The 144,179-nt window shown below is 43.9% G+C and overlaps 1 protein-coding gene across 1 annotated transcript; it reads left to right on the top strand.

Annotated features, from left to right (window-relative positions):
• Window positions 1-43,294: 43,294 nt before the first annotated feature.
• On the top strand, window positions 43,295-109,959 carry MDFIC2 (MyoD family inhibitor domain containing 2). Its single transcript, XM_073645299.1, has 4 exons — window positions 43,295-43,406; window positions 43,596-43,671; window positions 99,766-99,990; window positions 109,700-109,959. Exons 2-4 carry the CDS (start codon window positions 43,596-43,598, stop codon window positions 109,957-109,959), a joined length of 561 nt encoding a protein of 186 aa, XP_073501400.1. The 5' UTR covers window positions 43,295-43,406.
• The last annotated feature ends 34,220 nt before the right edge of the window (window positions 109,960-144,179 follow it).

Genomic DNA, 144,179 nt, shown 5'->3' with positions numbered 1-144,179 from the left:
GCGGTGTAGTGATACGACAACGACAACGACAACTGGAAGGAGATAAAGCAGGCCTCATACGGCCTGACGGTGTTCACTTAATGGATATTGGAATGGACATATTCCTGTCAGGACTCCTGGACGGAGTGGAACAAGCGTTAAGAGTGATGGATGGGGGTCAGAGTCCTGCATACGAGTACGCAGGATCCTCCATGGCCTGGAAATAGAAAGGACATGTTGGAGAGTTACACTTGTTGGCCAACTTGCCGGTGTGGAGACACAGGGCATGCTGCAACAAGCTGAATTATTTTAGAAATAAAATGCCTTTCTAATGGAATGAGTATAAAGAGTTAATAAAGCTGTGACCGATCCTCACCCATCCAGTTGTAAGAGTTACATAGTTGTATTGTCAAGGAAAGGGGGGCAGTAGGGGGGCTGAGCGTCTGGGTTTGGTTGGGGGTCCCCACAGTCTGCCTAGGCTAGATGCAGTTAAAAATTATTATTAGATACACAGGCGGTGCAGCTTGCTTCGCAGCTGGGCTACTACGCCCAAAGTATTGCCTGAGCTAAATGCAGTTAAAAATTCTTATTAGATACACAGGCGGTGCAGCTTGCTTCACAGCTGGGCTACTACGCCCAAAGTATTGCCTAGGCTAGATGCAGGTAAAAATTCTTATTAGATACACAGGCGGTGTAGCTTGCTTCAGAGCTGGGCTACTACGCTGACTAGCAGACACTGAAGCTTTGGAGCAGACGTCTGAGTAAACAGCTCTTCTGTGTTACCCCAAGCCATAATGTATGTAGTTTCTTACGGTTAAAAGGTAGGGGGGCGACCCAAACCCACCTGGAATTGAAGATGCCAACGTCACGTAAAACACAGCAAGGGGACTCCAAAAAGAGTCTCCATTTTTTCCAAAAATTGTGGCACAGACACCACTTAAGTGGCATCAATTGCCCCAGAGTTGCTTAAAACGGTTGGTGAGGTGATTTTACCAAATCCTCAAGCTTTTAGTCTCCCCAGGATGACACAGGGGTAGAAAAGTCCTTGCGGATCCATGATTTGTTCATCTTTATGAACGTGAGTCTGTCTATATTCTCAGTTGACAGCCGCGTGCGCTTATCTATCAGCACACCACCAGCAGCGCTGAACACATGTTCAGAGAAAACGCTGGCTGCAGGGCATGACAAGATCTCCAAGGCATGAGTGGCGAGCTCCGGCCATCTTTCCAGATTGGAAGCCCAAAATGAGCAAGGGTCCAGTGACACAGTCATGGCTTCGATGTTCACTTGGAGATACTCCTGTACCATCCTCTCTAGGCGTTGACTATGTGTCAGACTTCTTGTCTCCTGTGGCCTTGTAAAGGATGGTCTAAAAAAGTGGTGAAACGATTCCACAAAATTGCTGTTACCAGCAGATACTGTGTTAATGTTACGGTTTGAATGATGAAGACTCGACAGTCCCACAGTTGGCAAGTTAGAACTGTGAGATTCACTACGTGAACCACTGGTGTTTTGTGGAAAAGCACATGTAAGATTCTGCAACAGCCTCTGCTGATGCTCCTGCATGAGTGAATCCCTTTCTATGGCGGGAATTATTTCGGCAAATTTACTTTTGTACCGGGGATCTAAGAGTGTGGCAACCCAGTAGTCGGGATTACTTCGAATTCTGACAATCCGAGGGTCATGTTGCAGGTAGTGCAGCAAGAAGGCACTCATGTGTCTTGCACCTCCAGGAGAACCGAGTCCTTGTGTTGGTAGCGAGGTAAGAATCATGCTTCCTTCCTCTGCCCTCTCCCCCCAACCTCGCACAACAGAAATGTGATCAAGGTCTCCCTCATCTGATGAGTCTTCCATGCCCATCGCCAGTTCGGCCTCCACTTCTTCCTCGGCTCCTGCACCTTCCTCAACAGTTTGGCTGCTACCATGCGCCCTGGTTAATCCCTCTCCCCCACCCTCCCATGCCTGTCACCTTGGTGCTGCCGACCGTCTGGACCTTGGAGATGTTATCACTTCCGCATGCGACTCCTCCTCTACTTCCTCCACCTCCTCTTGTCCCACCACCTGACTCCGATATCTGTTTAACGTGTGCTCCAGCATGTAAATCACCGGAATAGTCATGCTGATAACGGCATCGTCAGCACTAAACATCTTCGTCGCCATTTCAAAACTGTGCCGAAGAGTGCATAGGTCCTTGATCTGAGACCACTCCTGCAGCATGATTTGCCGCACCTCTGGATCTCGTTGGCCCAGGCTATACGTCAGAACGTATTGCACCAGGGCTTGTTGGTGCTGCCACCAACATGTGCAGAGTTGAATTCCACCGTGCCGGTACATCGCATTTCAGCCGGTGAACTGGCAGGCCCAACGACTTCTGTAGAGATGTAAGTCGTTGAGCTGCGGCATGCGAACAGCGGAAGTGAGCACACAGCCACCGTGCCCTCTGCAGAAGGCCATCTACTCTGGGATAGTGGGCTAAAAATTGCTGGACAACCAGGTTCAACACGTGAGCCATACAAGGCACGTGTGTGACATTGCCCCGGCGAAGGGCCGCACCCAGGTTTGCAGCATTGTCGCACACGGCCTTCTCTGGTTGCAGGTCCAGTGGAGACAACCATTCATGAAACTGGGTCTCCAGAGCTGACCACAACTCTTCAGCTGTGTGACTCACATTTCCCAGACATTTCAAAGTAAACACCGCCTGATGCCGTTGAGCCCTGCTGCCAGCATAGTAAGGAGGTGTGAAGGATTCCTTCTGTGCAGTTAGAAAGCGGGTGACATTAACAGACAGGCTTTGGGTGCAGGTGGAGGACTGAGAGGAGGTTGAGGAGGCAGAAGCAGTGGAGGAACTTCTAGATAAAGAGGATTGACGCACAACTCGTGGGGACGGCAAGACTTGGACAGCAGCCCCTTGTCCTGCTGTCACCATAGTTACCCAGTGCCCAGTCAGCGACATGTAACGCCCCTGTCCATGCCTACTCGTCCAAGTGTCTGTGGTGAAATGCACCCTGTCACACACAGAGTTTCTCAAAGAAGCGGTGATGTTGTGTGCGCCATGCTGGTGTAGCGCAGGCACACTTTTCTTTGAGAAGTAGTGCCGACTGGGCATCTCGTACTGGGGCACTGCGACGGACATAAGGTCTCGAAAATCCTCTGTGTCCACCAGGCGGAAAGGCAGCATTTCTGTAGCCAAGAGCTTGCAGATGGTGAAATTCAACCTCTTAGCTTTGTCATGGCTAGGAGGAAATGGTCTTTTACTTGTCCACATCTCAGGGACCGAGGGCTGGCTGTTGTGTTTAGACGGGGTTGAGTAGGGTGTCCCCGGCAAACTGCCGGTCTGTGAGGAAGATGCAGGCAGAAAAGTTAGGTTGCCTTGATCCAAAGGTGGTGCTCTCGATGTCGGAGAGCGCTGAACACCAGCTGGTGTTTCCACTTCCAAATGAAATGATGACCTGCCAATCACACTGGCTGTTGCGGGTAAAGAGGTGGCAGGTCTGCGTCCAAAAACATGTGTGACTGCTGTCCACCCAGTCACAGAGGATGAAGAGGCCGCGGATGCACAAGATGGGGCAGACGGTGGTTGGCCCAGCCCGCTAGGCCGCATTGTAGCACAGTGAGCTTCCCACTGCAACTTATGCTTCATATCCATGTGACGGTTAATGCATGAAGTACTCAAACTATGGATTTTTTGGCCTCTACTTAGCTTTTGGTGACAAATATTAAAGATAACACGAGTTGGGTAATCCTTATCGATCTGAAAAAATGCCCAGGCTATGCAAGGCTTAGAGCCCATGCGACCTGAAGAGCCACCACGACTTGTGGTCAGAGGCAGAGTTGTGTTTGAGGATGCAGTTGTTGACGTGCTTCCAGTACTCCGTCTCTGTCCAGGAAGGCGCAACCTAACCTCGTCGTCAATAGCATCCTCCTCCACCTCCTCTGCTGACCTCATCGACTGGCTGACTGTAGGTTGACAGTAGGTGGAATCTCCAACCTCGTCATCATCACCCTGTGTGTTCTCACACCCGTCGTCCTCAGAGCCAACCTCTTCCTGCCCTGATCGAAAAGTCAAGTTGTCGCTCCAATCAGGTATTTGAGTCTCATCATCGTCTTCATCATTGTCTCCACCAACAGGAGTTACAGTTTGGGAACGAGGGTCTACATTATGCTCAGAACCTTCTTCATCTGGTCCTGGATCCGACTCATAAAGATTCTGGGCATCAGTGCAGACATTTCCTCGTCTGGATTAACAGAAGCTCTGGAGCCGACCTCCGTTTCCCAGGATATAGTATGAGTAAACAGCTCTGCAGACTCAACCATCTGTGTTACCCCATACTCAGACGTGCAGCTGGAGACTTGGGAGCTGTGAGGAAGCAAGTGCGATTGTGGTGACACCTCTGAGGACTGGAGTATTTGTGATGTTGAAGTTGAGGTGGAAGAGAGCCCACTTGAAGTAGCACTTGATATCCGTTGAAGCACCTGCTGTTTTTGTGCCTCATCTGGAATTTGTAGCGATGGGCGTGTCCGTAAGAAAGGGATCGTATCACATTGTTCACGAAAAGAAGTAGACATCTTAGTTTGGCTGGAAGATGGTCTTTCTTCTGCAGATGATACTCTCCCCCCACCGCGGGGGGGCTCGACCCACCAGCGGACAGGCACCAGTATTGGGAGAGGGGGGCTGGCCGTCAGGGCGAACACACCGCTGTTCAACGAACCGAACCGAACCCGAACACTACGGGGGTGGCTCAACTCTACTTCCATGTCGTACCCTGTTACTGTGACCCTGCTCCGTGTGTCTTTAAATTCTTAGTGGGGTTTTTCCTAAAATTGGTCAGCTGTTGGACTCACTGCATACCCTATAACTGTATAGAAGACCCTCTCCTTTCTAATGGGAACATGTCGTACCTTGTTACTGTGGCCCTGTTCTGTGTGTCTTTAAATTCTTAGTAGGGTTTTTCCTAAAATTGGTCAGCCGTTGGACTCACTGCATACCCTATAACTGTATAGTAGACTCTCTCCTTCCTAATGGGAATTTGTCGTTACTGTGGCCCTGCTCTATGTGTCTTTAAATTCTTAATTGGATTTTTCCTAAAATTGGTCAGCCGTTGGACTCACTGCATACACTATAACTCTATAGCAGACCCTCTCCTTTCTAATGGTAACATGTCATACCCTGTTACTGTGGCCCTGCTCCGTGTGTCTTTAAATTCTTAGTGGGATTTTTCCTAAAATTGGTCAGCCGTTGGACTCACTGTGACGCGCCCCCAGGACTGTGGGGTACTCGGCACCAGGCCTTGAGAAGCTTGGGGGGTATCACGGTGGCTGGCCCGGCCCGTGGCCCAGGGCGGTCAACTAAAAGGGGGGTAGTTAGATGGATAGGGAATAGGAAAAAGGGGAATAGAAATGTCAACGTTTGTGACGCCACCTGTGGTGTCTGGTGAGGATCACCAGCGCTGCAGCAGTCCACTGAGGCCGGTGTTGTGGCAGCTTAGATGGTATCGCTCCCCACAGGCGGGTCAGAGCAAGAATAGGAGCACACACGAAAGTCACTTCTGTACCTTTACTGGTGTTTAGTTCAGGAACACTGTAGGGTGAGGGGTGCACGTCCGGATTCTCCCCAGTGAGCGGGTGTAGGACCTCCTGTTTCTTGCCTCTCTGTAGTAAGTTTCTGACCTGCCTGGAGCTAGGCCTAACTTGGTTTCTGTTCTGCACTTGCTGACTTGGTGATAGGGCCTTCTGTTGGAGATCACTCTCCCTATTCTTTGGGGTCTCCGTGATTCCTGACCCCGGTACGTATCAGCTTTTGGTGATCCTGGGACATGTAGTACGCCAGGGGTTCCGGTTGTTTTCTACTGGTCATGAAGATCCACGTAGACTCGGACCCGGTGTCCGGTATATGCTTCTGGGGTGAGCTTGTAAAGCTCCTCTGCCCCCTATGTTACTTTCTTCCACTTGCCTTCGGCCCCGCTCTGGCCCTCACAAGGCTACACACACTGCAGCCGGGACGCTGCTCTTCTTCGCCGTTCTCAGAGTGTCAGCACACTCCTAGCTCTCTATCCTGAGCTCTGTGAGTTCTAGTCTGGACTCACTCTACAGACTGTACTGAACTCTTTCTGCAGGAACTGCTAGGCTCTGGCTTGACTGCACTGACTCCTTCTGTGTCTGAACAGGAACTCCCTAGCTGCTCTGTACTCTAGCAGGCTAGGAACTGAACTGCCTAACTCCACCCTCCCTATATATGTCCCTATCCGGGCTCCCTCTGGTGGTCTGAGGTGGAAGGTGGAGGTGTGTGTGTGCTTTGGGGTCCTCTTGTGGAGAAATCCATTTATGCACCCCTCTAGGATCTGTGGCACTGATGCACAGCAAGGGCGCCACATTCCCCCCTAGCAAAGCTCAGCACTCCCGGGCTGAAGTTCATTTTTATAACAATAATAAACGGTAACAATCTTCTCTTTATGGGAGGCACCTTCTTAAGTGTTACAATGTATATAGACCCTTACGGGTAACTGGAAATAAGAAAGTGTCCATTTGGAAGGCAAAAACACAAATTAAGAAATAAATATTCATGAAAATGCACAATATATGCCCCAGGGGCAACTATTTACACAGGCAGAGTCTCTCTATTCTCTCTCCGCAGCACCAGTCATTTGTCCCAGTACAACGGCGGCTCTATGTCTGCCGGTCATAGAGTACATGTCCATCATACCGCAGATCTTCCGCTTAAACTCCGACAGTGTATCCGGTTTGCCGCTGTACTGGGGGAGCCACTTCGCTCCCGGGATATACGGTAGCGCCATGGGTATGACAGGGGTTACAGGCCCTGCTGGTGGAGCGGCTGCCTGGGCCTGCTCAGCGCTGGGTGCGCGTGGAGCATCGGGGCTGTTCACCAGGGCTCCGGCGTTGGGCTGCCCTTCCGACATCCTGGCGCCCCCCTAGCGAACCGTGGCCTACCTTCTTTTCTTTCTTCTCGGTAGGCCGCAGCTGCGCAGGTGACGGTCTTGCTGTAGGACCTGACGTCGCTCATGTCCGACGTCAGAGCGTTCCAGGACCTGACGCTGAGTCCGTGCGTGGGGCATGTCGTGGGTTTCACGCGGTTACGCCCCTCTTCTCCTCCCGAGTCGACAGGGAAAATGGCGGAAATGGCGGGAAACCTCCGGAATGGCGGGAATTCTTCACCACAGTACATTTACAGTCTTTTTAGGTGCACAGTACCTGGTGGCGACGGGCACAACACTCCGTCGTTGCAGCGGGCACGGAATCCTGTTCGTGACGCCAGAAGTTGACGCGCCCCCAGGGCCATGGGGTACTCGGCACCGGGCCTTCAGAAGCTTGGGGGGTATTACGGTGGCTGGCCCGGCCCGTGGCCCAGGGTGGTCAACTAACAGGGGGGTAGTTAGATGGATAGGGAATAGGAAAAAGGGGAATAGAAATGTCAAAGTTTGTGACGCCACCTGTGGTGTCTGGTGAGGATCACCAGCGCTGCGGCAGTCCACTGAGGCCGGTGTTGTGGCAGCTTAGATGGTATCACTCACCCCAGGTGGAGCAGGGCAGTGTAAGAGGGGGGATGCAGGACAGAGGGGACCCAGCCGGGTTAGAGCAAGAATAGGAGCACACGCGAAAGTCACTTCTGTACCTTTACTGGTGATTAGTTCAGGAACACCCCGGAGCACTGTAGGGTGAGGGGTGCACATCCGGATACTCCCCAGTGAGCGGGTGTAGGGCCTCCTGTTTCTTGCCTCTCTGTAGTAAGTTTCTGACCTGCCTGGAGCTAGGCTTAACTTGGTTTCTGTTCTGCACCTGCTGACTTGGTGATAGGGCCTTCTGTTGGAGATCACTCTCCCTATTCTTTGGGGTCTCCGTGATTCCTGACCCCGGTACGTATCAGCTTTTGGTGATCCTGGGACATGTAGTTCTCCAGGGGTTCCGGTTGTTTTCTACTGGTCATGAAGATCCACGTAGACTCGGACCCGGTGTCCGGTATATGCTTCTGGGGTGAGGTTGTAAAGCTCCTCTGCCCACTATGTTACTTTCTTCCACTTGCCTTCGGCCCCGCTCGGGCCCTCACAAGGCTACACACACTGCAGCCGGGACGCTGCTCTTCTTCGCCGCTCTCAGAGTGTAGGCTCTGGCTCGACTGAACTGACTCCTTCTGTGTCTGAGCAGGAACTCCCTAGCTGCTCTGTACTCTAGCAGGCTAGGAACTGAACTGCCTAACTCCACCCTCCCTATATATGTCCCTATCCGGGCTCCCTCTGGTGGTCTGAGGTGGAAGGTGGAGGTGTGTGTGTGCTGTGGGGGCCTCTTGTGGAGAAATCCATTTATGCACCCCTCTAGGATCTGTGGCACTGATGCACAGCAGGGGCGCCAAATTTGCATACCCTATAACTGTATAGCAGACTCTCTCCTTCCTAATGGGAATTTGTCGTTACTGTGGCCCTGCTCTATGTGTCTTTAATTTCTTAATTGGGTTTTTCCTAAAATTGGTCAGCCGTTGGACTCACTGCATACCCTATAACTACATAGCAGACCCTCTCCTTTCTAATGGGAACATGTAGTACCTTGTTACTGTGGCCCTACTCTATGTGTCTTTAAATTCTTAGTGGGGTTTTTCCCAAATTTTGGCAGCCCTTGCAGTCACAGCATGGGCATTACCACTATAGTAGACCCGCTCCTTTATAATGGGAACATTTTTTTACTGAGACCCTCCTCTATGTCTCTTCAAAGGGGTATTGGGCTGCGTCCAAATTTTTGGCAGCCCTTACAGTCACTGGATACGCGATAACAATATAGGAGACCCACTTGTTAATAATGGGAACAACAAAGCATAGCCGGCTGATGGCTCTCTAACAATAGCTACGGCCAACTGCTGGCCTTTTAAGAATAGTAAGGGCCGTCTGATGTCCCTATAAAAATAGGCTTTATGATTTTCAGAGTCCCTCCGTCATAAATAAAAAAGGATGTGTCTGATGATGTGTCACACACCACATTGCCAGATAAGGTTGTAAAATGTTAAAATGACATTTCCCGGGGAATGCATTTGTCTTAAAAAAATAACGTAAAAAAAAAAACCAATAGGATCTTTCTTAAGTATAAAAAACAGCGTCACCAATTTAACCTCAATGTAATCACATTGTTCAGCTCATGCACCTTCTCCTCCATCTCCGAAATGACCACATCAGTCACAAGCCGACAGCACTGCAGCACTGCCTTGGCCAAGCGGCAACAGGCTGTGCTGAAGATAACATGCTTAATGCTTAATTGACAAACCACCCAGCGCTGCAGAGCTGTTGAAAGCTGTAACACAGCAGCCTGATCTGTGGCTCTCACCGCTGAACATACAGCCAGGCATGGTCGTGTGTGACAATGGGCGGAACCTGGTGACGGAGAAATGACAGCAGGGGTTGATACGGTTTCCCTCTATGCCAGTCCTTTCACCGAGCTAAAGAATATGGCTGTGGTGAAATACAACTCCCACTGAGAAGCTGTTTCAGATTGAAAAACATTGTGCCCACCAGAGGATTTGATTCTGAGGGCTAACCTTTCTCACCCGCTCAAGAGCCCCATAGCAGCTGCAAAGTTAGCGCTATCATGAACTTTCCTGAGGTAGAAGCCAAGGCACACCAGAGGATTCGCTGGTGGGACCGTCCAACCCTGCCGAGAAGCAGTCCTGGCTAAGAAAAGTGTGTGGGAAGGTTCCCGGACACTCTATAGATGCTTTTTTACTGAGGAGGAAACACACGCAAACACGGGGAGAACATAAAAAGTCCTTGCAGATGTTGTCCTTGCTGGGATTTGAACCCAGGATCCCAGCACTGCAAGGCTTCAGTGTTGACCACTGATCCAATGTGCTGCCGTTCACCCTCTAATATCTAACAGGCTGGAGAAACTTGCACCTACTGCCACTCTATCTTCAGCTCCTTTGTGAGAAAATGTATTTGGGCAGCCACTCAGTCTACCAAATAAAATTCCTGAGAAGGAAATTGGGGATGGCTTCGCTACTGGTACTGGGGGCAGTGCTAATACCATGGCGTCGTACCATAGTTTGCAGGAAATATTCCAGGCTGGTAGGAGGCAAGCAAATTCCCACAGAAAAGCACCAGCAGTAATGTTCAGGCCACATTTCAAGTGCAAGCAGCTTTAGAGGACTTCCTGGGAGAAATGACACACAGGGTAGATAGGGTTTCCCTCTATGCCAGTCCTTTCACCGAGCTAAATACAACTCTCAGCCAGAAAAAGTTGTGGACTGGCTCCGTACCATCCCTGGCCACATTCACCTGTCCACATGTTTGTGGTTAGGCGGTCCTTCCCAGTAAGTGCACTGAGGAGGGCACGGGTAATGTTGTGGGACCCGTGCTTGTGGAAGGCGGAGGCGATACCGGGAAATATAGTGGCGGCTGGGGACCGAGTATGGCCACCCGGCCGCCGCCGGCATGAGGTTGTGAAAAGCTTCCGCGTCCACGAGCCTAAAAGGCCATATTTCAAGTGCAAAGAGCTGCCCAGAAATCTGGCAGTTTAGTGTTGCGGCCTGTGGGTGGGTGGGTGGCTGGCTGCATACTTGCACTTGCATTCCAAGTAACAGAAAACTAAGCAGATGGTGGCCTCTATCATCATCATGGCCTCACCTCGGCACTATGAACTCTCCTGAAGGAGAAGCTAGGGTCCGCCGGAGGAGTCTCCGGTTCTCTGGTGGGCCCGTCCAACCCTGCCGAAAAGCAGCCCTGGCTAAGAAAAGTGTGGGGGAAGGTTCCCGGACACTCTATGACTGCTTTTTTAATATGGATTGGCCATGCTTATGCATGTTATTTCTCATAACGCATCACAGATCAGGCCATTGTCCATCTCTGTATTCAAGAAATTAAATGCGCAAAGAAAGATGTGTGTGTGTCAAAGCACCACCGACAAGTGCGAGTTGATGTTGGACAGGCTGCCATTGCTTCTGCAACAAGCTCAATTACAGGACTTCCTGTGAGAAATGACACGCAGGGTAGATACTGTTTCCCTCTATGCCAGTCCTTTCACCGAGCTAAATACAGCTTTCAGCAAAAAAAAGTTGTGGACTGGCTCCGTACCATCCCTGGCCACATTCACCTGTCCACGTGTTTGTGGTTAGGTGGTCCTTCCCAGTAAGTGCACTGGGGAGGGCACGGGTAATGTTGTGGGACCCGTGCTTGTGGAAGGCGGAGGCGATACCGGGAAATATAGTGGTGGCTGGGGACCGAGTATGGACACCCGGCCACCGCCGGCATGAGGTTATGAAAAGCTTCCGCCTCCACGATCTTAAAAGACCACATTTCAAGTGCAAACAGCTGTCGAAAATTTGGCAGTATAGTATTGCAGCCTGTGGGTGGGTGGCTGCCTGCACACTTGCACTTGCATTCCAAGGAATGGGGTAGGGACAACTGAACGCTGCACTGGGACAAGGACGTGGACGGTGATTGTCTGCAATGACAGGTGCATGGCAGGAGGCATCTTCGCATGCGCCAAGGATCACTTATGATGGGCACACTTTTAGGCAGTGACCTGGGAGTCAGAGATGCTTCCAGAGGTCTTCCCCATGCTGTTCCCATGTCTTTTCAGCACTGTATGCATGTGTCTGATTATGTGTCACACACCACATAGCCAGATAAGGTTGTAAAATGTTAAAATGACATTTCCTGGTGAATGCATTTGTCTTGGTTGAAAGCAATTCAAAAGTGCATAAACGCATCAAAAACGCTACGTGTGAACATAGCCCAAGTTGTGGAGGAGTATTTTTGGTTTTAGCTATTTATTTTGCCTTATATGCAAGTCATTACCCTGGAAAGGATGTTCCTTAACATATTTCCCAGGAAAATCCATTTTTGTTTCATTTTTGTATGTTTTATTGTGAGTCCATAAAAGTGGTGTAATACTCTGACCACGTTGCTGACAGCAGTGATCTGGGAGTCAGAAATGCTTCCAGGGGTCTTCCCCATACTGTTCCCATGCCATTTGAGCACTGTTCCCATCGATTTGGGCAATTTTAGGCCACCGGGGGGAGCCACCTGAAAAATGCTCGAGTTTCCCATAGACTTACATTGGGCTCGTTGCTCGAGTCGAGCACCCGAGTATTCCAATTTGCTTCACCCAAGCAACGAGTACCCGAGCATTTTAGTGCTCGCTCATCACTAATCAACTCTTCTTCTGTCTTGTTTTTTTATCGTCCAGGTTTCGCATCCGTATGCTACCAAAAAAAAGACCAAACTATGTACGAGCCCTGTCTCATCGATCCGAGTAGGTTGAAGTCCCTTACAACTTCCAGTTCATCGCAGTCCATCTGAAATGTGTCCTGGTCGTACCAGGCAGTGGACAATATCTGTCTTCATTGTGTTGAGTAGCGGTCCCATGTTCGAGCTTTCCAGCTTGACACTCCGTAATAAACCCTTCACTTTATCTACACTTGTTGCCATCAATGTGGTTTATGTGTAAGAAGGGAAAAATCAGAGGAAGAACATTTGACCAACAGCAATTGAATGTGTGTGCATCTTTAGTTGGTTTGACAAACACTTGAACTAGGAGATGGAACAGATAAGTAAATAGACGTGGTAGCATTTGGCATAGACCTAAGTGTATTGTGAGGCAATTCTTATAGTTTTAGATGTCTTCCGTTATTCCAAAACCCATTTGTTTTCAGAAGTATCTTGAAGACAGCGTGCAAGAGACTATGTCACCGAATTCCAGAATTAAAGTGGAAAAGATCACCTTTGCCACTATTCTGAGATATCCAACCTTGCAACCTCTAAGGTCGGCCATACTCATTAGATGGCTGTCAGCCAAACTAAGCTTCAGCCGATAGTTCGGCAACAGCCATGTGAGCTAACACTCCCATATACCGGAGGGCTTACTCGGCCAAGTGCTCCTGTGTTCTTTATGAGGAACATGTCTGTCGGCTGCTTATCTCCGGGAGAACAATGCGAACAGCAGTCTGAGATTGAATATGTACGATCAACATCACTCCCGACCATCAGTGGCTGTCACCCCTATTCACATTAGACCATCAGCCATGTCCGTTAATATCGGCAGGTTCAGCTGACTTTAGTTTAATGTATATGGTGGCCTTGAGATCCATGAAGATTAGGTCTAAGTTATATTGACCAAACAAGCATTGTGATGGTGATTACAACCGGCTCTGAAGATTTTTGTAAGGTTGAAGTTTCTTTTAAAGATTTTGGGTTCCATATGAAGCATTATTATTTTTATTTAGAAATAAGTAGGTGGACCTCCCTATCCATGTTGTCTCTTGACATATTACTTTTCTGTGATCGACATCTGTAAATTATACCATAAATAAATATACCATAAATGAATTTCGAGAAACTCGTACAGGAATATCATCAGTAAAGATGAAGATTCAAGAGAAACTTTGAAATTAACCGTATCAATTTCTCCTTTATTATAAAAAAGTATTTTTCCTATAATTTTGTCTAGCTGTCTTTTGTAGCTTTTAGCACAAGCGAGTGTGTGGGTAATAATAATAAGATACATATTATGTAGCAATTATCTATTATTATTGAGTAGATGAATAATCTTGTCAGTAAAGTCAAGCATAGTTTGCATTTTTAAGCCGTTTCGGAGGTAAAACGCAACGTTCTTAATAATGGTTTTTTAAGATGCAGTCCCACAAATCCCTTTTCAAGATTAATCTCTTGGTGAGTCCGGTACTGTATTTTTTGGTATTTTTAGCATAAATAGCTGAATTGTTGTTGAAGGTAAGTACTTATAATTACACAATGATCCCGGCTTTGTGTTGCTCCAGGCGGAGAGAGGCAGACTCTACTGTCCACAATTGGTCTCCAACTATGTCAAGACAGAAAATTATAGTATCCTAACATTTCTATTCTTCTATTTTATTCCTCTATTCTTCATATTTAGAAAGAACCTTATTATGTTTTGTCCTGAAAAAGGAAAAATAAGACTATAAGTTGTAAAGTGCACCCAAGGTTGAAGACCTTTAACTACAGGAAACAGACTTTTGTTAAAAGTTTTACCGGTCCGCAACATCTTAGTCGATCAGATCTTAGAGTTTGATAGAATCTAATGCAGGCATACCTTACCTAGCTCATAATATATGGGATAATACTTCCCACCCCTACTATGAATGATAAGAATATTAGCATGGAGGTCCATAACAATGCAAAAACATTACACGTGAGGACGTGGGGATTCATGCATATTTGCCAACTTTTTTTTTTGCGTAAACGCTACTCTGTTTTTACAGACCACTCACCGTTCCTGCCCACTGAATAATCGACTGGCATCAAAGCTATAAATTAACACATGTGGAATTATATACTTAACAAAAAAGTGTGAAACAACTGAAAATATGTCTTATATTCTAGGTTCTTCAAAGTAGCCACCTTTTGCTTTGATGACTGCTTTGCACACTCTTGGCATTCTCTTGATGAGCTTCAAGAGGTAGTCACCGGAAATGGTTTTCACTTCACAGGTGTGTCCTGTCAGGTTTAATAAGTGGGATTTCTTGCCTTATAAATGGGGTTGGGACCATCAGTTGTGTTGTGCAGAAGTCAGGTGGATACACAGCTGATGGTCCTACTGAATAGACTGTTAGAATTTGTATTATGGCAAGAAAAAAGCAGCTAAGTAAAGAAAAACGAGTGCCCATCATTACTTTAAGAAATAAAGGTCAGTCAGTCCGAAAAATTGGGCAAACTTTGAAAGTGTCCCCAAGTGCAGTTGCAAAAACCATCAAGCGCCACAAAGAAACTGGCTCACATGAGGACCGCCCCAGGAAAGGAAGACCAAGAGTCACCTCTGCTTCTGAGGATAAGTTTATCCGAGTCACCAGCCTTAGAAATCGCAGGTTAACAGCAGCTCAGATTAGAAACCAGGTCAATGCCACACAGAGTTCTAGCAGCAGATACATCTCTACAACAACTGTTAAGAGGAGACTTTGTGCAGCAGGCCTTCATGGTAAAATAGCTGCTAGGAAACCACTGCTAAGGACAGGAAACAAGCAGAAGAGACTTATTTGGGCTAAAGAACACAAGGAATGGACATTAGACCAGTGGAAATCTGTGCTTTGGTCTGATGAGTTCAAATTTGAGATCTTTGGTTCCAACCACCGTGTGTTTGTGCGACGCAGAAAAGGTGAACGGATGGACTCTACATGCCTGGTTCCCACCGTGAAGCATGGAGTCGGAGGTGTGATGGTGTGGGGGTGCTTTGCTGGTGACATTGTTGGGAATTTATTCAAAATTGAAGGCATACTGAACCAGCATGGCTACCACAGTGTTACGCTCGCGCCCGAACTGACTGGCGTGAGCTTGATTAGTGATCCCACTGTACCATGAACCGAGGAGTGCCTGGAGGGGCGTAACTAAGTATCAACCCGATCCGACCAAGGTCGCATGGCGGCTAGTCGACTCCGTGGACCAAGGAGGAACCGAGCAGAGGGACCAGGTGCGACTCCAGGTCAGACCCCGGTCACAGTTGTTGACCCACACCGGGGAATGCACTAACAGGCAGGTTAGACTGGCATACAGGCAGGTGGGTATTGGCAAGTACGGCTGGTATGCAGACAGGTGGGTACTGGCAAGTACGGCTGGTATGCAGACAGGTGGGCACTGGCAAGCACGGCTGGTATGCAGACCTGGAGGTACTAGCAGGTTGGAGCGCAGGCTGGATAGGGTCCAATACAGACTGGGAGACAGGTACAGAGCCGCAGATGCGGTAGACAAGCAGAGTAAAGCGAAAGCGCCGGAGCAGAGGACAAGGCAGAGCAGAGAGGAACTGCTGGTGCGGTGAGCAAGCAGAGCGGAGCGAAAACCACAGGTGCGGTGGGCAAGGCAGAGCAGAGCGGAACTGCCGGAGCGGTGGGCAAGGCAGAGCAGAGAGAAGCCGCCAGAGCGGTGGGCAAGGCAGAGCAGAGAGAAGCCGCCGGAGCGGTGGGCAAGTCAGAGCAGAGAGAAGCCACCGGAGCGGTGGGTAAGGCAGAGCAGAGGGAAACCGCCAGAGTGGTGGGAAAGTCAGAGCAGAGAGAAACCGCCGGAGCGGTGGGCAAGACAGAGCGGAGCGAAACCGCAGGTGCGGTGGACAAGGCAGAGAGGACAGGGCTCTGTTCACATGGAACAGACTGGAAAATACAAGAAGATACGGAGGAAGGGAAAAGGGACAAGCAGAACCAGATACACACAAGGTACTTCCTATGAAGTAGCGAGTGGACACAAAACTCACAAACAGAAGTACAGTGACAACGAGTTGGAGTTAGGTGCAGGTTCAGATACTGCAGGAAAAGGGAAGGTATGGACATAGAGACAAACAGGTAGCAGGCTAGGAATCAGTTCAGACAGGAACTGCTACTACAATGAGATACAAGAACGAGCCTGGGTATACAGCCCCCAGAGATGGCGGAAACGGACAGAAGTCACAGATAACAGGTCTGGGTATGCAGCCCTCCGAGATGGCGGAAACAGACAAGAAGCAGAACTGGACCTGGCAACTTCTGAGTCAAGGAGCACACTGAATGTTAGTGTTGCTCAGGCACCTCCTACTGGGTGGAGGGGGTTTAAATATCCAGTGACTCACAGCAATAGGCTGGAGACGCATTAGGGGTGTGCCCACAGCAGCTATAAGAATCAGGAAGTAACCGGGCCGCCGCCCTAAGCAGTCAGTCAAGAGACATGCACACAGCATGAACTGGAGCAAGATTTGCAGGCTGGACTGACAGGTAAGATTGCGGTCTTGCATAGTGGGAGGTGGTGCACTACGTAAGCACGCCGCCAGGGATGTTACACACAGCATCTTGCAGCAGCATGCTATTCCATGCAGTTTGCGTTTAGTTGGACCATCATTTATTTTTCAACAGGACAATGACCCCAAACACACCTCCAGGCTGTGTAAGGGCTATTTGACCAAGAGGGAGAGTGATGGGGTGCTACGCCAAATGACCTGGCCTCCACAGTCACCAGACCTGAACCCAATCGAGATGGTTTGGGGTGAGCTGGACCGCAGAGTGAAGGCAAAAGGGCCAACAAGTGCTAAGCATCTCTGGGAACTCCTTCAAGATTGTTGGAAGACCATTTCCGATGACTACCTCTTGAAGCTCATCAAGAGAATGCCAAGAGTGTGCAAAGCAGTCATCAAAGCAAAAGGTGGCTACTTTGAAGAACCTAGACATATTTTCAGTTGTTTCACACTTTTTTTGTTAAGTATATAATTCCACATGTGTTAATTCATAGTTTTGATGCCTTCAGTGTGAATGTACAATTTTCATAGTCATGAAAATACAGAAAAATCTTTAAATGAGAAGGTGTGTCCAAACTTTTGGTCTGTACTCTATAAGGTAGCTAGGAAAGGCCATTGGGTCAAAAACTGTATCTTCATGGTCTTCCAGTTGGCCTATACTGTCCCTACATGTGTATCCAACTGTTACAATACTGGTGTAGTACTGCTGGAAACCAGTGGCCTAAGGAGCACAAGTAGGAACAGCAAGCGGTAGTAGAAGTTCTCTGAGATAGCAAGGAGTTGTAGGAAACAATCCATAGATAAATTAGAACAGTCTGTGTAAGAATATTCAGGAGGAGCTGGAGACTGAAACTAGGCTAACAGCTAGACACAATACTCAAGCAATGATTGAGAGATCCATGTGATTTAAATAGGCCCAAACAGGAAACAAGATGGATTCCATAGATTCAGAATCCGCTATCTTGGTAAAGGGCAATTGCAGAACACAACAGCAGCCTGCAGTGGTAAGGAGTAAAACTGCAGCACAATTATTAAAGTGAACAATAGCGGATCTTTTAGATGTTGCATAATAGAGGTATTCTTCCCTAGAAATTTTCCCTACTTTTTAACTTACTATGTGGTTGAGTAGCGCCCCGAGGGTTCAGCCGCTACAGGGGTATTGCACCTCTGCCAGAGGTGTGATATTCCACTCCCAGGTAAGGATGGAGTATGGACCAGGGCTCAGTTAGCTGCATACAGCACACACACCCCATTTCCGAGGGACAGCTCAACGGTGCTCCCACTAGACATAAGTGCAGGCACGACCGACTATGTCCCTGCCTGGAGTGGGGAAGGGGGTGGAACACCCAGTGCTGTAGGAGCAGATAGGGGTTGGTTCCTGAGCGTAGGCAGGAGCCCATTGGTTGCTGGTCACCTGGGCTCATGGTCAGAGGGAGGTATAAAAGGTGGGCACCATCTTAGTTCTGGGTCAGTTCAGCCAGAGGAGAAGACAGGGAGTAGAGGCTCTGTAGGAGCTCTACTCCAGAAGGGCCTAGTGAGAGGCCGAGGAGGAGGTGAAGGGGAGCTGAGATTTTGGCTCATCTCAGCTCCAAGAGAAAGGAACAGAAAGGAACAGAAACAGAAAGTAACAGCAAAGAAAGAGAGAGAGAAACAGAAGGGCTCAGGAACAAGAAGGTGGAAGGGACCCTAAGAACCCACGAGAATCCAGGGTGAAGGGTCAGGCAGATTAAGGGTACCGGATCCCAAGTTGGTGGAGGAGAAACAACCCTCAGCCAAAGACCGGTCGTCGTGATCATCTATTGGTGCGACACCTCATCAAACCTGCTAGGAAGGCACCATATAGGACAGCGGAGGACGGGGCCCACGTTTAACCGCACGAGTTCGCGGCAGCTGGACAAAAGTGGGTCACTGGTGAGGCAGGCCAGAGAAAGGATTAAAGGGGGTCCTGTGCTATGCTCCTGAACTGCCTGGGAGTTGACCGAGCCCCTCACCTGGTGGACGCAGCACGGCTCGGGCGGTCACTGCTGACGGAAGTGACCCGGGACAAACGAACTGTGAGCAAAGACCCTGGACTGTAACTTGTTGTCCGTGTGCTCCTTCGCTCCTCCGGCACTACCGGTACTGGGACCTTCACCACCATCACTCCCACCATCCACTACACTGCCCTGGGGCCACACTCTTCCCGTGGGGAGTCACACTACCCTAGCTGCACACTTCATCAGCCCCAGCGGTCTGCATGCAGCGGCGGTTCCTAATAACCGCAATCCACGGGTGGACATTATCTGAAGCACGTAGCAGACTACCATTGGCCTGACCACCCTGAGCCGCGGGACCGGGCCGCCACCACTACTACCCCCATCATTCCCCTATCGCCCGGATCCGCGTGCCCCACGGCCCAGGGGGCGAGTCAGTTGCATGTGTTGTCTACATAAGTAGTGCTATAATCGACAAAGTTTTGCCAAAACACTGCATGTAAAGTTAAAAGCAAAGGCCATTGGGTCATATAATCTTAAAGAAAGATGTGGTAGGCCGATACTGTAAATATATGGTCCTCCAGTTGGTCCATAATATCCCTTCATGTGTATCAAATGCCCTATACTGTCCCTCATATGTATCTAATGGGCCTCCCAAATTACACCTTCATGTTCCTTCAGTTGGTCTATACTGTTTCTTCATGTGTATCCAATAGGCCTATATTGCACCTTGATGTTCCTCCAGTCGGCCTATACTATCCCTTCATGTATATATAATTGGCCCAATTTGCACCTTCATGTTCCTCCTTGGCATATACTGTCCTTTCATGAGTATCCAATGGGCCCATATTGCACCTTCATGTTCCTCCAGTTGGCCTATACTGTCTCTTCATGAGTATCCAATGGGCCCATATTGCACCTTCATGTTCCTTCAGTTGGCCTATACTGTCTCTTCATGTGTATCCAATGGGCCCATATTGCACCTTCATATTCCTGCGTTTGGCCTACACTGTCCATACCTTTGCATCCAATTGGGCCAATATTGGACCTTCCTATATCATGTGATGAGAAATTATTTGATCCATAAAATGTTGTATGTTTTCTAGAAGTATTGGGAGAATGCAGTGCCATACGTTGGGTGCCATATGGTGGCATGGGCATTACCCAATTGTATGGACCCTACGTTTAGGTTGTGCCATATGCAATAGACATAAGACATCATGATGTCATATTGAGCTTCCCAAAATGACAAACTAAGCTCTTTTTACTATCTAAAATGTCATGTAACACCCAGAATAAAGCTTTGAAATTGCTTCTGCTTTCTTATTGTTTCAAGGAACATAAAGATGCGAAGCCAGCTCAGCATTGTGCCTTTCTCGGCGGCTGAGCAGCTGAAAATCATTCATCTGAGAGGCTCGGAGATGATCGGCTCTGTAGACCGTTTACAGCAGTTGTAAGCTGCAGTCAATTACATAATTGAGCTGGTAGTTGCCATCAATCAGTTGACTGAAAGAGCCGGCATTTATTTACTCTTAAGATGTTGATCATGCACTCTAAACAATAATCTAGAAAGGTTGGGAGATCACTGTGTAAAGATGAATCCCTCATCCTACAACATCAATATACATCACCGTGGAATTACCATGCATTATTGAAGATTACGAGACAAGCAAAGCGGAACGCGGCCGATGTGTAGTGTACGCACTGATCTTTAAGGTCACGTCTGTAAGAAAATGCAAGGGAATAGGGATTTTTTTATGATTTTTTTTTTACATCACTTACTGGGAAAATGAAGCCAAATATATAGAAAGGAGGAAAATCATTCATCTCTGCATATCTTGGCACAGACCAGCAGCTTTTCAAATCTATATAAATAATAACATTTCTAGACTCGGAGATCAACTCGGCGCAATGAGTGTGGACGTGTTACTAGAAAATACACAGGAAGGGAACAATGGCAATTATAAGTTTTAAACTGTAAATTTTGGGACTTATTCATTTTTTTGTGGAGAGGGACATTAATTAAGGAAAGTGCAGGTGCAGATTAGCGTATCTGAGTGTTACGCACATGGTTGTGGAACCACTGTGCCACGGTCCGGGAAGAACCTGGAGTGGCGTAACTAATCAACCACCTGGTTCTTCACTAGAACCCCTGATGGTCGGGTTTAACCTAGGTGGATGCCAGGTGCTACTCCAGGATAGACCCCGGATCCGCGGCAGCTGACCCCAAAGGGTCAGGGAAGCAGGACTGGCCAGGAACTGGATAACAGGGGACGTGCGTCTGGTAGACAGAACAGGTACTGGATCAGGAACGGATTGGATAGGTTCAGGAACACAGGACAGACTCAGGTACAGGATCACAGGTGCAGGTTCAGACTGGACGTGTGAGGGTAGAGGTATAGGTGCGGACAAGACGGGTCAGACTCTGGACTTGGTAAAGCCGGACAGGCTCAGGAACAGGATACAGCAGGGCGGACAGAAACCAGTTCAGACAGGGCAGGCAGGATCAGGTGCTGGCAGGACGGACAGGCTCAGGTTCAGATAGGGCAGGCAGGACGGACAGGATCACGTTCAGGGACCTTACAACTTGGTAGCAGGAAACACACTGAATACTAAGTTGATAAGGCACCTCCCAATAGGGGAGGGTGCCTTAAATATCAGACGTCTCACAGCTATTGACTGGGGACGGTTTCAGAAGCGCACGTGCTGCCCCTTCAAGGGGCAGGGAGCGCACGCCCTAAGAGCACTCCCAGGAGACCTGAATGCCTAGGAAACAGATGCAGAGGAAGCGTGGATGGGTAAGTGAACACGCTGGCATCCTTGCTGGGAGGAGATAGGGGACACATGCAGGAGTGCTGGCGTTGTTCTAACATGGAGGTGCAGTCCCTGTGCGATCTGATAAAACATCGGATCACACTATGACCAATGTTAGTCTATGGGTCATGAACATGTCTGATTATTTTACTTGGATAGAGTCTGTCCAAGGAAAAAATTGCAGCATGCATGACTTGTATCTGATATTCGGATCGCACTCGGCCATGCAAGTCAATTAGTGTGTGTGAAAGAGCGGGCTGCACTCATGACATCGTGCAGTCCAATTTTCATGCACTGACAGAATGGAAAAGATGGAGAAATAGTTTTCTACATCTTCTCCTCATCCGAGAGATTCGGATCACACTATGCTCACACCCGAGTGTGATTGGCAGAATCGGCCCGATTCTCTCGGATGAGAGAATCTATGGCCGTCTACACTTGCCCAAAGGAGAATATGTTTTATGCCAGAAGGGTGGTACAAAATGTTTTTGGCCATTTTTTTTACATTTATGCCTCATTCAGACCTTTATGTTTCCTTTATTATAGACCTGAATCTGTCAAATTCTTATTTTACTTCCAGCTCAATGGTTCAATGACTTCAATGGTGCATCCCATATATTTTTTTTGTTGGATTCGAAAAAAACATCTAGATGCCGCAATACAGCAGATGGCTCATGCACCTCAATGGAACCCCAATATTTTAAAGGATATATTTATGAGTGTCGGCCCAGGACTAAAGTACAAAGCTAAGTATCGATGAAAATGTAAGGCTTGCCATCCGCATTAGATATCTATTGCCGAAATGCTCATTTGGCCAAAACCTATTCCTTCCGATTTCACCATTCATATGCATGATCAGTTTGGACGAGTGTGCATGTGTTCTGCATAGGGGGAACTCTAATTAGACATCTCTGGGCTTGGCTTATCTCTTGTAATAACAAGAGGATCTAGCATGTTGAAATGTAAAAGCCGATCCTTTTCACCAAAATCTGCCTCCAGGGGAAAGCAGGAGGCCATTATACAAATTAGACTGGATCTTAAGTAATTATCTGGGTACTGCATGCAGTATTTTACAGGGGAGTGTATGGAACTATTTGTCTTTGGACTGTTTAAATAAATAAACACCACTTTTGGTGCTGTTTTTCTTAGACTGGCACCACTTATCAGTGTTGTGTGCCACTGTTTGTGCACAGTAAGGCATTATTTATCTGGGCATCGCATATAATTATCTGGGCAAGGTACGTGCAGTTTTCTGGTGCTGGCACTACTTTTTTGAGTATTGAGTGGCACAGTAAAGTCCACCCATACACATTAGACTAATTTCGCCCAAAGGCTACTGTCTATGGGGGCCTCCGACAGATGATTGTTGGGGAGTTAAGGATCCAGCATGTCTGATTTTGGATAGGCCGATACTTTTGTTCTCTAAGAGAAAAACCACCGCCAAAGATGTCTGGCAGCGACTCTCATGGAGAACAAAGGAGCGAACGCTCCTCTTTATGGGACAGTCGGGGTAAATATCTGCTGGCCTAAGATCGGTCATCATTAGGCCGACAGATATCTACAGTATATTGGAGGCTTATGGCACTATTTTTCTGGGCATCATGCAGAATCATCTGGCTACTCTATGCTACAATCTGGAAACTATGTGACAAAACCTGGTTAATGTACATTTCTTATAAACATACAGTACGTAAATAAAACAGCTACAATGATTTATAATAGTAGCTCTCCCAGGATTTTTTACCATAATCCTTCATAAAAATGTGAGAACGTGTAGTATAAGTGCAATATTATACTTACTGATTGTCGTCTTCTCCAGTTTTCATCTTGTGTCCTTTTCTGGATCATATGACCTCAAATTAGAATAGCCGGCTCACACAGGAGTTTAAGTGATGATTGGAAAAGGTTTTCTCAATGTAAGTCTATAAAGCCTTGTTCTCAGCCTCATAGATTTACTTTTAGGAAAGCAACCGGTCCTTACAAAGCTGGGAAAGCTAGAGAGTAGTCATGTGGTGCAGAAGAAAATTGGTGCAGCGCTGGAAACTGGAGAAGACGGCGATTGGTAAGTATTTTAATGCACTTACATTACACTACATACATATTTAGAAAGTTGTTGGAAGAGATTGTTTATAGGGGACCTGTTATATCTCTCGATATGTCTGTTTTAGTAAATGCATGCATTCCCCATGGAAAAACAATTCTAGAGCATAGTTTCTTAGAACGTTGTGTTGTACCATTTTGTTATTCCTCATGCATAAGTATAATTTAATTGACAACTGGGAGTAGTTATTACCCTTGTCAAAGGGGTGTGTCCTCACAAAGTTTGAAACTGCACCGGTTCGACAGTGACATCCTGCTCAGGGAAACACCCCCAACTGGTGACACAAAGTTGCCAATTTGTTTCTACATTTTTAGAATATGCAAATTGTCTCTTTAGAAAGGAAGAGGACTAGAACTCTAGTGCCACCTATAGGAAGTAGCGATCCTAAAAGTCAATATCGACTCTCTAACGAGCCTTGTCAAATGACTTAGACTAAAAGCCAAAATCTCAATTTGCAGACTGTGTGTTTCAGGGTACTGCCCCTCGTCTGACAAGGGGCAGTACCCTGAAACACAGTGTCTGCAAACTGAGATTCTGGTTCTGGCTTTTATCCTAAGTTATGTGACAGGGCTCGTTAGAGAGTCGATATTGACTTTTAGGATTGCTACTTCCTATAGGTGGCACTAGAGTTCTAGTCCTCTTCCTCTCTGAAGAGACAATTTGCATATTTCCCAGAGGAGCATTGCGGCTTTAAAGTCCCCTCACCTTGACATGCTTAACATGTCACTCTCTGCAAGTAGAAACGTTACCCCTTGGATCCCAGTCAGACGCCTCTCACCAAACCAAACTAGATTTCACACTTTGCACTGATGAGGGGCAGTGTCTGCTAATTGAGATTCTGTTTTTTATCCTAAGTCATGTGACAAGGCTCGTTAGAAAGTCGATATTGATTTTTAGGATTGCTAATTCCTACAGATGGCATTAGAGTTCTAGTCCTCAGCCTCTATAAAGAGACAATTTATATTTCTAGAAGAAACACCAGAGGAAGGGTGCAATAAAGAGTTGTAAGATACGATGGATAATTCATGAAGAATTTAAGTATTTTCTAAAGCTGCCGTGTAAGAAGAGGTGAATGATCCCTATTCATACGCAATTTGTGGTTGGTTTAGTGTAGAATACAAAAAGTAACACAAAAAAAAAGGTTAAAAACTTTTTTCGAAATGGCTTTTTTTAATTACAGGCCCTTGTAGACTCACGTAGACCAGAAGCTAAATATTTTTGGTGCACAAGTGAATGCAGATGGTGCAGGTAATGTTATGTGTCGGGTACATAGAACAGAACCTGATATTGTTCTATATGATTAATGACCCAACAATCTATGGTAAATACAATATCCAGGAAGGAGAATTTTCCGCTGATACGGACGAGCTCCTGGTTGTCGGTAAACATTTTAATTAGAAAACAAGTGAAAAGCTTTTATAAAACTCGATGTAATGCCAACTGTCATTCTAAGTGAGTGAGTGTTTTCTGTAAGTTGGACCTGGTCTTATTTTTGCTAATGGTGAGAATTTTCCAGTAAAATACATTAACAGAAATGCAAATAGGGGTGACACAATAGGTAAAAGTGCCTACTCTGCACAAAAGGCCAACCATCCATTCTTTGCAACAGATAGTACATAATCAAGGGTTGTTCTCATCCTTAAACGCTGTCACCTCTCCAAAGGACAGGAAATAATTTGCAGATTAGTGGGGGTCTAACCTCTAGGACCAACACCGATCCTGTGAAAGGAGCTCTGAAATGCTTCGTCAGTATAGAGCAGCAGTCACGAGTATGAGCGCCATTGACCCTATTGATTCTCTATGGGACGGCTGGAGAAAACCAATGGCAGCGCTTGGCCTTTTCTGGCTGTTGAAGGCCACCATAGGAGTGGAAGAATTAGGGAAGAGATGCAGCTATCACTATTATGGGGCACTATGAAAGTAACTGCAACTGCGTCTTTCCAGTGGTTAATTGAAAAGTAAGTGCACATTGCTTGTGTGTTGGTAATGGTTGCATGGTTTTACGACAATAAGCAAAAAGTAAACCGTTTGAGATACATTTTTAATGATACAGTAGAAGTTTTATGAAATGAGTAGTGTTGAGCCACCCCCGTAGTCTTCGAGTTCGGTTCGGTTCGTCGAACACCCGTATGTTCGCCGAACTGTTCGTCGAACTGTTCGTCGAACACCGTCGAACACTGTTAAAACCAATGGCAGGCAAACAAAAACACATAGAAACACATAGAAAACACCTTCAAAGGTGTCCAAAACCTGACAAACTGCTCAGAAGACATAACTAACACATGGAAAAGTGACAAGTACATATAGTCATGCAAAAAGAAAAGAGGTGGAGGAGTAAAAGGAGGGGGAGACACAGATATAGGCATGTTATGCCCTTCTAAAACCAAAAAAGTGCGAAGCCGACACAGCCAGTCCGTTCCTGCCCGTGCGACCTCCGTGTCGCCGGGTTTGTGCCAGAGCTGCAGTGGACCCTGACGGCCAGCCCCCCTCTCCCAATACTGGTGCCTGTCCGCTGGTGGGTCGAACGAGCCCCCCTGCGGTGGAGGCAGGTCTAAGCTTTTTAATTTAAATTGTCTCTCTAATTTGAATGAATACACTTTAAATCCTTTTACAAGGATCTATTGGAGGGCAAGTCTCGTGCCAGCAGCCGCGTAATTCCAGCTCCAGTAGCGTCCACTAAAGCTGCTGCAGTTAAAAAGCTTTTATAAGGATCGAGCTCGGCGGTCCACCGCAAGGCGTCCTACCGCCAGTCCCAGCCCCTATGCCTTGGGGTGCCTCCCCGATGCTCTTCACTGAGTGTCCCGGGGGCCCGAACCATTTCCTTTGAAAAAATTAAATGTCCCAACTACAGGTGGTGTAGCTTGCTTAACAGCAGGGATAATCCGCTGACTAGCAGACACTGCTACTAGGCACAAAGTATTTCCTGGGCTAGATGCAGTTAAAAATTTGTAATTAGATACTCTCGTTGGATGCTGAGAAAGCACTCCATAGAGTCTCCTGGCGCGACATATATTATTCCCTTAAAAAGCTTGGGGTAGGGGTCTAGGGGACCCTTTTATAGGCAAAATCACGGCCCTGTATCGCAATACGTCACCTAGGCTAAAGATAAATGGAACATTTTCATCACCTTTCATAATCACCAATGGGACAAGGCAGGGATGTCCTTTGTCCCCTCTCTTATACATCCTAGTGACGGAGCACCTGCTCTCATCAATTCGCCATAACCCCAATATTAGGTGGATTGAGGTGGGAGGTACCGAGTACAAGTGCTCTGCATTTGCTGATGATGTCCTAGTATATATCACTCAATCACATATATCCATCCCTGCTGTTATGGCTGAAATAGATCACTTTGCTACATGGTCAAATTTTAAAATCAATGCAGCGAAGTCTGAGGCCCTCGATGTCTCCCTCCCCAAATCCATAAAGGATTCCATCCAGTCCAACTTTCCCTTTGCCTGGCCCTCACAGGGTATCAAATACTTAGAAATTCCTATTCATAGAGACCTCTCCCGTCTATGTTATCTTAATTTTGGGCCCTTTATTGAACAACTCCATACAGACCACGGTTGGCAAGTTAGAACTGTAAGATTCACTACGTGAACCACTGGTGTTTTGTGGAAAAGCACATGTACACTGTGTTCCAAATTATTATGCAAAAAGTGTTTAGGAGTGATAAGGGAAGAATTTTTTTGTTTGTCAGTTAAACTCATTGATGGTGATGTGTGTCAGGGCTCTTTATATCACTGTAAGCAATTTCAGACACCTGTGCTAATTAGTTTGGCAGGTGTGTCCAATGAAAGGCAAGACTACTTAAGAAGACTGTCCCACATTATTAAGCAGCCTACATTTTCTGCAAAAATGGGAAAGAAAAAGGATGTGTCGGCTGCTGAGAAGCAACAAATTGTGGAGTGTTTAGGTCAAGGCATGACTACAATCAACATTGCCAAGACACTTCATCCTGATCATCGCACAATCAAGAAGTATGTAGCTGATTCAGAGTACACACGTGTGCGTGCTGATAAGGGAAAATTGAGGACTCTTTCCTACAGGCAATTACGTCAGGTTAAAAGAGCAACGGCAAAAAAGCCTTGTCATAGCAGCAGACAAGTTTTTGAAGCTGCTGGTGCCTCCAATGTCCCCTGAACAACAAGATGCAGAGTCCTTCAGAGGTTTGCAGCTGTGCGTAAGCCATCCTATCGACCTCCTCTATCCACTGCACACAAGCAGAAACGGCTCCAGGGGGCCAAACAATACATGAAGACTGACTTCAAAACTGTTTTGTTCACCGATGAGTGCCGTGCAATGCTCGATGATCCAGATGGATGGAGTGGTGGATGGCTGGTTGATGGACACCCCACACAAACACGGCTACAGCGCCAACAAGGAGGAGGTGGAGTAATGTTTTGGGCTGGAATCATGGGGAGAGAGATTGTCGGCCCCTTTAGGATCCCTGAAGGGGTAAAGATGAACTCCATAATGTATGTGGAGTTTCTCAAACAGCACTTCCTGCCATGGTGCAAGAAGAAGAACCGTGTATTCCGCAGCAAGATCATTTTCATGCATGATAATGCACCGTCTCATGCTGCACATAACACATCTGCATCTCTGGCTGATATGGGCATGAAAGGGGACAAACTTATGGTGTGACCCCCATGCTCCCCTGACCTCAACCCCATTGAGAACCTCTAGAGCATCATCAAAAGGAGTGTCTATGATGGCGGGAGGCAGTTCACATCTAAGCAACAGCTCTGGGAGGGTATTCTGTCCTCATGCAAAACAATTGAAGCAGAAACCATCCAAAACCTGACAAATTCAATGGACAAGAGAGTTGAGAAGCTCCTTTCGAACAAGGGGTCCTATGTGCAAATGTAACATCACCTGGAATAAAGTTTTGAGTTGAAAACTGTTTGATTTCAGTTTCTAATAACCTGCTAATGCTTATAATTTCAAAAATGACCATTTTTTTGTTCTTTATTAAAATGAAAAGGTTGATCGAAGAGTGTGGGGGATCTAAGAGTGTGGCAACCCAGTAATCAGGATTACTTCGAATTCTGACAATCTGAGGGTCATGTTGCAGGTAGTGCAGCAAGAAGGCACTCATGTGTCTTGCGCATCTAGAAGCCCCCAAAAAATATTATTAATTTGAAAGCTGGTTGAGCTTAGTATAGATGGCCTAATAGAATCAGTACTGCAAACTGCTACAAAGCCCAAATTATTTTCCAGCCAAGATACAGATAAACATGATTAGTAATTTTAAATCTGGTGGAGTTTAGTATAGATGGCCTAATAGAATCAGTACTGCACACTGCTACAAGGCCCAAATTATTTTCCAGCCAAGATACAGATAAACATGATTAGTAATTTTAAATCTGGTGGAGTTTAGTATAGATGTCCTAATAGAATCAGTACTGCACACTGCTACAAGGCACAAATTATTTTCCAGCCAAGATACAGATAAACATGATTAGTAATTTTAAAGCTTAAAACGGTTGGTGAGGTGATTTTAACAAATCATCAAGCTTTTACTCTCCCCAGGATGACACAGGGGTAGAAAAGTAGTTTCGGATCCATGATTTGTTCATCTTTATGAACGTGAGTCTGTCTACATTATCAGTGGAGAGCCGCGTGCGCTTATCTGTCAGCACACCACCAGCAGCGCTGAACACACGTTCAGACAGAACGCTGGCTGCGGGGCATGACAAGATCTCCAAGGCGTAAGTGGCGAGCTCCGGCCATTTATCCAGATTGGAAGCCCAAAAAGAGCAAGGGTCCAGTGACACAGTCATGGCTTCAATGTTTACTTGGAGATACTCCTGTACCATCGTCTCTAGGCGTTGACTATGTGTCAGACTTCTTGTCTCCTGTGGCCTTGCAAAGGATGGGCTAAAAAAGTGGTGAAATGATTCCGCAAAATTGATGTTACCAGCAGATACTGTGTTTCTGTTACGTTTTGAGATCTGAACACTCGACGGTCCCACGGTTGGCAAGTTGGAACTGTGAGATTCACTACGTGCACCACTAGTGTTTTGGGGAAAAGCACATGTAAGATTCTGCAACGGTCTCTGCTGAAACTCCTGCATGCGTGTGACGCGCCCCCTGGGCCATGTTGTTAGGGATACCCGGAGCCGGATCAGATGGGGGTTGTAGTCTCCGAGTGGCTGTGACCCGGTCCGTGCCCAGGGTGTCAAACTCAGTGTGCGGCAGTCCTTGCAGATGTTCTTAGTGTCGACTACGCCACCCGTTGATTTGCGGTCAAAAGGCCGCCGCTGCAGGATGGTCCGCTGAGGCTGGTGGTGTGTGTGCAGCTGTGGTAGTATAACCCCCAACGGGAGGGGTATAGCCTCAGGGGGTCAGACGTGGAGGATGGTGGTTGTTGTGGTGTAGAAAGGAGACTCTGAGACGGGAGGTGCAGTTCAGGGTTTTTACTTACTGATGTTCTTTTGGTCACTCTGGCCTTGAGTGACCACCCGAGCCGTGCTGCGTCCACCAGGTCCTGGACTCGGCCAACCCCCAGGCAATTCTGGAGCGTGGTCCTGAGCTCCTTTCTGACTTTCCCTTTCTACTGGCCGTTCCCATCAGGGATCCACTTATGTCCGGCTCCCTCGGGTCTCTTGTTGGTCAAGCCTCCTCTGGGCTCCCTGACCCTATGCTCGGTGTGCCTTTCTAGTGGATTTGGTGAGGGTCGTGGCAGATCCTGCCCACGACCTCCGGTTCCTGGCTAAGGTTTGCTTTGGCCTCCGCCAGCTTGGGTTCCGGTACCCTTGTTCGCCAACCCTTCACCCTTCTGTCCTTATTCTGGGATCTTGGGGTTCCTTCTTGTTTCCTCTCTGGGTCCTTCTCACTCCTCTCTCTCTCTCTCAGCAGGCTCTGTTCTGGAGCTGGGCCCAGCCGGAGCCACAGCTCCCTGTCAGCCCTCCTGACTGAACTCCTCTGCTCTGCTCCTCAGGTTAAACTCTCACTGACTGACCCTGTTCTAAGATGGTGCCCACCTTATATACTCCCTCTATGTGTGAGCTCAGGTGACCAGCACCCAATGAGCTCCTATCTTTACCCAGACTACTCCCCCTATCTGCCCCTACACTACTGGGATGTTCCACCCCCCTCCCACTCCAGCCAGGGACAGACGCTGTCGTACCTGCACATATACTGGTGGGAGTACCGTTGATCTGTCCCCCGGAAATGGGATGTATGTAGTGCATGCAGCCTACTAGCTCAGTTCCACACTCCATCCTTACCCGGGAGTGGAATACCACACCTCTGGCTTGAGGTGTAATACCCCTGTAGCAGCCGAGTCCTCAGGGTGCTACCCGTGCATCTCTTTCTATGGCAGGAATAATTTCTGCAAATTTACTTTTGTACCGGGGATCTAACAGTGTGGCAACCCAGTAGTCAGGATTATTTCTAATTCTCACAATTCGAGGGTCATGTTGCAGGTAGTGCAGCAAGAAGGCACTCATGTGTCTTGCGCATCCAGGAGCACCAAGTCCCTGCTGTGTTGGTGGCGAGGTAACAATCATGCTTCCTTCCTCTGCCCCCTCCCCCCAACTTCGCACAACAGAAATGTGATCAAGGTCTCCCTCATCTGATGAGTCTTCCATCAGTTCGTCCTCCACTTCTTCCCGGACTCCTGCACCTTCCTCACTAGTTTGGCTGCTACCATGCGCCCTGGTAAAACCATCTCCCCCACCCTCACATGCCTGCCGCCTTGGGTGCTGCCGACCGTCTGGACCTTGCAGATGTTAGCCCTTCTGCATACAACTCCTCCTCCTCTACTTCCTCCACCTCCTCTTGTGCCACCACCTGACTCCGAATTCTGTTTAACATGTGCTCTAGCATGTAAATCACCGGAATAGTCATGCTGATAATGGCATCGTCAGCACTAAACATCTTCGTCGCCATTTCAAAACTGTGCAGAAGGGTGCATAGATCCCTGATCTGAGACCACTCCTCCAGCGTGATTTACCCCACCTCTGGATCTCGTTGGCCCAGGCTATACGTCAGAACGTATTGCACCAGGGCTTGTCGGTGCTGCCACAGTCGCTGCAACATGTGCAGAGTTGAATTCCACCGGGTAGGCACATCGCATTTTAGCCGGTGAAGTGGCAGGTCCAACGACTTCTGTAGAGATGTAAGTCGCTGAGCTGCGGGATGCGAACGGCGGAAGTGAGCACACAGTGACCGTGCCCTCTGCAGAAGGCCATCTAGTCCGGGATAGTGGGCTAAAAATTGCTGGACAACCAGGTTCAACACGTGAGCCATACAAGGCACGTGTGTGACATTGCCCCGGCGAAGGGCCGCACCCAGGTTTGCAGCATTGTCGCACACGGCCTTCCCTGGTTTCAGGTCCAATGGAGACAACCATTCATGAAACTGGTTCTCCAGAGCTGACCACAACTCCTCAGCTGTGTGACTCACTTTTCCCAGACATTTCAAAGTAAAAACCGCCTGATGACATTGAGCCCTGCTGCCAGCATAGTAAGGAGGTGTGCAGGATCCCTTCTGCGCAGTTAGAAAGCTTGTGGCATGACCAGACAGGCTTTGGGTGCAGGTGGAGGACCGAGAGGAGGTTGAGGAGGCAGAAGCAGTGGAGGAACTTTGAGATAAAGAGGATTGACGCACAACTCGTGGGGACGGCAAGACTTGGACAGCAGCCCCTTGTCCTGCTGTCACCATAGTTACCCAGTGCCCAGTCAGCGACATGTAACGCCCCTGTCCATGCCTACTCGTCCAAGTGTCTGTGGTGAAATGCACCCTGTCACACACAGAGTTTCTCAAAGAAGCGGTGATGTTGTGTGCAACATGCTGGTGGAGCGCAGGCACACCTTTCTTTGAGAAGTAGTGCCAACTGGGCATCTGGTACTGGGGCACTGCGACGGACATAAGGTCTCGAAAATCTTCTGTGTCCACCAGGCGGAAAGGAAGCATTTCTGTAGCCAAGAGCTTGCAGATGGTAAAATTCAACCTCTTAGCTGTAATGCACACGCCCGGGCTGAGCGGCGTGTGCGTGTGATTTCACTGGACCGTGCCGGAGAGTGAATGCCTGGAGGGGCGTAACTAGGTATTCACCCGATCCGACCAGGGTCGCACGACGGCATACGACGCCAGTGCACCCAGGAGGAACCGAGCAGAGGGACCAGGTGCTACTCCAGGACAGACCCCGGACACGGCTGTTGACCCACACAGGGGAATACAGGAACAGACTGGTTAGGCTGGCACACAGACTGGTGGGAATAGGCAGGCACGACTGGTATGCGGGCAGGCGGGTATGCAGGCAGGGGGGTACAGGCAAGCACGGCTAGAGTGCAGACAGGAAGGCACTAGCAGGTAGGAACACAGGCGGGATAGGACCCAGTACACACTGGGACTCTGGAACAGAACCACAGATGTGGCAGACAAACACAGCAGAGTGAGGCCGCCCAGAGAGGTGAGCGAGAGCAGGGCAGGACGAGGCCGCCTGGAGCGGTGAGTAAGAGCAGAGCAGGACGAGACCGCCTGGAGCGGTGAGCAAGAGCAGAGCAGGACAAGGCCGCCTGGAGCGGTGAGCAAGAGCAGAGCAGGACGAGACCGCCTGGAGCGGTGAGCAAGAGCAGAGCAGGACGAGACCGCCTGGAGCGGTGAGCAAGAGCAGAGCAGGACGAGACCGCCTGGAGCGGTGAGCAAGAGCAGAGCAGGACGAGACCGCCTGGAGCGGTGAGCAAGAGCAGAGCAGGACGAGACCGCCTGGAGCGGTGAGCAAGAGCAGAGCAGGACGAGACCGCCTGGAGCGGTGAGCAAGAGCAGAGCAGGACGAGACCGCCAGGAGCGGTGAGCAAGAGCAGAGCAGGACGAGACCGCCTGGAGCGGTGAGCAAGAGCAGAGCAGGACGAGACTGAGCAGGGGGAACAGGGCTCTGTTCACACGGAACAGACAGGAAGGGAAAGGCAGAGCCAGATACCCACAAGGTACTTGCAGTGAAGTAGCGAGTGGACCACAAACACACAAACGGGAGTACAGAGACAACAAGCAGGAGTTAGGTACGAGTTCAGACTCTGCAGAAAAAAGGAAAGGAATGGACATAGAGGCAAAACAGGTAAAGGATAGGAGAGAGTTCAGACTGGAACTGAGTGTACGGAAGAGACCGACACTGCAGCGGGATACAGGAGCGGGTCTGGGAAGACGGCCCCCAGAGAGGCGGGACGAACAGGCAAGGAGCGTGTTCAGACAGGACAGACAAGATACAGGAGCGGGTCTAGGTAATCGGCCCCTAGAAGGCGGGAGGAACAGGCTAGGAGCGAGTTCAGACAGGACAGACAAGATACAGGAGCGGGTCTAGGTAATCAGCCCCTAGATGGCGGGAGGAACAGGCTAGGAGCGAGTTCAGACAGGACAGACAAGATACAGGAGCGGGTCTAGGTAATCGGCCCCTAGAAGGCGGGAGGAACAGGCTAGGAGCGTGTTCAGACAGGACAGACAAGATATAGGAGCGGGTCTAGGTAATCGGCCCCTAGAAGGCGGGAGGAACAGGCTAGGAGCGTGTTCAGACAGGCCTGGAAATACAGCCTCCAGGATAGGCAGATAAGAGAACACAGAACGGGACCTGGCACCTTCAGAGTGCAAGCACACACTGAATGAAACACAATGCTCAGGCAGGGATTGATTGGAGCAGCTGGGTTATATACCAGGTGACAGACAGCAATAGGCTGAGGACGCACAAGGGGTGTGACCCACAGCAGGTACAAAAAGCAGGAAGTGATCGGGCACCACCCCTAAGCAGCAGAAACAGACACAAACAGACAGCATGGAGGGAAGCCAGAGAGACATTCTGGACTGGAGATCAAGTGCACGCTCTTGCACAGTGGGAGATGGACCACCATGCAAGGGCGCCGCCAGGTATGTTACAGTACCCCCCCCCCTTACGCCCTCTCTTCTTCAGGCCTGCCAGAATCTTCCGCAGGGAAATCGAGGGCCAATCCTTCACTTTAAGGAGATCACTCCCACTGTCCACAGGAAAAACTGGTCTCATCTGGTTAGCTAGGATGCTACCTCCTATCCAGCCATCCTCAGCAACAGACGAAACGGGTGGAGTACCAGGAACAGCACACAAGGAAGTCTCTCTCCACATATTTTCAGGTGGCACCCCAGAGGGTACAGGAGACAACTGGAAGTCCTCCACCGGGTTGGAGGGGAGCAGAGACTTGGGGGTAAACTCTGCTTCGAGGTACATCTTGTCAAGCTCACAGGAAGAATTAGACGGGTTATCAGGTACAGGATGAGGAAAAATCACTGTCTCTTTGTTATCTGGTGGTACCCCGGAGGATTCAGGAAACAACTGGAGGTCCTCTGCCGGGTCAGAAGAGTGCAGAGGCTCGGAGAAAACATCTGCTTCAGAGTACACTAGGTCGGACTCACTGGACGAAGCAGGCGAGGTATCGGGTACCGAGTATAGGAAAGTCTCTGTCCATTCACCACCAGGTGGCACCCTGAAGGGTTCTGGAGACAACTGGAGGTCCTCCGCCCGGTCGGAGGGGTGTAGAGACTCGGGAGTAACCTCTGCTTCGGAGACCACAAGGTTGGACTAACTGGACGAAGCGAGCGAGGTATCAGGTGCAGAGTATAGGAGAGTCTCTGTCCTTTCGCTACCAGGTAGCACCCCGAAGGGTTCTGGAGACAACTGGAGGTCCTCCGCCTGGTCAGAGGGGTGTAGAGACTCATGGGTAACCTCTGCTTCAGAGTACACTAGGTTGGACTCACTGGACGAAGCGAGCGAGGTATCAGGTACAGAGTATAGGAGAGTCTCTGTCCTTTCGCTACCAGGTAGCACCCCGAAGGGTTACGGAGACAACTGGAGATCCTCCGCCTGGTCGGAGGGGTGTAGAGACTCATGGGTAACCCCTGCTTCAGAGTATACTAGGTTGGACTCACTGGACGAAGCGAGCGAGGTATCAGGTACAGAGTATAGGAGAGTCTCTGTCCTTTCGCTACCAGGTAGCACCCCGAAGGGTTCTGGAGACAACTGGAGGTCCTCCGCCTGGTCGGAGGGGTGTAGAGACTCATGGGTAACCTCTGATTCAGAGTACACTAGGTTGGACTCACTGGACGAAGCGAGCGAGGTATCAGGTACAGAGTATAGGAGAGTCTCCGTCCTTTCGCTACCAGGTAGCACCCCGAAGGGTTCTGGAGACAACTGGAGGTCCTCCGCCTGGTCGGAGGGGTGTAGAGACTCGGGGGTATCTACCACTTTGGGGTACCCATTGTCAGGCTCACAGGACGGAGCGGACAAAGTATCGAGTACCAGGTGTAGAAAAGTCTCTCTCCATTTGTCATCGAGTGGTATCCCGGAGGATTCAGGAGGCAACTGGGGGTCCTCCGCCAGGTAGTAGAGGTGCACAGACTCTGAGGTAATCACAGCTTCGGAGCATCCTTGGACATGCACACCGGTTAAAGTGGGTGAAGCATCTGATGCCAGGTGCAGGAAGTTCTCCTGTGTGGAGTCTGGATGGGCAGTAGTCTCTTCGGGCAGGCGAACTGGTGCACTACCCACGCACATTACCCGTTGGGGCTTCTCCGGGATACAGGGAGATGAAGCTTCAGTAGGGACTTCAAGGTTGGGGTCAGGAGGTCTCAGGGAGGACAGACTCTGGCGTGACGGCTTGCCTCTACGTCTAGCACGTCTGGACTGCCTCTTGAGGTTGGGAGAAGTATTCCGGAGAGCGTAGTCACCCTGTGAGGATTCTAGGTGGGCAGTAGTCTCATTGGGCTGGAGGACTATTGCGCTACCCACACACATTACCCATCGGGGCTGCTCCGGGATATTGGGAAGTGAAGCTTCAGCAGGAGCCTCCGGGTTAGGATCATCGAAGACCATTAGAAAGGCCACCAGGAAGGCCATTATGTCCAGGACGATAGGATCCTGTGTTTCCCATAGGAGGTTGATCCATTCCAAGGCATCACCCACTAGGTTAGACATAATGAATGCCACCTTAACCCGATCGGTGGGAAAACATAGAGGGTAGAACTTGAAGTGTAGCATGCATTGCTCCACAAATGCACGACTTTGTCTTGGATCCCCATAGTAACGTGGCGGATCCGCAGGAACGAGAGCAGATAGATCCATCTGGACGGGTGCGTAATTAGCCAGGAACTCAGCTAGAGAAAAAAAAAAATTATTTATTTATTTTTAATGCATGTATTCGCTGGAAAACGTCTCAGAGAGCGAAGGCCGTGGGGCTCAACGGGAACCATGGCCTGAGCATGCTGTAAAGCACACGCCCAGGCTGAGCGGCGTGTGCGTGTGATTCCACTGGACCGTGCCGGAGAGTGAATGCCTGGAGGGGCGTAACTAGGTATTCACCCGATCCGACCAGGGTCGCACGACGGCATACGACGCCAGTGCACCCAGGAGGAACCGAGCAGAGGGACCAGATGCTACTCCAGGACAGACCCCGGACACGGCTGTTGACCCACACAGGGGAATACAGGAACAGACTGGTTAGGCTGGCACACAGACTGGTGGGAATAGGCAGGCACGACTGGTATGCGGGCAGGCGGGTATGCAGGCAGGGGGGTACAGGCAAGCACGGCTAGAGTGCAGACAGGAAGGCACTAGCAGGTAGGAACACAGGCGGGATAGGACCCAGTACACACTGGGACTCTGGAACAGAACCACAGATGTGGCAGACAAACACAGCAGAGTGAGGCCGCCCAGAGAGGTGAGCGAGAGCAGGGCAGGACGAGGCCGCCTGGAGCGGTGAGTAAGAGCAGAGCAGGACAAGACCGCCTGGAGCGGTGAGCAAGAGCAGAGCAGGACGAGGCCGCCTTGAGCGGTGAGCAAGAGCAGAGCAGGACGAGACCGCCTGGAGCGGTGAGCAAGAGCAGAGCAGGACGAGACCGCCTGGAGCGGTGAGCAAGAGCAGATCAGGACGAGACCGCCTGGAGCGGTGAGCAAGAGCAGAGCAGGACGAGACCGCCTGGAGCGGTGAGCAAGAGCAGAGCAGGACGAGACCGCCAGGAGCGGTGAGCAAGAGCAGAGCAGGACGAGACCGCCTGGAGCGGTGAGCAAGAGCAGAGCAGGACGAGACTGAGCAGGGGGAACAGGGCTCTGTTCACACGGAACAGACAGGAAGGGAAAGGCAGAGCCAGATACCCACAAGGTACTTGCAGTGAAGTAGCGAGTGGACCACAAACACACAAACGGGAGTACAGAGACAACAAGCAGGAGTTAGGTACGAGTTCAGACTCTGCAGAAAAAAGGAAAGGAACGGACATAGAGGCAAAACAGGTAAAGGATAGGAGAGAGTTCAGACTGGAACTGAGTGTACCGAAGAGACCGACACTGCAGCGGGATACAGGAGCGGGTCTGGGAATACGGCCCCCAGAGAGGCGGGACGAACAGGCAAGGAGCGTGTTCAGACAGGACAGACAAGATACAGGAGCGGGTCTAGGTAATCGGCCCCTAGAAGGCGGGAGGAACAGGCTAGGAGCGAGTTCAGACAGGACAGACAAGATACAGGAGCGGGTCAAGGTAATCGGCCCCTAGATGGCGGGAGGAACAGGCTAGGAGCGAGTTCAGACAGGACAGACAAGATACAGGAGCGGGTCTAGGTAATCGGCCCCTAGAAGGCGGGAGGAACAGGCTAGGAGAGTGTTCAGACAGGACAGACAAGATACAGGAGCAGGTCTAGGTAATCGGCCCCTAGAAGGCGGGAGGAACAGGCTAGGAGCGTGTTCAGACAGGTCTGGAAATACAGCCTCCAGGATAGGCAGACAAGAGAACACAGAACGGGACCTGGCACCTTCAGAGTGCAAGCACACACTGAATGAAACACAATGCTCAGGCAGGGATTGATTGGAGCAGCTGGGTTATATACCAGGTGACAGACAGCAATAGGCTGAGGACGCACAAGGGGTGTGACCCACAGCAGGTACAAAAAGCAGGAAGTGATCGGGCGCCGCCCCTAAGCAGCAGAAACAGACACAAACAGACAGCATGGAGGGAAGCCAGAGAGACATTCTGGACTGGAGATCAAGTGCGCTCTCTTGCACAGTGGGAGATGGACCACCATGCAAGGGCGCCGCCAGGTATGCTACATTAGCTTTCTCATGGCTAGGAGGAAATGGTCTTTTACTTGTCCACATCTGAGGGACCGAGGGCTGGCTGTTGGGCTTAGACGGGGTTGAGAAGGGTGTCCCCGGCAAACTGCCAGTCTGTGAGGAAGATGCAGGCGGACATGTTAGGTTGCCTTGATCCAAAGGTGGTGCTATCGATGTTGGACAGCGCTGAACACCAGCTGGTGTTTCCACCTCCAAAGAAAATAATGACCTGCCAATCACGCTGGCTGTTGCGGGTAAATAGGTGGCATGTCTGCGTCCCAAAACAGGTGTGACTGCTCTCCCCCCAGTCACAGAGGATGGAGAGGCCGCGGATGCACAAGATGTGGCAGACGGTGGATGGCCCGGCCGGCTAGGCCGCATTGTAGCACAGTGAGCTTCCCACTGCAACTTATGCTTCATATCCATGTGACGGTTCATGCATGAAGTACTCAAACTATGTATTTTTTGGCCTCTACTTAGCTTTTGCTGACAAATGTTACAGATAACACGAGTTGGGTCATCTTTATCGAACTGAAAAAATGCCCAGGCTATGCAAGGCTTAGCACCCATGCGACCTGAAGAGCCACAACGACTTGTGGTCAGAGGCAGAGTTGTGTTTGAGGATGCAGTTGTTGACGTGCTTCCAGTACTACGTCTCTGTCCAGGAAGGCGCAACCTGACCTCGTCGTCACTAGCATCCTCCTCTACCTCCTCTGCTGACCTCATCTCTTGGCTGACTGTGGGTTGACTGTAAGTGGGATCTCCAACCTCGTCATCATCACCATGTGTGTTATCACACCCATCGTCCTCAGAGCCAACCTCTTCCTGCTCTGACAATAATCTAAAGTTGTCGCTCCAATCAGGTATTTGAGTCTCATCATCGTCTTCCTCATTGTCTCCACCAACAGGAGTTACAGTTTGGGAACGAGGTTCTACATTATGGTCAGAACCTTCTGCGTCTGGTCCTGGATCCGACTCATAAAGATTCTGGGCATCAGGGCAGATCATTTCCTCGTCTGGATTCACAGAAGCTCTGGAGCCGACCTCTGATTCCCAGGCTATAGAATGAGTAAACAGCTCTGCAGACTCAACCATCTGTTCTACCCCATACTCAGACGAGCAGCTGGAGACTTGGGAGATGTGAGGAAGCAAGTGCGATTGGGGTGACACCTCTGAGGACTGGAGTATTTGTGATGTTGAAGTTGAGGTGGAGGAGAGCCCACTTAAAGGAGCACTTGATATCCGTTGAAGCACCTGCTGTTTTTGTACCTCATCTGGAATTTGTAGCGATTGGCGTGGCCGTAAGAAAGGGATCTTATCACATTGTCCGCTAAAAGAAGTAGACATCTTAGTTTGGCTGGAAGATGGTCTTTCTTCTGCAGATGTTACTGTTGCTTTAACACCTACCCCACGGACACAACCTTTTTTTCCCTTCCCAACACGCCTATTCTACTTTCCACCAGCAGCAGGCCTTTTTCCACTCATTTTGGATGGGAACCAAGCAAAGCTGAGTGGCCAAACTGTGGTATTAGCCCAAAAGTATTGGCTGGGTTAGATGCAGATAACAATTATTTTGAATTTGCAACCTGCTGGAGGTTAGAATAGATGGACAAATAGAACAAGTCCCACACACTGCTACAAGCCGAAATATTTTTTCAGAGCTAGATGCAGAAAAAAATTATATTGAATTTGCAACCTGATGGAGGTCAGTATAGATGGACTAATAGAACAAGTCCCACACACTGCTAGAAGCCGAAATAGTTTTTCAGAGCTAGATGCAGAAAAAAATTATATTGAATTTGCAACCTGATGAAGGTTAGTATAGATGGACTAATAGAACAAGTCCCACACACTGCTAGAAGCCGAAATAGTTTTTCAGAGCTAGATGCAGAAAAAAATTATATTGAATTTGCAACCTGATGGAGGTTAGTATAGATGGACTAATAGAACAAGTCCCACACACTGCTAGAAGCCGAAATAGTTTTTCAGAGCTAGATGCAGAAAAAAATTATATTGAATTTGCAACCTGATGGAGGTCAGTATAGATGGACGAATAGAACAAGTCCCACACACTGCTACAAGCCGAAATAGTTTTTCAGAGCTAGATGCAGAAAAAAATTATATTGAATTTGCAACCTGATGGAGGTTAGTATAGATGGACTAATAGAACAAGTCCCACACACTGCTACAAGCCGAAATAGCTTTTCAGAGCTAGATGCAGATAAAAATTATATTGAATTTGCAACCTGATGGAGGTTAGTATAGATGGACTAATAGAACAAGTCCCACACACTGCTAGAAGCCAAAATATTTTTTCAGAGCTAGATGCAGAAAAAAATTATATTGAATTTGCAACCTGATGGAGGTCAGTATAGATGGACTAATAGAACAAGTCCCACACACTGCTAGAAGCCAAAATATTTTTTCAGAGCTAGACGCAGAAAAAAATTATATTGAATTTGCAACCTGATGGAGGTTAGTATAGGTGGACTAATAGAATGATGCTATGCCCAAAAGGTTTTACTACACTAGGTGCAGTAAAAAAAATTGTATTCTATACACAGGTGGTGTAGCAACACAGATAGGCTTCTCCACTGACTAACACACACTGCAAGAGGACAAAAAGGATTTGCTTTGCTAGATTTAGCCAAATGCTGTGAAAAAAACTTGCACAGCACTAAAACAGACCTGCCTGGCAAAAAGTGATAGGAACTGATGTAACCTAGCCCTGAAAAGGACTGCAATTACAATTACTCTTTACTCCCAACCTATCTATTTAAGATCACAGACCTGCCTGATAAAAGTGATAGGAACTGATGTAACCTAGCCCTGAAAAGGACTGTAATTACAATTAGTCTTTACTCCCAACCTATCTATTTAAGAGCACAGACCTGCCTGATAAAAGTCGTAGGAAATGATGTAACCTAGTCCTTAAAAGGACTGCAATCACAACTATTCCCTACTCCCAAGCTATCTGTAGATTTGTGCGAAAATTGGCTTGAAATTAACAAGGTATAGCGCACACAGCAACAGCGGTGCCGTCTAACACGCAGCTGCAGCAGTGAGAAAATGGTGGCGACGGGGAAAATGGCTGGGTCTTATAGGGCAAGGACATGTGACATACACTGCCAATGACACATGCCCTTGCTTGTGTGAAAAAAAGCAGTTCGCTCCGTGTGTGCGCTGCTGATAGGCTGACAGATTGCACCTCCCCACTGTAAATGCGGGAAAGAGAAAAAAAAATGGAGATCTTCATTATTCCTGCAGAGATCCATCCCTTGCCCCTCCCCCCACCCCGCTGTACACTCAAACTGCGTATTAACATTAATTTTCAGCATTACTGAGAAAAAATCCAGTTATGATTTTGGTGCACGAACAGTTATCGAACATAACCTCGAACAGCCGAATTTTTTTCAAATCGCTCGTGTTCGCCGAACGGCTCGAACACCGCCCAAAACAGCTTGAATTTGAGATTTGCGAACAGTTCGAGTCGAACACCGCTCATCTCTAGAAATGAGTTATTAGTAGTCGAACTTCAGACACGCGCTACACACAATGAGTGCTACATGAGACCCAAGGCTAAAGATGATCTGGGGCGCTTTTCGATAAATTATTTGTGCTTGCCCCCAAAGCTAAAAATTACCAGCCAGCAAAGGATTACAAAAGTTAAAAAATTACTCTGAACTCTATTCAAAAATTTGTTGTTGGTAAACCGAAGTGTTTAGTTTTTCCCATGAAACATTAATAATGATCTGGTGGTACCTTGAAGGAGCATGATGCTTAGAAGACTGTCCGGTATGAACCCCGAACTTTTAAGTTTGAGTTTGCTCATCTCTAGTCTCATGGTATCATTAGTAGAGTTGATGCAAATTGATCCTCATGCACGGGGGTGCATCTGCCACATCAGTAATCTGAATGGGATCCATGAAAACCATGTCTTTCCTGATCACATATGTGGCTCTTCTTTCAATTAGCCAACCTGGTGCGCTGTCATTGTTGCAGTGTGACGTTTCTTCAAGCCGGCTAATCCAAGAAGAGCCGCAGATGCCCCCAAAGCTAAAAATTACCAGCTAGCCAAAGATTACAAAAGTTAAAAAATTACTCTGAACTCTATTCAAAAATTTGTTGTTGGTAGTATTCCCAAGTGTTTAGTTTTTCATATGAAACATTAATAATGGTCTGGTGGTACCTTGAAGGAGCATGATGCTTAGAAAACTGTCCGGTATGAACCCCGAACTTTTAAGTTCTCAGGGCTCCCATCCAATGGAGGTAGATTACTGACGTGGTTAATGGACTGGGTCATACGAATGAGTGACATCATTTCTCTTCTAGTATAAGTGATGACATCATCATACTCCCCATTAACTGTAAAAATAACATTATACAATGTGGACAGAGGCTAAAGTGGGTGATTTCTCCGGACTATATAAATAATAGATAAGAAATAATTTATGTATTTCACGTGTATTTATCATTAGGATTTTTCCAGGTAATCCCGGCATTGCTGAGATGGTTAATAATATTGTGCCGTATTGTGTTTTTCTGCTTAGGAAGCTTCGCGAGTGCTGAGTTGATTTTAAATATCTCATCAAATGTTGTCTGCAAAATCCCCTCGGTAGTAACTTAGATGATCCCTGGCATTAAGACAATTCTGGCACTGTGAAGTGAGTGCATTCCTGATCAATTCACTGCCGTCAGTATGAGAGAGCCTGGACAACAGCACACAACAAGCAAATCCGCTCAGAGAGCAGGTTAAGTCCGGTCCATTCTTCTCATTTTCGAAAAAAAAGAATATAGAATTTTTAATTTTTTTTTGCAAAGTCATAATATCTCTAAATTCTCGATGGTGACATTTCATCCTATTCTAGCATCTCGGCCGGGATTTAGATTTCTTTGTTAAGTCTTTAAGGCATACTTTTCGAATTCTTCTTTTTCTTCAGATGTCAGAAGACAAGACCAAAAAAAGTATAGAAATTTTCCAAAATGAGCAGGAAACCATCGCTTGGCTGGCAGGAGGTAGGTTAAGTTTTTCTCTATTTCTACACAATATTTTACGTAAGACTAGATCATGGACTGTTTAACTCTCGCAATGAATCCATATTGTGTAAGTCGAAAAAAGATACTGGTTAATTGAAAAATAGGCCAACTAGAGTGGGAAATGTTTAAACTGAAAATCAAAAAATTTGGAATTTTTTCTAAATATTTGATATTCTCATTCTTTTGTGAAAGCTGATGTTATAACATCCATATTTGCTAATTGATAAGTTTATATCTTTCTATGGATTTGCTGGTATCGACTACTGATGCATATTGAGCAGCTTGATGCTCAGTGGATAGTTGCTGCTCTGTTTCTAGGTATATGACAAGGCTGGGTGGATTTGGAGCAACCGTTAACACATGGTATAATTGTCTAAGACCCCAATTTTGAAAAATCATTATTCTTTCAATCATCTATTCTTTGGTGCATCTTATCACCCAATGTATGTAGATAAAAGTTTAAAAGTTCAATTGACAAAAATTAGTCAAAAAGTAAATCAATTAATATACAAATGTGAGCACAATGGAGTTGAGTTTTCTATTTGAGACAATGTCTCATCATTTTATATTATCTTAAGATTATAATAAAACCTAAAAGAGTTAAAAGTAACTCAAGTTGACAAAGTTATAGAAACAAGAAATCTTCATTCGTGGTATAAGCCCACCATCATTCTCTAGATCAATGTTCCCCAACTCCAGTCTTGAAAAGCCACCAACTGATCGTGTTTTGTTTCAAAAAATTCCATCACCTGTTCAATAATAAGGAAATCCTGAAAACATGATCTGTTGGTGGTTCTTGAGGACTGGAGTTGAGGAACACTGCTCTAGAATGAAGCAGCTAAAGCACCCAGGGGAATTAGTAGTAATTTCAGCTTCTGATGGCTTTTCCAGGCATTTTTCTTGAGAGCAATATGACGGTCTGAAAAAATTAAATGGTAGCCAAATTTAGGTCTCTTTAGTAAAGCTGGAGAAGGAGCTGGGAGCCATATGCTTCATTCTAGTGCATGGCAGGAGCTTCAGGGCCTGGGCCCCTAAGATGGCAACTTCTGATGTTTCTCGACATCATGTGAAAAACTTTCTCAAACTGGAAGAACACTTTTTTAATTCCAGCCTTAAAGTGAAGCAGAGCATGGTGGCTCAATGGGTAACACTATTGACTTGCAGCATTGAGGTCCAGGGTTTAAGTTCAACTTTATGTAAAGTTTGTATGTTCACTGCACTTTAGCGGGTTTCCTCTTGTGTTCATATTGTTCACCCCACCATCCAAAGTGATAGATTCGTTCACTTTCTCTTTGAACCTTTTGTCAAAAAGATTTCCCAAAGGTTAAAACTTTTGCTACTATATAGATTCAGTCATCCATATAGTAAAAAATCCTACCGCATGCCATCTTTTCTATTAGGCAGCAAACAAAGACTTGGCACTCAGAAGAATATAACTTTATATATTTAATCGCAGTCCAAAAAACAAGTACAACATTTTCAGTCCACAGGATGGTGGATGCCGCGTTTGACGCCCCATACAGTGTTATTTCAACAAACTGGACCCTCTTCCTCCTATGGGAGACTGTGTCCTTCCTTCCTCTGCTTAAACTTCTATCCTAAGCAGTTGGTATACTGATGAAGGTCCTGTGGACCGAAACGTTTGTACCTATTTTTTCTGTTTTTTGGACTGCGATTAAATATATAAAATTATATTCTTCTGAGTGCCAAGTTTTTGTTTGCTGTTGAATGGTTTTGGACCCTAGTTGCGCACCATGTCCCAGTTGTGCTATGATATTTTTAGGGTCTCAGTTTACATCCTTATAATTTGTGTGTTTCTTTTTTTTTCATTCCTCTCTACCAAGTACCATTGTTTTTGCCAATAAGTTGGACCTTAAGATGATTCCGCATTATTGGCTTGGCCAAAAATGTCCATAGTTTAGCCCATATTCGTTCAGATCTTCACTTATATTGCAGCAAAAGTAACGAGATCATGGCATCACCCAATGACTTCCGTTCCTTTATACCCGCTCTTCTGGATATCAACCCATTAAAGAGACTCATTATAAATTGAATACATTGTGTGGGTTTTGTACTTTTAAAGGTTGTTAGAGCATACTAGGATTTGTTGTTCGCAACAGCTGGAGACCATTCCCCTAGTGTTTGACTCCGTGAACTAAATTGTCTCTATTAATGGTGGGACTGTCATTGGTGATCCAGTAGGTTATATTAGTCCTGTTTTCCCAGTTGTTTGTAAAATCCCTGGTGATCCAATTGGTTGTACAAGTTTTGGTGATTCAGTAGGGTATAAGTCCCCTGGTGATCTAGTAATTTCTAAAATCACCATTAATTCATAAAGTCTTAAAATCCATGATGGAAATGGAGACTAAAATCACTAGTGTCTGAGCCTATAGGTTATACAATGACTGGTGATCCTTTAAGTCAAAAAACACCCTGTTGGTCAAGTGGTTAATTTAATGCTTGGTTAAATGGTTTATACAACCAGTCGGTTACAACATCATTGGTGAATCAGTGAGTTATAACCTCCCTGTTGATCATTTATTTCCAAAAATTTCTGGTGCCTCAATAAATATCACAATTCTTGGTGATCCAGTGTAGCCATTTAATCCCAGGTGGTCATATAGTTTGCAAAATCCTCAAATGATCAAATAGTTTTTAGAATCCTTGATGGCTCATTTACTAATTCTTACTTAGTGGCTTAGAGACTCTATTGTGAACTAATGCTTTTAGACAGTTGTCTCAAACTAGTGACGTAACACCCATAGCGATAGACCACACTGTGGGGCCAAGAGTCATGGAAACCCAGTGCCAAGTGGCTCTGCCCTCCACTCTCATCGTTGTTACAATTTTAATGGTATCTGGATCACCAAGATGTAGATACTATTGTATAGAATGGTGCAGCAGAGACCATCGCGCTTACTCCTCTGTGCCTCAGTCCACACGCAGAACAGAGCAGAGTGGGGGTAAAGGGCAAGCAGAGTAGTATTATTTTTTAATGTCAGTATTTGTAGGGGGGTTGTTTGGACCCTAAAACTGTGTGTGGGAAACATCATGCTTTGGGGGGACCTATGGGAGACTTTATACTGTGTGGAGATCATCATACTGTGTAGGGGCCATCATATGGAGTAAGGGTGCTACCGGGGCAAAATACTGTCTGTGGGGCTAGGGGGGCATCATACTGTGTCAAGGCCATCATATTGTGAGGCCAAGATACTATGTGTGGGCAAACTATGGGGACATCATACTATTTAGGTGCATCATATTGTGTGGAGGGTTGAGGGAACCATCATACTGTGTGGAGGAGTGTGGGGGCAACCATACTGTGTGTAGGATACTCTGGTGGTCACCATACAGTGTGGGGGCTGTAGAGGCATCATACTGTGTGGATGCTAACATATTGTGTGGGCCATCATGCTGAGTGGGGGGCCTTTGGGGCCATCATCCTGAGTGGGGTCCATAATACTGTGCGTGGTGCACATCATTCTGTGTGTGGGGGAACTATGGGGACATCATATTTTGTGGGAGGTACTTTAGAGGCATCATGCTTAGGTGGGTATTATACTGTGTTGGGACAAGGTGGTGATATCATACTATGTTGTGGACACAGTGGTGGCATCATTCTGGGTGAGGGGTACTATGAGGGCATCATACTGTGTTGAAGCACTGTGGCAGCATCATACTTTGCACAGGGGTACTGTGGGGGTTAATTGTGTGGGAGATTTCACTGTAGAGATATTGCAGTGCAGGGGGGGCATTTTATTCTATGGGGGCCATGAAAAGGGTATTGTGGTGGGTGCGAACACAAAGGGGCTTCAATGGGAGTATAATTACTGTGCAATTGCTGCAATACTTCCGTTTTGTTTTCAAAAGTTGAGAGGTATGAGCTCGGCTACTCCGCCAAATATTTTTTTGGGTGTGTTCAGAGAGGGTGGCTCAGTTAGGGCTTTTGATATGGGGCCCCTTGATTGCTATGTATGCCCCTTTCCCAGATGCTGACTTTTCTGAGTTAGGCTGCCCCACACATCCGACATTCATAGTCTGAATACGGATCACGATGACCCAAACTCAACAGCTTTATAGGTATATATGAGGCTGTTGTATTTTGAGTTACAAGATCTGCGGTCAGTCCAGACATGGTGATCCATATTCTGACCATGAATGTTGAATGTGTAAAGAAAGTTCTCAGATGCCATCTGTGTTTCACTTGAGTGGTCTGGTTTTTACCATTTAAAGAGTATGAACAGCTTGGAATTTTGGGAGAATGTTTTTGCCTGCGAGATAAACAGATGCAACACTGAAGGTAAAATTTTACACATCGACCAAAAATGGATGAAAATTGGATCCAAGTCACTGAAAAAATTCTGAAAAAAAACAACCTATCATGTTTGTTCTCTGTTGCTAAAAAAGTGGATGTCTGAATGAGGCCTTGACTTTTTTCTGATCGCAGTGTGGTGCTTTTATCTCCATTCGTATTAACGAAGACTATACTGTCCTACTTCCATTTCATCATTAATCAAGTACTACTGCAGGCTTAGCGGGGGCGCTTACTTGTATACGTTTTGGCATGATTACATTTAGTTTACAGATTTTGATGAAATTGTCAAACAAATTCCAAAAGTATTTTTGAAAATCCAAACTTTTCAAAAAATAAATAATAGAATGTGAAACCTTAACTTGAAGAGGGCCTGTCATCTGGTTAAAAAGTTTCACATTTTTGTTCTTATTTTATCCCCACGGAGTCTTCCAGATTTTTTTTTTTAATCTTCCACATAGCTCCAGAAATATGGGCCTTTTAATTTAATGCAAATTTTTTATGGGTAATAATGCCAAACAGTTTAAAGACACGCCCGTGAGGATCCTGTGAGCACCGCGCCCTTGATTAAGACCATAAACATTAGCACTAAATGAAAGGAACTGTATTTCTAGCGCTATATGGTGGATTTAAAGAAGAAAAAATACTTAGGGGAGCAACGGGAATAAAATAAGAGCAAAATCTGTCCATTTTTTACCAAAATCTGTCCAGTTTTTGCTTTTATTTTATCTCCACTGTTTCCATTTCTTTTTTCTTAAATCTGCCACACATCTCCAGAAATATGGGAATTTTAGTTTAGTGCTAATTATTAGAGTCTTTACTAATGGGGCATTGCTCAACGTGTTATAATGCGGAGCAGCCTAAAGACACGCCCACGAGGATCCTGTGAGCCACGCCTCTTGGTAAAGCCAATAAAAATTAGCAATAAATAAAAAAGGACCTATATCTGAAGCCATAAAAGGGATTTAAAGAAGAAAAAATGTGGAATACTGAGGGTAACAGTGAGAATAAAATAAGAACAAAAACTGTCCAATTTTTACCAAAATCTGTCCAGTGTTTGTTCTTTTTCACCACCATTGCTTCCATTTTTTTTTCTTAAATCAGCTATACATCTTCAGAAATATGTGAATTTTAATTTATTGCTCTTATGGTTCTTAGTAATGGGGCGTTGCTCAAAGTGTTATAATGCGGAGCAGCCTAAAGACAAGCCCACGAGGATCCTGTGAGTCACGCCTCTTGGTAAAGCCGATAAAAATTAGCAATAAATAAAAAAGGACCTATATCTTCAGCCATAAAAGGGATTTAAAGAAGAAAAAATGTGGAATACTGAGGGTAACAGTGAGAATAAAATAAGAGCAAAAACTGTCCAATTTTTACCAAAATCTGTCCAGTGTTTGTTCTTTTTCACCACCATTGCTTCCATTTTTTTTTCTTAAATCAGCTATACATCTTCAGAAATATGTGAATTTTAATTTATTGCTCTTATGGTTCTTAGTAATGGGGCGTTGCTCAAAGTGTTATAATGCGGAGCAGCCTAAAGACAAGCCCACGAGGATCCTGTGAGTCACGCCTCTTGGTAAAGCCGATAAAAATTAGCAATAAATAAAAAAGGACCTATATCTTCAGCCATAAAAGGGATTTAAAGAAGAAAAAATGTGGAATACTGAGGGTAACAGTGAGAATAAAATAAGAGCAAAAACTGTCCAATTTTTACCAAAATCTGTCCAGTGTTTGTTCTTTTTTCACCACCACTGCTTCCATTTTTTTTTTCTTAAATCTGCCACACATCTTCAGAAATATGTGAATTTTAATTTATTGCTCTTATGGTTTTTAGTAATGGGGCGTTGCTCAAAGGGTTACAATGCAGAGGAGCCTAAAGACACGCCCATGAGGATCCTGCCTCTTGGTAAAGCCCATAAAAATTAGCAATAAGTAAAAAAGGACCTATATCTTCAGCCATAAAACGGATTTAAAGAGGAAAAAATGCGGAATACTCAGGGAAACAGTGAGAAAAAAATAAGGGCAAAAACTGTTCAATTTTTACCTGGTGACAGGTCTTCTTTAAATGGTCTCAGACTCACATTTTATTGGCACCTGTATGATTTTTTTTTTTTTTGCAGTCAAGCATAAATTTTTGTTCTATGTAAATGCTTCCGTTGATAATATTTCAGAGCCGCTTAGATTTCTCTATTGCTCTCACAGAATAGAGACATTTTCCTGACCTGTAAATAAAGCTCATATATAGTTGCATAATGCTTATATTGTTTATGTACAATGGGAAATTTATTAGTGTATACTCAGCATGTCTCTTTCCCGGTGATAAATATTTTACAACTGCGTTCTAAAAGGAATGTATATTTCACATTTCGCTCGTATGATGCATTTAATTCAATATTTAAATCTGGCTTCTATTCACAGGTGATATCGTATCTGTGTAATGCACTTACAAATGATTCAAGGGTAAATATATAAAAAGCGAGCAAACAAAGAGCTCACGTTATGTATGCATCCAAGGGAAGAAAGTAATGGGAAAAAAAACATGTAAAATTATAACAGCAAAATTCATTAATCTTTTATAAAAATATACAATAGTAAAAAAAAAACTGGATAATTGTGTATAGTAAGAGACAATTGTTTTTTTATTAACTAAATGTATCTTAAAAAAATAGGTTTGATGATTTTTAAAGGGATTTTTCAATTTTTTTTTAAAAATGGTCAGAAAATAATAAAATTATTTATATTCATCAGGTAATTCTCAGTCCCGTCAGTCTTTGTTAATTGTCCAGCAGTATTGATTGATTCTTGTGACCACTGCAACCAAACCCTGGTCTTAACAGTGATGGTAGCCTGGTTGTCACATGATCGATGAGTCCAGTGATTGGCTGCAGAGGTCACGTGTGACTTGTCAGAATTTGTTATTAATTAATAATAATAGAGGGTTCCTTAGGAACATTAAAAATAATGATTCTGAAGGCCGCTCCTCCACTTATACAGATCCAATGATTTAGAGATCTATGCTCCATCTATACAGATCTAATGATCCAGAGATCCATGCTCCATCTATACAGATCCAGTGATTCAGAGAACCATGCTCCATCTAAACAGATCCAATGATTCAGAGATCCATGCTCATCTATACAGATCCAATGATTCAGAGAACCATGCTCCATCTATACAGATCCAATGATTCAGAGATCCAGGCTCATCTATACAGATCCAATGATTCAGAGATCCATGCTCCATCTATACAGATCCAATGATTCAGAGATCCATGCTCCATCTATACAGATCCAATGATTCAGAGATCCATACTCCATCTATACAGATCCAATGATTCAGAGATCCATACTGCATCTATACAGATCCAATGATTCAGAGATCCATGCTCCATCTATACAGATCCAATGATTCAGAGATCCATGCTCCATCTATACAGATCCAATGATTCAGAGATCCATACTGCATCTATACAGATCCAATGATTCAGAGATCCATGCTCCATCTATACAGATCCAATGATTCAGAGATCCATACTCCATCTATACAGATCCAATGATTCAGAGATCCATGCTCCATCTATACAGATCCAATGATTCAGAGATCCATACTCCATCTATACAGATCCAATGATTCAGAGATCCATGCTCCATCTATACAGATCCAATGATTCAGAGATCCATACTCCATCTATACAGATCCAATGATTCAGAGAGCCATGCTCCATCTGTTAGGGGACGGTTGCAAACAACTTTATTAAATAATGGAAAGCAACCGAACCCGGGGTCCGCGATGCAGCCTGGAGGACTGCGGCCAAACACCTTCCGGGTAAGAAGGTAAAACAACCAACTGAAATAACAATCCCTTCCGTGTTACTGCACACCGGAACGGGAATAGGGATTCGCACTATCTCCGTTAACTGCACGAGAGATGTGCGATAAATAATGTATCTGTAGCCCTGTTTACAGCACAGGGACTACACAGCAGGCGCTAGGATGCGTGTGTGATACACGCTGGCGTATACGTGCTCCCAGCCGGCGTGCTACCAGACTGAGGAGTATCTCTCCATGTGGCTTACAGGCGGTGCCAGGAATACGGCGTCTGCAGACTGCTCGGGGTGTATGGCGATCCCTTTGTCGGAGCCAGACTGTCAGACGAAGCTACCTGCCTCCCTCCATCTAAGGCTGCCTATCCCCCGCTAAACCTGCCTGACAGAAGCTAAAGCACACGTGGAGCCCAAAGAACCAAGCGTCCACACAGCAACACCATCACAGCTCAATGATCAAAGTGCGCCGCCATGTTTGTGGGTGGGTTATTTAAAGATTAAGCCCTGCCCACCGTCGCACTATTGGTGACGTCACCCGCGACCAATCAGGCGGTGCCAGGTCACCGGATCAGCTGACTACCAAACCACCAATCACGGTCTGCCATGTCACTGGCATGCTCAGTGCAGTGAATCCTGGACTTAGGCTGTAGCAGCCCTGTTTCCCTCCACAACCTACGCTTCATGTTGCTAGGAACAAAGACCCAAGAGACAACTTGTACATCTCGTGCATCAGCTAGGCGCTGGGACTGATGATGATGCTAAGCAGCATCAGCCCTGGCTGGACTGGAATGGGAGACCACAGAATCACTGATGGTTCTGAAATCCAGCAAATGCCTAACACCATCTATACAGATCCAATGATTCAGAGATCCAGGCTCATCTATACAGATCCAATGATTCAGAGATCCAAGCTCAATCTACACAGATCCAATGATCCTGAGATCCACTCTCTATCTATACAGATCCAATGATTCAGGAATCCATGCTCCATCTATACAGGAGATGTTTTCCAATCTATCTCATAAGGAGATCCTGAGCAGGAGTGCTCTCTTTGACCTCCATATGTACTAGGACATCTGGACAAGAGTTATTATGATGAGACAAAGCCTTTAATTATTAGAATTTACCATCAAAAAGGTAAAGATACTGTCAGGACCCCCACTGAAAACATATTGGCTCTCTAAGGGTGTGTTCACATTGTGTCTTTTACTGATAGTTTGGATTTTTGTAAACTTGAAGAACCTTTTTTTTAGCTTTTTTTGTCATTTCTGAGCGCTTTTTCAGTGTTTATTTTTCTGCCATTCTTTCCGCTCAAAACATAAATGGAAGAAAAAGTTGCAGTGTGAACAGACTCTAATAGATGATATTGGCCCCAAATAATACAAGAACCATTGGTCTGTGTATGGGGATGGACAAAGATGTAGAAAGAAGCCAAAATATTTCCCCGAAAATCGTATTTGGCCAAAGACTTGTGATGGAACTAAATAAAAAAAATCAAAATGTAATATAAACGTTTGTAAATGTAATTGCTTCAAAATAAAAAAATACAGTTTTTAATACACATCAAAATAAATAACTATAAAATCTTTAAAAAAAAAAGAGAGAGAAAATCCTCCTTTTTATTATTGAACTACAGGCTATATCGTTCTCCATAAAGTTTCTTCATATCGTTGTATATTAATGTCATTTTTTTAATTGTAGCCTCCGTCACATCTAAAAAAAAAATAAACGGTTATGTGTTTTTCGCTTCTTCTCACATTATCTCGATTACACTCGTAAAACTGTTGCCTCTTTAGTGAAGGTCGCAATTAAAAATTAAGTCGGCTCCTTCGCGCGCTATTCGGAATATTAAAAACCCTCGATAGGAAATCAGAAATAAACTCGTTCTTTTTTTTTTTTCAAGAACGTCATTGCCAGGAGCATCTTTATTTAAAAAAAAAAAAACTCTAATTTTTTTTTTTTTTTTAGTATACTGAAAATGAAATAATTTGTTAAAATAGGATTATTAAAGAGCCCAAGATTTAAAGCCCAATTGGAGAATTAATAAATAGGCAAGTCCTTTACTAAATGAACAATTTGAATTACCCATTAAAGGATTGAAATTGAGATTGTGTTTCAATAATAACTTCTCCTCTTCAACCTGTAACCCGCATCCTTCTCTGTAATTTTAAATCCCAAAAGTGCGAGGGAATCGGCTGCGAAAAAACGCTCCCCCCCCAACGTGACCGGCCGTATTCTTGATTAGATCATGTAGCTGCGGATATTAAAACTAATATCATAGCCAAAATACCGATGACAATTGTGTATGCATATTTTTAATTGCGTTCCCTACTTCAGACCGCCAGCCATTTAAGAAACAATATTTTAATGTACGCCACCTAACACGAACGCCATTCAAAAGAGACCCTAATCATTCAGGCTGCGATTGTTTAAAAAAAAAAAATGCATTTTCAGCCATCAGTTTGATCATATTATTCAAAGTTAATTGCATTTGCCCTGAAGAGACTTGCAACTTGATATTATATTATTTTTGTCATTTTCATTTTTTTTCATCAGTCAATCTTATATTCTTTTTTATCTTTTCAAATTATAGTAGGAGCTTTTAAGGAATTTTTTTTTAAGAAAATTAAAGGAGACTTATTTTTAATTTTTATATTTAGGGGTAATGATTTGATTTTGTCAACTGTCATTTCAGAAGACTTTTCAGAATGGGCTGTCACTTGTACAACATCAACTCTGGTCATTATATGATTAGTTTCCCCGTATTTTTCATCAATTTTCCCCTCTACAGCCTCTATGTCTAATTTTCAGTTTTCTCTGAGCTAGTGGGTGGAGACTAGATGCTATGATGTCTCCCATACACAGCACACACAGGCATGAGGAATTCCTGCTCTCCTGTCTCCATATTACACAAGTTCAGAAATAGCAGCAGTGTAGCTGCAAATCCAGCACTGGGAAAAGATAAACACTTACTAGAAAACAGTAGCATGATCTGCTTCTCTTTCTCTATCACTGGTCATGCCTCATTCCCCATTGAACACATAGACATGAGGAATTCCTGCTCTCCTGTCTATATGTAACACAAGTTCAGAAATAGCAGCAGTGTAGCTGCAAATCCAGCACTGGGATAAGATAAACACTAGAGATGAGCGTTGTTCTACTCGAACTGTTCGCCAATCTCAAATTCGAGCTGTTTTGGGCGGTGTTCGAGCCGTTCGGCGAACACGAACAATTTGAGAAAAATTCGGCTGTTCGAGGTTATGTTCGATAACTGTTCGTGCACCAAAATCATAACTGGATTTTTTCTCAGTAATGATGAAAATTAATGTTAATACGCAGTTTGAGTGTACAGCGGGGTGGGGGGAGGGGCAGGGGATGGATCTCTGCAGGAACAATGAAGATCTCCATTTTTTTTTCTCTTTCCCGCATTTGCAGTGGGGAGGTGCAGTCTGTCAGCCTATCAGCAGCGCACACACGGAGCGAAGTGCTTTTTTTCACACAAGCAAGGGCATGTGTCATTGGCAGTGTATGTCACATGTCCTTGCCCTATAAGACCAAGCCATTTTCCCCGTCGCCACCATTTTCTCACTGCTGCAGCTGCGTGTTAGACGGCACCGCTGTTGCTGTGTGCGCTATACCTTGTTAATTTCAAGCCAATTTTCGCACAAATCTACAGATAGCTTGGAAGTAGGGAATAGTTGTGATTGCAGTCCTTTTAAGGACTAGGTTACAGCATTTCCTACGACTTTTATCAGGCAGGTCTGTGCTCTTAAATAGATAGATTGTGGGAGTAAAGACTAATTGTAATTGGAGTCCTTTTCAGGACTAGGTTACATCAGTTCCTATCAGTTTTTGCCAGGCAGGTCTGTGCCAGTGCTGTGCAAGTTTATTTCACAGCATTTGGCTGAATCTAGCAAAGCTAATCCTTTTTGGCCTATTGCAGAGTGTGTTAGTCAGTGGAGTAGCCTATCTGTGTTGCAAGATATACCACCTGTGTATAGAATACCAATTTTTTTACTGCACCTAGTGAAGTAAAATCCTTTGGGCATAGCATCATTCTATTAGTCCATCTATACTGACCTCCATCAGGTTGCAAATTGAATATAATTTTTTTCTGCATCTAGCTCTGAAAAAATATTGGGCTTCTAGCTGTGTGTGGGACTTGTTGTACTAGTCCATCTATACTGACCTCCATCAGGTTGCAAACTGCATATATTTTTTTCTTCATCTACCTCTGAAAAAATATTGGGCTTCTAGCTGTGTGTGGGACTTGTTCTATTAATCCATCTATACAGACCTCCATCAGGTTGCAAACTGAATATATTTTTTTCTGCATCTACCTCTGAAAAAATATTTGGCCTTCTAGCTGTGTGTGGGACTTGTTCTATTAGTCCATCTATACTGACCTCCATAAGGTTGCAAACTGAATATAATTTTTTTCTGCATCTACCTCTGAAAAAATATTTGGCCTTCTAGCTGTGTGTGGGACTTGTTCTATTAGTCCATCTATACTGACCTCCATCAGGTTGCAAACTGAATATAATTTTTTTCTGCATCTACCTCTGAAAAAATATTTGGCCTTCTAGCTGTGTGTGGGACTTGTTCTATTAGTCCATCTATACTGACCTCCATAAGGTTGCAAACTGAATATAATTTTTTTCTGCATCTACCTCTGAAAAAATATTTGGCCTTCTAGCTGTGTGTGTGACTTGTTCTATTAGTCCATCTATACTGACCTCCATCAGGTTGCAAATTGAATATAATTTTTATCTGCATCTACAGTACCTCTGAAAAAATATTGGGCTTCTATCTGTGTGTGGGTCTTGTTCTATTAATCCATCTATACAGACCTCCATCAGGTTGCAAACTGCATATATTTTTTTCTTCATCTACCTCTGAAAAAATATTGGGCTTCTAGCTGTGTGTGGGACTTGTTCTATTAATCCATCTATACAGACCTCCATCAGGTTGCAAACTGAATATATTTTTTTCTGCATCTACCTCTGAAAAAATATTGGGCTTCTAGCTGTGTGTGGGACTTGTTCTATTAATCCATCTATACAGACCTCCATCAGGTTGCAAACTGAATATATTTTTTTCTGCATCTACCTCTGAAAAAATATTGGGCTTCTAGCTGTGTGTGGGACTTGTTGTATTAGTCCATCTATACTGACCTCCATAAGGTTGCAAACTGAATATAATTTTTTTCTGCATCTACCTCTGACAAAATATTTGGCCTTCTAGCTGTGTGTGGGACTTGGTCTATTAGTCCATCTATACTGACCTCCATAAGGTTGCAAACTGAATATAATTTTTTTCTGCATCTAGCTCTGAAAAAATATTGGGCTTCTAGCTGTGTGTGGGACTTGTTGTACTAGTCCATCTATACTGACCTCCATCAGGTTGCAAACTGCATATATTTTTTCTTCATCTACCTCTGAAAAAATATTGGGCTTCTAGCTGTGTGTGGGACTTGTTCTATTAATCCATCTATACAGACCTCCATCAGGTTGCAAACTGAATATATTTTTTTCTGCATCTACCTCTGAAAAAATATTTGGCCTTCTAGCTGTGTGTGGGACTTGTTGTATTAGTCCATCTATACTGACCTCCATAAGGTTGCAAACTGAATATAATTTTTTTCTGCATCTACCTCTGAAAAAATATTTGGCCTTCTAGCTGTGTGTGGGACTTGTTCTATTAGTCCATCTATACTGACCTCCATCAGGTTGCAAACTGAATATAATTTTTTTCTGCATCTACCTCTGAAAAAATATTTGGCCTTCTAGCTGTGTGTGGGACTTGTTCTATTAGTCCATCTATACTGACCTCCATAAGGTTGCAAACTGAATATAATTTTTTTCTGCATCTACCTCTGAAAAAATATTTGGCCTTCTAGCTGTGTGTGTGACTTGTTCTATTAGTCCATCTATACTGACCTCCATCAGGTTGCAAATTGAATATAATTTTTATCTGCATCTACAGTACCTCTGAAAAAATATTGGGCTTCTATCTGTGTGTGGGTCTTGTTCTATTAATCCATCTATACAGACCTCCATCAGGTTGCAAACTGCATATATTTTTTTCTTCATCTACCTCTGAAAAAATATTGGGCTTCTAGCTGTGTGTGGGACTTGTTCTATTAATCCATCTATACAGACCTCCATCAGGTTGCAAACTGAATATATTTTTTTCTGCATCTACCTCTGAAAAAATATTGGGCTTCTAGCTGTGTGTGGGACTTGTTCTATTAATCCATCTATACAGACCTCCATCAGGTTGCAAACTGAATATATTTTTTTCTGCATCTACCTCTGAAAAAATATTGGGCTTCTAGCTGTGTGTGGGACTTGTTGTATTAGTCCATCTATACTGACCTCCATAAGGTTGCAAACTGAATATAATTTTTTTCTGCATCTACCTCTGACAAAATATTTGGCCTTCTAGCTGTGTGTGGGACTTGGTCTATTAGTCCATCTATACTGACCTCCATAAGGTTGCAAACTGAATATAATTTTTTTCTGCATCTAGCTCTGAAAAAATATTGGGCTTCTAGCTGTGTGTGGGACTTGTTGTACTAGTCCATCTATACTGACCTCCATCAGGTTGCAAACTGCATATATTTTTTCTTCATCTACCTCTGAAAAAATATTGGGCTTCTAGCTGTGTGTGGGACTTGTTCTATTAATCCATCTATACAGACCTCCATCAGGTTGCAAACTGAATATATTTTTTTCTGCATCTACCTCTGAAAAAATATTTGGCCTTCTAGCTGTGTGTGGGACTTGTTGTATTAGTCCATCTATACTGACCTCCATAAGGTTGCAAACTGAATATAATTTTTTTCTGCATCTACCTCTGAAAAAATATTTGGCCTTCTAGCTGTGTGTGGGACTTGTTCTATTAGTCCATCTATACTGACCTCCATCAGGTTGCAAACTGAATATAATTTTTTTCTGCATCTACCTCTGAAAAAATATTTGGCCTTCTAGCTGTGTGTGGGACTTGTTCTATTAGTCCATCTATACTGACCTCCATAAGGTTGCAAACTGAATATAATTTTTTTCTGCATCTACCTCTGAAAAAATATTTGGCCTTCTAGCTGTGTGTGTGACTTGTTCTATTAGTCCATCTATACTGACCTCCATCAGGTTGCAAATTGAATATAATTTTTATCTGCATCTACAGTACCTCTGAAAAAATATTGGGCTTCTATCTGTGTGTGGGTCTTGTTCTATTAATCCATCTATACAGACCTCCATCAGGTTGCAAACTGCATATATTTTTTTCTTCATCTACCTCTGAAAAAATATTGGGCTTCTAGCTGTGTGTGGGACTTGTTCTATTAATCCATCTATACAGACCTCCATCAGGTTGCAAACTGAATATATATTTTTCTGCATCTACCTCTGAAAAAATATTGGGCTTCTAGCTGTGTGTGGGACTTGTTCTATTAATCCATCTATACAGACCTCCATCAAGTTGCAAACTGAATATATTTTTTTCTGCATCTACCTCTGAAAAAATATTGGGCTTCTAGCTGTGTGTGGGACTTGTTGTATTAGTCCATCTATACTGACCTCCATAAGGTTGCAAACTGAATATAATTTTTTTCTGCATCTACCTCTGACAAAATATTTGGCCTTCTAGCTGTGTGTGGGACTTGGTCTATTAGTCCATCTATACTGACCTCCATAGGGTTGCAAACTGAATATAATTTTTTTCTGCATCTACCTCTGAAAAAATATTTGGCCTTCTAGCTGTGTGTGGGACTTGTTCTATTAGTCCATCTATACTGACCTCCATAAGGTTGCAAACTGAATATAATTTTTTTCTGCATCTACCTCTGAAAAAATATTTGGCCTTCTAGCTGTGTGTGGGACTTGTTCTATTAGTCCATCTATACTGACCTCCATAAGGTTGCAAACTGAATATAATTTTTTTCTGTATCTACCTCTGAAAAAATATTTGGCCTTCTAGGTGTGTGGGGGACTTGTTCTATTAGTCCATCTATACTGACCTCCATAAGGTTGCAAACTGAATATAATTTTTTTCTGCATCTACCTCTGAAAAAATATTTGGCCTTCTAGCTGTGTGTGGGACTTGTTCTATTAGTCCATCTATACTGAGCTCCATAAGGTTGCAAACTGAATATAATTTTTTTCTGCATCTACCTCTGAAAAAATATTTGGCCTTCTAGCTGTGTGTGGGACTTGTTCTATTAGTCCATCTATACTGACCTCCATAAGGTTGCAAACTGAATATAATTTTTTTCTGCATCTACCTCTGAAAAAATATTTGGCCTTCTAGCTGTGTGTGGGACTTGTTCTATTAGTCCATCTATACTGACCTCCATAAGGTTGCAAACTGAATATAATTTTTTTCTGCATCTACCTCTGAAAAAATATTACTAATCATGTTTATCTGTATCTTGGCTGGAAAATAATTTGGGCTTTGTAGCAGTGTGCAGCACTGATTCTATTAGGCCATCTATAATAAGCTCCACCAGATTTAAAATTACTAATCATGTTTATCTGTATCTTGACTGGAAAATAATTTGGGCTTTGTAGCAGTGTGCAGCACTGATCCTATTAGGCCATCTATACTAAAGCTTCACCAGATTTAAAATTAATAATAATTTTTAGCTGCATCTAGCCCGGAAAATAATTTTGGGGCTCCGAGATGCGCAAGACACATAAGTGCCTTCTTGCTGCACTACCTGCAGCATGACCCTCATATTGTCAGAATTCGAAGTAATCATGACTACTGGGTTGCCACACTCTTAGATCCCCCAAACTTTTCGATCAACCTTTTCTTTTTAATAAAGACCAAAAAAATGGTCATTTTTGAAATTATAAGCATTAGCAGGTTGTTAGAAACTGAAATCAAACAGTTTTCAACTCAAAACTTTATTCTAGGTGATGTTACATTTTCACATAGGACCCCTTGTTCGAAAGGAGCTTCTGAACTCTCTCGTCCATTGAATTTGTCAGGTTTTGGATGGTTTCTGCTTCAATTGTTTTGCATGAGGACAGAATACCCTCCCAGAGCTGTTGCTTAGATGTGAACTGCCTCCCGCTATCATAGACACTCCTTTTAATGATGCTCCAGAGGTTCTGAATGGGGTAGAGGTCAGGGGAGCATGGGGGTCACACCATAAGTTTGTCCCCTTTTATGCCCATATCAGCCAGAGATGCAGATGTTTTATGTGCAGCATGAGATGGTGCATTATCATGCAGAAAAATGATCTTGCTGTGAAATACACGGTTCTTCTTCTTGAACCATGGCAGGAAGTGCTGTTTGAGAAAATCCACATACATTATGGAGTTCATCTTTAGCGCCTTCAGGGATCCTAAAGGGGCCGACAATCTCTCTCCCCATGATTCCAGCCCAAAACATTACTCCACCTCCTCCTTGTTGGCGCTGTAGCCGTGTTTGCGTGGGGTGTCCATCAACCAGCCATCCTCCACTCCATCCATCTGGACCATCGAGCGCTGCACGGCACTCATCCGTGAACAAAACAGTTTTGAAATCAGTCTTCATGTAATGTTTGGCCCACTGGAGCCGTTTCTGCTTGTGTGAAGTGGATAGAGGAGGTCGACAGAATGGCGTATGCACAGCTGCAAACCTCTGAAGGACCCTGCATCTTGTTGTTCGGGGGACGTTGGAGGCACAAGCAGCTTCAAAAACTTGTCTGCTGCTATGACAAGGCTTTTTTGCCGCTGCTCTTTCAACCTGACGTAATTGCCTGTAGGAAAGAGTCCTCAATTTGCCCTTATCAGCACGCACACGTGTGTACTGTGAATCAGCTACATACTTCTTGATTGCCAAGACACTTCATCCTGATCATCGCACAATGTTGATTGTAGTCATGCCTTGACCTAAACACTCCACAATTTGTTGCTTCTCAGCAGCCGACACATCCTTTTTCTTTCCAATTTTGGCAGAAAATGTAGGCTGCTTAATAATGTGAGATAGCCTTCTTAAGTAGTCTTGCCTTTCATTGGACACACCTGCCAAACTAATTAGCACAGGTGTCTGCAATTGCTTACAGTGATATAAAGAGCCCTGACACACATCACCATCAATGAGTTTAACTGACAAACAAACAAATTCTTCCCTTATCACTCCTAAACACTTTTTGCATAATAATTTGGAACGCAGTGTACATGTGCTTTTCCACAAAACACCAGTGGTTCACGTAGTGAATCTTACAGTTCTAACTTGCCAACCGTGGTCTGTATGGAGTTGTTCAATAAAGGGCCCAAAATTAAGATAACATAGATGGGAGAGGTCTCTATGAATAGGAATTCCTAAGTATTTGATACCCTGTGAGGGCCAGGCAAAGGGAAAGTTGGACTGGATGGAATCCTATATGGATTTGGGGAGGGAGACATCGAGGGCCTCAGACTTCGCTGCATTGATTTTAAAATTTGACCATGTAACAAAGTGATCTATTTCAGCCATAACAGCATGGATGGATATATGTGATTGAGTGATATATACTAGGACATCATCAGCAAATAGAGAGCACTTGTACTCGGTGCCTCCCACCTCAATCCACCTAATATTGGGGTTATGGCGAATTGATGAGAGCAGGTGCTCCGTCACTAGGATGTATAAGAGAGGGGACAGAGGACATCCCTGCCTTGTCCCATTGGTGATTGTGAAAGGTGCTGAAAATGTTCTGACGCACCCCCTGGGCCTTGGGACACCCGGAGCCGGATCCTTTTTGGTGGATGCTGGTGGTTGTAGTCTTCGTGGCGGCGACCCGGTTCCGTGGCTCAGGGTGGTCAAACCAGTGGCGGAACTATTTATGTGGTTTTGATGTTTAAATGTCCGACTACGCCACCCGTGGATTGCGGTCAGAGTGAACCGCCGCTACAGGGCAGACCGCTGAGGCTGGTGTTGTGGGTGCAGCAGAGCGTAGTATAACTCCCCACGGGAGGAGTATTGCCTCAGGGCAGTGTATGCGGAGGATGGGGGTGATGGTGCAGGGCAGCAGCAGTAACGACACGGAGTCAGTGATGCAGTTCAGGGCCTTTACTCAGTTCTTATTATCCAGACCACGTCTGCAGGTAACGGCTGCCCACGTCGTACTGTGCTCACCAGGTGAGGGGCTCAGACAACTCCCAGATAACTTTGGAGCGCTTCACAGGACCCCCTTTGTGTGTCCTTTGTCTGGCCTTTCTTACCAACACTTCTGTCCGGCTGCCTCGGGCCTCCTCTTGGTAAACTTGGCGCCAGTTTCCCTGACCCTATGTGATGCCTTCCTAGCGGGTGTAGCGAGGGGCTGCGCCACATAAAATGTCAGAGCCTCCGGTTTCTAGCTGAGGGTCGTTTCCTGCCTCCACTAGTTCGGGGACCGGTCTCCCCCTTTGGCCTGACCCCTCCACGCAGGTGAATTCGGGCGTGCGGTGGCGACTCGCCCGTCCGCACCCCTGGGATCCCTTCATTCCTCGTTCCTGGAGCCTTCTCCGCTCCTCTTCCTTCCTTCTCCCTCTTGCAGGCCTGGGCCTCTGTTACTAGGCCCGCCTCCGGAGCAGAGCTCATGCAGAGCCCCTGCTCCCTGCCACTTCTGCTCAGACTTCTCTGCACTGAGCTAAGATGGTGCCCACCTTTTATACTCCCTTCTCAATGCACCCAGGAACTGCTTCCTCCCTGCTCCTGCACTACAGGGTTCCCCTTCCTCAGTGTTCCCTCCCCCCACTCCAGCCAGGGACAGGGACTGTCGTGCCCATCTCAGGGGCATATTGGTCGCCCTGCCCCACGGCAATGTGGTGTAATGCATGCAGGTGTCGGGTCCTGATCCACACTCCATCCTTACCTGAGAGTGAGATATCACACCTCTGGGTGAGGTGCAATACGTCTGTAGCAACCGAGCCCTCAGGGTGCTACAGTTCCATTTATCTTCAGCCTAGGTGACGTATTGTGATACAGGGCCGTGATTTTGGCTATAAAAGGGTCCCCTAGACCCCTTCCCCAAGCTTTTTAAGAGAATCATATATGGCGTGCCAGGAGACTCTATGGAATGCTTTCTCAGCATCCAACGAGAGTATCTACTTACAAATTTTTAACTGCATCTAGCCCAGGAAATACTTTGTTTCTAGTAGCAGTGTCTGCTAGTCAGCGGATTATCCCGGCTGTTAAGCAAGCTACACCACCTGTAGTTTGGACACTTAATTTTTTCAAAGGAAATGCTTCGGGACCACGGGATACTCAGTGAAGAGCATCAGGAGGCACCCCAAGGCATAGGGGCTGGGACTGGCAGTAGGATGCCTTGCGGTGGACAGCCGAGCTCGATCCTTATAAAAGCTTTTTAACTGCAGCAGCTTTAGTGGACGCTACTGGAGCTGGAATTACGCGGCTGCTGGCATGAGACTTGCCCTCCAATAGATCCTTGTAAATGGATTTAAAGTGTATTCATTCAAATTAGAGAGACAATTTAAATTAAAAAGCTTAGAGCTGCCTCCACCACAGGGGGGCTCGCTCGACCCACCAGCGGACAGGCACCAGTATTGGGAGAGGGGGGCTGGCCGTCAGGGTTCACCGCGGCTCTGGCACAAACCCGGCTACACGGAGGTGACACGGGCAAGAGCGGACTGAACGTGTCGGCTTCTCACTTTTTGGATTTTAGAAGGGCATGACATGCCTATATCTGTGTCTCCCCCTCCTTTTACTCCTCCACCTCTTTTCTTTTCTCATGACTATATGTACTTGTCACTTTTCCATGTGTTAGTTGTGTCTTCTGAGCAGTTTGTCAGCTTTTGGACACCTTTGAAGGTGTTTTCTATGTGTTTCTATGTGTTTTTGTTTGCCTGCCATTGGTTTTAACGGTGTTCGAAGGTGTTCGACGAACAGTTCGACGAACAGTTCGGCGAACACACGGGTGTTCGACGAACCGAACCGAACTCGAACACTACGGGGGTGGCTCACCACTAATAAACACTTACTAGAAAACAGTAGTATGATCTGATCTGTCTCTTTCTCTCTCACTTATCATGCCCCATTCCTCATAGGACACATAGACATGAGGAATTCCTGCTCTCCTGTCTCTATGTAACACAAGTTCAGAAATAGCAGCTGTGTAGCTGCAAATCCAGCACTGGGAAAAGATAAACACTTACTAGAAAACAGTACCATGATCTGATTCTCTTTCTCTCTCACTGGTCATGCCTAATTCCTCACAGGACACATAGACATTTGGAATTCCAGCTCTCCTGTCTCCATGTTACACAAGTTCAGAAATAGCAGCAGTATAGCTGCAACTCCAGCTCTGGGATAAGATAAACACTTACTAGAAAACAGTAGCATGATCTGATCTGTTTCTTTCTCTATCACTTATCATGCCACATTTCTCATGGGACACATAGACATAAGGGATTCCTGCTCTCCTGTCTCTATGTAACACAAGTTCAGAAGTAGCAGCAGTGGAGCTGCGAATCCAGCTCTGGAACTAGATAAGCACTTACTAGAAAACAGTAGCATGATCTGCCTTTCTTTCTCTCTCACTGGTCATGCCCCATTCCTCATAGGACACAAAGACATGAGGAATTCCTCCTTTCCTATCTTTATGCAACACAAGTTCAGAAGTAGTAGCAGTGTATCTGCGAATCCAGCTCTGGGACTAGATAAGCACTTACTAGAAAACAGCAGCATGATCTGCCTCTCTTTCTCTCTCACTTAGGATGCCCCATTCGTCATAGACTGCACTACGTAGCTGTAATCTGCTCTCAGTAAATTGTCAGTTCATTTTTTCATTTTTGTAGGTAATGATTTGATTCACTCAGGTGGCTTTTCAGAATAAGCTGTCACTAGGGATGAGCGGACCCCTGAAAGTTTGGGTTCTGGTACACGATCCGAAGTTTATTCCGAAGTTTGGTTTGGGTACCAGAACTGTGCCCAAATTTGAACCAGAACCAAACCTCATTGAAAACAATGGGGACCCGAACTTTTGAGCTGGAAAATCTCTCTCTCTCTCTGCAACAGACTTCCCCTAGGACTCCGAACATTGCAACGGACTTTTGGGAGAAGTCCATGTTCAAAGTTTAGCACCAATCACTTACTGTCCGGTACGAATCCCGTCATTTTAAGTTTGGGTTCGCTCATCTACAGCTGCCACTTGTATAACCTCATCTCTTATCATTATATGATGCATATCCCACATTTTGCACCAGCTTTCTCCTCTGCAGCCACAATATCTAACTTCCAGTTGTCTTTGAGCTAGTGGGTAGAGATTACTTACTATGATGTCTCCTATACACAACACACCAAACATGAAAGATTCCTGCTCTCCTGGCTCTAAGTGACACAGGTTCAGAAGAAGCAACAATGCAGCTGTGAATCCAGCTCTAGGCTGAGAAAAACACTAACTAGAAAGCAGTAGCATGATCTTTCTTTCTACCTCTCTTACCATGCTCCCATACCCTATAAACTTCGCTAAGTAGCTGTAATCTGATCCCTCAGTAAACTGGCATTCCATCTCGTTTTGAACATGATAGATTTTAGCTGTTTTTCAGAGTGAATAATGAGTTATAATGTTTTCCCATGTTTTACATCTGCAGCTGCATCTCCCTTTTCCCTCCTTTTCCATCTTTGTCTCCTTTTTCATGTTTGTCTTCTTCAGTCTATCATGGCAGATAAATCTTTGAGGGTGCAGCAGGCTTTGCAACTTTTATGGGTACAGTAAAAGTGGGGGCAAAAGGCTGCTACAAGGTGAGGAAAATGCAATTTTCCACCGATAAGTTACTGTCATTATATCATTTAAACCACCTGCCTGAGATGTTATACTTAGTGCAGCTATACATAGCAAGTTGTGATACTCTCTATGTTCTGAGACCTTTATACTAACAAATGAAATTCATTGTCAATTTCCCCAAAATTTCAGATTTAGGCGAATCACAAATTTTTGATATCAACATAAATCCAACAAAATTGTGGCCACCCGACAGACATTTTGCTATCATGTTTAGAGAGCCTTTAAGGGATTAACCTAATAAAAGACATTATATTCACCTGTCCTAGGCTAGACTCTCACCTATCCTTACGCCACCACAGCTTCCCGGTCATCTACACCAGTCTTTCCTCTTTCCAGTGCTCCCTTGCAGCGCAGAGGTCATTGATTGGCTTCAAGTGGTCACGTGAATCAAAGTAAAATTTTCTTATTAGTATTTAGTAACCAACGCATTTTGGAGCCAGACTGGCATATTTTTCAAGGTAAAAAAAAAACACATATGTTCAGGATACATTACCAGTGAGCTTTAAAAATACTAAAAAGGGCACCAAGAATAGTGAGAAACACACCTAAAAGGGGAAAAGGAGACTACAGAAAAGATGATGGAGAGATGGGAATAAGATTGTCAACAGCATAAGAAAAAAAGAAAAGGATGAAAAAATGATATATATGTATCCTATTTCCTTCCACGCTTTTGTTTTCTTTTTTTAATTTTTTATCTTACTTTATTGACTTACTTCATTCCCCTCTCTCCATCATTTTTCTATTGTCTTCTTTTCTCCTCTTTTAGGGGCGTTTTTCACTACTCTTGGCGCTCTTTACAGTCTTGGTGCTGAAACGCGTTTGTTATTAATAAAAAACCTTACTTTGACTTTGATTTTATCTCCTCCAGCCACAGGGCAGTAGCAGCAGTTTTCCAAGCTTCCAAGGTGTTGGGCTCCAGTTGAGCGCTATCACTGCTTTCACCTCCGCTTTTCCTTTCTGCATTGCCCTATTGTGTGCTATTTTGTCTGTATTCAGATTTCTTCAACATGTGGGGATGGTACATGTCATTCATCTCAATGACATATGTTGCCCCCTCACGTGATCACATGAAGCCAATCAATGGCCTCAGTGTCGGAGAAATCGTTGGCCCAGGGAGCTGCAGCAGATTAAGGACTGGTGAATGAAATGTATTTTATTACCTGTTCCGGCCCCTCCATTTTTGATGTTTTTGGGTCTTAAAGGATCTCAGAGGATAATAAATGACTTTTCTTCTCATTTGGGGAACTGTCAATTTGAACTGATTTAATCTGGAGCAAATAAAATCTGCCTGAAATAAATTTCGGAAAATTGGCTCATCTCCAGTAAGAACACAACTTGAAGTATTTTTCAAGTACCAAAGACGTCCTCGAATCTACCATGTATGATCCCATGATCTAAATGAAATAGTATTGGGATAGAATTGGGATAGTATCAGCTTCTGTTGCGATAAAAACTTGTCCCAATCCGGAATCCACATTCTGGTCACTTCTTGCGGAAATGGTGGTGGACACATCTGTATTTGAAGATGTTGCCTCCTGACTGATTGAGCCAAATCTCGCACATCAAGGATCTCTCCTAATCCAAATTTATCCATAACCTCCAAAGGGTTAAAGTGTGCCACTTGCCTGCATTCATTAGAAGCGTTCTTCAGGAGTCGCGGATTTATTGCGCGCCGGCTTGTGCCCACAATTCATTACTGGAATGACACTTTCCTTTGAAATTAAAGACTTTGCATCAAAACTTAAGCATTTTTCTCCCCGAACATATTGTGCTTCACGTACCTTCAGGTAGATTAGATTTACTTTTCTAAGGTCAAATGTAGGTTAGTCTTTACTTCTGAAGCTTTCAGAAATTATTCATTACAGTTAACAAGTCGTTCAAAACAAACCTTTGTAATTGTTCTTTAAAGGTCTGTCAGCTTGCTCAGCTAAAGCTAGTATCATGTAATTTAGTGTGAAGCTTTTTTGAAAGCTTTCACTCTCTGGGGGTGTCTTAGCTCGAAATGAAAAGAAAGCCTAGTTGCATTGACAGTTTGATCCCAAAGAGAGGAGGTGGCTGTCTGACAGCCCGGTCCTGGGAGCCTGCGTGAGACACAGACAAAAGAACATCCAGACTAATTGATGCTCTACAAGCTATCACTCACTGCTGTTAGTGTCAATAAAGCCTTAAAGGCTGGGGGCAACCTTGTAGATTTGTTAATGGCTGGAAATGTATTTTCCAACCCCAGGTACAGTGCAATAATCTAAGTAGCGATAAAGTATAGAGAGATAACCAAGTGTGGTCCCTTAAACCCCTTAAGACTGCCAATATGTATTTTTTGCACCTAGAATAATAGCTGCATGGAACGTCATGCCTGTGGTGGTGGTGTCGGAGGCAGTCAGGAACCTTCAACTAGAAGACAGCTTTTACTTCCCGCTTGCTGTATGAGTACTATGTAATAGCGACACTAACTAGACCCATCACATACTTGACTGTGACACTTGTGTAAAAAAAAAGGATTAATAGAGTAAAAGAAAAACCCAAAAAATTGAGCTGGACAAAAAGGATTAATAGAGTAAAAGAAAAACCAAAAAAATTGAGCTGGACTATAAGCTGGTATATGTACAAAGTGTAAGAGCGCATTCATACTGTGGCTGTGTAAAAAACTAAAAAAAAAAAGTATAAATAGAGTAAAAGTAAAACCAAAAAAATTGAGCTGGACTATAAGCTGGTATATGTACAGGCTGTGTAAAAAACTAAAACAAGTATTAATAGAGTAAAAGAAAAACCAAAAAAATTGAGCTGGACTATAAGCTGGTATACTGTATGTGGAAAGTGTAAGAGCGCATTCATACTGTGGCTGTGTAAAAAACTAAAAAAAAAAGTATTAATAGAGTAAAAGGAAAACCAAAAAAATCGAGCTGGACTATAAGCTGGTATATGTGCAATGTGTAAAAGTATATTCACACTGAGGCTGTGTAAAAAACTAAAAAAGTATTAATAGAGTAAAAGAAAAACCAAAAAAATTGAGCTGGACTATAAGCTGGTATACTGTATGTGGAAAGTGTAAGAGCACATTCACACTGTGGCTGTGTAAAAAAACTAAAAAAAACCTAAAAAAAAGTATTAATATATTAATAGAGTAAAAGTAAAAGCAAAAAAATCAAGCTGGACTATAAGCTGGTATATATGCAAGGTGTAAGAGCATATTCACACTGTGGCTGTGTGAAAAACTAAAAAAAAAACTAAAAAAAAAATGTATTAATAGAGTAAAAGGAAAACCCAAAAAATCAAGCTGGACTATAAGCTGGTATATGTACAAAGTGTAAGAGCACATTCACACTGTGACCATTTAATGAAAAAAAAAACAAGAAAACATCCCAAAAAACAAAAATGAGCACATACCCTACGGCTAGTAAATTAGTAAATGGTAATATTTGATGTAAATATCATAGGGGACTTAGTTAACGTTATTCAGATCAAAAAAGCATAAAAGCCATTCCACCGCGTCAAGATGTATCCATCGAGACAGTCCAAACCTGTCTCTAGTATTAACTAAGCACCCTATAATATTTACATGTACTATTACCATTTACTTATTTAGTTACTGTAAGGTATATGCTCATTTTTGTTTTTTATTTTTTGGGGGGTGTGGGTTGTCTTAAGTAAAAGAAAAGATGAAGTTAAAAATCTACAAAATAATATATTACAAAAATCAATTTTGTCCAATACAAATCCAAAAAAAGCATCAAAAAGTTTTAAAAAGTCCACCAGTGAGAAGACTCGTCAAATATTAAAATATACATTGGCCGATGATTAAAGAAAAAATCTGGGGATGAGAAGATTAAACCAAATATTTGGAATAAAATTAATTTAAAACAATTTAAAATATCAAATATAAAATATAAATATGTATTATTATATTTATAATATTAAATATAATGATTATATTAAATATAGTGATTATTAGTGATTTAATTATATTAAATATAGTGATTAGTGATTTTCTAAAATTAATTATATTAAGCGAAAAATTAAAAAATTCAAAAATATTTTGGTGTTTGAACAGTACATGCAGGAAAAAAAATAAAATAAAAAAATAAACTAGATATTCAGAGAAAAATAAAGGCATAAAATCATGTAATGTTGAAAGTGTAAAATATTGATAAGAGGTTTTTTATTAAATATTGTATAGAAGATTGTCTAGAGTTTAGAGTCTAGATAGAAATGTTTTTTTTCTCCTGAATTAATAGTTACAATATATTTAACATAAAAAAAAAATTCAACAAACTTATAAATAAATGTCTTTGTGTATACAGGACCAGTGCAGATCTACGTGTCTCCATGGTTACAAGCACAAACAAACAAACCCTAGGTAGTCTGATCTGGTGTTTACACTCTTTTTGCAACCTGATTTATTGTTTGCTGTAACAAATGGTCAAAATGAAGTCAATAACATTGTAAGATCAGACTTGTAGTCTGTAACCATGTGGACACTTGGGTTTACACAGAAGGTGTAAACTATTGGAATGCTTTTCATTTACTCTTTTTTTGCTATTTTACTTTGTTTTTGTTTTGCAAAGTTGCTTAACTTTTCCAAGCATAGGAACTATCAAAAGACTTTTTTTTTTGCTCTTAAAAATCTGCAATTAAAATAACATAAACAGTAAAGAAAAACACTAAACACTAAAATAAGTAAAACATTTCCGTTATAATTCAAGACAAAGATTCATCATCATATCATCACGGGATCACATACTTATGTATTATTGAAATAATAAATAAAACGCTTTAACTTTTTAAACTTTTTTTTTTATTGCAGTTTTAGGAAGATTTTATTGAAATCGCTTTTAAAGTATATGGTATATAAAAAAAAACCCCGAGATGATTGATTTTCTAAAAGTGAAATATGTTTTCACTCTTAATAAAATAGATGCCCACCCTTAAAAAAAAAAAAGAAAAAAAAACCTCATAGATAAAACTGTATTGAATGTCAGGTCTACCATTTAAAATTCCATACGCATCTTCACATCGTTGCACCTTAAGTAGAAAAAAAAAAAAAAACACCATATTTTACAAATGTATAGTTATAAGATCTATTATCAGACACCCATAGACTGACATTTTCAGATGAAGTGCTCTACTTTTTGAAATTCATTGCAAAGAAAAAAAAAAAAAAACCTCTTGCATTTAGTCTCAAAATTAATGAACCCCATGTGGCTGGCAAATGTTATCATCATGTAAAAAGATGCAATCTAAAGATTTTATTTGACATTCATTCCCTGCCATCTTCGTCTTTTGTGTCATGAAGGCAGAGTGATTCCCAGACAAAACTAAGTGTGTCAGCTTGAGTTGATCATTTTGAAAAGAACGTAGAATTAGCACTAAAAATTTAACACCTATGCTGCCGTGTAAGACATGAGGGATTTGCATTACAAGGTTTTAGAGTATAATGTATCCCATCATACATTCAATATTATTCCGTAATACCTCAAGGCAGAGGTGGGCACTAGATGACCTTGACCTCTAATTTTGTATATTCAGACCATTGTTGTGTATAGCTTACCATATTCTCATATTTTCAATATTCTTCTACCGGACCATTCTCATTCTTTGACCCATAAGGGCTGTCGGCAGCCATCCTTACGAGTTTGAGTCTTGGACTGTAAACTATATAACTGATGTTGGATAGACCTCAACCCTATGATTTGTGTTCTAGATATGGTCAATGATGGTTGGAATGAGCATGAACTTTTCATGGACAATCATGAATGCACTTTCTAAAAGTGGTGATGACTCAGATCCCAAGACGTCTAATTTCTAAGGACCGTTCCAACTCTTGGATTTATAAGGGCTGTAGGCAGCTATCCTTTTGAGTTTGAGTTTTGGACTGCAAGTCATCTAACCAATGCTTGATAGACCTCAACCCTATCAGTTATGCTCTAGATATGGTCAACAGTGAATGGAATGAGCATGAGCTTCATATGGAGGGTTAAAAATGCACCTTTTAGATGTGGTGATGACTCACAGCCCAACACCCCTAACTTCTACATTACCATTCCCATTCTTGGACCCCATAAGTGCCTGTAAGCAGCCATCCATATGAGTTTGAATCTTGGACTGCAAGCCATCTAATTAATGCTGTATAGACTTCAACCCTATCAGTTGTGTTCTATATATGGTCAACAATGGTGGGAATGAGCTAGAACTTTGAACGGACAGTCAGGAATGCACCTAATAGAAGTGGTGATGATGACTCGCAGCTCAACACTCTCAACGTCTACAGGAATATTCCCATTCTTGGACCTATAAGGGTTTTAGGCAGCCATCCTTTTGAGTTTGAGTCTTGGACTGTAAGCCATTTAGCCAAGCCTGTCCACCCTATCAAGTTGTTTTCTAGATATGGTCAACAGTGGTGGCAATGAGCAAGAGGTTTGCGCGCACAGTCATGAATGCACCTCTTAGAAGTGGTGATGACTTACAGCCCAACACTCCTAATTTCTACAGGACAATTTCCATTCTCAGATCCATAAGGGCTGTGAGCAGCCATTCTTATGAGTTTGGGTCTTGGACCATAAGCCTCCTACTGAAGGCTGGGTGAACCTCTACCTTATCAATTGTATTCTAGATATGGTTAACAATGGTATGAATGAGCATGAGCTTCTCTTGGAAAGTCATGAATGCACCTCTTAGAAGTGGTGATAACTTATAGCCCAACACTCCTAATTTCTACAAGACCTTTCCCATACTGGGACCTAAAAGGGCTGTATGCAGCCATCTCTATGAGTTTGAGTCTTGAACTGTAGGCCACCTAACTAATGCTGGATGGACCTCTACCCTATCAGTTGTATTCTAGATATGGTCAACAATGGTGGGAATGAGCATGAGCTTTGCATGGACAGTAATGAATGCACCTCCTAGAAGTGTTGATGACTAACAGCCCAACACTCCTAACTTCTACAGTACCATTACCATCCTTGGACCCAAAAGGGCTGCAGGCATCCATCTTTATGAGTTTGAGCCTTGGAGTGCTAGTCATCTAATCAATGCTGGATAGACCTCACTCTATCAGTTGTGTTGTAGATATGGTAAACAATGGTGAGAATGAGCATGAGCATGAAGGAAGCACCTTTTAGAAGTGGTGATGACTCACAGCCCAAAACTCCTGACTTCTTCAGGACCATTCTCATTCTTAAACCCATAAGGGCTATTGGCAGCCATCCTTATGTGTTTGATTGTTGCTCTGTAAGCCATATACTCCATGCTCTATAGCTCTCAACCCTATGAGATGTGCTCCAATTATGGTCACAGATGGTGAGAATGATCATGAGCTTTGCATGGATAGTCATAAATACACTTCTTAGAAGTGGTGATGACACACAGCACAATACTTCTAACTTCTATAGGACCATTCCAAAACTATGACTGATAAAGTATTTTAGAAGCCATCCTTATGTGTTTTAACTTTGTGCTGTAAGCCATCTACTCTAGGATAGACCTCAACCCTATCAGTTGTGTTGTAGATATGAACACCGATGGTGAAAAGGAACATGAGTTTCGCATATTCACTCATGAATGCATGTCTTAGAAGATTATCGTAGTTGACATAATGATGATACTAGTTTTAATATGATTTTCCTTAATCATTCTAATAGTTCCTATGCATATTGTTTAAAGGGGTGGTCCGAAGTCCATATTAATTTCCATCCTACATCCCTATCTATTTAGTGCCATAATCTAAACAATTTTCAAATATACTTGAATTAAAATTCCCCAGCCTTCCCTAACTACACTATCTAACTGCTTTTCTTTTTCTTTTTTTTTTTCACTTTTTTGATGGTGTTTCCTTTGAGAATCACAGTGCATGCTGGGATACTGAAACAAAGCATCATCAGGGGGAAGAGGCAGCAGCCCTTGCCCCCTCCCTGGAATAAAGCATCATTAGCGATGCTAATTTCAGGGGCTGGGCTAAAAAAAAAGAGAAGCAGTTAGTGTTGTTAGGGAAGGATAGGGAATTTTTGACCTTTTATTGTCCACAATTTGTTACTGAATGGAATGCTATTCTATCCACTTGCTCCCTTCAACTTATTGAACTTATTTTAAAATACCAGACTGAACAATTAAAACACACACAGTGCGAAATAACTAAATTGACGGAGAAAATTAAAACAGTAATGCCCACTGAAGATTTTGACATTTTTCAAAAAAAAAACTTAAAAAAAAGGTGCAAGATCTGGAAGATTCTATTATTTGTACTAAACAAAAGAAATTCAGCCGCGACACAATAGATTATGAGAAAGATTAGGTATATGAGTTGGGGCAGATGGGAACGCCCTAAAAAGCTTCCTAAATCCATTTTAAAACGCAGTGGATTTAGGACAGGTTCCACACCTAGATCTCAAGTCACGTTTTCCTCATCTGAATTTGAATCAGATAATTCCACTGATGCCTCTGAGGGAGATCTAGTGAATGTAAAACCCCAATATTATTACTTTAAAAAACAACGAGTTTCAAAAAACGGGGGAGAAGAGCACCGGAAAAAATGTGGAATCAATCAAACATCGACTCCGGAACGTGAGCAGAGTTCAACACTAGATGTGGTTCATTTATCATCTGCTCCCCTCACTACTGATGAACATCGGCTGCTTTCTAAAGGGTTAAATTTTGCTGTCACAAACCGCAAACTTGATATCTTTTCTATCATCAAAGATATCAACCGTTTTGTGAGAGACTTAACCATTAAAAAAACATTTCTGGTCAGATGACTCACAAAACCAAACGATCCCCCAGAAACATACCAACTGTACAGGGCTTTAAGTTTTTCAGAACAACTTGCACTTTCATGCCTAACAGATCTCAACTCAGAGGAAACTCCTATTCAAGATTTATCTTCCATCTCCTCATTCCGGACCAAAAATTCACAGTTTTATCCAGTACAAACACGTACTGACACCATGGACAGATTCCAAGAAAATATAGAACGTGACTTGAAAACATTACAGCAGGAACCCATGCAAAATCATAGAGGAAAGTGCAACTTGTCCAGAATTGAAAAACTTGCCTTAGACAATCTTTCCAACAGAACAGACATCGTGATCAAGATGTCGGACAAGGGTGGATCAGTGGTGGTCTTGAATAGTGAGGATTCTGTCCTTTCTATTAATAACATGTTGCAAGATCACAATATATATACCATTCTTTTCAATGACCCAACGGCATTTTTTCAGGAAAAACTCATCAAATTAGTACAAGAGGGTTTTTCTTTGGGCTTTTTCACTAAAAAAGAATCAGAATTCCTCATTGTGGATTCTCCAACTATTCCCATCTTACATGCCTTACCTAAGACTCACAAGAATGAATGACCACCACCCATGCGCCCAATTATTTCAGGAATTGACTCGCTGGGAGAAAAATTAGGTCAATGGTTGGACTCTGCTTTACAGCCACTTGTCATGCGTATTCCAGGTCATCTTGAGAACTCATGCGACATCCTTAATTTATTTGATAATGTTACCTGGTCACATTCATGGTCATGGCTTACCTGTGACGTCACGGCGCTGTACACTAGCATTCCTCACCACATAGCAATCTCTGCCATAGATCACCATATGCTCAAGTACAGTTCTTACTCCCATGAACTTCAATCGTTCATTAAAACAGTTTTATCTTTTCTATTAACACATAATTATTTTATGTTCAATGGAAAAAAAATTTCTCCAAACTGGTGGAGTTTCTATGGGGGATAAATTTTCCCCTTCGGTTGCTAATCTTGTTATGGCTTGGTGGGAGGAATGCTATGTGTACAGTGCCCATAACCCCTTTTGTACATCCCTTATTTATTACTCAAGATTTATTGATGATATTTTAATGGTTTGGGGGGGGGGGGGCAACATGGCTGACATTCCAGAATTTATATCGTATTTGAATAATATTGAATTTAATTTACGATTTACATACACCAACAACCGTAACTCTATTACTTTTTTGGACTTAGAACTAAATGGCCAAAATAATGAACTAATCACTTCTAAAACATTCAGGAAACCCACATCAGGGAATACAATTTTGCATGCGCACAGTTTTCACCCACTCCATGTCCTAAAAGCCATTCCAGTAGGAGAAATTACTAGACCTAAGAGGAATTGTAGTGATTCCATTTCCTTCTCAAAAGAATGTACCACCATTAATTCTAGACTATCATGTAGAAATGATCCAAAATGGACCTTAGATAGAGCAAGAAAAATAGTAGATAGTAAATCTAGAAGCAATCTCATTACTAAAAGGAACCACCACCACCACAACACCAGCTCTAATATTCCAACATTAGTTCTCACCTATAACACTCATTTTTCTGCAATATCTAATATAGTAAAACGCAACATAGATATTTCTGAGAAAGGATTCAGTCATGGATGCAATATTAAAGGACGGAATTAGGGTAGTTCCAGGTAGAGCACCAACAATAGGCAACAAAATCTCTCCCAAGTTTATACAGAGGAAAGCCCATCAAAACGACTGGTAACGGGCTATCAACTAGTGGCTACCAGAAGTGCGGTTTTACGAACTGCATGTCTGGTTTCATCAAAAAAAATTAACATTTACGGATAAAAATAATTCCAAGGTATATCCAATAAGAGGGTTTCTGAATTGTAACACTGATCATGTTATTTACATGATTGAGTGCACTATTTGTAATCTAAAATATATCGGATCAACTACTAGGAAATTTAAAGTACGGCTGAGGGAACATTTCTATGATATTTCCCATCAATCTAATCGTAGTATGTCTGGGGCTTCCAGACGTTTTATTAATTGTCATAATAAATGCACTAAAGGCCTATTAGCTTATGCTATAGAACATGTTCCCCGGGCGGAAACAGACAAAATACTCTCAGAAATAGGGAGGCGTTTTGGATTTTTGTATTGGATACTAGAATTCCCTCAGGCTTAAATTATAGAAAAGAGTTCATGTTACATTACTGACTTGGTGTCTCATTCTTGTTTTTAAAAATTCCCGTTGCTTTTTAATTCACCACTCTCCCCCCCCAAATTTTTTTTTTTTTTCTTCGCAATCTTGGGTTGTTACCCACCTGCAGCACCTTTTCTTGATTAGTGCCAGCATAAGAAGGGTTCCTCCCCTTATGTCTGATACTTATTCATACCAAGTTTAAGAGCGGTCTTCGCTCGAAACGCGTCTGGTAGCGCACCCCTCCTTGGTGCCCCTGTGTTTCCCTTCTAGTATTGTTCTTCCACCAGCTGGAGTTACATTATCGCCATCTGGATATTTTTTTAAAACTTCTAAATAAAAGACATTTGTTTTTACTATTGGAGTCTGTGGAGCTGGATCATCGTCTTTCCTATTACCTGTCACTGAGCGCAAGCAGCAGCGCTGATCATGGATCCCGGAGACACCCAGCTGCTTCATGGAGGTGAGCTGTTTTTTTTTTTCTTTTCCCTTTCCACTTTTTAATTCAAGCATATTAGAAAATTGTTTAGATTATGTCACTAAATAGATAGGGATTTAGGAGGAAAATGACTTTGGAACATCCCTTTAAGGTGTTCTTTTAGCCATGCAATACTCTGGAATTGAATGGTTTACTTTAGACCCTAAGTTTTCAATTTGTTATAAGACAATGGGTACACATCGTGTTTCTAAGGGGTTAACGCAATTTCCTTTTGCTGTACTTACCTTGGGGGAACTTTCTGTTGCCTATTTGAGTAGGTGATTCTTCGCCCCAAAATGTCAGGAAACACTGGTCTAGAACACAATACTTTAACCCGTGGCTTTTGACCTGTTAAGAAACTACGGCCAGTATGACATCATAGAATCCTTGCTAATTTGTGCAGCATATATGTCACCATGTGCCGCAACAAGAATTGCTTCTATAAAGCCCCCACTCACCAGAGCTGACACCAGAGGGACAGCTGACACATGAGCTACCTCTGGTGTTCACTGTGGACTTGTCACGCAAGGTGTGGAAAAGACTTAGTGCAACACAAAGGGAAGAGGGAAAGGGAGCCCAGACTCTAGGGAAAGGGGGGAAAGTGGAGACCTCCTAGGTTGATCTAGCGTCACCCTGTCTCCCCTAACATCCCTGTATTGGCTCTTAACCAATCGCCGCACGCGTACCTCGCAATGTCTTTCCCTGGCGTTTGGCTCAAGCTAGGGAAGGGAAGAGATGAGCACTAGTCGATCTCCACTAAACACTATAGACACCAAGGAAGGACAAACAGGGGAAAACTGTTTAGCTTTAGATGACTCTAGACAAATGCACAAACAAGTCTTCAAGTTCCAGAGAGGAAAAGGTACTGCTCTTGCTAAGCCTTCACAAGGAATAATAAATATCGCTGGCACCTCCCTCTAGAACACACCATGTATTTATACACCCAGGTCAGGAAGTTAATTAACCAGAGGAAGATAGCCGCTGGGTCCTAGAGACAGGCTTTAAGAAGATGTCTGTAATGCCAAACGTAGAGATCTCCTGCAACTAACTGCAAGTCGACTGTCTGTCACCTCTGACACACCCGTGACAGGACTACCAGAATTCTATCATGTAACCTTATGGTCTTGTGGTGTGAAGTGGGAATCCTAAAATTGACCTCGATAAAGATTTATTGTTGCATTATCCAAAGATTTTCAACTTTAAAAAAAACAAAGGTAACAGTAACACTAGTTGTTTTCAAACACTAAGGAGTTCTTACAATGTGTTAATTCTAGAGATGAATGAATTTTTTTAATTCAAAATTGCCAGATTTGCTGTATTTTCCCAGAAAATTCAATTTACAGCAAATTGAAAGTACTCCCAAGCCTCCAATTGCCCTGAATAGGTGTGTATGACACTATAATCTTCTTCTCACACACTAATCTTCTTCCTTGCTGTACTGTCACACACTATCTGTACTGTTTCTTCAGTATTACAGCATATAGCTTTCTCTCTCTATCTCTATGGCTGTGATGTCCTCTCACTATCTTGATTCACCATAAAATACAGTAGCTGCTGCATTCCCTGCCTCGGCTTTTATACAGGCTATGATAGTCCCTTCTTATTGGCTGTGCTATACCATGTGACATGATAATTGCAATGCAAGTCTGCCGATTTATGCCTAAGGTCATGTCAGCATTTTATGACTGATGCGATCTTCTGTAATGACAAAACTGGCAATGGTTATTTTAGACGATTCAGGAGAAGTGATTCGTAAATTGTTTGAATTGGTCTCGTTCAGTGAATTCTTAAAGATTTAGCATAAATTCAATTCATATGAAATTGATTCTCTCACCTCTACTTAGTTTTATGATTCTAATAGGCAAAAGACTTAAAGATCATCATTTTAGGAGTTCTGTGATGTAACATCTTTAAGTAGACCCTCTTCTCTTCTCTCTCTACACGGCCCCAATTGGACAGACCATCTGCAAATTTGGCTTTCAGTACCATCTTTATGCTGATGACACACAACTATACACATCATCCCCTGACCTTACCCCCGCTGTACTACAGAACAACAGTGACTGTCTGTCCGCAGTTTCCAACATCATGGCCGCTCTCTAATGGAAACTCAACCTTTCCAAAACTGAACTTCTTCTGCTCCCGCCATCTAGTCACCTCCCTAAATCCGACATCTCCCTCTCCAAGTGTGGCACCACAATAACGCCGAGCCAGCAGGCGTGTTTCAGGGTATTGTGTTTGACACCAATCTTTCCTTCACCTTCCATATATAATCTCTTGCCCACTCTTGTCACTTGCACCTGAAGAACATCTCTAGAATCCGCCCCTTTCTCACCTTGGAAACAACAAAAGCCCTCACTGTTGCCCTGATCCACTCCCGCCTAGACTACTGTAACTCTCTATTAATTTGCCCCCCCCTCACTCGACTTTCCCCCCTCCAGTCCATCCTTAATGCTGCAGCCAGGGTCATCTATTTGGCTAATCGTTACTCAGACTACTCCGCTCTGTGCCAGACATTGCACTGGCTGTCCATGAATTACAGGATCCAATTTAAATTGCTTGTTCTCACCCACAAAGCTCTCCACAGTGTGGCACCCCCCTACATCTCCTCCATCATTTCTGTTTATCGGCCTACCCGTTCCCTACGCTCCGCAAGCGACTTTCGACTAACATCCGAACTAATCCATACCTCCCACTCCCGGCTCCAGGACTTCTCCCGAGCTGCACCTATTATTTGGAATGCTCTACCCCAAGAAATTAAGATGAACCACAACTTACACAGTTTTAGGCGCTCCCTAAAAACACACTTGTTTAGGGAGCCCAATCACATTCCCTAATCAAAGTCCTTTTATATTTTTATAGCCCATTCATTATTTCTCCAAACATAAGTCTCCACCAAACTCCACCGCACCCAAAAGCACCACAAATACTGGATGGTGATGAGCTCATGCAGCCTTTATCTATCCCTCATCCCCTCCAGATGGCTGGACCATCATTGTAAATAAGCCCCTATACTTTGTGTTACCCCCACCTCATTGTAGATTGTAAGCTCTTACGAGCAGGGTCCTCATTATTTTTGCTTTAATTATTGTATTATCTTTAGCTATGTTACTTACGACTGATGTATATGAACCTCTGAACTGTAAAGCGCTGCGGAATATGTTGGTGCTATATGAATAAAGATTATTATTATTACTATTAAGTAGAAGGTTCATGGATGGGAAACGCTGAAGGCCACCAATGATTTACTTGATTCATTTACTGCCCTTTACAATCACAGATAACGCCTCTACATTATTGTTTATGAGGCTATGATGTCATCATTAATGAGGGCACCCTGGCTGAAAAGGTGCAATCCAACACCAAAAACAATTAAAAAATCAGTAAGTACATTATTGTCCGAAACGCGTAAGGTAAGAAAAATTAGAATAGCTCCTAGTGCAATCAACAGGGCAAGGATGGGTGGAAAATGTGAGTGGGAACAACACTGACAAGAGTGTGATTGCTCTCCCTCCAACGGCTGCAGCTCCATCCGCGAAGCCCTGGAGTTGACTGCCAGGACTCAGAATGGCACAGAGATAAGGGTAAAACTCGCGTTCTTGGCTGGCTCTGCCGGAACGGATGAGACCAAGAATAAAAAAAAACTTTTTATTCAGACTACTTTTGAAGTTTTTTTCATCCTTGATCTCATCCGTTCTGGCAGCGCTCACCAAGACCGCGAGTTTTACCCTTATCTCTGTGTTTGATGTCCTGAAACTCCCGTTTTACACCATGTAATTTTTAATGAAAATAAAATGAAAATTTTATTTTTCTTTATTGTCTTTGGTGCCGAATTGCAACATTTTTACTTTTCTATTGTCTTCTCGTGGACATCGGCCTCAAAGATCTGAGCATTGATCAATCTCACAATTTAGGGATATTCCCTGTGGCATTGTGATGAGCTGATGTTTTTTTCTCTTTTTTTTCTCTTTTTAGTCCTTTACTCACCCACCCTCAGGTCCAGTGCTTACTCTCGGCCCCTTCTGGTGTTTATTATTGTCTGCAGTACCGATGTTACATTGAGAGCACTGCAACCAATCAGTGAGCTCATCGGCTTGCCCCTTCAATTCAGGAAGAGACGCTCAGAGCCACTAAGCTCACTGATTGGCTGCAGCACTATCGACATGATGTCAGCTCTGTAGACAATAACAGGTATCAGGAGCAGCGGAAGAGACTCAGTGCTGGACCTGGGAGGATGAATAAAACATAGTGTTGTTGTTTTTTCAGGGACAGGAGTTTTCCACAACCGGAAAACCGCTTTAATTCAACGTTCGTAAAAGCCAAAAAGTTAGAAAAATTGTTAATATAGCGTACTGAGCCTAATGCTGAGTTTGCAGGCAATATCCCTGAGCAGATCCATTAAAGATTATTACAAACGGCCCTATCAGTATTAGGGTAATATGTCTTTTTTTTTTGTGTCGCCGCCGTAGTTGAATAGAAATGTGCTGCCATTAGGCACTTACTAGTACACGGTTCCATGCATCTATCACGCCTATAAAACATTTTATAGTTGCATTGTATCAGTTGAATCACTACCCCAGAGATCACCAGAACTATTAAACTCATCTCCTGCAGTAATGGAAGGTCATTATTAGTCATAAAACTCAAACTTCTTGCTTGGCTTTAGGTTTACACTGGCTGGAGAAATTAATAACCTTGCACTCATAATTCCAGGAAGCATTTAGAGCAATGCTCATTGCATTGTGTTAATAATTAGATGGAGAATTAAAAATTTGGGTGAAAAAAAAACAGGCTTAAAGAATAAAATATTCAGGTGTAAGAGCTATCGGACTAAGCGATGAGAAAATGCGAAATTGATTTTGAAAGATTTTTCGAGTGACATTTTTGTCTTATTTTTGATCAGTCTTTGCAAAAGGCACAATCAGACCCAAATGAATAAAAAGAGGTTTACGGGGGTTTATACTGTTCAAATATAAGTTCAAAAATTTGCAAAGATTTTGACCATAATTGTAACCAGACACAGAAAATGGACTTTTTTTTATTACACTTTTAAATGTTTTTAAAAAATGCTAGTACTTCCTCCATTAATTTCCTCATCTGGTGGTCTCTCCAAGAGGAAATAGTGCCCACCAAAACCAAATCTTGTATAATGGTGGCCATTCTTTCTTTTCTCTCCTTTATCTTTCTTTTTTCTCTTTTCTCTTTCTTTCTTTCCTCTCGTTTATGTTTCTTTTTTCTTTCTTTTCTCTCCTTTCTCTTTCTTTCTTTTCTCTTCTTTATATTTCTTTCTTTTCGCTCTTTTATCTTTCTATTCTCTTTTATCTTTCTTTTCTTTCCTTTATCTTTATTTCTTTCTTTTGTCTCTTTCATCTTTCTTTTTTTCTTTTCTTGACCTTTATCTTTCTCTTTTATCTCTTTCTTTCTTTTTTTTTACTCTTCTTTTCCCTCATTTATCTTTCAATGTTTTTCTTTCTTTCTTTTTTTCTTTCTCTCTTTCTTTCTTTCTTTCTTTCTATATATCCACTGTGTATATACAAATCAAATTGCATGAGCGATATATCAGGATAATTATTATTTTATTATTTTTCCCTCCCTCTCTCTCTATACATATATATGTATAGAAAAACATGATAGCGCTCCTGATATATCGTGCATGCAATTTGTTTCCTCCCGCGGCTGCAGACACGTCTCGGAGATGCGGCAGCTTTAATGTGACACTTGCTTTGGTAACAGTTTAAATAAGAACAGCTTCCTGATAGTATAACGAGAATGTTCTTCATGTTGCACGTGGAGGATAAAAGGCTGATAATCTCGACATTCAGAAAGATTCTTGTCACCAGTTCACACGAGGAAGACAAAACACCCCGCGTGTGTGTACCGCGGTGATGATGAGGTGGGGAACAGGTGGAGTTCGCTTTCAACATGTCAAATAATACGGGGGGGGGGGGACAGGATATACAAAGGGTGCAAACAGCTATGTCATCTCGTTCACAGAGCTGATAAAAGATTTTCATATTTTAGGAAAAGTGGGACTGATATAATCCCCACGGTGCTTTAATAGAGCTGACAGGAGAGCCGAGGTGATAATTCATTTGATTCCGGAATCAAATAGTCATAAACCTTATTTTGCACAGATCATACTAATTTGCCGGCTACACTCGAAAAAGATTTATGCAATTTACAAACAAAGCAGAGAACTGAAAAATCTAATGTAATCAGTACAATTATTATGCTGTATAAATTACAGGGGGCCGGTGGGGTATGTACCTGGGTGCTGGGTGTTATGGGCCACAATTGGCAATGGAGATAAAAGGGTTTTCTGATCACAATCATTAATAGCAGATTGCAAGGTTTTTCCATCAAAGTCCAACTGGAGTGACACTACTCCTATTATTTCCTGAGATTTTCCAATGGTGAAAGGTCTCACATCTCCTGAACTTCTGGAAGAATTGGTAAATCTCTCTTCTGCTTGGAGACACCTCCTAAAAACAACTCTTCAAAGTTTGCTGTGCAAGACATCATGATGCTCTGTCAATAGTGTCATAAAAGGGCTCAAAAGGTGAGGTGGATCCTCTAAGCCCAAGGTCCGGGTCCAGGGGCGTCACTGCAGCAGGTGGGTGTAGCACATGGGAAACAGGTAGCAGAGTTACTGGAAGCCGCAGACATACAGGAGACGTCCCAGAGACTGCAGACAGGTAACAGAGTTACTGGAAGCCTCAGGCAGACAAGAGACATCCTGGAGACCGCAGAAAGGTAGCAGAGTTACTGGAAGCCATAGGCAGACAAGAGACGTTCTGGAGACCGCAGAAACGTAGCAGAGTTACTGGAAGCCACAGGCAGCCAGGAGACGTCCTGGAGACCGTAGACAGGAACTGTGCACAGAAAAATTAAAAGTCTTACTAGAAAGTTTAGCGGACCGAGTTGTAGGGAGCAGAGTCCAAACCTGGCAAATGTGTATAACAATTAGATAGCACCCCGGCATCCAAATATGTATTCCGGAAGGGTGGGACTGTGGAACAAGGAGTGAAGGAGGCAGAAAAAATCATGAGGGGGAAAGGAATCTCAAAATAGCATTTGGCTACATTTAAAATTTTTATTTTTTCTGCTGCCAAAGTTTGCTAATTTATGCTAAAATGTAGAGGAAATGCTAATAGTTCATTACAGTCTCCAGGTTGAGATGGCTCACAGTGCCCTCCCATAGTCATGAGAAGTGGCATGAGAGCTGTATATGGATCTGTATATACTGCATACATACTGTATATATATATATATATATACTGTACATATATACAGTTGAAACCAGAAGTTTATATACACTTTATAAAAAGACACATCTGCATGTTTTTCTCAATATCTGACATGAAATCAGAATAAACCTTTTCCATTTTAGGTCAGTTGGGATTACCATAATTTTTAATATTTGCCAAATGGCAGAATAATGAGAGAGAGAGAATGTTTTAAGGCGTTTTTATTACTTAATGCAAAGTCAAAAGTTTACATACATTTCATTGGGTCAAACATTTGGAATATCCTTCCACAAGCTTCTCACAATAATTGGTCGGAATTTGGGCCCATTCCTCCTGACAAAGCTGGTGTAACTGATCCAGGTATGTAGGTCGCCTTGTTCGCACCGGCCTTTTCAGCTTTGCCCATAAATTTTCAATAGGATTAAGATCAGGGCTTTGTGATGGCCACTCCAAAACATTGACTTTGTTATCCTTCAGCCATTTTGTTACCATTTTGGCAGTATGCTTGGGGTCATTGTTCACTTGGAAGACCCATTTCCGACCAAGCTTTAACTTCCTGGCTGATGTCTTGAGATGTTGCTTCAGTTTTGCCACATAATTTTCTTTTCTCATGATGCCATCTATTTTAGTAAGTGCACCAGACCCTCCTGCAGCAAAACAACCCCACAACATGATGCTGCCACCCCCGTGTTTCACAGTTGGGTTGGTGTTCTTAGACTTCCAAGCTTTTCCCTTTTTATTCTAAATGAAACAATGGTCATTATGCCCAAAAAGTTCAATTTTAGTTTCATCAAACCACAGGACATGTCTCCATAAATTTAGGTCTGTGTTCCTGTGAGCATTTGCAAACATTAATCTGCTTTTTCATGTTTCTGTTGGAGTAATGGCTTCTTCCTGGGAGAGTGGCCTTTCAGCCCATGTTGATACAGTACTCGTTTCACTGTGGATATTGACGCAATCTTACCAGCTTCCGCCATCATCTTCACGAGGTCTTTTGCTTTTGTCCTTGAGTTGATATGCACTTGTCGGACCAAAGCACGTTCATCTCTGGGACACAGAACCTGTCTCCTTCCTGAGCAGTATGATGGCTGGACATTGCCATCTTGTTTGCACTTGCGTATAATTGTTTATACAGATGAACGAGGCACTTTCAGGCATCTTGAAATTGTACCCAAGGATGAGCCAGACTTGTGCAAGTCCACAATTCTCTTCCTGATATCTTGGCTGATTTCTTTAGACTTTCCCATGATGCTGCACAAAGAAGCAGTGTATTTCAGGTGTGCATTAAAATACATCCGTAGGTGTGTCTCTAATTAACTGAAATGTTGCCAAAAAAACTATCAGATGCTTCCAAACACATGACATCATCATATGGGCAGTCCAGAATTGTTTAAAGGCATAGTAATCTTAGTGAATGTAAACTTCTGACTTTGCAATAAGTGATAAAATGCCTTAAAACATTCTCTCTCTCTCATTATTCTGGCATTTGGCAAATATTAAACATTGTAGTAATCCTAATTGACCTAAAACGGGAAAGGTTTATTCTGATTTCATGTCAGATATTGAGAAAAACATGAAGATGTGTCTTTTTATATAGTGTATGGAAACTTCTGGTGTCAACTGTATATATATATATATATGTATATATATATATATATATATATATATATATATATATATGTGTATATATATGACTCGCCCCTGGGCCGTGGGGCACTCAGAACCGGGCTTCAGCGCAATGTTGGGGGTAGTAGTGGCAACCCGATCCCATGGCTCAGGGTGGTCAGACCAAGTGCTGTGGCAGTCTATATTTAGAGCTTTAAAATGTCCGACTACGCCACCCGTGGATTGCGGCTGTTATAAACCGCCGCTGCAAGGCAGTCCACTGAGGCTGATGGTGTGTGCAGCAGAGATAGTGTAACTCCCCACGGGAAGAGTGTAGCCTCAGGGCAGTGTGCTGGGATGCTGGGGGTGATGGTGCAGACGCAGCATTAATCACACAGAGTCAGTGATGCAGTCCAGGGTCTTTTACTCACAGTTGTTATCCAAGTCACTTCTGCAGGCAATGACTGCCCAAGCCGTGCTGCGTCCACCAGGTGAGGAGCTCGGTCAACCCCCAGGCAATTCAGGAGTATGGCACAGGACCCCCTTTTATCCTTTCTCTGGCCTCTCGTGCCCCACCAGTGACCACACTTCTGTCCAGCTGCCTCGGGCCTTCTCTTGGTGAAACCTGTCGCCAGTTTCCCTGTCCCTATGTGGTGCCTTCCTAGTGGGTGTAGCAGGGGGTCGCATCAGTACATGATCACGACCTCCGGTCTTTGGCTGAGGGATAATTTACCTCCACCAACTTGGGAATCCGGTACCCTTATTCTGCCTGACCCTTCACCCGATATCTCATGGGTTCTTAGGGTCCCTTCTGCCTTCCTTTTTCTGGAGCCTTTCTACTCCTCTTTCTCTCCACCTTTCTTCCTTCCTTCTCCTTCTCCTCTTCTCCCTTCTGGCTCCGGCCTTTACCCTAGGCCTGCCTCGTGGAGCTGAGCTCAGGCTGAGCCACAGCTCCCTGTCAGCTCTCTCTCCTGCTCTGACTGAACTGAACTCCCTCCTAAGATGGCCCCCACCTTTTTATCTGCTTCTCTGTGTCTGAGCTCAGGTGACCTGCAACCAATGAGCTCCTTCCTATGCTCCAGAAACCGTCCCCTTCGGCTCCTACATCACTGGGTTCTCTTCCCCCCTCCCCACTCCAGCCAGGGACATGGTCAGTTGTGCCTGCAATAAATGGGAGCATCTGCGAACTGTCCCCCGGAAATGAGGAGTGTGTGTATGCAGCTAACTGAGCCCTGGTCCATACTCCATCCTTACCTGGGAGTGGAATATCACACCTCTGGTTGAGGTGCAATACCCCTGTAGCAACCGAACCCTCGGGGCGCTACATATATGTATATATATACAGTGCATTGTGAAAGTATTTGGCCCCCTTGAACTTTTCTACCTTTTGCCACATTTCTGGCTTCAAATATAAAGATATAAAATTCTACATTTTTTTGGGAAGAATCAGCAACAAGTGGGACACAATCGTGAAGTGGAACGAAATTTATTGGATATTTTAAACATTTTTAACAAATGAAAAACTGAAATACTTTGTAGCGCCACCTTTTGCTGCGATTATAGCTGCAGGTCGCTTGGGGTATGTCTCTATCAGTTTTGCACATCGAGAGGCTGAAATTCTTGCCCATTCTTCCTTGCAAAACAGCTCGAGCTCATTGAGGTTGGATGGAGGGCGTTTGTGAACAGCAGTTTTCAGCTCTTTACACAGATTCTCGATTGGATTCAGGTCTGGACTTTGACTTGGCCATTCTAACACCTGGATATGTTTATTTTCTAACCATTCCATTGTAGATTTTGCTTTATGTTTGGGATCATTGTCTTGTTGGAAGATAAATCTCCGTCCCAGTCTCAGGTCTTTTGCAGAGACTGTGTGTTGCTTCCAGCATTATCTGCTCCTCCAGATATTTTACAGAGTTGATATATGTGAAATATCCCTTTAAACTCTAACTACATTGAGATGACTCTGCTGGTTCTGTCCCAGTCTGCACAGCAAAGCTGATAAGAAATCTGAAAACAATGGAAAATGTCAGCCTATTGTGTCTTCTCTGGCTTTAACTTTCTGGTGGCTTAGTAGAAGCAACCTTTTTTTCTGCCTCATATCTTTTCTTGTGCTACATAATACAACATATCTGAAATTTTGGTTTAAAGCTTTCTGGAAATTTTACATTAGAGCTGGTGGATTCTTAAATACTTAAAGGAGACTTTCTTTTTTATTGATGTTCAATCCTTAGGATAGGCTATTAATGTTTGATCGGTGGGAGTGCGACACCCAACACCCCTACCAATCTGCTGTTACCAGCGCTAAATGGAAGTTCTTATATGTTGCAAGAACACAGCAGATCCTTCATTTCAACAGTGGCCACAGATGAGTACTGCAGATCCACCCCCTATTCAAAAGAATCGGTGGTGGATCTGTAATACCCGACCATGACTATTGTAGTTATGATGAAAGTGTTGTGTTTTGGCAACATCTTGGAACTTCCGTCTGGTGTTGGGGACAGCTGATTGGCAGGGGTGGGAAATTTTGCACCCTGAATGAGATATTGATAAGGATAGGCCATCAATAAAAAAGTACTGGCCAACCATTTTAAGCTGAGTCCTCACGCTGCAGCAGCCCCCATGAGGTAGCCAATCGCCGTGATGTATCCAATGGCCATGAGGTAGCCAATCGCCATGAGGTAGCCAATGGCTTTGAGGTAGCTAATTGCCATGAGGGAGCCAATGGCCTTGAGATAGCTAATCGCCATGAGGTAGTCAATGGCCATGAGGTAGCCAATGGCCATGAGGTAGCCAATGACCTTGACGTAGCCAATGACCATGAGGTAGCCAATGGCCATGAGGTAGCAATGGCCATGAAGTAGCCAATGGCCTTGAGGTAACCAATGGCCTTGAGGTAGCCAATGGCCTTGAGGTAGCCAATCGCCATGAGGTAGCCAATGGCCATGAGGCAGCCAATGACCATGAGGTAGCCAATGGCCATGAGGTAGCCAATGACCATGAGGTAGCCAGTGGCCATGAGGTAGCCAATTGCCATGAGGAAACCAATGGCCTTGATTTAGCCAATGGCCATGAGGCAGCCAATGGCCATGAGGTAGCCAATGGCCTTGAGGTAGCGAATGGTCATGATGTAGCCAATGGCATTCAGGTAGCCAATGGTCATGAGGCAGCCAAAGGCCATGAGGTAGCCAATCGCTATGAGGTAGCCAATGGCCAAGAGAAAGCCAAAGGCAGAGTCGTGCAGCCATTGACCATCTTGCGTGGTTATGGTTTCAGCCACAGTAAACTCTGTGATCAATGGAGCCCCCAAAGATTACCTTAAGGGGGTCCTGGATACAAACGAAGCTGCAAAGCACAACACTTGGCTGCTCAATAACTCTCATAATAAGATCTGTGACTGTCGCTCCATTCAAACTCCTTTTCCCAATCGCACAAAATTGAGTAATAGGAGAACTTGAACCCCCTCCCCAACACCTGGTTCTCTTTGATCAAGTATTTATCTCCTATCCTTTCAAAAATATGTTTTCCAAGAAAACCCCTTTAACTAGTTTCATTGTGCAAAAATACTAAAGTCGATACCGATATTTGTAAATAATGCAAATGCCAAAGTTTCTTGCACAGAAAGGTGAAGGGGTCTCTCTTTAAATAATGAACCTTTTATTCTAAATGATCCCTTTCTGATAAGACGCAGAATAATGGAACAGGATAAAGATGTAAAAATATCAGAAGTAACAAAACCCTAGATTGGAAAAGGGGTTAAATCACGGCGATCACGTCCGTACGAAGTCGAAAAATTAAAATGCTCTTAATTGGTGACACGTTGGTAGCGCTCGCACGCCGACCATTGATAGTGTTTGTCGCTGCTGTAAGGACACATTCAGCCTGCCTTGTAATTACGCTGTTATTTTTCAGCTTCATATATAACATTGACACTAAATGTTTTCAATTTGTACATAATGCTTCGTTAAAAGCCTATTTGGCTTCATTTGTGTTTCCAAGCACTTGGGCCATTATTAATCCATGGAGTGCAGCCTGAAATAAAATAAAGAATGTTAACCACTCATTATACAGGACAAGCCGAAGCTTCTCCACCTCTCCAGACAATCAAATCCTGCATTACATTCATAGGGGATTGCAGACAAACCCACAAAACGCATCTGGAAATACCGTAACTGCACAGAAGGGAAGACGGGAGGATGAAATAGGCTGAGAATCGATTGGGTTTTTTCGCCACCAAAGGCGCACACTGTACTGTTAATTGATGAGATACAATACGGAAGTTTACAAACCGTCAAGTACTACAATACCCATCAGGAAGAGGATAATGAATGAAATAATGGCAAATATTGTTAAATAAAGTCAGTTTGTAATGAAAGAGGATTATAAGTGGCGTCATCATCAAAGGGATTGTGTCATCAGAAAATGATCTACTGTTTAAATAGGGTTTTAGGGTTATGTGCATTTTGTTTACATTTTTGAAACAACAAAAAATTATTGCGATATTTATTATGAAATAAATAAAAATAAATAAATAAAATTAGTAATGTTGCAATTTTTATGCTGTCCACTGGGGCTATTTTAGACTCAAACTTCCTGAAGTTTCAGGAAGAGTTTACAGCAGTTTCTTTATCATCAAAGGCAGAATTACAATGACAGGTAACACTTCTATATATAGCTGATCCACCATTCACAATAGGTGATGTCACAGCTCACCTCCTCCTCCTTCTGTACAATGACTGATAACACCTTTATATACAGTAGATAACACAGGATCCATCATTCGCAATAGGTGATGTCACAGCTCACCTCCTCCTCCTTCTGTACAATGACTGATAACACCTTTATATACAGTAGATAACACAGGATCCATCATTCGCAATAGGTGATGTCACAGCTCACCTCCTCCTCCTCCTGTATAATGACTGATAACACCTCTATATACAATAGATAACACAGCATCCACCATTCACAATAGGTGATGTCACAGCTCACAACCTCCTCCTTCTGTACAATGACTGATAACACCTCTATAAACAGTAGATAACACAGCATCCACCATTCACAATAGGTGATGTCACAGCTCACCTCCTCCTCCTCCTGTATAATGACTGATAACACCTCTATATACAGTAAATAACACAAGATCCACCATTCACAATAGTTGATGTCACAGCTCACCTTCTCCTGTACAATGACCGATAACACCTCTATATACAGTAGATAACACAAGATCCACCATTCACAATAAGTGACATCACAGCTCACCTCCCCCCCCCCTGTACAATGACTGATAACACCTCTATATACAGTGGATAACACAGGATCTACCATTCACAATAGGTGATATCACAGCTCACCTCCTCCTCCTGTACAATGACCGATAACACCTCTATATACAGTAGATAACACAGGATCCACCATTCACAATAGGTGATGTCACAGCTCACATCCTCCTCCTCCTGTACAATGACCGATAACACCTCTATATACAGTAGATAACACAGGATCCACCATTCACAATAGGTGATGTCACAGCTCACCTCCTCCTCCACTTGTACAGTGACTGACAACACCTCAGATATACATCAACCTACATCAGATCTGTTGGGCTCTGTCTCTCATCCCTTCTGGGGTGCTCAAAGTGCATTTTTGTTAAGCAATGTTTGCTAAATTGTGGCAATTTTTCAGAAAATGGGGCAAAAAAGCCCTCTGACCATGGCATGTGAACACAACCTAAATATACTCCTTGAATTACTAAATATTCTTCATTGTTAATCTATAATCTTCTTTGCTCCATCTGCATATTTCATCCATTTCTTTAGATTAGAAGATGCTGACTAACTTTGTTTTTTACATTTTTACATCTCGGTGTTAGAGTCGCTCTTTTGTCTTACACGTTCTCCGTTCTATAGAAATTCTTCGGGAGGAGCTGGAGTGACGTGCAGTCTGGGCTCCGAGTGATAATTTGGATTGATTGTTAATTAACTCTGCAAGTAAATAGCTCCGCAATCTCCATAATCATCAAAGATTTCCTATCTGTCAACCCTTCCTGCCCATCTATTTAATATATGGACACAAGAAGACGAGGCGACACCGGCAGACCAATCACCGCAAGTCGCTTTTCTTTCAGCAGCTTCACATTTGTCATTTTAACTAAAATCCTCAAGAAAGATACTAAAAAAAAACATTTTATTTAAAGGAGAATTTTAACTTAGAATTTATATAAAGGTGGATATTTTACAATAAATCCCTGAATATTTCATTGGAGTTTCTTTGACGACCCTAAGATGCTTTCGGAATCAATGTCAAACTTCAGGAAGTTGTCAACATTACAATTTGGAGCTTGTGATTATTGGAGGTCCTGGCCATTCCTACCTTCACACAGATCTTGGCTTGACCATGGTATTGACCTACATTATGCCCGTGGCAGTACCCATATTGGGTGCCAAGGTGGGAAGCGATCACCGAACCTCTTTGAGGCTTCCCAGAGGCTTCTCTGAAACATAAGAAGATTCCGGTTTTATAAATGGCACAACCAACGTGTGGACCTTATTAAAGATTTAGTACTAGAGCTCAGGACCTTCAAATTACACCACTGGTCAGTCCACAGGCCAATAGGTTTACATAACCATTCTAAAAAGTAGATCTATCTACCTAACCCATAGTCAACAATTTATTCAAAGCCATCCATGACCATAACCACTTGGTCCATTTAGCTTTTGCCAGAAACAACACCTAACCATCATTACTGAAACCCTATCCAAGGTCCTAGTTTATATTACGTTCATAGGAGTGTGGCTATAGGGGGTGCAGAGGTAGCAGCCGTGACTGAGCCCTGGAGCCTGAGAAGGTCTGAAGTCTCTCCAGTCACGAAAGAAGGCCAAGAGCTTCATAGTTTTCTACTGCTCCCACATATTCTTCGTTGGCTCAATTTGGCTAGAAAAGTGACTTGAAATGGTAGTGGGATCCCAATCTATTGGTAGAACAGGAGTATCCATAGAATTCCATGAAGAAGAGATCTGCTGGAATGCTAGAGGAAAAAAGTGGTCAAGAACAAGTTAAGGAGAACACTCTGGAGGCAACGTGGGGTATAAAGCCTTGACTGAGGTAAGCTAAATTAGTAACCAGTGATCAGATCCATGGCCGGAGTGGTCGGTGAAGAAATAATATCCATCATAGGTCGTGTTATACAATACTTGACCGTAAACAAACTTTACTTTTTTTACGAAGAGTCCCACAGGTAATGAGGCACACTAGCATGTTGTTTGTAACTCTTTGAGACCCATAAATGTTACAGTATTGACTCACCAACGCTTCATAAACCAGATAAGATAAAATTCTATAAAAAATAAGCCGAGTTTCACACGATCAACCACAAGCTACCACCTTTTGTATGGCCCAGGTACAAACCTCATACGTCACCGGTAACTAAAATCTTCATATAATGTAGGGTTTAGACCTATGTGGGTAATAATATATAAAGAAACTCAAGATATTAAAGTGATTTATTAGTTATATACACAAACTTTTTTTTTAAAAAGACTAAAATCAAACATAGTCTTCATAACTGACCACCTCATGGTAAACACTGATCTCTTAGCCTGATCAAGGGTTTCGCCCGCAAATTGGCTTCTTCAAGACCCGGCTTTTAAAAATTGAGATTATGAGTAAGAAATAATTCTCATATCTTGAGTCAGTGATCACCATACAGAACTTAGCTCATTTTACATTGATCTTTGTCTTCTCGGGTTTATGAAGTATTGGCAAGTCAATATCATTACGGGTTTCAACTTGGACAGGACCTAAGTGTCAAAGCGCTACTTATTTATTTATGCTGTTCTAGAGCTGGGAATTTAGGACTTTGTATGTTATCCTGTAATAGTTTCACTTGAGACTTTGGATCGATATGATGCCATACCTGTTTATGTAAATTGTTTCCAAAAAATTTTGGCCATGAATGTTTTTGGCGGGCATTTCAAAATTTTTGTTAAAAATAAAAATAACTGAAATTTTCCAATTTTCACACTGGCCACTGGGGCTTTTTTCTTACTCTAACTTATTGTTGTTTCAGGAAACTACACATGTACATCAACCATAATGAACAGACTCCTACCCTGTCTTTTGTATTGAAGCATTCAATGAGTGTGTGCAAAGATCATTGTGAGGGGAGGGGAGGAGGTGAGCTGTGACATCACCTATTATGATTAGTGGATGCTGTGTTATCAGCGGCGCATAGAGGTGTTATCAATCATTGTACATGAGGAGGTGGAGGTGAGCTGTGACATCGCCTATTATGACTAGTGGATTCTGCGTTATCAGCTGTGCATAGAGGTATTATCAGTTATTGTACAGGAGGGGGAGGAAGTGAGCTGTGACATCACCTATTGTGAATTGTGGATCCTGTGTTATCTACTGTATTTAGAGGTGTGATCAGTCATTATATAGGAGGAGAAGGTGAGCTGTGACATCACCTATTGTGATTAGTGGATGCTGAGTTATCAGCTGTGCATAGAGGTATTATCAGTCATAGTACAGGAGTGGGAGGAAGTGAGCTGTGACATCACCTATTGTGAATTGTGGATCCTGTGTTATCTACTGTATTTAGAGGTGTTATCAGTCATTGTACAGGAGGAGAAGGAGGTGAGCTGTGACATCATCTATTGTGATTAGTGGATGCTGTGTTATCAGCTGTGTATAGAGGTGTTATCAGTCATTGTAATCCTGCCTCTGATGATAATGAAACTTCCGTAAATTCTTCCTGAAAGGACAAGAAGTATAAGTCTAAAAAAGTGCCAGTGGTCACTGAAAATTGCAATTTTACTCATTTTGTTTTTAAATTAAGAAAAAAAAATACATGTAACACAAAACTTATTTTTAGTCTATTGTTAGATTCCAATTTTTGTACGTAAGCGTCTGAGATCTAGAACCGGCACCTGTAAGGTATTTATGGTTTATCCTGTGGATATGTTTTAAGATGCATAAACCCCTTTTAATGACCGACATATTTTATGACACTGTTATTGGGAACTCTCCACAACATTTCTGCCCACTTACAGGTGTAATTCTCTGCACAGTATCTCATCAAGGTTGGTTTTGTACTGAAAAAAAAATATCAAAGGAGCTTGTGACTCGCCCCCTGGGCCTGTGTTGTGCGTGCCGGATCGCTGGGGGTTGTAGTCTCCGTGGCGATGACCCGGCCCGTGCCCAGGGTGGTCAATTCAGTGGCAGTCTATTTGTAAGGTTTTAAGTTAATTGTCCGACTACGCCACCCGTGGATTGCGGCCAGTGCCGACCGCCGCTGCAAGGCAGACCGCTGGGGCTGATGGGGTATGCAGCTGAGGTAGTGTGACTCCCCACGGGAGGAGTGCAGCCCCAGGGCAGTGTAGTAGAGGATGGGTGTGATGGTGCGGGCGTCCCAGTACTAATAGTGCCGACGCGGTGAGAAAGCACAGAGACAAGGTGTTGCAGTTCAAATGCTTTACTCACAGTTCTCATCCAGGTCACTTGTGCGCAGGTAGGACCACCCGAGCCGTGCTGCGTCCACCAGTCAAGGGGCTCGGTCAACCACCAGGCAATTCCAGAGTGTGTCACAGGACTCCCTTCTACTCCTTTCTCTGGCCGTGCCCCACCAGTGACACTACTTTTGTCCAGCTGCCTCGGGCCTTCTCCTGGGAGGGCTTCTTGCTCGCTGCCCTGACCTTATGTGGTATGCCTTTCTAGTAGGTGTAGTGAGGGGTCGCACCAAGATATGATGGCGACCGCCGGTCCTTGGCTGAGGATTAGTCACCTCCACCAACTTGGGATCCGGTACCCTGTTCTGCCAACCCGTCACCCGCAATCTCCTGGGCCTTTGGGGTTCCTTATGCCTTCGTGTCTCTGGGCCTCTCTTGGTGTTCTGTTTCTTTCCTTCTTTCCTTTCTGTTCCTTGCTGTTACTGTCCTTCTCCTCTGGCTCTGGCCTTCACTCTAGGCCTGCCTCGTGGAGCTGGGCCCTGGCTGAGCCACAGCTCTCTGTCAGCCCTCTCTGGCTGAGCTCCTCTCCTCTTCTCCTCCTCTGACTGTCTTGTCTCTCCTTCTAAGATGGTGCCCACCTTATATACCTCCCTCTCTGTGAATGAGCCCAGGTGACTTGCAACCAATGGGCTCCTCCCTATGCCCAGAAACCGTCCCCTCCTGCTCCTACATCACTGGGTGTGCTTCCCCCTCCCCACTCCAGCCAGGGACAGATGCTGTCGTGCCTGCACTTCTGTCTCGTGGGAGCACCGTTGAGCTGTCCCCCGGAAATGGGGTGTGTGTGCTGTATGCAGCTAACTGAGCCCTGGTCCACACTCCATCCTTACCCGGGAGTGGAATATCACACCTCTGGGTGAGGTGCAATACCCCTGTAGCGGCCGAACCCTCGGGGTGCTACATTTGGATTTCTTTACTCCCTGCAGTCGGGAACCCCAAAATTCCCACTTTAACATGTTTTTATAGTTAAACCTGTTTACGATTGTAATCACCGTGTCCGACATTCGTTCACACTCGGTTTCCTTTGTGCAAACACCGCCACATATTATGCGTCGGTGGAAATGGTCATGTCCCCGTGTCGTCGCGCAACAGTATTTGGTAAATGTTTCCATTAACCGTTCCTAGATGTTAACGTGTTGATTATAAATGTATATATTTATATGCACATATAATTATCTCCGGAATAAAATCTGACTGAGACGGAACCATATCTTCTAAATTATGTACATTTTAATGTCTTCATCTTGTGTACATTAAGAAATGCTTTTTTTTTTCATTACGGGGATAACAGCCGACCATTGATTTTCAAGTATTTGAGTCAATTTAAATTCTTGGGAAAGCTATAATTTGCACATATCGATGGAAGAAGGAAGCTTATTTTGCATAGTGTTTTATCAAAGGTCACTCGGCTATATCACTTTGCAGAAGAAGAAAAACATTTATGTTCTGTGTCTAACTTGACCCTTGCACTCGTATGTCAGAAAGCTGAAATATGCAATTTTCGGGACGGAGACGGACATTGCCGGAGCGCGGTGTTTAATCCTTTTTATTTACTTTAAGGTTTCTGTAATTGGAGGCTGCTTATCCTACATAAGATAGCACTAATCTTGAGTGCCCTTGGACACATGGCATTATTCCGGTTTTATATAATTTATTATCAGTCATACGCTCAGAACGTCGGGGGGGCGATTGTCCAATATTGTGAGGAAGGAAGAGAGAAATATTTATGAGAAATATGGGTGTTGTTTGGAAATAGAAACTGAATGGTGCAGACAAAGAAGGGCGTAAATAACATTGGTTCAACCAGGGGCCCAAGAGATCAGGGGGCCCATTTCCATCTCCAAAGCAGGTGGAATTGATGACCTATTGGGATGCAAAGACCCATATATTGTTATTGCACGGGGCCCTCTTCTGTCCGTGGTGAAGAGGTAATAGTAGCATCCATGTCCTGATGCATGAGCCCCTCTGCTACATTTGAAGACCACAGTCCAGATAGCAAGGGGGAGGGGTATGCTGTAGATTTTGCATTGGGGTCCATGAGTTTAAAGTTAGACCTCTGTATTATTTAGATAGATGAGCAACTAGTTTAAAGGGATTGTCCTCTTTCAACAAAGTGGTCCCCAAAGTGTGTAAAGTACATAAAAAAACAAGCTTATCAGGTACTCACCCTCCCTGGGTCTAACGCCAGATAAAGGGATAAGGAACAACCCTCATTTCTTGTGAAGAGACAAAGACTCTCCACTTCCTGTCGATAAAAAAATCTCGCTCATACTTCCTGTAGGAGACAAAGACCCACCCATACTTTCTGTAGGAGACAAAGACCTGCCCATACTTTCTGTAGGAGACAAAGACCCACCCTCACCTCCTGCAGGACTCAAAGACCACCCTCACTTCCTATAGGAGACAAAGACCCACCCTCACTTCCTGTAGGAGACAAAGACCTGCCCTAACTTCCTGTAGGAGACAAAGACCCACCCTCACTTCCTGTAGGAGACAAAGACCCGCCCTCACTTCCTATAGGAGACAAAGACCCACCCTCACTTCCTGTAGGAAACAAAGACCCGCCCTCACTTTCTGTAGGAAACAAAGACCCACCCTAACTTCATGTAGGAGACAAAGACCCGCCCTCACTTCCTGTAGGAACAAAGACCCACCCTCACTTCCTGTGAGAGACAAAGACCCGCCCCCACTTCCTGTAGGAGATAAAGACCCGCCCTCACTTCCTGTAGAGAGACAAAGACCCGTCCCCTACTTCCTATAGAGAGACAAAGACATGCCCTCACTTCCTGTAGAGAGATAAAGACACACCCTCACTTCCTGTAGAGAGACAAAGACATGCCCTCACTTCCTGTAGAGAGACAAAGACACGCCCTCACTTCCTGTAGAGAGACAAAGACCCACCCTCACTTCCTGTAGAGAGACAAAGACACGCCCTCACTTCCTGTAGAGAGACAAAGACACATCCTCACTTCCTGTAGAGAGACAAAGACATGCCCTCACTTCCTGTAGAGAGACAAAGACCTGCTCTCACATCCTGTACAGAGACAAAGACACGCCATCACTTCTTGTAGGAGACAAAGACTCACCCTCACTTCCTGTAGGAGACAAAGACTCGCCCTCACATCCTGTAGGAGACAAAGACACGCCCTTATTACCTGTAGGAGACAAAGACCCACCCTCATTTCCTGTAGAGAGACAAAGACCTGCCCTCACTTCCTGCAGAGAGATATAATCTCTCCTGGCATCTTTACTGCTAAAGATGGATTACACCTGACAACAGGCAGAGGACAGCAACCTGAGATCAAGTTGTCTGAAAGGTCAGGGACCATTTACAGAACCATGTTATGTTGATCCACATCTATAACTGTTGATTTGACCACCCACAGTTATCTATTTCAGAAAAGAATATTGCCAGCGGAAGCCGAGAAGACCGATCTAAATCTAAAGAAAAGTTGTCTCCAAAACATAAACCACCACCAAGTCCCGACACAGGAGATGAGTCCTTCCAAGAAAGCAACCACCCAAGAAAGCAACTGGTTACATATTCATCAAATGAAGAGTGTAGCAAAATTCTGTCCTACATAGAGGCAAAACAGATGACAACTCACCAAACAAATAATGAAGGTACGCACCAATATGATGTGATCACAGATAATTTTCACCTTCTTCTGGTTTATTAGAGGGGATTAGAAAAACATGCACCATCTCATCTTTATAAAGGCTGTGTCTGGTATTGTATCTCCGTCCCATTGCGTGAAATGGTGATTAGCTGCAGTACCCTAAACAGCCTGTGCCGTAGGGGTGGTGCTGTTTCTAGTAGAAAAGAGCTATGTATTTCAAATCCTTGACAATTCCTTTCATGGTTTAATTGCGATTATTTTTCCAGTTGATTGACTTGATATTATCTTATTTCTGTCATACTGTAACAGTTGACACTTTCCAGAACCCTGATGTCCTCCAAAAGATAGTTCACCATTAGAGATGAGCAAGTAGATTAGAGGTAAAGTGAATTTGCTTCAAATTTTACAAGAAAAATTGGATTTGCCAGAATCCAAATTTTTTATGATTTGCTTACAGCAAATTGAGCATAATGGTGGCCATCCAATTCTAAAGGTTCGGGAAAGGGTAGAAAAATTAATTATTTTAATTTACAGTATACTCACCTCTCTCTGGCTCTCTTTTCTACACAACTCCAAACCCAGTCCTCCTGTGTTCGTCTAGGTGCTGTGAGTCCTTTTCAAGGTGCCTCCTGTCCTCTTCTATGTACATCTGGTCCTCCTTAATGTTCACAATAGTTTTCAGTGTCTATGTTGTTGACTAGACTTTGCAATTGGCGGCCAACTCATGACATTGTAAGGCCTAGTCAACGCCAGAGGTGTCAAAGACCACTACCAAAGGCAAAAGAGGACCTGGTGGCACCAAGAAGAGTACTGATGAAACCTGGAAGAGAATAGGAGGCACCTAGAAGTGGTACCTAGAATAAGAGAGAAGACACCTAGAAGAAGACTGGTGGCACCTAGAAAATGTACGGTCTGGGGAAAGGTGAATTTATATTTTATTAGAAAAAAAAACCCACATCTGGATCTGGAGAGACCTCAAGGCAAAGTAAGACAAATTCTTCTAGGTGCCTCCTGTCCTCTTCTAGGTGCCTTCTATTCTCTTCTAGGTGCCTCCAGTCCTCTTCTAGGTGCCTTCTGTTCTCTTCTAGGTGTCTCCGGTCCTCTTCTAGGTGCCTTCTGTTCTCTTCTAGATGTTTCCTGTCTTCTTCCAGGTGCCTCCTCTCCTCTTCTAATTGTCTTCTGTCCTCTTCTAAGTTCCTTCGGTCCTCTACTAGATGCCTTCTTTTCTCTTCCAGGTGCCTCTGCTCCTTTTCCATGTTCACAGTGGTCTTTAGTGCCTAAGATGGTGACTACACCTTGCAATTTAATAAAGTTGGCGGCCAACTCATGACATTGTAAAGCCTAGTCTTTGTTGGAGCGGTTGTAAACCACTTTGAAGACTTAAGAGGATTGAAGGCACCTAGAAGACTGGTGACACATAGAAGAGGACAGAAGGTACCTAGAGGACTGGTGGCACCTAGAAGAGGATAAGAGGCACCTAGAAGATGACTAGTGGCACTGAGAAAAAGACAGGAGGCTCCTAAAATTGGACTGGTGGCACCTATAACTGGTGGCACCTAGAAGAGGTAAGGACTGGGAGCAGTGAATATATATTCCATTAGAAAAATAACTCTAAGTCTGGATCTGGACAGTCCTCTAAACAAAGTAAGGCAAATTGCCTTTGCATAAAATAAATTCCATGTGAATTGAATTTTCTGGCCAAATTGGAGCTAATCTGCCATATTTAAATTTTGCCACATTCCCCCATCTCTATTGGCTAGTATCTGAACTTAAAAAAAGGTCCTCCATTGTAAAGAAAAAAAATACATATACTCACCTTCCAAACTCCTGTCATTTCTTTGTTGCACTATTCAGGTTTCCCGTCAGTCTCCTCGCTTCCTCTTCTAGCTGGGAAGATGTGTAACCACTGCAGCCAATCAGTGGTTACAGTGTTGACAATCCCTTTATTTGTTCAGTACCTTTTTTTTCTTTTAATCCCCTATAATCTGCAGAATTTCACCTACTTCTCTTTGAGTGGAAAGCAGATGTCTGCAGGAAAAGTAGTGGATCAATGACCTCAGTGCCCTGTAGCTTGAGTTCACAATCACTAGTGATCTCTCAGAAATATGCAGCCATAGTTTTTTTTCTAGACGATAGAAACTACTTTTCTTTTACAAAAAGGCCCCATCAAGCAACAATCTCGAACATGATGGTTATTTCTGCAGTGCTTATATGGTGGTGCTTGAAAGTGTGTGAACAATTCAGAATTTTCCATATTTTTACATATATTTGACCTGAAATTACATAAAATGTTCACATAAATCCAAAGAGTAAATAAATAATCAAAATGAAACAAATGAGTAACAAATATTAGACTTTGCCATTTTTTAATATTAAGCAAACTGTCCCAATATCACACGTCTGTGAATGGCAAAAGTACAGTACAGACCAAAAGTTTGGACACACCTTCTCATTTAAAGATTTTTCTGTATTTTCATGACTTTGAAAATTGTACATTCACACTGAAGGCATCAAAACTATGAATTAACACATGTGGAATTATATACTTAACAAAAAATTGTGAAACAACAGAAAATATGTCTTATATTCTAGGTTCTTCAAAGTAGCCACCTTTTGCTTTGATGACTGCTTTGCACACTCTTGGCATTCTCTTGATGAGCTTCAAGAGGTAGTCACCGGAAATGGTTTTCACTTCACAGGTGTGCCCTGTCAGGTTTAATAAGTGGGATTTCTTGCCTTATAAATGGGGTTGGGACCATCAGTTGTGTTGTGCAGAAGTCTGGTGGATACAAAGCTGATAGTCCTACTGAATAGACTGTTAGAATTTGTATTATGGCAAGAAAAAAGCAGCTAAGTAAAGAAAAATGAGTGGCCATCATTACTTTAAGAAATGAAGGTCAGTCAGTCCAAAAAATTGGGCAAACTTTGAAAGTGTCCCCAAGTGCGGTTGCAAAAACCATCAAGCGCTACAAAGAAACTGTCTAACATGAGGACCGCCCCAGGAAAGGAAGACCAAGAGTCACCTCTGCTTCTGAGGATAAGTTTATCTGAGTCACCAGCCTCAGAAATCGCAGGTTAACAGCAGCTCAGATTAGAGACCAGGTCAATGCCACACAGAGTTCTAGCAGCAGACACATCTCTACAGCAACTGTTAAGAGGAGACTTTGTGCAGCAGGCCTTCATGGTAAAATAGCTGCTAGGAAAACAATGCTAAAGACAGGCAACAAGCAGACAAGACTTGTTTGGGCTAAAGAACACAAGGAATGGACATTAGACCAGTGGAAATCTGTGCTTTGGTCTGATGAGTCCAAATTTGAGATCTTTGGTTCCAACCACCGTGTCTTTGTGCGACGCAGAAAATGTGAACGGATGGACTCTACATGCTTGGTTCCCACCGTGAAGCATGGAGGAGGAGGTGTGATGGTGTGGCGGTGCTTTGCTGGTGACACTGTTGGGGATTTATTCAAAATTGAAGGCATACTGAGCCAGCATGGCTACCACAGCATCTTGCAGCGGCATGCTATTCCATCCGATTTGCGTTTAGTTGAACCATCATTTATTTTTCAACAGGACAATGACCCCAAACACACCTCCAGGCTGTGTAAGGGCTATTTGACCAAGAAGGAGAGCGATGAGGTGCTACGCCAGATGACCTGGCCTCCACAGTCGCCAGACCTGAACCCAATCGAGATGGTTTGGGGTGAGCTGGACCAAAGAGTGAAGGCAAAAGGGTCTCTTCTGCTTGTTGCCTGTCCTTAGCAGTGGTTTCCTAGCAGTCATCAAAGCAAAAGGTGGCTACTTTGAAGAACCTAGAATATAAGACATATTTTCAGTTGTTTCACTCTTTTTTGTTAAGTATATAATTCCACATGTGTTAATTCATAGTTTTGATGCCTTCAGTGTGAATGTACAATTTTCATAGTCATGAAAATACAGAAAAATCTTTAAAGAGAAGGTGTGTCCAAACTTTTTGTCTGTACTGTATGTGAATCTTTGCTTTCAGTGTCTGGTGTGACCCCTTGTGCAGCATTTCCTATAATTGTTGATTAGTCTTGTACATCGGCTTGGAAGATTTTTAGCCCATTACTCCCTACAAAACAGCTTCAACTCGTTGATGCTGGTGGGTTTTCTCCCACGAACTGATCGCGTCTGGTCCTTCCACAACTTTTGTATAAGATTAAGGTCAGGACTGTGACTATGTCATTCCAAAACTTTAAATTTACTGTTCTTTAACCATTATTTTGGAGAATGACTTGTGCGCTTTGGGTCTTGCTGCACGGCCCACGTTCTCTTGAGATTCAGCTCATGCACAGATGTTCTGACATGTTCTTTTCCAATTTGCTGGTAAAATTCAGAATTCAATGTTCCACCATTGATATCAGCCATCCTGGCCCAGATGCAGCAAAATAGGCCCAAAACATGATACTACATCCACCATGCTTCACAGATGGTGTGAGGTTTTTATGCTGTATTGCTGTGTTTTTCTTTCTTCACACATTACATCCCTCATTTAAAAAAAGACAAAAGTTCTATGTTTGTCTCATCCATCTACAAAATATTGTTCCAGAAGCCTTTTGGCTTGTCCAGGTAATCTATAGCAAACTGCTAAAGTTCTTTTTGGAGAGCAGTGGCTTTCTTCTTGCAATCCTACTATGAACACCATTGTTGTTCAGTGTCCTCCTGATGGCTAATTAACTAATGTGAGAGAGGCCTTTAGTTGTTTAGAAGTTACCTTGGGTTCCTTTGTGACAACTTGGACTATTATACACGAGTGACCACTCCTACTGAGAGGGTAATAACGGTCTTGAATTCCATCCATTTTTACACAATCCGTATGACTACGATTGGTGGAGTCTAAACTCCTTACAGATGATTTTGCAACCTTGATGAGCATCAACAACTTTTCTTCTGAATTCTTTGTTTGTGCAATAATACACTTCTACAAACATGTGTTGTGAAAATCAGACTTTGATAGATCCCTGTTCTTTAAATAAAACAGGTCGCCCACTCACACCTGATTGTCATCCCATTGATTGAGAACACCAGACTCAAATTTCACCTTCAAATTATCATCTAGTGCTGAAGGTTAGCATAATTTTGCCAGTCACAGACAAGTAAATATTGGAAAATTTTCATGGCAATATCTGATATTTTTGATGATTCTGTTCTTATTTTGTTTTACGACTTTTGTGAAAATCTGATGTAGTTTTAGGTCAAATTTACATGTAAAATTCTGAATGTTTCACAAACTTTACACCTCTAGATTTTCTTATATACGTTGTGCTCTTTTAGCAACGTTTGCTATTTTTCAAAACTGATACCCATAACTTGAATTTCCTAAGGGAAGGAGAAGATCATGAACTTTTTTTTAGTTTTTTTTATCACTCTTCGCGGTAAACTTATTTTCTCACCAGATATGGAAATGCATAGATGCTTAATTGTCATGATCAATTATTTATCTCTTCTTCCACTCTAAAAACAAGCTAAAAAGGCGCACATATGCAGATTTTATAAAAAAAAAGCGCTGCATCCATTAGTAAAGTTCATGCTGTATGGCTTGATGAGGATTTAAAAGCATCTCTGCAACCCATCACAACTCTGCGTGCCGCAATGCTATTATTAAAACATTGAGTCTTGTTGGTGGGTCCCGATGCAAAATAAAAATGTAAAATCTTAAGATGATCTATTCTGTCTCAAATTCCCCGGGGACAGGGACTCTCCCGATGCATCCAAATTTAATGCAAGGATGTATATTAATAATAGAACCTGCAGATATCTCACCTTCGAGAACTTGTCAAAGTTCTTCTTTTGATCATACAATGGACCCGTCTCCTGTCCTGACATGTCTGTTTTAGAAAATACTTGAGTTCCTTATGATAAAACGATTCTGGAACATCTTCTCTTAGAATTCAGTGTTGTTATGTTCCTCTGTTATTCCTCCTGGAAATATAAATATCTTTCTCTCTGAAGGAGCTAATTGATATTCAAGTTCCCAGCAAGGCTTGTAAATCTCCTTATGCCAGCTTGGCTCTCTCCACAAAGAGAAATGTCCTCCCTTAGTCCTCCTGGAAAGGAATTACCGTATTTTTCGGACTATAAGACGCACCGGACCATAAGACGCACCCCAAATTTTGGGGTGGAAAATAGGAAAAAAATATTTTTTATAAGATGGGGTCCGTCTTATAGTCTGATTAGGTCTCTTACCTGAGGGGTGGTGGAGCAAGAGGCAGGGTCCTTCAGGAAACCGGCCCGGCAGATGTGGAGAAATGCTGCGGACCCTGGATACAGGAAGCCGGTGCTCCAGCAGCTGTGAGTTGCGGTGATGGTGGAGCAGGATTGCAGGTCCCTCCATTCCCTGCCTCAGGAACCTTGCGGCAGCAGAAGAGGTGAGATGCCGGTGTCTGGTTGGGGCCTGGGGACTGACCTGGGGTCTGGGGCCTGTGGACTGACCTGGGGTCAGGGGCCTGTGGACTGACCTGGGGTCTGGGGCCTGTGGACTGACCTGGGGCCTGTGGACTGGACCTGTGAGCGGCGTATGGCAGTGAAGCAGAGAAGCCGGAGCCGGGGCCTGTTGCCCGGCTGTGAGTGGCGTCCGGCGGTGAGGCAGAGGAGCTGGGGCCTCTGTCCGGCTGTGAGTGGTTTCCAGCGATGCGGCAGAGCAGCGTGTGCAGCTTTCGGTGGCCGCGGCCATCTTCCTGAGGCTGAGATCTACAGGAAAATGGCCGTCGGAGCTCCCGGTCGGTGCATGCGCCGGCTCCGGCAGCCATTTTTCTGTGGATCTCGGCCTCTGGAGGATGGCCGCGGCCACCGAAAGCTGCACACGCTGCTCTGCTGCATCGCTGGAAACCACTCACAGCCCGGCAGAGGCCCCAGCTCCTCTGCCTCACCTCCCGACACAGGCCCCGGATCCTCTGCCTCACCGCCCGACACCAGCACAGGTACCCCGGCTCCAGCCGCATCTCACCTCTGCCGCCGCCGAAGGAGCCTGCGATCCCCGCTCCACCACCACCGGTAAAGTGCGCACCCCCATTTTCCTTCCAAATTTGGGGGGAAAAAAGTGCGTCTTATGGTCCAAAAAATAAGGTAATAAACTTACCATTCTCCTAGTCAAAGAGGTGTGTCCCTATACACCGGCTGCACTGATTGGACAGTGTCAGAGTATGTAGGGTCACATCAGTTTCCTTCATTCTGATTTTGTTGACCTATGCTAATCCCAAACAACCGTTTTAAAGGGATATTCCCATTTTGTGCATTTAAAGAGAAGCTATTATCAGAAAATGACCTCTTGTTTAAATCATGCTCATGTGTTACATTTATTTTACTTTTTTTTTTCAATTTGGCTATGTTTGTTTTTTGTCACTGCTCACCTCCTCCTCCTCATCCTGTACAATGACTGATAACACCTCCATATACAGGAGATAACACAGGATCCACCATTCACAATAGATGTCACAGCTCACCTCTTCCTCCTGTACAATGACTGATAACTCCTTTATATACAGTAGATAACGCAGGATCCACCATTCAGAATAGGTGATGTCACAGCTCACCTCCTCCTCCTATACAATGACTGATATCATCTCTACACACGTGGTCAAAATCATTGGTACCACTCGTTTAATGAAAGAAAAACCCACAATGGTCACAGAAATAACTTGAATCTGACAAAAGTAATAATAAATTAAAAATCTATGAAAATGAACAAATGACAGTCAGACATTGCTTTTCTGCTTCCACAGAATTTAAAAAAAATATTAACCTCATGAAATCGGCCTGGACAGAAATGATGGTTCTTCTTAACTTAATTGAGCGACCTTTTGAAGCAATCACTGCAATCAAACGATTCCTGTAACTGTCAATGAGACTTCTGCACCTCTCGACAGGTATTTTGGCCCACTCCTCATGAGCAAACTGCTCCAGCTGTCTCGTGTGTGAAGGTTGCCTTTTCCAGACTGTTTCAGATCTTTCCAAAGATGCTCAATAGGATTTAGGTCAGGGCTCATAGAAGCCACTTCAGAATAGTCCAATGTTTTCCTCTTAGCCATTCTTGGGTGTTTTTAGCTGTGTGTTTTGGGTCATTATACTGTTACAAGACCCATGACCTGCGACTGAGACCAAGCTTTCTGACACTGGACAGCACATTTCTCTCTAGAATCCTTTGATAGTCTTGAGATTTCATTGTACCCTGCACAGATTCAAGACACCCTGTGCCAGATGCAGCAAAACAGCCCCAGAACATAACAGAGCCTCCACCATGTTTCACAGTAGGGACAGTGTTCTTTTCTTGATATGCTTCATTTTTCCGTCTGTGAACATAGAACTGATGTGCCTTGCCAAAAACTTCCATTTTTGTCTCATCTGTCCATAGGACATTCTCCCAGAAGCTTTGTGGCTTGTCAACATGTAGTTTGGAAAATTCCAGTCTGGCTTTTTTATGATTTTTTTTCAACAATGGTGTTCTCCTTGGTCGTCTCCCATGAAGTCCACTTTGGATCAAACGACGACGGATGGTGCGTTCTGACACTGATGTTCCTTGAGCTTGAAGTTCACCTTTAATCTCTTTAGAAGTTTTCCTGGGCTCTTTTGTTGCCATACGTATTATCCGTCTCTTTGATTTGTCAGCAATTTTCCTCCTGTGGCCACGTCCAGGGAGGTTGGCTACAGTCCCATGGATCTTAAATTTCTAAATAATATATGCAACTGTAGTCACAGGAACATCAAGCTGCTTGGAGATGGTCTTATAACCTTTACCTTTAAAATGCTTGTCTATAATTTTCTTTCTAATCTCCTGAGACAACTCTTTCCTTTGCTTCCTTTGGTCCATGTTGAGTGTGGTACACACCATGTCACCAAACAGCACAGTGAGTATCTGTAGGCCTATATACTGGCCCACTGACTGATTACAAGATTGTAGACACCTGTGATGCTAATTAGTGGACACAACTTGATTTAACATGTCCCTTTTGTTGCATTATTTTCAGGGGTACCATCATTTCTGTCCAGGCCGATTTCATGAGTTTAATTTTTTTCAAAATTCTATGGAATCAGGGTTGAAAAGCAATGTCTGACTTTCATTTGTTCATTTTCATAGATTTTTAAATTATTATTACTTTTGTCAGATTCAAGTTATTTCTGTGACCATTGTGGGTTTTTCTTTCATCAAACGAGGGGTACTAACAATTTTGACCACGTGTGTATGTACAGGAGCCACTATTCATAATAGATGATGTCACAGCTGAGGAAAGACCTCAGTTTGCAAGATTTGCTCATCTCTATTTCTTAGGTGTGTGCATTATCAAAGGGTCTTGTTCCGTAGATTTCATGGGAGAGAGACAAGCACGGGAATGAATCCATTCATTTCAATGGGCAAAAGCAAGTCAAATTCCGTTTTTTTTTACAGTGAGACTCCTAAAGCTATTTAGGACTTAGCCTTCTGAACATGCCATAAATACTGTAACTATGAAAGGAAAACCTCAATGAAAAATAATTATTCAACTTTTTGGGCCAATGTCAATTGTTGGAACGCAATACCGCCACCTAGTGTAAGTCATTATGCAAAAAAAAAATAGCATGTATTATGATTCCTTCCTTGGAGAGATTACATGGGTCCCATTGTTTTTTTTTTAAATGGACATGCCCTTTAAATATTTACTGTATGCTATATCCGTGTAAGATCACCGTTAATACATGTAGTTGTATGCTATTCCTTACAGGGGAATGTGCATCTCTAATCCTGGCCTGCTTGTTCTGCCACTTCTGTGATTTCCTGCTTATGTTACCTAATGTGTGCGAGAATATGGTGACCACCCTGTGCTGCCCATCTAACAGGTACCACCACACCTCCGACGAGGAGCAACCTAATAATGACTGCAACTGCAGCTGTGACTTTGACTGCGGAATATTCGACATTTGCCAAGAATCAAGCGAATGTTTGGAACTCGCCATGGAGATTTCGGAAGTTTGTTATCACTGAGAGCGAATTGACTTTCCCCGTCATAAATCTGTTTGAAAATGTATTTGATTATTAAAAAAAAGTTTCTTTTTTTTATCCTCCTCACTTCCTGTCTGCATGTCTTTTTATATAATGTTTGGTTCTCTTTACATTTTGGTTACCTTGAAAATCAGAATGGACTGTTGGAAAATCAAGTTAACTAAAGCCCACCACTAGAGGGAGCATTAAATACTATGTATGCAGTATGCTCATAAGCTCCCTCTAGTGGTGGTTGCAGGTAGTTTTAGATGAAAATTTCTTCTACGTTCTAAATATATTATTATTATTTATTATTATTACTATAGCGCCATTAATTCCATGGCGCTTTACATGTTTAAAAGGGGTATACATAGCAAACAACAAGTACAATAATTTGAACAAAAACGAGTCAGTGACTGGTACAGGAGGAGCGAGGACCCTGCCCGCCTATATACCTATTTACATTAAATGCAAATTGGTGTTCAAGAATGGTCTTTCACTTTCAAGGGAAAGTATCCCAAGAATATGACTTATTTTTCAAATCAGGGTTTGTTTTTAATATATGTTTTACATTTTTTGCAATTTTTTCATATCACAATATGTATTAAAAAGCAAAAGCAAACAAACAAACAAACAAAAAATCTTAGAAATCTTGCAGCATTCACACTAGGGCTATTTTAGCCTCATACTTTCTGTAGTTTACATAAGGATTTTCAGAAGTCTCATTATCATCACAGGCAGGATTACATTGACTGATAACACCTCTATCCACAGCTGATAACACAGGATCCACCAATCCAAATAGGTGATGTCACAGCTCACCTCCTCCTCCTCTACAATGAGTAATAACACCTCTTTATACAGTAGATAACACAAGATCCACCATTCACAATAGGTGATATCACAGCTCACCTCCTCCTCCTGGTACAATGACTGATAACACCTCTATATACAGTAGATAACAGAGGATCTACCATTCACAATAGGTGATGTCACAGCTCACCTCCTCTCCCTCCTGTACAATAACTGATAACACCTCTATATACAGTAGATAACACAGGATCCACCATTCACAATAGGTGATGTCACAGCTCACCTCCTCCTCCCGTACAATGACTGTTAACACTTCTATATACACCATTCTGATTAGAAGCTTCAACACAAACAATATGGTCTGATTTGTTGCTGCTAATGTGCATGTGTTGTTTCCTGAAACAACAGGAAGTAGGAACATATAATAACCCCAGTGGCCAGTGTGAGAATTGCAAGATTTCTAATATTCTTTTAAATACAGTTTGTGATATGAAAAATAAAAAATAAATTCCAAAATGTAAAAAAAAAAAAAAAATTAACATAAAAACCTGATTTAAACTAAAGCTAATTAACTGAAGATACATTCACACTGATAACATTATACCCGTCTCTGGCACAAATTTGTTTCTTCAAAATGAAATAGAAAATATGTTTTGCAGCACTTCTACCCCCCAACAGTGCAATCACCATAAGGGGGCGCTCACTGCATTGATTCCAACTGTTCCTTTCAGCTTAATTGTAACTGTAGACTTCTAAATGTGTTTAGCTCCCTCCGGTGGTGGCAACAGGCAGCACGATTTTTTTTGCTGGAATTATAAAAGTTGCATTATTTTGGACAATTATTTTGCTATGGAATTTTAAGATGTAGATGAAATTGTAGTTAATTTATCCGTGAGGAAAAAGGAGTCCTATGGTTTCTTGTAAAGAAATATATTTCCTTGTCTATTGACGAAAGTCAAAGAAAAATAGCAACCTCAGCTTTACATCAGCAACAGGTCCCCTTTAATAAAGCAATCAGCAACACTTCTTGATAAAACATTTATAGTCACTCTCTCTCTTAACGCTCCCATCTACATCCAGCTCTGGCACAGCAAATAAATGTAATGCATTAGAAATCCTGTTATTGGAGATTTCAGCAGATGTTCCTTAAAACATCTCTTGTGGGTTTGGAATTCGCAGGCTGTGTAAATGGATGGCACTTGTAATTATTCTTGCTTAGATAATCAGATGGCTTCATCAAAAGCCCCAAGAAACTTTAGATTCCTAATAAATATATTCAGAGTGTTTGGCAAATAATAAATAGGAAAAAGGAAAAATGATTAAAAAAAACCCCGCTAATTATAGCCCCATCTTATTGTGCTGCCCTGTAGACAAATGCATGAAAAAATATGGAATATTAAAAAAAAATAGCTGTGTTTTGTGGGGGTTAGGTATAAATATTCCTGGTGGCCTAGAGTTTTTTTTTTCTTGCTAAATAGTTAATATCCTTGTTAATCCAGTTTAATACATTTTCTGCAAATGACTAATATTTTTACAGAGGCCAAGGGTGGTTTAATGATTAATTCCTATTATTTCTGGTAGTTCTAAAGTCTTTTTAGTAGTTAATGGCTATCATTCCTGGTGGTCTAGGGTGATAAAGAAGTTATTATTTATGATCCATGGTTGTTAAAGGTATAAAAGGGACTCATTTTGATATCTAATTTTCATATCTAATATCCAGGGTGATTAAGAAATTTATATTGATTTTCATTAGCCATGGTGGTCTAGAGTGAAGAGGGGATTAATGTGAGATTTATTATCTATGGTGGTCTAGGGTGAAGAGGGGATTAATGTGAGATTCAATTGATATCTATTATCCAGGGTGATTAAGAAACTTATATTGATTTTCATTAGCCATGGTGGTCTAGGGTGAAGACTGAATTAATGTGGGATTCAATTGATATCTAATATCCAGGGTGATTAAGAAACTTATATTGATTTTCATTAGCCATGCTGGTCTAGGGTGAAGAGGGGATTAATGTGAAATTCAATTGATATCTATTATCCAGGGTAATTAAGGAATGTATATTGATTTTCATTAGTCATGGTGGTCTAGAGAGAAAAGGGGATTAATGTGGGATTCAATTGATATCTATTATCCAGGTTGATTAAGGAATGTATATTGATTTTCATTAGTCATGGTGGTCTAGAGTGAAGAGGGGATTAATGTGGGATTCAATTGATATCTATTATCCAGGGTGATTAAGAAACTTATATTGATTTTCATTAGCCATGGTGGTCTAGGGTGAAGAGGGGATTAATGTGAGATTCAATTGATATCTATTATAAAGGGTGATTAAGGAATTTATATTGATTTTCATTAGCCATGGTGGTCTAGGGTGAAGAGGGGATTAATGTGTGATTCAAATGATATCTATTATCCAGGGTGATTAAGAAACTTATATTGATTTTCATTAGTCATGGTGGTATAGGGTGAAGAGGGGATTAATGTGAGATTCAATTGATATCTATTATCCAGGGTGATTAAGGAATTTATATTGATTTTCATTAGTCATGGTGGTCTAGGGTGAAGAGGGGATTAATGTGAGATTCAATTGATATCTATTATAAAGGGTGATTAAGAAACTTATATTGATTTTCATTAGTCATGGTGGTATAGGGTGAAGAGTGGATTAATGTGAGATTCAATTGATATCTATTATCCAGGGTGATTAAGGAATTTATATTGATTTTCATTAGTCATGGTGGTCTATGGTGAAGAGGGGATTAATATGAGATTTATTATCTATGGTGGTCTCGGTGATCTAAAAATTACTATTAATGACCATTATATATCATGAACTAGGGTAGCATAGTTATAAGTAAGAGATATCCCTGAAGGTCATGGGTGGTTTTGTGGCTAATTCTTGACATTTCTGGTGGTCTAAAGACTACTATTAGTGATTAAAAGCTGATATACCTGGTGGCCTAGTGTGATAAAGGAATTAATATCGATATACATTATCCCTGGTTGTCTAGGGTGATAAAGGAATTAATATTGACATCTTTTTAGTCCTGGTGGTCTAGCATTATTGTTATGATAGTGTAGCAACTCGCTCGGGAACATAGATAACACTAAAAAACTGCAACTGACCCTGCAGGCTCCTGTACAGACTAAAGATCCTGAACCCGCAGTTCCTAGTGGTTCCCACGTGAGCTGAGATAGCCCAAACTTCAGACTAGACAATGGCCTAGGGGATGTGGCCTAGGACAAGACATTGAGGATCCCCGACAGTAAGGGGAAGGGGAGAGGAAGAGGAGCCAGTGAAGGATTCAGTGAGGGAGCGGTCAGAGACATAGGAGGAGAACCAGGAGAGAACGGTGTCCTGGAGGAGGAGCTGGTGATCCACAGTGTCAAATGCTGCAGAGAGATCCAGGAGAATCAGCAGGGAGCAGTGACCATTAGATTTAGCTGTTAGTAGATCATTAGAGACTTTAGTGAGGGCAGTTTCAGTGGAGTGTAAGGAGCGGAAACCAGATTGTAGAGGGTCGAGGAGAGAGTTATCTGAGAGACAGCGGATTAGACGGGAGTGGACCAAGCACTCTAGGAGTTTAGAGATGAAGGGAAGATTAGGCACAGATCTGTAGTTAGCAGTGCAGTTCTGATCAAGGGATGTTTTTTTTAAGTAATGGATGTATGCTGGCGTGTTCAAATGAGGAGGGAAAGATACCCAATGAGAAGGAGAGATTAAATATTTTAATTAGGTGAGTGGTGACAGCCAGGTAAAGGGACTGAAGGATATGTGAGGGAATAGGATTAATATTGGTATTTATTAGCCCTGTTTGTCTAGAGTTATAAAGGGATTACTAGAGATATACATTTGCCCTGATAATCTAAGTTTATATAAAGATTAGTATTTATATCCATTAGCCCTGCGGTCTAAGGTTATAAAAAGATTTATTTTGATATATATATTAGCACTGGTGGTCTAGCGTTACATAAAAATTAATATTAATACTCATTAGCCCTTCTGGTCTAGGGTTATAAAGGGACTAATATTGCTATCCATTTTCCCTGGTGTTCTTGGGCTATCAAAGGATTAATATTCATATACATTAGCCCTGCTGGTCTAGGGTTATAAAAGGATTAATATTCATATACATTAGCCCTGCTGGTCTAGGGTTATAAAGGAATCACTAGTGATATACATTAGCCCTGGTGGTCTAGGGTTATAAAGGAATCACTAGTGATATACATTAGCCCTGGTGGTCTAGGGTTATAAAGTGATTAATATTGATATCCATTAACTCTGATGATGTAGGGTTATAAAAAGATTAAAATTGATAGACATTAACCCTGGTGGTCTAGGGTTATAAAAGGATGAATATTGATGTCCATTAGCCCTGCTTGACTAGGGTTATAAAGGAATTACTAGTGATATACATTTGCCCTGGTGATCTAAGGTTATAAAAAGATTAATATTTATATCCATTAGCCCTGGTGGTCTAGGGATATAAAAGGATTAACATAGATATACATGAGTCCTTGTGATCGTCTAGGGTTATAAAGGGATTAATATTAATATCTATTAGCCCTGCTGGCCTAGGGTTATAAAGAGGCTATTATTGCTATCCATTTTCCCTGGTGATCTAGGGTTAAAAAGAAATTAATATTGCTATACATTTTCCCTGGTGATCTAGGGTTATGAAGGGATTACTATTGATATCCCTTAGCCCTGTTGGTCTAGGGTTATAAAGCGATTAATATTGCTATCCATTTTCCCTTGTGTTCTAGGGTTATAAAGGGATTAATCTTGCTATCCATTAGCCCTGGTAGTGTAGGGTTATAAAGCGATGATATCTATCATCCATGATGCTCTAAGATGTCCATATGTTACTAATATCCTTATGGGTCAACATTATTTTGATGGCTATCACCTAATATTTCTCTTGGTTTACGAGGTCAAAGAGGCCAGTGGTCACGATCTAAGACCAGAAAAAGTCCTTGAAAATCACAATTTAACATCAGTCCTTTATAACTGTAGTGACTGAACACAAACATAAAGTTCAATGACATATTTCTAATTGACTGCTGCTACCACTAGAGGGAGCTAATTGTACAGGTGTACAGATTGCTTTGCTGTTTCCATATCTCTCATAGAAGTGAATGCAGGGAGCCATGCACATGCAACGCCAGTCGCCATCTCTCTTGTGAAGGGGGCAGGGAGAGACAATTTAGGAGATAGGTGCAGGTCCTGATATATCCTGCAAATAAAGGTTGGAGTAAGTTATAGAAATTTATGGAGAAACTTTTTTAATATATTTTTTTTAGTAAACTAGTTAAAGTAAAATTACCATAGTTGTTCTTTTTTTGGAGGGGGTGGAAGGTAATTGTGGAAAACTAATGGTGGATGATTTCAGCCCCGTACAAAACGTCCCACCTAATAAATTATTATTGTGTACCTGCAGATTTTAACTCTCCGTCGTCCATTGTGCAACTATAGTCGACTCCATAACTCACGGGGGGATTGACTGCGGGGCTCGTTGGCTCTCTAAGCCTTTACAGTAAGAAGGTCACAGCGAGCCAGAAGCTTTGGAAGCGGTGCAAAAAAATCTCCAAATACCTAGGAAAGTGCAGAAATGTGCGGCCGCTCCGCGTGCCAAGCGTTTTTACAGTCACTCTGCGAGTACGTCGATGCAAGTTTATTTATAAGACTTAACTTTTGGCAAGTTGCATATGCACAAACTCTATAATTACCAGGTGTGTTCCTCTGGCCTCGGATTCCGCCTGCTAGAAGACGTGTTGCTTCAAATAAGCATGAGTGTTATTTAATACTTGATATAACCTGATATAACTGGTACTTTTATGGTCTATTAATAACTTTTAAATACAAGTTAAGCATTAGCAACTATTTGCAGACAAAGTTACAAGTGTCTGAGTCTGACCATGTCTGGGAAGATTTCCAACAAATCTTTACCTTATGTAATTATACGGCCCCTTACCTAAATGGAACGGCGGAGATTGGATGGATAATCCATTGCCTTCCAGGATGTTGGGGGTTGCTATTAGGAAACTACTTTGGCTAGGGACGAGCAAAAAGATTTGCAGGACCAGGGTCTTCAAACCTAAAATCTTGGGCGCCTTTCGCGTCTACGAGACCCCAGCGATATTATGACATCACTAAAAAAAAAAGGAAAGAGAAAGAGCGTTCCTTGTGTGGATCAACCAAATTAAGGATTGAGTAGATGGAGACTGGATCCCTCATCTAGTCTGGTTCTGCAAGGCAGGCACAACACTCAGTAAAATTTGGGTTTATTCCTCCTTATGGCCACTGGTTCTTGGACCCGTGAGTGTCGGAACTGGAAACTGAGGCTGAGTTGATCCTTCATCAGGTTTGCCCAAACTTGTTACATAGTAACATAGTTACATAGTTTATAAGGCAGAAAAAAGACAAGCGTCCATCCAGTTCAGCCTATTTCTTGTGCACTGCAGCTATTCCGCAGCGTTGATCCAGGGGAAGGCAAAAAAAAACCATGCGGTATAGGCCAATCTACATCACTGAGGAAAAACTCACTTCCCGACTCCAATCTGGCAGTCAGATTAAATCCCTGGATTAATTAACTATCACTAAGCATAAGATGTAATTTTATTGTTCTCAAGAAAGGCGTCCAGGCCTCTCTTGAGCTCATTAAGTGAGTTGGACATCACCACTTCCTCTCCCAGAGAGTTCCAGAGTCATGCAAGGTGAGGAAAAGACTAAATGCACAATGACGGGAAGAGGAGAAGTAAGCCCAAACACTGTGAAAAAGTGGGAGTGGAGATCTAATATCACCCTGACTACCCTATCGTCCCTAAATAGGTTCCGCACCTATCGCCGAGCAGGAAACCTAATCCCTGACTGCCCCTAGCGATATGCCCTAGATAGGGAGGGAATGGGGTGAACATTAGTCAGCCCCCACTGCAGCTAAAGACAAACAGGTGAACAGACAAGGGGATACACTTAGCTCGAGAAGACACCAGAGAGATCACGCCAACTATGCTCCAAGAGAACTCCAAGAAGACACCAGCTGACTACTAGTACTCCAGGCTTGGACTGAGGAAAATAGAGCTATTACCGGCGACTCTCTGGATAGACTGAAGGTATTTAAACATCCAGCAAGGGTGTGTGAATTAGCAGCAGAAGGTGGAGGGCTAGGTCCTAGAGGGAGAAGGATATCACTACACTACAGAGATGAGAGGATCAAGAAGGTGCCTGCAGAGCCAAGCGCAATGACCTTCTACAGCTGGATCCAGAACGACTGTCTGTCACACCTGACACACCCGTGACACCTTTGCAGAGCTCACAAGATCCGACATCTTTATTTCTTCAGCCTCATGCAATGTCAGGATATCCGTGATGTCATGACGTCATTGGAGCCTTCTACAAACCAGGGTGCAGAAATTCAAGTATTCAAGACCCTGGACCCGGCGGCCTCAGAGTACCAGCAAGGACCTGGGGTGGAAAGAGTGGATGCTCTTATGTCTTGACCTCACAGTTTTCAGGTTTTTGACTGGGATCTAAGGGGTAACATTTCTCTTTGTGGAGAGTGACATGCCTGGCATGCCAGTGTAAGGAGGCTTATAAGCCATGCAATGCTCCATTGCGCCTCTCATATAGTCAAATCAGATCTCTTGCTTTGCAATAAGGAGGGGCAAACACCACAAAACATGTGTCTGTAGATTGAGATTCTGGCTTGGCTTTTATCCTAAGTCAGGGGGCAAGGCTCATTAAAGGGTCGATATTGACTTTTAGGATTGCTACTTCCAATAGCATACACTAGAGTTCAAGTCCTCTTCCTCTCTGAAGAAGCAATTTGCGTATTTAATTTCCCAGAGGAGCACTGCACTGCTTATGAGCCTTTTTACACTGGCATGCAAGGCATGTTACTCTCCAAGGAGAAACGTTACCACTTAGATCCCCGAAGATAGGTGATCATGGGATGATCCCTTTAAGTTGGTCAACAGAGAATTTGTTGGTGTAACTACAGCAGGTGCAGAAGTTGTAGTAATTTCTGGGTCCTGGAGTCTGGGGTCGCCCAAAAGGATCCTTCTAACCTTGTCGATATAGTTGGGTCTCCAAAACATGTGTCTGTAGATTGAGAGACCTTTGGAGACCTGTAATCTTAAGATATCAAGCCATGCAGCAGGTGGAAAATATTAATTTGCATTCTACTATGGAGTCCTCATGCCACACTTCTTATTTCTGGATGGCAACCTAAAAAACCATGTAGTAGAAAAATAATATCTGCCAGCATTAGTTGGCTGTTTTTTGGTTGGGCTTCAGAGCTGGAGAGGGCTATCTCTTATCAGCAAAGTCTGACTCTATAAAAAATAAATAAATAAAAATGAATAAAAAATGTATTGAAATATTAGGTGTTGCGTCATGGTAAGCTCTGGTGAACTCCACATTTCTATATTTCTGTAAGTGAATATTGGGTATAGAGTCTTTTTTAGCTCTTCAGGCACAGATCTCAGGATATTCCTAGCACCTCGCCCACATACTAACTGATTCTCAGCAATGCCTAATGGAAGAATAATTCTAACATAGGAAACTTGAAATGGATGGTTTATCAAATTGATTGTTTGTCAATACGTGGATGAATTCCAGATTCAGGTCAATAATCTCAAATTGAATCGCTTGAAGACTTCAAAGCAGGAAATTTCATGACGAGATAAAGGTATAAAGAAAGAAGCGGAATCTAACAGCGCATAAAGTATATTAACTAATGTTACATTCATTTACAGTATTCAATCAAAGGCTTAGGCTTTATTCCTCCCACATTCTATTCATTGCTATTTTATGGAAGTTGGATATAGGCACAGCTATATCAGTCCAACATCACAAGGAGAGCAATTATTGGAGTATCAGTATCATAACTAATATATAATAGTTGTGAAATGTTGATACCGATTTTGCGCAAGAGCTGTCTCAAGGTAATGTTGATGTCACGGGTGTGTCAGGTGTGACAGACAGTCTGGCTGTAGAAGGTCACTGCGCTTGGCATTGCAGACGCCTTCTTGATCCTCTCATCTCTGTTGTATAGTTATATCCTTCTCTCTTTAGGACCCAGCAGCGACCTCCAACTTCTGCTGCTGATTGATACACCCTTTCTTGGTAGTTAAAAACCCTCAGTTTCCCCAGAGAGTCGCCAGTGATAGTTCTATGTACCTCTGTGCAGACTTGGAGTAGTAGCAGTCAGCTAGTCAGCTAGTTTGGTCTTTGGTGCCCTTGGAGGACAGTTGGCGTTATCTCTCTGGTGTCTGCTCAAGCTAAGTGCCTCACCTTTGTTTGTTTATTTTGTTGCCTTTAGCTTGTAGTGGGGCCTGACTAGTGCTCACCCTGTTCCCTCCCTATCTAGGGCCTAGATCTTGGGACATTCAGGGTTTAGGTTCCTGCTTGGCGATAAGTGCAGAACCTATATTGGGAGGGTAGAGTTGGAAGGGTGATTTTAGATCTGTCTAGAGGTCTCCACTCCCGTTTTCCCTAGTTGTTGGGCTTCCTTCCCCTCCTTCCCATCATTGTACACTTATTCCTTCCCTCACCTTGTGTGACAGTTGAGTACTTTGCATTTTTTTTGACCATTAAAGATGTTGTCCACCACTAGGACAACCCCGTCTCATTCCTCATGTTTGGCCCTGTTAAATTAAAAACACCTATACTCACCTCCCGAGCGGGAGCCATTCCAGTGGTATCAGCCCTCATGTTCCCAGTGCTGTCTTGAGGTTTTTACGTCATATGAGCGCTGTGCCCAACACTGCTTCACTGTCCCCGCCTTCGGGCGTATTAAACATCAACAGGAAGCCAGGGCTGTGGCTGTCCTCTGACTTCCTCTTGATGTTCAATTTGTCCGAAGGCGGGGAGAGTGACACTGGTGGTGATTGGGTGCAGGGCTCACGTGACATAACAACTTCACATGAGCCCCGGGAACGCGAATGACGACACCGCTGGAACAACGCCAGCACCGGAGGTAAGCATAAGTGTTTTTATTTTAACAGGACCAAACATGGGGAATGAGAAAGGGTTGTCCAAGTAGTGGACAACCCCTTTAATTTAACAAAACACCAGCTGCTAATGGTGACAATAAATAGGTTGTTCTTCCAGCACAGTGTTCAAATGTAGTGCTACAAGAAACTGAGGTTGCACTAATATGACACAGGACATGTAGAGTTGGCCATACTAACATATTCACATGAATAGAAACTAGAGACAATCGAATCTTTTGAAATTCACATTTTGCCAAGTTCAATAAATTTTTCCAAAAATTGGATTAAAAGTGAATCAATTTGCCACAAATTGATATACTGCAAAGCCTCCAATTGCCATGAGAAGATATGTATAATTTTCTGAGGTCTCCTCTCCTAGGACTGTATTCAACCCCTTGCAAGCCTTACACAACACAATCACAGCTTTAGTAATGTCAAATGAACTTTACCATAGAAGTGGATACTAGCCAACAGCCCGTTTAACAATGCACTGACATATTTTTAATTAAAAAACTGTCAAAAAATTATCCCCTTAGAGCAACTTGTGATCAGACACAATGTTTTGCACAGAAAACTAACTCAAACTGACGATGTCACTGCCAGAGGTAACCACCCTGCTGTGACTGAGATGAGTGATGTGCCATGTATTCCATAATGCCCTCTACATCCTCCCCACAGATACACTTTACAGTGACAAAGATGTATAATTGTGGCCTATGCTTGGTAGTACTACTGTCTGGACAACTGGTGTCAGTGGTGCTGGAAGTGCTTCTGCTGCTAGTGTCTCTCAGACTCTTAGCCATAGTTTGTTTTTATTTATTTTACACTAATCTATCCATCACTAATGCCACTTTTTCTTTTGCCATCCATATTATACAACACTATAGTTACCCTTTGGCAATCTTTTCAACCCCAATTATTCAACCCTTGCCAAAAGAGTGTTACAAGACATGCTAAGATAGGAAATGCTAGGTAGGTATATGACCCAAAAAACAGCAACTGCAACAGTGCTCTGTATTGATGTAGCATCTATGGATGTAAAATTTAACAAGTAAAACAAATATATTAGAAAAATGCTTGTGACATGCACACTTTGAGAGGTGGAAGGTTGCAGTTAAATGTCTGAATTTTGGGCAATTTTCTTTTTTATAAAAAAAATACAATCATTCCCCACTTCACCAAAAGAATTGCACAAGAAATGCAAAAACTCAGTACAATTGTTTATGAGTAAGTACACTGTCTCTGGCTGACACTGATTTTAAATTTTTACTTTAAAAAAATGTGCTGCCCTGCTGATGCTTTCTAGTGCATTAAGAATGAAGAAAAAAATGTGTGAATGTAATTCTAACACAGCAGGAGAGATACAGGTTTCACCATATTACTGATCAATCACACTGAGTCTGACATTGCTAATGGCACCTTTCACTCTCCCTCTATCAATTAAATCTATGTATTATTCCCAGATTATTATGCTCATCTTTTTCACTGTTGCAGTTGTGCAACACCTTACTGTCGGGAGTATTTATTCAATATTTTAGAGCATACATGTCAAACTCTGACCCACAGGGTGGTTATATTTGGCCCGCGACACCAGAACCGTCACCCCTATGTGGGGCCATTATTCAGTATGGAGGACTATGTGGGGTTAATTATACTGTATGGAGGACTATGTGGGGTCTATTATTCTGCATGGAGGAATATGGGAACCCATTATTCTGTATGGAGGACTATATGGGGCCATTATTCTGTATGGAGGACTATGTGGGGCCATTATTCTCTATGAAGGACTATGTGGGGCCATTATTCTGTATGGAGGACTATGTGGGGTCCATTATTCTGTATGGAGGACTATGTGGGGCCCATTATTCTGTATGGAGGACTGTGTGGGCTCATTATTCTGTATGGAGGACTATGTAGGGCCATTATTCTGTATGGAGGACTATGTGGGGTCCATTATTCTGTATGGAGGACTATGTGGGGCTCATTATTCTGTATGGAGGACTATGTGGGGTATATTATTCTGTATGGAGGACTATGTGGGGCCTATTATTCTGTATGGAGGACTAGGTGGGGCCATTATACTGTATGGAGGACTATGTGAGGCTCATTATTCTGTATGGAGGACTATGGGAACCCATTATTCTGTATGGAGGACTATGTGGGGCCCATTATTCTGTATGGAGCACTATGTGGGGTCCATTATTCTGTATTGAAAAAAATGTGGGGCCCATTATACTATATGGAGGACTATGTGGGGCCATTATTCTGTATCAAGGACTATGTGGGGCCCATTATTCTGTATGGAGAACTATGTGGGGCCCATTATACTGTATGGAGGACTACGTGGGGCCATTATACTGTATGGAAGACTATGTGGGGGCCTATTATTCTGTATGGAGGACTTTGTGGGGCCCATTATTCTGTATGGAGGACTATGTGGGGCCATTATTCTGTATGGAGGACTATATGGGGCCCATTATTCTGTATGGAGGACTATGTGGGGCCCATTATTCTGTATGGAGGACTATGTGGAGCCCATTATTCTGTACGGAGAACTATGTGGGGCCCATTATACTGTATAGAAGAATATGTGGGGCCCATTATTCTGTATAGAGGACTATGTGGGGCCCATTATACTGTATACTGGTTAGCCTGCGACTTTGTCCAAGTTTTTCATTTTGGTCCTCTGTGTGTTTGAGTTTGACATTCCTGTTTTAGAGCTTTCTCATCCTATCTCTATTGTTGAGCTTTGAGCTCTGATCTCCTCTCACTTTCCTATACCACCTTAAAATGGCTGCTGCATTCCCTGCCTCAGCTTTTATATGGCTATGATTATCTCTCCAGATTGGCTGCTAAGAATTTGAAGTGATAGCTGCAGAGAATTAGTAAGAAGTTTATGTATTCGTGCCTGAGATCCAAAGCTTTCTATACTCACCCAAAATTATGGTAGACTTGTTCTTAATATAATAATGCCATTATATAGTCAGATCACTGCCTCCAGATAGATCAGCCACACTTTTCCTTCTGCTGTCCTATCACTAGATTGTCTGCAGGATAGCTATTCCCAGAGAAATTTCTGAAAACACTAAACATGAATATTTGATTCTAAAATTATTTCTAAATTTTTATAAGATTTCCTTAAGACTGTTTTAAAAAAAAAATAGAAGTTGCAATTAAAGTAAGTATTCCAGGTTTGGTGCCAATTTTTTAATCTATTCTTTTAGCCCAAGTTCTCCGCCTGACATGGATATTTGCATTATTTACATGAGCAGGGGGATCCCCGTGTTACAAGAACTGAAGTGTATTCTGTTTGTGCGATGCCAGTGGGGGTGACCCATTTAATGTCAATGTGGTTAGATCCCAGCTCGCTCTTCATCTGAAAGGTTAGCAGGAATCTTGAAAATAATTTCACTTTTCCCTTTTGAAATATCATCTGGGACCTGGATGCCATCTGGCCCTGGCACCCTTCCACCCTTTTTAACATTTAAAACTGTAGCAACTTCATTCTCTTCTGCTACAAATAGATCCTCACATATGGATGTTACAAGTTGTTCATTGCTGGAGCCAAATCTCTTCCCCTAAGAATGAAGCAGGTGCAGGAGGATGTATTGTTCAATGAGAAATGGAGTTTTATTCCCCAATGTCATTATATTTGCCTACAGGAAAAAATAGCTAATATTTGTTCTAATATTTCTTTTAATTAGCCGGAGAGGAAAGTCTTAGTAAAAGATGTAATAGACGTTAGAAAAGGTAACAGGCAGTGTTTTATATGAAGAGCCGTGTTCATAAAATGGTGTTAGTACTACAGGAATTGTGATAGATAAATACATAGTTAATAGATATATACAGTGGTGGCCAAAAGTATTGGCACCCCTGCAATTCTGTCAGATAATACTCAGTTTCTTCCTGAAAATGATTGCAATCACAAATTCTTTGGTCTTATTCTCTTCATTTAATTTGCTTGCAAGGAAAAAACACAAAAGAGAATGAAGCAAAAATCAAATCATTGATCATTTCACACAAAACTCCAAAAATGGGCCAGACAAAAGTATTGGCACCCTCAGCCTAATACTTGGCTGCACAACCTTTAGCCAAAATAACTGCGAACAACCGCTTCCGGTAACCATCAATGAGTTTCTTACAATGCTCTGCTGGAATTGTAGACCATTCTTCTTTGGCAAACTGCTCCAGGTCCCTGATATTTGAAGGGTGCCTTCTCCAAACTGCCATTTTGACATCTCTCCACAGGTGTTCTATGGGATTCAGGTCTGGACTCATTGCTGGCCACCTTAGAAGTCTCCAGTGTTTTCTCTCAAACCATTTTATAGTGCTTTTGGAAGTGTGTTTTGGGTCATTGTCCTGCTGGAAGACCCATGACCTCTGAGGGAGACCCAGCTTTCTCACACTGGGCCCTACATTATGCTGCAAAATTTGTTGGTAGTCTTCAGACTTCATAATGCCATGCACACGGTCAAGCAGTCCAGTGCCAGAGGCAGCAAAGCAACCCCAAAACATCAGGGAACCTCCGCCATGTTTGACTGTAGGGACCGTGTTCTTTTCTTTGAATGCCTCTTTTTTTTTCCTGTACACTCTATGTTGATGCTTTTTGCCAAACAGCTCTACTTTTGTCTCATCTGACCAGAGAACATTCTTCCAAAACGTTTTAGGCTTTCTCAGGTAAGTTTTGGCAAACTCCAGCCTGGCTTTTTTATGTCTCTGGGTAAGAAGTGGCGTCTTCCTGGGTATCCTACCATACAGTCCCTTTTCATTCAGACGCCGACGGATAGTACGGGTTGACACTGTTGTACCCTCGAACTGCAGGGCAACTTGAACTTGTTTGGATGTTAGTCGAGGTTCTTTATCCACCATCCGCACAATCTTGCATTGAAATCTCTCGTCAATTTTTCTTTTCCGTCCACATCTAGGGAGGTTAGCCACAGTGCCATGGGCTTTGAACTTCTTGATGACACTGCGCACGGAAGACACAGGAACATTCAGGTCTTTGGAGATGGACTTGTAGCCTTGAGATTGCTCATGCTTCCACACAATTTGGTTTCTCAAGTCCTCAGACAGTTCTTTGGTCTTCTTTCTTTTCTCCATGCTCAATGTGGTACACACAAGGACACAGGACAGAGGTTGAGTCAACTTTAATCCATGTTAACTGGCTGCAAGTGTGATTTAGTTATTGCCAACACCTGTTAGGTGCCACAGGTAAGTTACAGGTGCTGTTAATTACAAGCATCACATTTTTCAAACAGTGCCAATACTTTTGTCCACCCCCTTTTTTAGGTTTGGTGTGGAATTGTATCCAATTTGGCTTTAGGACAATTCTTTTTGTGTTTTTTCATTGAAGACAAATTAAATGAAGAGAATAATACCAAAGAATTTGTGATTGTAATCATTTTCAGGAAGAAACTGAGTATTATCTGACAGAATTGCAGGGGTGCCAATACTTTTGGCCACCACTGTAGATAATGGATAGATAGATAGATAATGGATAAATAGACAGATAATATATAGATAGATGATAGATAGATAGATGATAGATAGATAGATAGATAGATAGATAGATAGATAGATAGATAGATAGATAGATAGATAGATAGATAGATAATGGATAGATAGATGTGGGTTAGATAGATAATAGATGATAGATAATAGATAGTGTGGCAAGACGACTCGCTCGACTCTCCCGGAGGCAGACTCAGGACACACGTTCTCAGGTTACCTTTCTGCTGGTTTATTATCTGGCATAAACTGCACAGGTAAACTACAAAGGAAAAACCTAGAAGTCTGAACTAAAACATAAATTGATGTGCATGCAAGATGTAAATGCATGTTCACACAAGGCCACTAGACAAAGAAAAAACAAAGACAAGCAAAATACCCAATTTATGTTTCAGTTCAGACTTCTAGGTTTTTTCTTTGTAGTTTAGTGTGCTTTAGTACATATAAGGGTGTGGCCGCCCTTTGTCTGCACTGAAAGGTTCATTCTGCCTCAGGTCTATGCTTCTACTGGGGGGTCAGTCTCTCTGCCCTTATCCATAAGTACGTCACTTGACAAATGGTAAGGTTTTAATATTAGAGTTAGGACTGTCCCATAAGGGTTGCCGTGATGTGGCGGGATAGCTTTTACATTATTCTGATCAAAATTATGTTAACTAAATACCCTTTATTATTTATCATTATTTTTGCACTGTGCAATTTACCCATTTACTTCTAGTTACTTGGGTATTTTGCTTGTCTTTGTTTTTTCTTTGTCTAGTGGCCTTGTGTGAACATGCATTTACATCTTGCATGCACATCAATTTATGTTTCAGTTCAGACTTCTGGGTTTTTCCTTACAGGTAAAGTCCAGGTAACAAGCTCTGCAGCTTCCACAACATTGTCTGGAGACTTCCCTCTCCAGACCACATACCAGAGAAAAAAAAGGACTGAGCTTTTACACATTGCTCAGCCACACCCTGAGGGGAGGTAGGGGGAATGGCGTCCCGCCCTCTTTGCCATTCCCATAAAATCGCACACCCTTCAACAGAGTAAACCTACCAGCATATAACATGCTGGCAGAAAAATAAAGTAGGTCTTAGTTCACACAGGAGAGCATCCTGAGTGACACATACCTCCCCTCACATATAAAACCAGTGACACTGTCACATATCCCCCCCTCTGCCCAAAGCAGGGGGTTTGGGCACCTTCTGACACCAGGCAGGGAATCCTAGAGAGGGCATCTGCATTCCCATGTAACTTCCCGGGCCTATGCTCCACGTGAAAGTTAAAATCTTGAAGCCCTAGGAACCATCTAGTTACCCTGGCATTTTTACCCCTCTTCCCTCTTCTCCCTCAACCATCTCAACGGGGCATGGTCTGATACTAATTTAAACTTCCGGCCTAGTAGGTAATATTTCAGTGTATCTACGGCCCATTTTATGGCTAAACACTCTTTCTCTACTATGGCGTAGTTCTTCTTGCAGGAGGACAGCTTGCGGCTTAGATAGAGAATGGGATGTTCTTCCCCATTTATCTCTTGGGAGAGTACAGCCCCTAGACCAACCCCTGAAGCGTCCGTCTGGACCACAAATTCTTTCTTGAAGTCTGGCGTGACAAGGACTGGCTGCTTGCGCAGTGTTAGCTTCAACTGTTGAAACGCGGTCTCCGTTTCTTCTGTCCATTTCACCATGGTTGATTTGGTGCCTTTTAGAAGATCCGTTAGTGGCGCGGCAATCATGGTGAAATTCGGGATAAACCGCCAGTAGTATCCCACAATTCCCAGGAATGCTCTCACCTGCTTCTTCGAGAGCGGTTGCGGCTAGGCTTGAATTGCCTCCACTTTCTTGATTTGCGGCTTTATTTCGCCTCTCCCAACAACATAGCCCAGGTACTTGGCCTCCTCTTTTCCGATGGTACACTTTCTTAGCGCCTCCAGAACGGCCTGTAGTTTAGGTAGGTGACTAGCCCAGTCTGGGCTAAAGACCACAATGTCGTCGAGGTAGGCTGCGGCATACTTCTTATGTGGGGCTAGGATCCGATCCATAGCCCTCTGGAAAGTGGCTGGTGCCCCCTGTAGTCCGAACGGCATCCGCGTGTATTGAAAACACCCATCAGGTGTTGAGAAAGCCGTCTTCTCCTTAGCCATCTGGGACATGGGGATCTGCCAGTAGCTCTTCGTCGGGTCAAGAGTGGTGATGTACCTTGCCGGTCACACTTGGATACCTCATTCAGCCGGTGGTAGTCATTACAAAACCTCCACTCTCCATTGGGTTTCGGCACGAGAACGATTGGGCTCGACCACCCACTCTTTGACTCCTCTAGTACCCCGAGTAGAGATGAGCGTTGTTCTACTCGAACTGTTCGCCAATCTCAAATTCGAGCTGTTTTGGGCGGTGTTCGAGCCGGTCGGCGAACACGAACAATTTGAGAAAAATTCGGCTGTTCGAGGTTATGTTCGATAACTGTTCGTGCACCAAAATCATAACTGGATTTTTTCTCAGTAATGATGAAAATTAATGTTAATACGCAGTTTGAGTGTACAGCGGGGCGGGGGGAGGGGCAGGGGATGGATCTCTGCAGGAACAATGAAGATCTCCATTTTTTTTTCTCTTTCCCGCATTTGCAGTGGGGAGGTGCAATCTGTCAGCCTATCAGCAGCGCACACACGGAGCGAAGTGCTTTTTTTCACACAAGCAAGGGCATGTGTGATTGGCAGTGTATGTCACATGTCCTTGCCCTATAAGACCAAGCCATTTTCCCCGTCGCCACCATTTTCTCACTGCTGCAGCTGCGTGTTAGACGGCACCGCTGTTGCTGTGTGCGCTATACCTTGTTAATTTCAAGCCAATTTTCGCACAAATATACAGATAGCTTGGGAGTAGGGAATAGTTGTGATTGCAGTCCTTTTAAGGACTAGGTTACAGCATTTCCTACGACTTTTATCAGGGAGGTCTGTGCTCTTAAATAGATAGATTGTGGGAGTAAAGACTAATTGTAATTGCAGTCCTTTTCAGGACTAGGTTACATGAGTTCCTATCAGTTTTTGCCAGGCAGGTCTGTGCCAGTGCTGTGCAAGTTTTTTTCACAGCATTTGGCTGAATCTAGCAAAGCTAATCCTTTTTGGCCTATTGCAGAGTGTGTTAGTCAGTGGAGTAGCCTATCTGTGTTGCAAGATATAACACCTGTGTATAGAATACCAATTTTTTTACTGCACCTAGTGAAGTAAAATCTTTTGGGCATAGCATCATTCTATTAGTCCATCTATACTGACCTCCATCAGGTTGCAAACTGAATATAATTTTTTTCTGCATCTAGCTCTGAAAAAATATTTGGGCTTCTAGCGGTGTGTGGGACTTGGTCTATTAGTCCATCTATACTGACCTCCATCAGGTTGCAAATTAAAAATAATTTTTTTCTGCATCTAGCTCTGAAAAAATATTTGGGCTTCTAGCAGTGTGTGGGACTTGGTCTATTAGTCCATCTATACTGACCTCCATCAGGTTGCAAATTAAAAATAATTTTTTTCTTCATTTAGCTCTGAAAAAATATTTGGGCTTCTAGCAGTGTGTGGGACTTGTTCTATTAGTCCTTCTATACTGACCTCCAGCAGGTTGCAAATTGAATATAATTTTTTTCTGCATCTAGCTCTGAAAAAATATTTGGGCTTCTAGCGGTGTGTGGGACTTGGTCTATTAGTCCATCTATACTGACCTCCATCAGGTTGCAAATTAAAAATAATTTTTTTCTGCATCTAGCTCTGAAAAAATATTTGGGCTTCTAGCAGTGTGTGGGACTTGGTCTATTAGTCCATCTATACTGACCTCCATCAGGTTGCAAATTAAAAATAATTTTTATCTGCATCTACAGTACCTCTGAAAAAATATTTGGGCTTCTAGCAGTGTGTGGGACTATTTGTGTTAGTCCATCTATACTGACCTCCATCAGGTTGCAAATTCAAAATAATTTTTTTCTGCATCTAACCCAGCCAATAGTTTTGGCCTAATACCACAGTTCGGCCACTCAGCTCTGCTCGGTTACCATCCATTGTTTTTTTGTGCAAACAACTCCAGAGTTGTGAATTAGTTAACCACCAAAATGAGTGGAAAAAGGCCTGCTGCTGGTGGAAAGGGGAATAGGCGTGTTGGGAAGGGGAAAAAAGGTTGTGTCCGTGGGGTAGGTGTTAAAGCAACAGTAACATCTGCAGAAGAAAGACCATCTTCCAGCCAAACTAAAATGTCTACTTCTTTTAGCGGACAATGTGATAAGATCCCTTTCTTACGGCCACGCCAATCGCTACAAATTCCAGATGAGGTACAAAAACAGCAGGTGCTTCAACGGATATCAAGTGCTCCTTTAAGTGGTCTCTCCTCCACATCAACTTCAACATCACAAATACTCCAGTCCTCAAAGGTGTCACCCAAATCGCACTTGCTTCCTCACAGCTCCCAAATCTCCAGCTGCCCGTCTGAGTATGAGGTAGAACAGATGGTTGAGTCTGCAGAGCTGTTTACTCATACTATAGCCTGGGAATCAGAGGTCGACTCCAGCGCTTCTGTGAATCCAGACGAGGAAATGATCTGCACTGATGCCCAGAATCTTTATGAGTCGGATCCAGGACCAGACGCAGAAGGTTCTGACCATAATGTAGACCCTCATTCCCAAACTGTAACTCCTGTTGGTGGAGACAATGAGGAAGACGATGATAAGACTCAAATACCTGATTGGAGCGACAACTTTAGTTTTTTGTCAGGGCAGGAACAGGTTGGCTCTGAGGACGACGGGTGTGATAACGCACAGGGTGATGATGATGAGGTCGGAGATCCCACTTACTGTCAACCCACAGTCAGCCAAGAGATGAGGTCAGCAGAGGAGGTGGAGGAAGATGCTAGTGACGACGAGGTCAGGTTGCGCCTTCCTGGACAGAGACGTAGTACTGGAAGCACGTCAACAACTGCATCCTCAAACACAACTCTGCCTCTCACCACAAGTCGTGGTGGCTCTTCAGGTCGCATGGGTGCTAAGCCTTGCATAGCCTGGGCATTTTTTCAGATCGATAAAGATGACCCAACTCGTGTTATCTGTAACATTTGTCAGCAAAAGCTAAGTAGAGGCCAAAAAATACATAGTTTGAGTACTTCATGCATGAACCGGCACATGGACATGAAGCATAAGTTGCAGTGGGAAGCTCAGTGTGCTACAATGCGGCCTAGCCGGCCGGGCCAATCACCGTCTGCCATATCTTGTGCATCCGCGGCCTCTTCATCCTCTGTGACTGGGGGGACAGCAGTCACACCTGTTTTGGGGCGCAGACCTGCCACCTCTTTACCCGCAACAGCCAGCGTGATTGGCAGGTCATCATTTTCTTTGGAGGTGGTAACACCAGCTGGTGTTGAGCGCTGTCCGACATCGATAGCACCACCTTTGGATCAAGGCAACCTAACATGTCCGCCTGCATCTTCCTCACAGACCGGCAGTTTGCCGGGGACACCCTTATCAACCCCGTCTAAGCACAATAGCCAGCCCTCGGTTCCTCAGATGTGGACAAGTAAAAGACCATTTCCTCCTAGCCATGAGAAAGCTAAGAGGTTGAATTTCACCATCTGCAAGCTCTTGGCTACAGAAATGCTGCCTTTCCGCCTGGTGGACACAGAGGATTTTCGAGACCTTATGTCCGTCGCAGTGCCCCAGTACCAGATGCCCAGTCGGCACTACTTCTCAAAGAAAGGTGTGCCTGCGCTCCACCAGCATGTCGCACACAACATCACCGCTTCTTTGAGAAACTCTGTGTGTGACAGGGTGCATTTCACCACAGACACTTGGACGAGTAGGCATGGACAGGGGCGTTACATGTCGCTGACTAGGCACTGGGTAACTATGGTGACAGCAGGACAAGGGGCTGCTGTCCAAGTCTTGCCGTCCCCACGAGTTGTGCGTCAATCCTCTTTATGTCAAAGTTCCTCCACTGCTTCTGCCTCCTCAACCTCCTCTCGGTCTTCCACCTGCACCCAAAGCCTGTCTGGTCATGCCACAAGCTTTCTAACTGCGCAGAAGGGATCCTGCACACCTCCTTACTATGCTGGCAGTAGGGCTCAACGTCATCAGGCGGTTTTTACATTGAAATGTCTGGGAAATGTGAGTCACACAGCTGAGGAGTTGTGGTCAGCTCTGGAGAACCAATTTCATGAATGGTTGTCTCCACTGGACCTGAAACCAGGGAAGGCCGTGTGCGACAATGCTGCAAACCTGGGTGCGGCCCTTCGCCGGGGCAATGTCACACACGTGCCTTGTATGGCTCACGTGTTGAACCTGGTTGTCCAGCAATTTTTAGCCCACTATCCCAGACTAGATGGCCTTCTGCAGAGGGCACGGTCGCTGTGTGCTCACTTCCGCCGTTCGCATCCCGCAGCTCAGCGACTTACATCTCTACAGAAGTCGTTGGGCCTGCCACTTCACCGGCTAAAATGCGATGTGCCTACCCGGTGGAATTCAACTCTGCACATGTTGCAGCGACTGTGGCAGCACCGACAAGCCCTGGTGCAATACGTTCTGACGTATAGCCTGGGCCAACGAGATTCAGAGGTGGGGCAAATCACGCTGGAGGAGTGGTCTCAGATCAGGGACCTATGCACCCTTCTGCACAGTTTTGAAATGGCGACGAAGATGTTTAGTGCTTACGATGCCATTATCAGCATGACTATTCCGGTGATTTACATGCTGGAGCACATGTTAAACAGAATTCGGAGTCAGGTGGTGGCACAAGAGGAGGTGGAGGAAGTAGAGGAGGAGGAGTTGTATGCGGAAGGGCTAACATCTGCAAGGTCCAGACGGTCGGCAGCACCAAGGCGGCAGGCATGTGAGGGTGGGGGAGATGGTTTTACCAGGGCGCATGGTAGCAGCCAAACTAGTGAGGAAGGTGCAGGAGCCCAGGAAGAAGTGGAGGACGAACTGATGGAAGACTCATCAGATGAGGGAGACCTTGATCACATTTCTGTTGTGCGAGGTTGGGGGGAGAGGACAGAGGAAGGAAGCATGATTGTTACCTCGCCACCAACACAACAGGGACTTGGTGCTCCTGGATGCGCAACACACATGAGTGCCTTCTTGCTGCACTACCTGCAACATGACCCTCGAATTGTGAGAATTAGAAATAATCCTGACTACTGGGTTGCCACACTGTTAGATCCCCGGTACAAAAGTAAATTTGCAGAAATTATTCCTGCCATTGAAAGGGATGCACGCATGCAGGAGTATCAGCAGAGACTGTTGCAGAATCTTACATGTGCTTTTCCACAAAATACCAGTGGTGCACGTAGTGAATCTCACAGTTCCAACTTGCCAACCGTGGGACCGTCAAGTGTTCAGCACTCAAACCGTAACAGAACCACAGTATCTGCTGGTAACATCAATTTTGCGGAATCATTTCACCACTTTTTTAGCCCATCCTTTGCAAGGCCACAGGAGACAAGAAGTCTGACACATAGTCAACGCCTAGAGACGATGGTACAGGAGTATCTCCAAGTAAACATTGAAGCCACGACTGTGTCACTGGACCCTTGCTCTTTTTGGGCTTCCAATCTGGATAAATGGCCGGAGCTAGCCACTTACGCCTTGGAGATCTTGTCATGCCCCGCAGCCAGCGTCCTGTCTGAACGTGTGTTCAGCGCTGCTGGTGGTGTGCTGACAGATAAGCGCACACGGCTCTCCACTGATAATGTAGACAGACTCACGTTCATAAAGATGAACAAATCATGGATCCGAAACGACTTTTCTACCCCTGTGTCATCCTGGGGAGAGTAAAAGCTTGATGATTGGTTAAAATCACCCTACCAACCGTTTTAAGCTTTCAAATTACTAATCATGTTTATCTGTATCTTGACTGGAAAATAATTTGGGCTTTGTAGCAGTGTGCAGCACTGATCATATTAGGCCATCTATACTAAAGCTTCACCAGATTTAAAATTAAAAATAATTTTTAGCTGCATCTAGCCCGGAAAATAATTTTGGGGCTCCGAGATGCGCAAGGCACATAAGTGCCTTCTTGCTGCACTACCTGCAGCATGACCCTCATATTGTCAGAATTCGAAGTAATCATGACTACTGGGTTGCCACACTCTTAGATCCCCCAAACTTTTCGATCAACCTTTTCATTTTAATAAAGACCAAAAAAATGGTCATTTTTGAAATTATAAGCATTAGCAGGTTGTTAGAAACTGAAATCAAACAGTTTTCAACTCAAAACTTTATTCTAGGTGATGTTACATTTTCACATAGGACCCCTTGTTCGAAAGGAGCTTCTGAACTCTCTCGTCCATTGAATTTGTCAGGTTTTGGATGGTTTCTGCTTCAATTGTTTTGCATGAGGACAGAATACCCTCCCAGAGCTGTTGCTTAGATGTGAACTGCCTCCCGCCATCATAGACACTCCTTTTAATGATACTCCAAAGGTTCTGAATGGGGTAGAGGTCAGGGGAGCATGGGGGTCACACCATAAGTTTGTCCCCTTTTATGCCCATATCAGCCAGAGATGCAGATGTTTTATGTGCAGCATGAGATGGTGCATTATCATGCAGAAAAATGATCTTGCTGTGAAATACACGTTTCTTCTTCTTGAACCATGGCAGGAAGTGCTGTTTGAGAAAATCCACATACATTATGGAGTTCATCTTTAGCGCCTTCAGGGATCCTAAAGGGGCCGACAATCTCTCTCCCCATGATTCCAGCCCAAAACATTACTCCACCTCCTCCTTGTTGGCGCTGTAGCCGTGTTTGCGTGGGGTGTCCATCAACCAGCCATCCTCCACTCCATCCATCTGGACCATCGAGCGCTGCACGGCACTCATCCGTGAACAAAACAGTTTTGAAATCAGTCTTCATGTAATGTTTGGCCCACTGGAGCCGTTTCTGCTTGTGTGAAGTGGATAGAGGAGGTCGACAGGATGGCGCATGCACAGCTGCAAACCTCTGAAGGACCCTGCATCTTGTTGTTCGGGGGACGTTGGAGGCACAAGCAGCTTCAAAAACTTGTCTGCTGCTATGACAAGGCTTTTTTGCCGCTGCTCTTTCAACCTGACGTAATTGCCTGTAGGAAAGAGTCCTCAATTTGCCCTTATCAGCACGCACACGTGTGTACTGTGAATCAGCTACATACTTCTTGATTGCCAGGACACTTCATCCTGATCATCGCACAATGTTGATTGTAGTCATGCCTTGACCTAAACACTCCACAATTTGTTGCTTCTCAGCAGCCGACACATCCTTTTTCTTTCCCATTTTGGCAGAAAATGTAGGCTGCTTAATAATGTGAGAGAGCCTTCTTAAGTAGTCTTGCCTTTCATTGGACACACCTGCCAAACTAATTAGCACAGGTGTCTGCAATTGCTTACAGTGATATAAAGAGCCCTGACACACATCACCATCAATGAGTTTAACTGACAAACAAACAAATTCTTCCCTTATCACTCCTAAACACTTTTTGTATAATAATTTGGAACGCAGTGTACATGTGCTTTTCCACAAAACACCAGTGGTTCACGTAGTGAATCTTACAGTTCTAACTTGCCAACCGTGGTCTGTATGGAGTTGTTCAATAAAGGGCCCAAAATTAAGATAACATAGATGGGAGAGGTCTCTATGAATAGGAATTCCTAAGTATTTGATACCCTGTGAGGGCCAGGCAAAGGGAAAGTTGGACTGGATGGAATCCTATATGGATTTGGGGAGGGAGACATCGAGGGCCTCAGACTTCGCTGCATTGATTTTAAAATTTTACCATGTAACAAAGTGATCTATTTCAGCCATAACAGCATGGATGGATATATGTGATTGAGTGATATATACTAGGACATCATCAGCAAATAGAGAGCACTTGTACTCGGTGCCTCCCACCTCAATCCACCTAATATTGGGGTTATGGCGAATTGATGAGAGCAGGTGCTCCGTCACTAGGATGTATAAGAGAGGGGACAGAGGACATCACTGCCTTGTCCCATTGGTGATTGTGAAAGGTGATGAAAATGTTCTGACGCACCCCCTGGGCCTTGGGACACCCGGAGCCGGACCCTTTTTGGTGGATGCTGGTGGTTGTAGTCTTCGTGGCGGCGACCCAGTTCCGTGGCTCAGGGCGGTCAAACCAGTGGCGGAACTATTTATGTGGTTTTCATGTTTAAATGTCCGACTACGCCACCCGTGGATTGCGGTCAGAGTGAACCGCCGCTACAGGGCAGACCACTGAGGCTGGTGTTGTGGGTGCAGCAGAGCGTAGCATAACTCCCCACGGGAGGAGTATAGCCTCAGGGCAGTGTATGCGGAGGATGGGGGTGATGGTGCAGGGCAGCAGCAGTAACGACACGGAGTCAGTGATGCAGTTCAGGGCCTTTACTCACAGTTCTTATTATCCAGACCACGTCTGCAGGTAACGGCTGCCCACGTCGTACTGTGCTCACCAGGTGAGGGGCTCAGACAACTCCCAGATAACTTTGGAGCACTTCACAGGACCCCCTTTGTGTGTCCTTTGTCTGGCCTTTCTTACCAACACTTCTGTCCGGCTGCCTCGGGCCTCCTCTTGGTAAACTTGGCGCCAGTTTCCCTGACCCTATGTGGTGCCTTCCTAGCGGGTGTAGCGAGGGGCTGCGCCAGATAAAATGTCAGAGCCTCCGGTTTCTAGCTGAGGGTCGTTTCCTGCCTCCACTAGTTCGGGGACCGGTCTCCCCCTTTGGCCTGACCCCTCCATGCAGGTGGATTCGGGCGTGCGGTGGCGACTCGCCCGTCCGCACCCCTGGGATCCCTTCATTCCTCGTTCCTGGAGCCTTCTCCGCTCCTCTTCCTTCCTTCTCCCTCTTCTAGGCCTGGGCCTCTGTTACTAGGCCCGCCTCCGGAGCAGAGCTCATGCAGAGCCCCTGCTCCCTGCCACTTCTGCTCAGACTTCTCTGCACTGAACTAAGATGGTGCCCACCTTTTATACTCCCTTCTCAATGCACCCAGGAACTGCTTCCTCCCTGCTCCTGCACTACAGGGTTCCCCTTTCTCAGTGTTCCCTCCCCCCACTCCAGCCAGGGACAGGGACTGTCGTGCCCATCTCAGGGGCATATTGGTCGCCCTGCCCCACGGCAATGTGGTGTAATGCATGCAGGTGTCGGGTCCTGATCCACACTCCATCCTTACCTGAGAGTGAGATATCACACCTCTGGGTGAGGTGCAATACGTCTTTAGCAACCGAGCCCTCAGGGTGCTACAGTTCCATTTATCTTCAGCCTAGGTGACGTATTGCGATACAGGGCCGTGATTTTGGCTATAAAAGGGTCCCCTAGACCCCTACCCCAAGCTTTTTAAGAGAATCATATATGGCGTGCCAGGAGACTCTATGGAATGCTTTCTCAGCATCCAACGAGAGTATCTAATTACAAATTTTTAACTGCATCTAGCCCAGGAAATACTTTGTGCCTAGTAGCAGTGTCTGCTAGTCAGCGGATTATCCCGGCTGTTAAGCAAGCTGCACCACCTGTAGTTTAGACACTTAATTTTTTCAAAGGAAATGCTTCGGGACCATGGGATACTTAGTGAAGAGCATCAGGAGGCACCCCAAGGCATAGGGGCTGGGACTGGCAGTAGGATGCCTTGCGGTGGACAGCCGAGCTCGATCCTTATAAAAGCTTTTTAACTGCAGCAGCTTTAGTGGACGCTACTGGAGCTGGAATTACCGCGGCTGCTGGCATGAGACTTGCCCTCCAATAGATCCTTGTAAATGGATTTAAAGTGTATTCATTCAAATTAGAGAGACAATTTAAATTAAAAAGCTTAGAGCTGCCTCCACCACAGGGGGGCTCGCTCGACCCACCAGCGGACAGGCACCAGTATTGGGAGAGGGGGGCTGGCCGTCAGGGTTCACCGCGGCTCTGGCACAAACCCGGCGACACGGAGGTGGCACGGGCAGGAGCGGACTGGCCGTGTCGGCTTCTCACTTTTTGGATTTTAGAAGGGCATGACATGCCTATATCTGTGTCTCCCCCTCCTTTTACTCCTCCACCTCTTTTATTTTCGCATGACTATATGTACTTGTCACTTTTCCATGTGTTAGTTATGTCTTCTGAGCAGTTTGTCAGCTTTTGGACACCTTTGAAGGTGTTTTCTATGTGTTTCTATGTGTTTTTGTTTGCCTGCCATTGGTTTTAACGGTGTTCGAAGGTGTTCGACGAACAGTTCGACGAACAGTTCGGCGAACACACGGGTGTTCGACGAACCGAACCGAACTCGAACACTACGGGGGTGGCTCAACACTAACCCCGAGGTCTAACATCCTCTTCACCTCAGCCGAGATCACCTCCCGGCGTGCTTCCGGAATCCGATACGGCTTCAGATTTACTCGTACGTGCAGCTCTGTCAGCACGTCATGCTCTACCACTTGAGTATGCCCCGGCAACTCAGAGAACAGCTCCCGATTCCGCTGTAGTAATTCTCGACACTGTTGCTTGTAACATCCCTGGTGGCGTGGTTGCATAGCTTACCATCTCCCACCATGCAAGATCGCAATCTTACCTATCAGGTCAGGCTGCACACTTTGCTCCAGTACCTGTTGTTTGTATGTCTCTTGTCTGCTGGCTTAGGACAGCGGCGCTGTTGCTTCCTGATTCTTAAAGCTACAGGGTGCGCAGTTCTAATGCGTTCCCAGCCTATTGCTGTGAGTCACTGGATACTTAAACCCCCTCCACCTAGTAGGAGGTGCCTGAGCAACACTTTCTTACAGTGTGTTCTGTGCAACTGTGAGTTGCCAGGTCCTGTCCTGAATCTAGTCTGTTTCCTCCACCCTGGGGGCTGAGTACCCAGGGTCGTTACCTGTATCTTTGACTTCTAGTCTGTTTCCGCCACCCTGGGGGCTGAGTTCCCAGGCTCGTTCCTGTATCTTGTTCCCGGTTCAGTTCCTGACTGAACAGTGTCCTAGCCCGTTACCTGTTTGTCTCTATGTCCGAACCTTCCCTTTTCCTGCAGTGTCTGAACCTGCACCTAACTCCAACTCGTTGTCTCTGTACTTCTGTTTGTGATTTTTGTGTCCACTTGCTACTTCATTGTAAGTACCTTGTGTGTATCTGGTTCTGCCTGTCCCCTTTCCCTGCCTCCGTATCTACCTCCTGTGTTTTAACCATCTTCCTGTATTTTCCAGTCTGTTCCATGTGAACAGAGCCCTGTCCCGTCTGCCTGCACCTTCTGCTCTGTTCTGCTCTGCTTGTTCACCACACCTGCGGTTCCGCTCTGCTTGTTCATCGCACCTGTGGTTCCATTCTGCTCTGCTTGTTCACTGCACCTGCGGTTCCGCTCTGCTCTGCTTGTTCACCACACCTGCGGTTCCGCTCTGCTTGTTCACCGCACCTGCGGTTCTGCTCTGCTCTGCTTGTTTACCGCACCTGCGGTTCCGCTCGGCTCTGCTTGTTCACTGCACCTGCGGTTCCACTCTGCTCTGCTTGTTCACCGCACCTGCGGTTCCACTCTGCTTGTTCGTCGCGCCTGCGGTTCCGCTCTGCTTGTTCGCCGCACCTGCGGTTCCGCTCTGCTCTGCTTGTTCACTGCACCTGCGGTTTTGCTCCGCTCTGCTTGTTCACCGCACCTGCGGTTTTGCTCCGCTCTGCTTGTTCACCGCTCTGGCGGTTCTGCTCTACTTGTTCACCGCACCGGCGATTTCGCTCTGCTTTGCTTGTTCACCGCATTGGCGGTTTTCGCTCTGCTCTGCTTGTTCACCGCATCTGCGGTTTTGCTCTGCTCTGCTGTCCACCGCACCTGCGGCTCCGTTCCTGTGTCCCAGTCTGTACTGGTCCCTATCCTGCCTGCGTTCCTACCTGCCAGTACCCGCCTGTCGGCATACCAGCCGTGCCTGCTAGTGCACACCTGTCTGCATGCCAGCCGTGCCTGCCAGTCCCCTCCTGTCTGCATACCAGCCGTGCCTGCCAATACCCACCTGTCTTCATACCAGCCGTGCCTGCCAGTACCCACCTGTCTGTACGCCAGCCTAACCTGCCTGTTCCTGCACTCCCCGGTGGGGGTCAACAGCTGTGACCGGGGTCTGACCTGGAGTAGCACCTGGTCCCTCTGCTCGGTTCCTCCCTGGTTCACGGAGTCGACTGAGCCGCCGTGTGACCTTGGTCGGACTGAGTTGATACTTAGTTACGCCCCTCCAGGCACTCCTCGGTTCATTGTCCAGTGGGATCACTAATCAAGCTCACACCAGTCAGTTCGGGCGCGAGCGTAACATTGCTTCTGGGCCGGTGATAGGGTCTCTGCAATAGTGACTAGAGATGAGCGTTGTTCTACTCGAACTGTTCGCCAATCTCAAATTCGAGCTGTTTTGGGCGGTGTTCGAGCCGGTCGGCGAACACGAACAATTTGAGAAAAATTCGGCTGTTCGAGGTTATGTTCGATAACTGTTCGTGCACCAAAATCATAACTGGATTTTTTCTCAGTAATGATGAAAATTAATGTTAATACGCAGTTTGAGTGTACAGCGGGGCGGGGGGAGGGGCAGGGGATGGATCTCTGCAGGAACAATGAAGATCTCCATTTTTTTTTCTCTTTCCCGCATTTGCAGTGGGGAGGTGCAATCTGTCAGCCTATCAGCAGCGCACACACGGAGCGAAGTGCTTTTTTTCACACAAGCAAGGGCATGTGTGATTGGCAGTGTATGTCACATGTCCTTGCCCTATAAGACCAAGCCATTTTCCCCGTCGCCACCATTTTCTCACTGCTGCAGCTGCGTGTTAGACGGCACCGCTGTTGCTGTGTGTGCTATACCTTGTTAATTTCAAGCCAATTTTCGCACAAATATACAGATAGCTTGGGAGTAGGGAATAGTTGTGATTGCAGTCCTTTTAAGGACTAGGTTACAGCATTTCCTACGACTTTTATCAGGCAGGTCTGTGCTCTTAAATAGATAGATTGTGGGAGTAAAGACTAATTGTAATTGGAGTCCTTTTCAGGACTAGGTTACATGAGTTCCTATCAGTTTTTGCCAGGCAGGTCTGTGCCAGTGCTGTGCAAGTTTTTTTCACAGCATTTGGCTGAATCTAGCAAAGCTAATCCTTTTTGGCCTATTGCAGAGTGTGTTAGTCAGTGGAGTAGCCTATCTGTGTTGCAAGATATACCACCTGTGTATAGAATACCAATTTTTTTACTGCACCTAGTGAAGTAAAATCTTTTGGGCATAGCATCATTCTATTAGTCCATCTATACTGACCTCCATCAGGTTGCAAACTGAATATAATTTTTTTCTGCATCTAGCTCTGAAAAAATATTTGGGCTTCTAGCAGTGTGTGGGACTTGGTCTATTAGTCCATCTATACTGACCTCCATCAGGTTGCAAATTAAAAATAATTTTTTTCTTCATTTAGCTCTGAAAAAATATTTGGGCTTCTAGCAGTGTGTGGGACTTGTTCTATTAGTCCTTCTATACTGACCTCCAGCAGGTTGCAAATTGAATATAATTTTTTTCTGCATCTAGCTCTGAAAAAATATTTGGGCTTCTAGCGGTGTGTGGGACTTGGTCTATTAGTCCATCTATACTGACCTCCATCAGGTTGCAAATTAAAAATAATTTTTTTCTGCATCTAGCTCTGAAAAAATATTTGGGCTTCTAGCAGTGTGTGGGACTTGGTCTATTAGTCCATCTATACTGACCTCCATCAGGTTGCAAATTAAAAATAATTTTTTTCTTCATTTATCTCTGAAAAAATATTTGGGCTTCTAGCAGCGTGTGGGACTTGTTCTATTAGTCCATCTATACTGACCTCCATCAGGTTGCAAATTAAAAATAATTTTTTTCTGCATCTAGCTCTGAAAAAATATTTGGGCTTCTAGCAGTGTGTGGGACTTGGTCTATTAGTCCATCTATACTGACCTCCATCAGGTTGCAAATTAAAAATAATTTTTTTCTGCATCTAACCCAGCCAATAGTTTTTGCCTAATACCACAGTTTGGCCACTCAGCTCTGCTCGGTTACCATCCATTGTTTTTTTGTGCAAACAACTCCAGAGTTGTGAATTAGTTAACCACCAAAATGAGTGGAAAAAGGCCTGCTGCTGGTGGAAAGGGGAATAGGCGTGTTGGGAAGGGGAAAAAAGGTTGTGTCCGTGGGGTAGGTGTTAAAGCAACAGTAACATCTGCAGAAGAAAGACCATCTTCCAGCCAAACTAAAATGTCTACTTCTTTTAGCGGACAATGTGATAAGATCCCTTTCTTACGGCCACGCCAATCGCTACAAATTCCAGATGAGGCACAAAAACAGCAGGTGCTTCAACGGATATCAAGTGCTCCTTTAAGTGGGCTCTCCTCCACATCAACTTCAACATCACAAATACTCCAGTCCTCAAAGGTGTCACCCAAATCGCACTTGCTTCCTCACAGCTCCCAAATCTCCAGCTGCCCGTCTGAGTATGAGGTAGAACAGATGGTTGAGTCTGCAGAGCTGTTTACTCATACTATAGCCTGGGAATCAGAGGTCGACTCCAGCGCTTCTGTGAATCCAGACGAGGAAATGATCTGCACTGATGCCCAGAATCTTTATGAGTCGGATCCAGGACCAGACGCAGAAGGTTCTGACCATAATGTAGACCCTCATTCCCAAACTGTAACTCCTGTTGGTGGAGACAATGAGGAAGACGATGATAAGACTCAAATACCTGATTGGAGCGACAACTTTAGTTTTTTGTCAGGGCAGGAACAGGTTGGCTCTGAGGACGACGGGTGTGATAACGCACAGGGTGATGATGATGAGGTCGGAGATCCCACTTACTGTCAACCCACAGTCAGCCAAGAGATGAGGTCAGCAGAGGAGGTGGAGGAAGATGCTAGTGACGACGAGGTCAGGTTGCGCCTTCCTGGACAGAGACGTAGTACTGGAAGCACGTCAACAACTGCATCCTCAAACACAACTCTGCCTCTCACCACAAGTCGTGGTGGCTCTTCAGGTCGCATGGGTGCTAAGCCTTGCATAGCCTGGGCATTTTTTCAGATCGATAAAGATGACCCAACTCGTGTTATCTGTAACATTTGTCAGCAAAAGCTAAGTAGAGGCCAAAAAATACATAGTTTGAGTACTTCATGCATGAACCGGCACATGGACATGAAGCATAAGTTGCAGTGGGAAGCTCAGTGTGCTACAATGCGGTCTAGCCGGCCGGGCCAACCACCGTCTGCCATATCTTGTGCATCCGCGGCCTCTTCATCCTCTGTGACTGGGGGGACAGCAGTCACACCTGTTTTGGGGCGCAGACCTGCCACCTCTTTACCCGCAACAGCCAGCGTGATTGGCAGGTCATCATTTTCTTTGGAGGTGGTAACACCAGCTGGTCTTGAGCGCTGTCCGACATCGATAGCACCACCTTTGGATCAAGGCAACCTAACATGTCCGCCTGCATCTTCCTCACAGACCGGCAGTTTGCCGGGGACACCCTTATCAACCCCGTCTAAGCACAATAGCCAGCCCTCGGTCCCTCAGATGTGGACAAGTAAAAGACCATTTCCTCCTAGCCATGAGAAAGCTAAGAGGTTGAATTTCACCATCTGCAAGCTCTTGGCTACAGAAATGCTGCCTTTCCGCCTGGTGGACACAGAGGATTTTCGAGACCTTATGTCCGTCGCAGTGCCCCAGTACCAGATGCCCAGTCGGCACTACTTCTCAAAGAAAGGTGTGCCTGCGCTCCACCAGCATGTCGCACACAACATCACCGCTTCTTTGAGAAACTCTGTGTGTGACAGGGTGCATTTCACCACAGACACTTGGACGAGTAGGCATGGACAGGTGCGTTACATGTCGCTGACTGGGCACTGGGTAACTATGGTGACAGCAGGACAAGGGGCTGCTGTCCAAGTCTTGCCGTCCCCACGAGTTGTGCGTCAATCCTCTTTATGTCATTTTTCCTCCACTGCTTCTGCCTCCTCAACC

This window comes from Phyllobates terribilis, unplaced genomic scaffold (assembly GCF_046119375.1).
Source record: "Phyllobates terribilis strain yellow unplaced genomic scaffold, ASM4611937v1 Scaffold_8__6_contigs__length_399053987, whole genome shotgun sequence".
Taxonomy (NCBI): domain Eukaryota; kingdom Metazoa; phylum Chordata; class Amphibia; order Anura; family Dendrobatidae; genus Phyllobates; species Phyllobates terribilis.
This window is presented reverse-complemented; position numbering and strand designations above follow the sequence as displayed.

Excerpts from the sequence above, each read along its gene's own strand:
- MDFIC2 (XM_073645299.1), top strand. The coding sequence starts at position 43,596 with ATGTCAGAAGACAAGACCAAAAAAAGTATAGAAATTTTCCAAAATGAG. Across the intron at positions 43,672-99,765 it reads CATCGCTTGGCTGGCAGGAG|AAAAGAATATTGCCAGCGGA; the intron begins GTAGGTTAAGTT and ends TATCTATTTCAG. Across the intron at positions 99,991-109,699 it reads TCACCAAACAAATAATGAAG|GGGAATGTGCATCTCTAATC; the intron begins GTACGCACCAAT and ends TATTCCTTACAG.